This window comes from Dermacentor silvarum, chromosome 6, assembly GCF_013339745.2.
Source record: "Dermacentor silvarum isolate Dsil-2018 chromosome 6, BIME_Dsil_1.4, whole genome shotgun sequence".
Lineage (NCBI taxonomy): Eukaryota > Metazoa > Arthropoda > Arachnida > Ixodida > Ixodidae > Dermacentor > Dermacentor silvarum.
The window spans coordinates 169,894,175-170,038,353 of NC_051159.1; the positions used below are offsets into that span (position 1 = coordinate 169,894,175).

Consider the following 144,179-nt stretch of genomic DNA (forward strand, 5'->3'; position numbering starts at 1 on the left):
GACGTTATAAATTTTAACTTCTTGTTTTCTTTCTTGCAAAGACACTCCCTCGTCTCCCTCGATCCCCCGCAGCGACAAAAGGTCCCGATTCCAAAGCCAAGGTCGGTGGTATGTCTTGAATCCCCTGAGGCCTCGATGAGATATTGACATGGAAAGGCTTGCTCGCCACGACGTGGTTATTTTTTTCTTCGCGCTTCCTTCTTGTCCCGCGTTATATCAGACGCTCTGATCGTGGCTGATTTTCCGCGTGGAGACGCGAAAGGAAAGTTCGGCCACGCGAAGGGCGAGGAGGTATTAAGGCCGGCGTCTCTCCGAAGGCGCGATCAATGGCAGCAGCTGGTCCAGAAAGGGAGCTGTAGCGTCGTTAGCACGCAGCCACGATGCAAGCCAGCTTAAAGAGAAATATTGCGGAGGAAAGAAACACATGTAGTGAATGGCGGCTATCACGCCGAGGTCAGTGCTCTGAAATCTTTCGTGAAAAAAAAATTATACACCTCATCCAACACCCTGTTCTCATTTCACAAATGACAGGTACTTGTCGAACTATACCAAAAAAATTGTTTATAAAAAATAATATAACGCGCCCTGAGCAGTAAGAGCGCGCGGACAAACATTATTCACATTTGCGCGCACTATTGCAATTTGACCGGGTCAAACAACCTTTAAAGGTACTTTATACTCTACATTCAGAAGAAAATAAAGAGAAAAACATGTTACCTTGGCCAACAATTGCAATGCGTAAAGGGAATAAGTGGCGAACGTTTGTAATCAAAAGCAAATGTTGGTGTCAGTGAGAAGCGCGGCTTTGTTGAAGCGGCTAAATAAATGCTGTACAGCTAACGGTCATGCGTACGACTGCGTTTACTTTTAAGCTATGCAACGTGTAATCTCATGCAACGATTATAGGTTTATGCATTGCAAAGGTCATAACTTCTGCATTTCTTGCGTCGGATTCGCACATACATATAAGTACATTTCAGCCTTCTATCTGAATCTCTCTCAATCTCTCTGATCACCCTTACTACAATGTTGTTCGAAGACTAACGGGGCCCGTCTCTCCAGGCGTAACGTTATCTTTGTGGCCCCTCAGCCGTTCCCTGCAAGTCACAACGCACATCAACGCGGTGGCAATGGCGTTCTGCTCCCGAGCACGAGGTCATGGGTACAATTTCCGGCCACCGAGACCGCAATGCAATTGTAGTGCAATGTGAAACCTCATTCCATTCCATCAGGTAATGTATTCCATGGGGTTGAAAATGATCTGAAGCCCCCTATTATGACGTCTCACATAGCCCACACGTTGCTTTGGAGACGAATATCTCTGAACTCATGGTATACAGTCATGTAGTCTCGTAATGTCGCAAGGTTTGTACTAAATTAACTTGCCTTGAGCCCCGACTAAAACACTGAAACAATCAGTGAAAATTCACTGGGGTATCACAGTTTATTTAAACGAATTATTGATTATCAAAGAATTTATACTGCCCATCTTTGCGAATAATATACCGCAGGCATAATACCGTCGTTGTGCCTACTGAGCTGGTTGTAAGAATCACAACCAGTCTGGCATAGTATTTCAATTTCAGTGAATTCACATCCTGTTGGTGTGGGCAGGCTCGGGCGAAAAAATGAAACGCATCGCTGGAAGAAAGCACCAAAGCCGCACCAAAACTCCCCTCCCCCCCCCTCCCCCCTGCACAAGGAGGAGGAGGAGGAGGAGGAGGAGGAAAAAAGAAGGAAAGGCAGGGAGGTTAACCAGAAGCACGTCCGGTTTGCTACCCTACACGGGGGAGCAAACCGGACGTGCTTCTGGTTAACCTCCCTGCCTTTCCTTCTTTTTTCCTCCTCCTCCTCCTCCTCCTTGTGCAGGGGGGAGGGGGGGGGAGGGGAGCTACCCTACACGGGGGAGGTCTTTCATAGAACGCTTGTACCCTTGTCTCGTTTTGTTTCTCTGCAAAATCGGGGAGCTGCCGCTCCCTTGTTGCGGTAATGGATGAAGAAGCCGTCGAGGACCTTCCTGGCGCCCAACCATCACGTCGGGTCACGTCCAGGAAACGTGGAAACGCGTCAAGTGACACGGACAGCGAGGCAACCGAGTTGTACTCGTACTCGGACAGCGTCGACTCGTCGGACGACGATTTCACGCTTGTCATGAGCAGAACTACTAAAAGAAGACTGCTACGGAGGTCATCATCGGCAAGTGTCTCCACCGTGAAGACAACACCACAGCGCTGGCCGTACACGATGCTCTTCATGCCCGTGGACCCTGTGTCCAATCTGCGACTCCTGAACAGGCAAGTCCTTTCTGCGTTTCTTGAGGGAATCGCACCAAATGAGATCAAAGACGTGAGAATAAACGCACGGAAGAATGTACTCGCAGTAGACGTTCTACACCGTAGTGCGCTGCAAAGCCTGCGGCACGTAACGGAGATTGACAAAGTGAAAGTGCGATCCATGATTCCTACAGGCTGCAATAGCACTGTCGGCGTCATTTATGATGTCGATATTTCTATACCAACGGACGACTTGCCAATATTAATAAAGCCAACTACAGAAGGCACTCTTATCACGCACATCGCAAGACTTGGCAACACACGTTGCCTGAAGCTTGAGTTTGAGGGAGACAGCCTTCCCTCACACGTCAAAGTTGGCCACGTCCGCCATCCAGTCCGGCCCTACGTACCGAAGCCCCTGCAATGCTACAAATGCTGCAAGATGGGGCACGTAAAAGGTGTCTGTAGGAACAATCTCGTGTGCCCACGGTGCGCTGAATCTCATTCGGAAGAAGCCTGCCGCGCAACTGTGTTAAAGTGCCCTAACTGCCATGGTAACCATGAGGCCTCATCCAAGGATTGCCCGCGGGTGAGGAACGAGCGAGCAGTACTCAAACGTATGGTACGGGACCATTCTACACACAGAGAGGCTGCCGCTACTCTCAGGCGGCGACGACGACATCGCCACCGAAGAGCATCACGAAGAGTTGCATCTACCGATAGAGATACACCATCTTCCAGCAAAGCGGCTACCATACCAACGCCGACTTCCACAAAGACGGACACTGCGACAACGAAGAAAGGGGCAACACTCGCTCCTCCTGAAGAGTGGCCTACACTTCCACGAGCACAACCTGCCTCGAAGTCACATCAAATCGCGCCGCCCTCGATGACTTCACAAACCGCTGATGCGACGACAACTGAGGATCGCCAAGTCATAGCGATGTTGAAGTCACTTATGGACGCCATGCGCATTCTACTGAGCAGCATGAAAACGCCGTCGGCGCAAAGCGCACTGCAGGTGCTGGACACCTTGAGTCCGGTACTTGCGGCTCTAGGGTAAAACCACAGCCCGAGAGATGGCGTCGTTTCAAGAGGAGGTCAAGAATGCATCTGTCTTTTAGTGGAACGCAAGAGGGCTTAAGTCACGCATGGCCGACTTTAGACAGTTTGTCTTTACGCACCAATTCCCCATTATCGTGATATGCGAGCCAAACTTTTCAGCTCCCATCAGACTGTCCGGGTATGAGTGCTTTATGTCCTCTACCCACGGAGAGTGCAGCAAGATTGTTGTGTTTATACGCCGTGACTTGACTTATGTGCATCACCCAGTGCCTCCTGACGAAGTGAATCAATATGTTTGCTTGACAGTGAAGAAGAAAAAGCTCACGTTTACAATTCTTGGTGCCTACTTATCTCCAACAAGTCGCCTGGATTGTGAGCGCTTACAGGGAATTTTGACATCGACTCCACAGCCGTGGGTGATCATTGGCGACTTTAATGCCCACCATTACCTATGGGGAAGCTCCAAAGTGAACTCTAGAGGCAGAGCATTGGTGTCCTTTGCCTCTGAACGCGAACTTTGCCTGTCAAATGATGGAAGCCCCACTTATCTGCGTGGATCAGTGTATAGTAGCTGCTTGGACCTTACCTTCGTTTCACGTTCGTTTTCGAGAAGAGTGCACTGGTTTTCGGATTTAGAAACGCGAGGTAGCGACCACATCCCAACTTATTTGAAGATTGAAGGTCTGACTAGCTCCAGGTCCCCCAGAGCCGTCCATTGCACCGATTGGTCTAAATACAAAATAATCATGGAAGACTGCTGTCGTGACGGTACCTCCTGCAACCTAGAGGGCGCGATAAAGGATGCCATAGAAACAACCACGCATTCGTCTTTGAAGAGTTCTGCCCGCACCAATTTCGACATCGAACTCGAGAAACTTCGAGCAATTCGCCGTCGTGCGGAACGAAGATATAGACGCACGAAGTCCATCCATGACTTGAGATTGGCTAGACGAACACAAAAGAAAATACAGCGTCACATGAACAAGCTGGCTTCCCGACAATGGGTATCCTTTTGCGAGTCCCTGGATCCGCGAAAACCTTTATCGCTTATATGGAGGACTGTTCGTGGCCTTCGCACAACCTTTGGTCAGCGCCACCCGTTTAAATCTCTGGCACTACATCTACAATGTAGGGAGATTGATGTCGCTGAATCTTTCTGCAGAAAGATTGCTGGCGAGGCAAATTCCGATGGAACGGGAACGGGGACGCTCGACCACCCACTGTTCTCACGCGATCCCCGCATGGAGTGCCCGTTTTCTATGGAAGAACTAGAAGCTGCGCTGGCTTTGTGCAGGCGTTCTTCAGCCCCAGGACCTGATGGCATTACGTACCGTGCCCTGTGTAACCTAGGAGACCAAGCTCGGAAAGCACTCTTGCTCCTATACAACGACTCCTGGCAGACGGGTACGGTTCCGCAGGAATGGAAGTCAAGTCGCCTCATTCCACTTCTCAAAGCTGGCAAGTCGCCTTTGGACATTTCCTCATACCGTCCTATCGCACTTGCAAGTTGCGTTGGAAAAACAATGGAAAGAATGATTTTAACACGTCTGGAATGGTACTTAGAGTACTATGAAATCTACCCAGACGCTATGACCGGATTCAGGCGTGGCCGTTCGTCTACAGACAACGTTGTTGACTTGGTAACATTTGCGCAACACCAGAAGGCCTGTAAACGACTATCTGCTGCTCTGTTTCTAGACGTTAAAGGGGCTTACGATAATGTCACCCATGAAGCCATCCTTGGCGCGTTAGAAGCAGTAGGACTTGGTGGTAAGATATATATGTGGGTGCGCAGCTACTTACAGAGAAGATCATTCTACGTGCACACTGAAAATGGCCCTACATCCGAGCATTACGGTAGCCGAGGAGTGCCTCAAGGCGGAGTGCTTAGCCCGACGCTTTTCAATCTAACCCTTATTGGATTAGTTGACAACCTGCCAAGCACCGTACAACTTTCCATCTATGCGGACGACATCTGCATTTGGGCATCAGGTGTAACACGACTTCAGCTTCGCGCTCGGCTTCAGAAGGCAGCCACAATGACATCTTGCTACCTTCGTCAACGAGGACTTGAAATTTCATGTGGAAAGTGCGCAATGGTGGCATTCACCAGGAAGCCAATGTCTGCTTACGGAATATCAATTAACAGACAACTTATACCATACAGCAGAAGTCACAGGTTCCTGGGAGTCGTAATTGACAGAGACCTGTCTTGGACTCCGCACGTGAATTACGTGAAAAAGCGGCTGTCTGCTATCTGTCACCTGTTCAGGTTCCTTGCAGGAAAAAGTTGGGGAGTATCCATACACGGTATGTTACAGCTGTACATGGTGCTGTTCGTTGGATTCCTTCGGTACAGCCTGCCTGCAATATCCAACACCTGCAAGACTAACCTCCGCATGATTCAAAGCATTCAAGCCCAAGCCCTTAAGATATGTCTTGGCCTACCACGCAGTGCGTCAACGGCTGAAACCATTGCCATTGCCCAGGATTACCCAATCACGACGCACATTGCCGTTGAGACAATGCGTACGCATCTCAGACACTATGCTAGGACCCCTTCCCACCACCTGGCGAGCCTCACTGCTGAAAGGACCTGCTCGACATTTAGCGCTACTGTCAGTGCACATCGTGCATCGTTTACTTCAGGGTACGCACCTGCGGCCAAGCCAGTGCTTCCTCCGTGGTGTTTGAGCCGTCCACAAGTACATATAACGATTCCAGGACTACAGAAGAAATCAGATGTACCGGCCCCTGCTCTAAAACAACTGAGCTTACTCCTCTTGCATGAAAAGTACAGCAACCACGTGCACATCTATACCGATGGATCGACTACCTCGTCCAGTTCTGGTGGTGCGGTGGTTATACCAACGCGAGGAATAACACTGCGGTTCAAGACATCGCATGTCACGACCTCAACGGCAGCAGAACTAACGGCTCTGCGTCGTGCACTAGAATTCATTGACTCTGAAAGACCTACAAAATGGGCTGTGTTTTCAGACTCAAAACCGGCATTACAGTGCGTGCAGTCAGTTCTCCGACGCGGCTGTCATGAACAGTTGACGTACGAAACAGTGAAACTTCACCATCACGTCCAACAAAAAGGCCACGAGGTTGTATTTCAATGGGTACCTGGTCATTGTGGAATCAGTGGCAATGATTCCGCAGACAACGCTGCTCGCACATCACACCAAGAAGAGCTCCGCGTTCCAATTCCACTTTCGAGGACAGACGCCACAAGGCAGCTTCGACACCTGGCACGCAGTCTCTCACTGACCGAGTGGAACTCGCCAAACTTACGATTAACACGACTGCATCAATTAAACCCGTCACTACAACTCCGACCTCCATTCGGACTTCCTCGACGTGAAGCTTCGCTTCTCTGTCGCCTTTGGTTAGGTGTTGCCTTCACAAAGGCATACTCTACATTAATTGGAGTGACCGACAGTGCAGCATGCGAGGTCTGCGGCACCGACGAAACTATTGACCACCTGCTGTGCCACTGTCCACGATATGCCCAAGAGAGACAAGAACTCGCTAACGCGCTAAAAAAATTGGACAATCGGACGCTTTCCGTGCAGGTGTTGCTGGAACACCGCCCCCATCGCTCGTCGGCCCATAAAGCGGTGAAGGCACTTTTGTGCTTCTTGAGGACAACGGGCTTGTGTCAACGTCTGTGACTATTAGTGCACTAACACACGCGTCAGCGAACTAACCGTTCATTTCTCTTCTTTCCTTCCCTCCTCTCTCTCCCTGTCATCTTTGTGTTCCCTCTTCCCATTCCCCCGGTGTAGGGTAGCCAACCGGACGTTATCCTGGTTAACCTCCCTGCCTTCTGCCTTTCTCTTATTTCTTCCTCCTACACGGGGGAAGGGGTTTAAAGGGATGAAAAGAAAGGAGAGAGAGGGAAGAAAGCACTCGCAGTATAAACACGTGCGGTTGTCCAACACTTCACAATCGGTCACTGAGGCCAGTCGACCTCATGAACTGTAACAATGCCCGCGTCGCTTTGTAAGCCTGCGACGCGTGGGGCCACGGTCCAAGGATCTTTGTCTCTGAAAAAGGTCTGCTGTCTAATCGGTCTAACACACTCCGGAGAAGGTCACGTTCGGTCTCATAAAGATGACAAAAACACAACACGTGTTCCACCGTCTCCTCACAGTTGCACGAGTCACAGATTGGTGTGTCGGACATGCCCAGAAGTAATGAGTATGCTTTCGTAAAAGCCACTCCTAACCAGAGGCGGCAAAGTAAAGTTGCATCACGGCGGGGGAAGTTCGATGGAATTTGTAGCCTCATTGTAGGATCCAGCCGTTGGAGATGACAGTTCGTAAAAATCGGGCTGCTCCATGACGTTTCTGTCTCGGTTTGAGCGAGTAAACGAAGACCCCTCGCAGCGTCTGTCCTCGATAAGGGTATAGGAGCAGTCAGGGTTTCCTTATGGGCTGACCGGGCGGCATCATCGGCAAGGTCATTACCGACGATGCCACAGTGCCCCGGCAGCCATTGAAAGATGATGTCATGTCCGTTCATGAGGGCTTGATGGAGAACCTCTCTGGTCTCAAACACCAGTTGTTCATGTGCCCTGCACAAGGCATTCAGCAAAAGCATGCATGCGTACAATATACAACAAAAACGTGTATCAAATATACCTGAATTCCCAGTTCCCGAAGAGGTTGAAAAAAATGAACGAAGCGCGATCCTTTGATTTCTCGTAACAAACTACAATCTACGTAATTGATGCACCAAGGAGTTCATAACAGCATCCAATTTTAAGTAAATCATTGAAGCACATTTGCATTTCTGGAAACTCATTACAGGAACTGATATTGAACCCCTTCTCGGGGTAAAAAAAAACACTATTAGAATTCATATATTATATTTCGGGTGCAGGAGTTTTTCAGTAATATGCCACTACTTCACAATGCGGTTAACAAGTGAGATGAATTTAGTATACTGCAAAATCTGCCGTCCGTGTTCAGTTCGATAAGAAGAACGGACCAGAATTCTCGGTTTTCAAACACATCAGAAGATAAGAGAGATTTATAAAAACATACCGATTGTAATGGGCAGATTTTTTTAATATTTACCAGCTAAGTTCTAGTACTCAAATGAATTGCCTTGCGGCCTGCATGACATTCAAACAGCGAAGCAGTTCTGTGTGTGCGCAGTAAGCTACGTTCGCTACAACGAAGAGCCCTGTTTTGTATATCTATTTCGTGGTAATTTGTTTAATGTCAAGCATTCCTCTCCAAGTAAACCCTGCTCTTGGCGTGTACCTCGCGTGTACCTCTTAGCATTGTTGTGGGCCGATGAAGGAAATAGTGCTGTCTAAAAATGTGTGCCACTAGAGCCACTGCTTATGTGGCACTGGGTATTTGTTTTGTGTTGCATTTTCCCATACCAAAAACAGCAATTTATTTTGAGATAAGAACAGTGTATTAAAAAGTATCAGTCATATTGACATAGGTAGAAAGTGACGAAATTTTTTCAATAATACCTACACTCTTACTACGTGTGTTTATACATGTGTTTGAACGTAAACAAAGTTATCGTCCCATGCTGACGTTTTTATTAAAAAGCTCACCAAAAGTGTTTATTGTGTTAAGAAACTCTATAGCGGGAGTGCCTATAGAATTATTTAGCTTTCACGAGCAACTGAAAGTCGACGCGGAAGAAAAAGAACAGCTTTTGTTCTTACACAATTTATTAACAACGAGTTGGTTTCAGTCCAATTATTCAGTTTGTTCCGGTACTATAATAATTTAAGCTGTCAAGTAATGCTGGTTATTGCCCGTAAAACAAGCAACATTTAAACGGCGTTCTGATACGGAGCACGATTCTCGCCCACGACGGCCGCATTCAGATGAGGGTGAAATGTAAAAACGTCCGTGTGCCGTGCATGGGGTGCACGTCATGCGATCAAAATTATTTCGAAGCCTTCCACAGCATCGCCCCTCATAAGCGAGGACGACGTGGGCCAGTGTGAAGTTTTAGCACGCTAAAAACCCTTACTTGCCATTTGAACTTACGCTTATCTTTGACAACGACTAATCCCTTTATATGTCTTAAATAAAAGGTATAATAATATTCGCAAAGGTCAAACAATCCAGAAATTGGCGTGGGAGGAGCGTAATTAGTTATATTATTATGACCCTGCTGAAATGCCTGGGAATTCACAGTGGCAATTTTCCCTTACGGATACTTTCATTTTTCTTGTTTTTCTACGTCCCCAAACCTCCAACTCAGAAGCGCATAGGACTAACGGCCGTGGGCGCATTGGGCTTCGTGGTGCAACCTCACACCGCTCGCATTGCAGTTTCAACCACGCCGGTGACTGCTACAACCACCGCACTTTCGCGAGATGGCGTTATTTTCCTCTCATGTTGCCTAGCTGAGCCCTTGTGGCGTTACGCCTCTGCAGAATAATTGATGGCGCTTGCCAAGCACCGACCTTGGCTTGTAATCTTCGCGTGTCCCGGCGGACTTCAGAGCGGTCACTGCACCAGCGGGCTGTCAGCAATGAGGGACATTTCACTTGCAAAGAGACCTTCGGGTAGCTGAAATGGTGACACCGCGGAACTTTATGTCTGCCATGGGAAACACACCGTGCATGTATGCACGTATGCACACGTGTTGCCGGTGTTGTTTTTGCTTCCGTCAAAGCGCGCATTGTGTACCCGGTAGGCTCTCGCGGTCATGTCTTAAAAATATTGCTGTCAGTAACTTGTTCTAGCTTGCTAAGCCCCAAGGACGGCAGTAAAGTCAATGGTAGGTGACATAGTACGAAGCTAATGCGACGCTTTCGCGTCACTGCTACTGTAAGCACGTTTGTCAAAGAAGTTTAATGCAAATAATACAGAATGCAACAATAACGCAGTCAGCAGAAGAATCAGCGCACCTTCAGAGGCACTGAACAGCACAAGTTTGTTGCTTCTCCCGTCTCACCGATGCTGTTTGACGCCGTTCAGTTTCTTTGAAAGCGTTATAGCCAACTAAGCACAAGAATGGCACCAGACTGTGCGGTGAGATCTAACTCAGCAGGAGGGCTGATTGGGCAAGTTGGTGATTCATAATCGTAAGTGCACAGCGCGAAGGTTAAGCACATGGGCGAGACAAGCAATAAGGACAAGCGCAGACTACGAACTCATGTTTTATCAATGCGCCGAATTTATACAAGCAAGTGAAACAGCAATTTAAAAAAAAGAATATCTAGTGAAGACGAAAACAAGGAAAGGAAGTGAAAGAGCTATCTAGAAAAAAGAACTAGTGAAGACGAAAGCAAGAAAAACAAACAAGTGAGTAGCAATAAATGAACAAAGCAGAAAAACAAGAGATACACAAAGCGATGTAAAGTAACATCACAACCGCGTACCATACGTGCGCCTTCCTGAAAAAACTCTTTGTCTCATAAGGAAATGGATGGCTTGCTGATGCATGCACCCTGTTCTCGCGCCATTTGTGCCGCTTCGATTATCATGAGAGTCCGATCATCCTAGTGCTTGTAAAAAACTGAGGTTATTTCAAACCCAGCCGACAAAAAACGAAAGAAAAGAACAAAAGGTTTTGCGAATTTGTACCCAATCGGGTGGATTTGTATCCAATCGGTAAATCCAACCAAGGTACCCAGCGTAGCAATCGGAGATTTTTATTTTACCGCAACGCTAAAAAAACAGCTGAATCACAATAGTTTCTGTACTTGCAATATTTACCACTGACAGCACCTTGTTCAGCTTTCTGCCACATGAATTTTGTTGACTTCGGTGTTTCTAAAAAGCAAAAAGCAACCTTTAATCTATAATGTATTGAACACAAAGATTCACTGCATGCGTCGTTAGCCCACAGCCGCGTTGGCACTGATTGCCATCGAAAGTGGCTACTCTACTTGCATTCTCGATCCCGTTTGCGCAGAACCCCATCTCTACAGCATTCACTACTTTAAGTAGAAGCAGCATCAAAGCAGAAGTGTGCATATTTAACTGACATGGCCGAAAATTATTTTAAACGTATGCAGAACCACGATGTTGCGTTTGGGTTGAGCTCTTCTTTTCCTCTCCTCTCCCGCTAGGTCACGTGGTGTTTAGTAAACCGACAACGACGGCACAGGGTCCGCATAAACAGCTTCGCTGTAATACACGTACTGCCGGATCTGTCCGGGAGCAGGCACTTAACCAGGGACGGAGCAGGTGAGGTGGGCAAGTCACATACGAGCACAGAAATTTCGAGGGGAGGGGAGTGGTCACGTTGCCGGTGTGCACAATTTTTCTGTGCAATTATTCTGCATTTTCTGTACGGAAATTGTGCTCCACAGAGCAGAATTTATCAATAATAGCACCTCAGAAATATTGAATTCGTTTTTGTTCCGAAATTGAAATTGGTATTCAACCACCCCTAGCCTCTGTGCCTGAGGTGATTCATGCAGGTAATACCAAAAGCCGTCAAGTTCCTGCTTCTTCAATGTATTGTTAACCACACCAGAATTTGGTAATTTACAATTAGGAAGCAGCTTGCTCCTCGTAATATCAGCTGTTACGATGACATGCAAGAAGTACCGTATTTCCCGGTGTATAAGATGTGGTTCTTTCCCAAAATTTTCGTCCATGCGTTTTATACACCGGTGTGTCTTGTATATCCATAAAACCAAGTGCTCTGGTGAGACGAATGTACAGTGCTAAGCGACCGCATGGCGGCCGGTGCTCTTCGCGCCACTGTAAGCGCTGGGTGATCGCTGAGGGGCCGAATACAGCCATAACGCATCACAAGGACTCGCTTTTATGTGATACAAAATGTCATCAGATCGGTGTCTCAAGTGCCCCCACCAGTGGCGCAACACGTTCCGGCTGCCACGCGCTCCGAGAATCGCGTTTCAATCACCGAGGACTGTACGGGTATTCTTTCACGAGTGCAAGAAATCGGTGCATGCCAGCATTCCGTAAGAAATGAAATTTGTTTCAACAGTGTTAAGACCATGGCGTCATGTGCCATCTCCGAGGGCTCACCAAGTAGGCAGCGCGGCCATCGTGATATATGTGCCTTCGGGAATGGAGGTCACGCGCACTATAGTTAGCGGTTAGAAAAAGAAATTTAGCGCCCTAAAATTGGCGAGTACGACATCTCGCGATGAGCGTACAAGTGTGCGAAATCACATTTGATGGTGCCGACCGAGCTGGTGTTAGTTTTTTGTCGTCACATTTTCAAGCACCGTATTTTATGGTATACAAGTCGCACCTTTTTATAAGACACACCCCCGCCTTCCGAAGAAAAATTTGTCTAAGATGCACCTATTTTAGCTTGGACGGCTACAGGTGCTATAGGTCGGGGCTATGTCTTATACAAAGGTGCGACTTATACACCGGGAAACACGGAGCTTGGAAATGTGAAGGCAAGACACACACTCAAGCTAGCTGGAACGCGGACTGCAATGTTTGGTCGCAAATGGTTATGAACGAGTATAGTATTGCTATTAAAATGATCTTAGCAAAGCTACGGGGTTAGCCATTCCGTTATTTTCTTTAAAGGATTTAAGCAGACTGTGGGTACATGGGCGGTTAAGATCCCAGACCATGGCCCTCCGAAATCAGCGTGCCGCAAGTACGCTGAAAATCTCTGGAGGCATTTCAAATGCATCATTTTTCACAATGACTGCATTATCTACTCCGAAACTAAGACCAACATTTATTGCAGTTGGGCGGTAAAACCAGTGAGACAAGTGTCGACAAAAAGATGCACCACAAAGAAGTCACAATAGTAATTTTTACAACTGCACAATGTTCTTTTTCAAACCACAGAAGAAAATAATGGAAGAGTGGTAGTATAAAGAAACATCTTTGCTATTTTATTTAGTTCCAGTGAACATATGGTACAGTAAGTGCATGTTATAGAAATTTGCAATAAATTAATGCAAGCAGGTAAATTTACACATGTAGGAAAAACACTCAAGTAGGAAAAAAAACGAACTGCGGCGAAACAGCCTAATGAACCCGCAATATTAATGCCGTGGTTTCAGATCAATGTCCAATGTTGCTGAATGGTAATCCAGAAGCTGCCTTGCCTCGCGACACAGTGGTACGCTGCTCCACTGATAGAATAGTAATGATAGAAGACAGGTAAAAAAAATAAGCTTGGTGCCATGACCAGCACAAGATGTCAAAGGATATGTTCACACAGTAACTACCCTCACTGGCTAACGTAGACATTTTAATGCCTATAATTCACACCATGTGCTTTTTGTAAAGGTACGTTGATGCTATTTCACCTTGGCCATGATGAATCACTTGAAATAACCAAAAATATGTGGATAAGGAAATATACCGACGCAGACCCCTTCGAATGTCAAACAATGACAATAAATTGAGAGCCATAGCCAAATATACGAGTGGACACCCTTTAAGTGAGCGAAATGTCCAGCGCCGAAGTTGGAAGAGTTTTCGAAAAGATTCGCGACCATCACTGCGGAACCGACAAGAAGCTTTCTGAAGGACGTCACCGATTACACGAGACCAGGAACAAAAATTTCATGGATAAATTTGGAACACACCTAAGCGAAAATTATGCTTACTACCCGATGAAACGAGCGAAGTAGCACACGCGTACACGCATACAATAAACAGACGACATACATGAAGCAACACATGCTCGCACACGCATGTTCACACGAACACATATGCGCGCATTACATCGCAACGCGAACCAGCATCAGCATACCATTACGAGAGCACAGAATCTGATTTAATGTCAGTGAACGTACTCGAGCAAGGATCTCCAGATCAATTCAATGCTAAACCCTGAGCAGTGTACCAATTATGAACCAGAACAGCATGTCACCTGGAATTGTTTGGTACGCCCATCGTACAGCCATGGCCACTCATTGAGAGTATCGTTCAAGGGCTGTGAAACAGCTATAGAGCAGAACGAACTCCAACAGGGATGTTAGATCGGTATTCACGTCATGACTTTGTAGTTGTGTACCGTCGTAGAGGCAGCACAGAGCGCGCAACGAAGGGCTTTTCCTGTAGCTCAACCTCTTCGGGTGTAGCAATGTCATGAAGTGAGGCGAGAGCAACGCCTGCCTCACTACGGTCAGCGCGTGGGCGGGACAGACCTTGACGGGCAGTGGATGTCAAGGCAAGGGTTGCAGACTGAAAAGAGAAGTAGCCGTCATGTTATTCTCCTGTCAGCACACTGTCGCAGTACGGGTTGGAAGAACTCGATATACTTGCGTGCAGTCAACGTACTGCATGCAGGTATCTTCATTCACCAGGACACCAATAGCAGTGAGGCATGAACAGAAGCCAAGACACGATCAACCGCGGGGAGACAGGTGCTGAACGGCATCTGTCCGAGACACGGCCTGGAGCAGGAACATGCGCCAAGGGCCACTTGTTAAATGACGAAAGTAACTAGAAAGCACGTGCTCACCATGACAAGCGTCATCGCACCGCCGTGGTCGATGGACTCGTCCAAGATGGTTGGCTTGTCGAGCGACGAAAGCACGGCGTGACACAGAGAAGGGACCATAACACACGCAAGACAAAAAAAAATGTAGCCACCCACCACCGTCTTCATCGCAGCGCGCCGCGCTGCAGACCGAAGGCAACGTCCGTTCTTCTGTTTCGCTAGAAGAAAGCTGACACTAATTCCGGGTGCAATTTACTTCCGCGCTTCCACATTTCGCGCGCGTTGACGCGAAATTACGCGCCCGCGCTGCAGACCGAAGGCAACGTCCGTTCTTCTGTTTCGCTAGAAGAAAGCTGACACTAATTCCGGGTGCAATTTACTTCCGCGCTTCCACATTTCGCGCGCGTTGACGCGAAATTATGGCGGGAAGCAATAGCACTCGGAATGGGCCGATGTCCTTGTCGTAAACGAGAGGGGGCCACTGCCAGCCGAACGTAACTAGTGGGTGCTTGCCTTTTTTTTTTTTTTTTTTTTTTCCTGCTTTGCCCAGCGGGCGCTGCGAAAATGGTGCTAAAGAGCGCCCTCTGCCCTGATCAGTACCAATTAAGCTCGGGCGTCTGCTTCGGAAAGCACGTTTACAATATGGACCCGCCACTTTCGCTTGTGTTATGCCACGGCGTGCAGCGAATATCGCGCGCCGAAGATTTTTTCCGGGGTGGCACGCTGCGTAAAGGCAAGAAATTATGCAACGCCAAGTACGTATACGCCGTTCAAGAAATAAGCGGTGACGTTTCAACGCGGTGTCAATCGCAAGTGAAGCGAGTCGCGTACGAAGTTGAACTTCAGGTAAGGTTTGCACGCTGCTATATTCAGGCACACAAACACGACGAAATATTTCAAATAAATGAATTCACAGCAGCGATAAGCAGACATCATGTGTACGGAGCTGGTAGAGCGCACGACGGTACGCGCCGCGCCGGCAGCGGGCTTTCAGCATGCCGTGAAATGGCGCGCCTCCTGCAATATTTGTTGACTGCATGCCGCTAAACAAGTAGTCATGTTTGCGCTGTAGTAGCGACCATATTTCCTTTTACCAACTAATAAATAACTGATGCAATGCTCGCAGTAACGTACTAGTATGTGCGAATCGCGTTGCAGCGCGAGCTCGTGCGCTTCTCGCTTGATGTAGCTTTTAATGACAGCGCTCGAACATCGAGGTGCTGTAATCAATACTGCCTTGCTGCGCTGCCTCAACGTGCTGACTTGAGGTCAAGGGTGAGCACAGTTAACTCTCAAACCCGTGCTGCTCGTAGTGGGATAGTGAAGTTATCCAGCGCGCCCGACGCTCCGCTGCGTAAGGCCTTGAAGGAAAACGGTAAAATCTGATGTCGCGATTCAGGCCTTCTTGCTCGTGGACGCCCACTACGCAGCAGTAACGACAGTGACGTTTTTTCGAGGCTGAGCTAGGTCTTTCAGTCGGATCGGCGTCACCAATTCCTTCTGATTCCAGCATTACTTCCCATGGCATACGGAGCGTCCGTTTTCGTAAAACTAGGCTACGCCAGCTCGCAGCGTGGTCTGTGACAAGCGACGAGCCTTTTCGCACTCACAACAGGGCTGAAAAAAATGCGAATCGACGCAACACTCAGACTAGAAACGTGCTTCGCTCCATCCAGGGCTCATGACTACCCAACCTGGTACTACCCAGCCAACGTTTGTTGCCGCCACCAGGCGCCGCTACTATACCTCAAACTCCAGCGCAATGGTCTGCTCAAGGACACAAAATTCTACAAGCCATGAATCTCCGCCCCGTTGCCGGCATAATGGATAGAATTCGTATTCCCAACAGCATTAGGAATAAAATTATCATCCCCCCCCCCCTCCCCTACCCAAAAGCATGGGAACAAACAATGTAGGCAGGCGGAAGGCTCGGGCCGAGGCACTCGGCCGCCGCCTTAGCAGCAAGCCAGCTATATACGTGGACGCTGCACAGGAGAGCGCTCACACGTTCACAATTGCAGCAGTCAACAACGAAAGCCAGACAGTGAGCTCACGTAAAATAAGCGCAGGCTCCATTCACGAAGCCGAGGAAGCCTCAATTGCGCTTGGTATAGCAGCATCGCGATACAGCTTCATAATATCCGACTCCATGTCAGCTATTAGAAGTTACATGCAAGGGTCGGTAGGCCCACGAGCCTCCGAAATACTGAGCGAACCGGCTGGCAAGGTTGCGCTTATCTGGATGCCGGCCCACTCTGGGGAACGAAATGGCCCACCGTGCTGCCCGAGAATTAATTAACCGGGCGGTGGAGGCATGTCCGGGACCGCTACCAGGTGGAACGATACCCAGTCACAGCTACAATGAAATTGTCACCGCGTACAGAGAGGACCGGCGGATATATCCACCACCGGATTCTTCCCTTAGTAGAAAGCAAGCCACGGATCTATTCACAGGCGACTATAATTCGAAATGTAAATATTGCGACACAGATCCAGCTGATCAGCATCATATTCTATGCGGTTGCAGGAATAATCCTCCCCCAAGAAATCTGCTGCGGCAAGCTCCCTCACAGGAGGTGTGGGACTCCGTACTAAAATCTACTAACCCTCAAACCCAAGCCGGGCTGGCGGACTGGGTGGCGAAGGTCGCTGCCAGCTGGACGCCACTCTAGCCCCCTCTGCCTGACCTCGGCTCCCCCCTCCCCCTCCCCTTGTCTTCAATAAAGTTTATTTCCTCCTCCAAGAGGCCTATAGTGTGAGCTAAGCCAGAAATAGAAGGACTCTGGCTAATCCTAAAGCTACAATCGCCCCACCCAGTCCTCTCCGCTTCCGTCACGGCGACGACCCGATGTGGCTGCGGCCTTCTCTTGCCAACTAGTTTAAGACAATTTATATTGCAAATTAGTTAATTTAATAGCCGCGCCACCCTCGGCAGCTATAATTGCACCTGGTGAATATAACTTCCGAAGAACGTAGCGACGCCAGTTGCTCCGTTGTCCCTCGTAGTAGTGCCACAGTCACTTGTTTGCACAGGCGTCACCTACGGTTGGGAAGACAGCAGAAAAGAAAAGTAATTAAGCCAGCGGAAAGCACGGGCGTTTTAAAACGTACCGTATTTTTGCAAGTAAATAATGTGACCTCGAATATAACGCGAAGGGAAGGGGCTTTCAGGCTCAGAAAACGAAATGTATATTACGAATATAACCCGAATTGATGCCGAAAAAGAAAACCGACGCATAAAAGCGGATTCACACAGGGCTTTATTCATGGTTACTGTGAAATTACATCGCAAAATAAACTAAATGGACGGGCTGTGGCGTCTGTCACTGTCGAAGGGAACGGCGTCATGCGTTGCTACACCCATTAAGGTTACTGGACAAACGGCGCTTAAGAAATGGCCGCGATACAATCGAAAGATAAAGCGTTTCGCGAATTGCGCGGTGATCCACCGCGCGACTTCGAAGACCGGCCGCTTGACGTGCCTCCGCAACAGCGTCCAATGTCTTGATCAAAGCTGCGATAGTTACACCGTAACGACATTCATGCGGCACTAACAGCGTTGTCCATCCGCAAAAGAAAAAAACGGCACGAAATGCTCAGTGGCAGCGGGCACGGAGAGCAGTGCGAGCAGGCGAAAATAAAAGAACAAAAGAAGTATTATATTCGCGTCACGAACCCGAAGATAACGCCAAGATAACCGAGACACAGCGCGCGGGTGGCTCGGTTATATTTCCGCTCGGTTATATCGCCGTTCCTTTGATGCGTCCCCAAATTCCTATTGTTTCGATTTCATATCGCGCGCTTATATCGTGATACCTACATCGTGGAGAAGCTAACATCGCGCTAAATGGCGGTTAACGATTAAAAAAAATGTAAACAATGGCTGTTCCTTGCAATGCTGGCGCGAATGAGGCCGACTGTCGAGGCAAGATGTGTGTTTCGACGACGGTGACTATGGCGTTGCAAGAAACGTTTAACCCCAACGACGCCAAAAACGCGAACGCCTGTTTTTAGAGCGTGTTTTGCGGGACAGTGAACTCAGTGTGCTTTAGCTAGCCGCTTACCCTCAGTATGCGTTTATCCTCAAGCTGCCCGCCGCAGCAGTGCAGCGGCATTCTACTTCCGAACACGAGGTCGCTGGTTCGATACCCGGTTTTGGCGGCCGCTACATTCCCAGGAAGTAAAACAATGCTCGTGTACTTAAATGTATACGCCGACAAGGAATGCGCATGCGCACCGGCGCTCGAGCGTCACTCTCGACAGCCGGCACCACTTGGGAAGGTAGCGCGTCGATGCAGTTTGGCACGCGCTCCCGTAGTCCGTATACGTTTGCTCACATATGTAGTTCATATGCGAGACGGGCAGATAACCCCTTGTCAGCCGACCATTCAGGGATATTTCGTGGTTTGTTGGAGAGCTATGAGAAGCAACACCTTGCCGTTGTACGCGACTATACTCAAGTGCAGTTGATTCTTCTAAGAGTGAGAAGGCATACATCATGTTCCCACTTCTGTTTATTTTTGTAAGTCGATAGAAAAAGATTTCAGCATAAAACACTTCGTGATACGTGCAGCTGGAGAAACGTGCAGACGTGCCCCAACCGGAGATGCGAAGACGTCGGAGGCTGCACAGTCAAATCAGGAGATGCAAATCTCGGGTCCAGTGCCACGTTAGCGTTACCTTCGTCGAAAGTGGCACCACAACAGAGAAGAGCTTTGGTGTACATGTGCGAGCGAGCACACGTTGTTGATGCTACAGCCATAGAGTTCCCTACAATGTGGCTACAACGCCCGTGGTGCATGGACCAAGATTTCTTCCAGCCACCAGTTAACACTTCAACTGAGCCGCATGCGCAGTGGACAACTCTCTCTCGTGCTCATTTCACTTCCGGGACAATCGATCCTTCACTGACAAAAGGAAAAAGAGCTCAAGAACTGGGCTGTGCCGATGTGTGTTCAACCTTGCGTGCGTCGTTCAGGAGGCGTGATAATCGCACGCAACAAAAGACGCGGAAGATACAGGACCGCAACCGATTGGCAATATTATGCGCGACTGACACCGATATGTAACTCCATGAGTCACGCAGCAGGCAAGTTGCTCGTCGCCGTTGGGCCGGCAGCCGGCTTAATGATCGTCACGAAGAGGGAAGAACGCGTTATTTTGCTTCCTCCTGTGCCTAATCGACGTAATCACGGCGATCGTGATGCCACTGAGCGCCCACATACGCGATCGCCGCTTTCTCCGACGCCGACTTCTCGCAGCAGTTTTCCCGCTTCGCGGGCTGCGTGTTGTCCCAGTCACGCGCGCAGAGGCAGACAGAGCTCGCTGTCGTCGCACGAGCGCCAGCTTCATGGGACCGTTTTCGTTCTTTCGTCATTCTCGTCACTCTACCCGTCCACCCTTCTATAACCTGTTTGATGAGTGCCGCAATCTCACGCGCACAGCATGCGCACAGTGGCAGCAACAGAAGCAGTCGATGTCGTTGTGCCACCAGTGCCACCTCTTCAAATGACGGCGGCTGCAGCGCCATCGCTCGGTCCTTCAGATAGACGTCTGGGAACGCGCGAATTGCCTGTTGCTCGACAGGTGGCGCGACTCGGCATAGCGGGGGAAAAAATTGTTTTGCGTGCGCACAAGAATCTGCACGAGGGCATGTACTGTGCTAGCATAACGACGTGAGATGCCGCCTTAACATTGGTTACAGCCTAATGCCTGCTATACAATCTGATACCTGCATGCTGTCGCACAAACACGACACAAGTAAACCATAGCACACAGCTTCTGCGAAATACCTCTCGTCGCATTGCTACCAGTGTTGCCAATTTAGCTATTTGTAGCTAGATCTATCTATCTTAGAACTCAACTAGCTACTAAAAATTTTGTTTAGCTGCGAGTAGTTGTTTTAGCTCCTTTTCTCAAAATCTAGCTCCTGATCCAGCTATTTTAGCTAATTCTAGCTTTAGTTAGCGACACTTCGGGATCACTATTCTGGTGTGATAAAATTCTACATATATGCTACACGTGATAGAACTGATGAATATAATAATGATTTAATGGCATCCCCTTTGAAACGGGACGGTGACAAATAACCATCTAGCCTACTTGATTTCATTTTGTATGCTATATATGTTTTTATCTAGCATTTTGTATACATCTCATTAATCTTTTTCCCCTCAAATATACCTTGTACCGCTACCTATGACTGTAAGAGGTCTGGTCGTTCGGCTTTTTTTCCCGCCAATACTCTTAACTTGCTTATCTCGACTGCTGACCGGTTGATGCTTCCGTCGACTTTAAACCCAAACGCTTCTGGAAGGTGTACGTTACCTACGGTTCTCACTGTGTGAATCCCTTCGCATTCTATTAGGATGTGACGAGTGGCCTCCGGACCTTTGCTGCAGCATACACATGCCTCATCTAGTTCCAAATATTTGCCCCGGTATGTTTTTGTCGTTAGGCAACCGGCTCGAGCCTCAAATAGCAAGGCACTGCCCTTTGTGTTATCGTACAGATTTTCCCTCCTGCTTTCTTTCTTCTCATTCTTGCAAATCTCCATGGTCCTTTTTATTTCCATTCTTTTCATCCAATCTGTCTCTGTTTCTATCACTTTCTTTCTGGTGACTCCTGGTTGTCTATTTACACTTTCAATTACCCTGTACATGGTTGCCCACTTTCTTGACCTCTTCCTATCCACGCTTTTCACGTACATATACTTGTGCACTTTCGCCGCCCATTTATATACATCCATGTTCCTGAGTCTTTCTTCAAAACTAATTTTGCTCAGTGCTACTCTGACTTCAAAAGAGGCCCAACCCATGTCACCCTGCACTGCCTCATTTGTGGTTTTACCTAGGGCTCCCAAAGCGAACCAGCCTACTGATCTTTGGTTAGGCATACAGCACCATCTAGCGGATTTTCAAGAAGACGCAAAGCAGACCAAGATATATCGCGTCTCGAGAGAAAGAAGGAAACAGTTGAAGAGAGGAAGAGGCAATACAAAGCAGACGGCGTTCATGACTTTCACATGTCTGCACGTGTATAGATTCATCAAAAGGTTTTTTTTGTTTTTTAATAAAATTCACATCCAGAAAGCTTTCAAGTATTTTTGTGAGAACTTTTTAACAGTGTAAAGTTGACGTTAGTTTACTAATGTCAGCCTTTTGGTGTCAGGTGTCTTTTAGCTGTGTAATTTTTGTATCAAATGGAACAACCAGACCACTGGCCATCCTCCATGCCACTGCGTAGTAATTAAATACAGTTTGCAAACTTCGCAACAAAATACAATACAGAAATGCCTGGCGTAGGACAATAGAATAGGCACCGAAAATCCTACATTTTGTTCAAGAAGTCCTCAGTGTCAACGAGGCAATTCGTTGCTTCTTTTAATGTTTTGCAGTTGTACATTTTGCTAAGAATTTCAGTTTCGATTTCATAGGCCTTTGGGTACGCCCATAAATTATATGTAGTTCATTTTTACATGTTTGCAGAGCAGTGATGCATTAGCAGCTCGTCTTTTGTTAGTGCGCAAGCCTTGACGCCTTTGAGAAAACTACGCTTGCCCTAAATTAGTGGAATCAAAACGGGAGCACGTTCATTATTCGCTCATAGATGTTCTGGGTAGTTACCTGCAAGAAAACATGACTTGAGAGGTGTGTTTAACTTTTTAAGATAACACAGCTTCCAATAAATGAGTTATATATACCCAAATTATCTGAAAATGCGCTTGAAAAAGACACTTTAGCTACTTTTAGTTCCTTGCTGGATTTTGTAGCTACTTCAAGCTACTATCACGCTGTCATCTGGCTACTTTTGCATGCCGACATTTTGCAACACTGGTTGTTACGAGGCTTTCAACGAGATCAGAACGGGAAACTCGTCGAGCAGCGTCGGAAGTCTTTACCACCTTCCGCCTCACAACGTTTTTATATAAATACGCATTTGGTGGCGCAACTAAACGTCGCCTCACCTCCCTCCCGTCCCCCCGCGGCCTTTCGCGCGACGGAATAAGTCTCGTTTGCTCTATTTATATGGTGATTGTAAAGGAGGAAAGAGACGCTTAATTCTGCAGCATAGAGTTTCACACTATAAAACCTAGAGGGAAATGTGGCGCTGCTGCGCTGTGGTATGCAAGGGTAATGCCGACAGTGTACTAGAATAGGGGCAGTGTGCTCACTGCCGTATCCGTGCGCCGCGGCGCCGCGGCGCACTCAGCGTCGACTGCTCCGGCGCCCGCCAGAGGCGTTGCCGCCAGTTTCTCCTGAAAACTTCCCTCGCTTGGTATGGAGTGCGTTCTGTTGGATCGCGACGTTGACCGTTCTCCCTCAAGGGCTGCAGAAGATAGCGCCAACCTTTCCTAACTGAAAACAAACCACTTAATATCGACGTTGTCGGCTCTCGACTGCAAGCCCCGCCGGCGTTTTCAGCAGTATCCTCTGTGCTTGCTCTGTGCTTGACGCTTTACTCAATGTGCACTCTGAGGGAGTGAGAATGGCTAGCCGCAGTCGAAATTACTGTTTTGCACCCGAGTGCAGAACTGGCTACAGTCGCGTGAAAGATGCACCAAAGGCGTCTTTGCTCAGCGTTCCACGTGATGAAGAATGGCGAAAGGAATGGGAGAGGAACCTCAACCCTGCAGATAAGACACTGGAGGAATCTTGCGCGGTCTGTGAGTTACACTTCGAACCGCGATTCATAATTAGGGACTTGTGCACCTTATAGAATGCAAAGAGGTGTGCATTCCTCGTGACAATTGCCACTGCTATCAGAAACCGCTGTTCCTAAGATTCTTCCGAATTTACCACAGTACCTGATGAAGACGACACCTAAGCCCAGCAACAAAAGGAAAAGGTGTGAAAGGGACGAAGCACCCGCGAAGAAAAGCCGAAGCGCTCAAGACAGTAGCTATTCGGAGTTTTCACCGGCTGTTCCCGGCGCTTCCGGTATCATTCTTTATTTTGTTGTAAATAAACATTGGTATTCCATAAGTGTACACCCGTGAGCAAAAGTATACGGACCAGGTATTGCGCGATAAAGCCGTTGGTTTCAACTACCTGCGAATGCAACTTGAAATTTAGGACTGCAGTCCAATCTTGGCATTGCGAGCTTTCCAGTGTACTCGTCAATTTCAATTTATGCATGTTAATTACGAAGAAATTGAGTTGTTTTAGCGACCATGTGGTCCTTATACTTTTGCTCACGAGTGTACCTGGTATTTTCATCCTTTCGATTTCATGTCGCATTAACGTTACGAAAAATGTAATACATAAATAACCAGCTAACCAGCATAAATTGTGCAGCAGTGATACTTAAATATTTCGTGAATAGATTGGGCAACGTGAAAATGTCTAAGGCGCTGCACGCCTTACCTGCGAAAAAAAAAAAACGAAGTGGTGGTTTAATTCGGCGCGGTGGTGCTGGAAACGCCGATGTGCGGTCGTTGTGGCGAAACCACACTAACCATTTTATTGATCAGCTGCAGAAAAAACTCGAGTGCTCCTTGCTACCGCGACTGCAGCGGCCGTATCAAGCCTTTAGCAGAACAGCATGAATAGCAAGGCTAGTTCATCCGTGCCTCCGGCTCAAAACAACGCCAACCCTCTGTAGATCAGCCGCAACAATAGTAATTTATTTCACTGCAAACTGCGAAGGTGCACCAAAAGAACTTTCGTGCACTGCACGTCGTGCATTTTACTTTTATACGGTGAAAACAGCAACACCCGATAGCTGTTCTACCGCGACGCGTAGGAAAGTTTCAGGTGACGCTGCGAACTGCGCCACCTGTCGGCCGCGACACGAAGTGCGTCAAGCTCTGCCGCGTTGTGAGCGCACTACAACTCTTCTATTGCACTGTAGGAATGCCGGTATATTGTGGATTCGGATTGGCATCGTTCTTGGAGAGCCATAACGCCTTGAAGACGCGCCTAGCTAGCACCGTTCCGTCTGTCACAATGATTCATTTCCTGCTAAAACAGGACGTAAAAAACTGCTTTAGCTTTATTATTACACAAAAACATGTTTTGTTTAAGTTTGAGGACTTACTATTGGGTGCAGAATTATATGAAACGTAACAAGTATCAGCTTGCCGCTAAAGTTGGAGGGCAGACGACAAGATTCTCGCTCGCTTTGGAACAACTTGTCGTCTGTTCTTACTTTTCTTCGCTTGATGCTGCATTGTAGGTGAGTAAACTTTATTGAGACATGTAACATGGGTGAATGAAAGCCTTTTATGTGGATTTTATTTTAAGAACGCGTTATTTGTGTAGCCATATCCACGTTTTAGACGAAGCCTCGTACAACACCAGCCAACACAAGCCTCGCAGACACATATCCCGTCATTCCCATGAGGGCACGGCAGCCCTTTAAGAAACTCGCATAGACGGTGGCGCCAGTTTACCCTCTAGGTGTTATAGTGAGAAACTCTATGCTCTGCAGCCCTTCAGGGAGCACGGCGCAGAACGCGCGTTTGTTCTCCGCCGCGCGTTCGCTCGCCGTGAAAGCGCGCGTCCCTCGTGCCCTTTCACTCGCACGTACAGCGTCAGGCGCGCGGCGACGATTTCATCGCCATTGACGTGATACGGAACCTCACGGCGACGGCGACGACGACGCCGACGGCAGAAATCCTCTTTGAGTGTCCATATAATTACTATCGCAATAAAATATCTGTCGCTTTATTACTACTCCCCAAAATCCTTTCATAGCATCTAGCGGTGAACCAGAATGGAAAGTATTAGACGGTTCGATAGTGGCTAGTTGCGGGCTACCTGAGAACGATGGGTAAGGGCATCACAGTTTTACGAAAGCGAAACAGAAGCTCACATGTGAGGTTCAGGTTGGGGTTTAATTCAGTTAATCAGACAACAAGCAAGGGTGCCTAGAGGACGGGCGAAAAAAAAAAGACAAGGCTGACAGGGAACCTGCAGTCCTAAATCCAATTCACCCCCAAAATGGCGCATTGTACTGAAGGAATGTTGCTGAAGCTAACGTTTCGATGAGGGGAGTTGCCTTCGTCAGGGCGCAACTGATTTTGCATTTGCTGCCCTGACGAAGACAGGTGTCCTTATCGAAACATTTATCCCAGCGACACGACTTGTTCGACCACTGTGCGCCACTCATCCCACGTAGCTTTTTTTTTTTTTTTTGCAAGACATATTAAGGCTATATTACTTAGCGTTAGTCCTATGTCCTATATAATAAACAGCAATGAAGATGAAATGAACTATTCTGTAATATAATTGCTCTTTTAACCATTGTGGAAACAGGTTTCGTTATTTTTCCAAATAAGACCAGTAGAACTCGAAATCCTGGAGCGGATTTAGTTAGGTACACGCATGGACCAACCTAAATTTTCTTGAAAAAAAAATGTCACAAGAAATGTATACGCGGCGTCGTGTTTAACTGTTTGCCCGTCAAAAATGATGCTAGCTTCTGTTGCAATAGTCTTATTGCGTGGGCGAAATAAAACATGTTTCGTTTGCCGAGTCCTTAATTCAAGTCTAATAAATGTAAATCAAGCAGATTGGTGTCTCAATCACACATTTGCTTGTTGTTCAAGAAGACTAAGCTTGTTACCCGAGAAGAACAGATTGGTGTCATCAGGGTACACAACTATGTTTAGTGTGATTGGCATCTTTGAACTGTCATAAACCTAAATAAAAATTTGCCGCGTATCTGCGTGCTTCGCTGCAAATGTCGTCGAAAGACGATAGTCTTCTGCAGGCTGTACTAGATGAGTGCTGGTCTGATCCGCGGCCACCCGTGATGCTGTTCTCGTACCATTTCCGTCCTGGCATGAAGGTTTGTTTGAACAGATTTCATTTTACCGCATTATTTCATCAAGCGGCCATTTATGTTTTGCCCTGCCTCCGACAACGCTTCCTTTATGTTGAATCGGCCGCATCTGGCTGGCATTGATAAAATTGAGGAGGCGCTGCGTGAGACATGGACGCCATCTGGCAATACATCGGGAAACATGAGCTTGTGCAGAGGGTTTCCTTCCTCCATGGCAGAGGGCGCTCGTCGGCGCGCAGTCGGGGAACGTCGTTCGTCGGCGCGCATAGCATGGCATTTTCAGCGCAGCTTAAGAAACTAGGGTCTTTAGAGTTACGTATCTATGTATTTTCTATTAAAGGAACACACCTCCTAATACTTACCTAGTGATGTTGCGCCTCAGATATGCGTAATATTTACTTTGTGATTGATAACGTTCACAAGTATGAACAGCCGTACCAGTTTAAGCAGTGTGGGCGGTAAGCAAGTGGTCCAACTTTGTCCGGGTGGCTGAATCGGGTGACAGACAAACAGACAGACAGACAGACCAAATTTTCAGCGTTTAAGTTCCCCAAGAAAGACTATCGTCTTTAATAAGAGCCTAGCATAAGAGCCTAGGACTCCTGTGGAACGCCGCTTTAATTTGACCCATATTAGCTTGAGCATTGTATAGGCTAAGTCTAATAGGCGTCAGATGGGCATTGTGTAGTCAAGAAGTACAGGAAGCTTACATGAATATTTTAAAGTCTTAAGGCTCATTCACACCGGCGACTTGAGGAGGTCGCGCGACCATTTGCGACTCGCGAACAAAAAGCGACCGAAGGCGACTGATGTTCACACCGGCAAGCCCGGCTGAGCGCGACCTGCAAGTCGCAATCCCGGACATTCTCGTTCTTCAGCGAGAATTCTAGGGATCTACGCAGTTAGCGCGCACTTCGCTGGCACTGTGTAAATTGGTTTCGCGTTCCGGCAACAGCCATGGATTTTGATTCGAGCGATGGCTGGATTTTGATTCGAGCGAACAGGAAGACGTCGTCCCTGTGCTGATGTGCTCCGCCGGGGTGTCAGCTGTGGCAGCGCGGAAGCCTCCGAAGAAAACGCGACGCTCGTGGGTGCGCCCGTGCCTCCGCTCGCGTGAAGTGACCGGCCACGCAAGCCGCGTCCTGCCCGAACTTTGTGCGCATGACAACGAGTATTATCGAGAGCAAGTTGTAATTTCTAGTTCGCATTGTGTGTTATTCGGTGCATAATATTAAACCAAAGCTGTTCACCCGCTGTTCACCTTTGGGTGGCGTGCTCATCCAACGAACGGCAGCTGGAAAAAGGGTTTGTGTTGTGCTTTCTTTTCCTGCTGTTTAGCTTCCAGCGAATGCGACCGCGTACATTCGACACGTTGCTGCAACTGCTGCGTCCCAGAATCGCAAAACAAGACACCAATTACCGGCCTGTAGCCTGCATATCGTGACGCGGACATTGCATTTGGCGTGGACGACGACACACATCACTTTCGGCGCGGCGCTGATTGGTTGAGCAGCTTTGCGACCACGGTCGCGCGACTGAAAAATCGCGCAGTGAGCGACTCGCCCAAAATGGTCGCTTTTCGAGAAAAGCGACCATTTGCGACCATTTGCGACTGGTCGCTTTGCGACCAACTTGGTCGCGCGACCACTGTCAGTCGCCGGTGTGAATGAGCCTTTAAGTATCTATCTATACAGATTCCACAGCTGCTTTAAATCTTCAACAGAAAAGTGGCAACATACCGATCAAGAAAGGATGTCGGGAAGGTTATTAAACTGAGAAATACTAGAAGTGAGGGTAAACGGGCAGCATCTCAGCAACCTGTGATCTGCCGATGACATTGTGTTATTCAGTTGTGATGGAGTTCACTTGCATCAAATGATTGATGACCTTAGCCGACAAATTGTAAGAGTACTTTCAAGTTTATTATGCCGAAGGGGGGGGGGGGTGGACTATGGTAATCTTTATTCAACAGCTTGGCAAGACACTGGGAAATTGTGATAGACACTCAGCTCCTAGAATGCTCCTAGACACTCAGCTCCTAGCAATTTCACGAGTATTTATAGGCCTAGTTTGACGGAGCACATGTGGCACCGGTGAGCACCTATGTATTTGATTAAATAATCATTGCTTCGTGAAAAAATGTCTAAAGCCTACTGACTGTACATATGTGTGCTACGACGTCGCATATAACTGTTAATCCAACATATTTAACAACACTACAGTTTATCTTAATTTCACATAAGACTGTTACCATCACAGCATAATAGGCCAAGGCCAGACGAGTTAGTAGTTGCTTAGTAGTTACCTAGTAAAAACTACTAAGAAGCATTGCTGGTTAGTAAAGGCAGCACTGACTAGCTTTACTAACCGTTGGCTAGTACAGAACTAGTCATAAGGTAGTAAAATACACAGTAACTTAGTAAAAACGTGCATTTACTAGCTATTTACTACGTTTATTTTTAAGAGTGTACACCTGAACAGTTCCAATGAAAACAGTGTCGCGCATATACTGTGGGCGCATAGACGCGATGCAAAGCAACCTCAGTATAAATGTTGTCACTAGAACAATTCGTCAGTCTCCCGAGATATCTTGCTACCGTTGATGGTTCGGTTCGATTCTTCAAGAGTGACTCTGGTCTTACCAATGACGCTATCGGCCACGCGGCTCGCGCTTCCTGCTGCTGTCTCGCTCTCTATTTCTATTTGTCCTGTTTATTGTGTGCGTGTGCGTGTGTGTGTGTGCGTGTGCGTGTGCGTGTGTGTGTGCGTGTGCGTGTGTGTGTGCGTGTGCGTGTGCGTGTGTGTGTGCGTGTGCGTGTGCGTGTGCGTGTGCGTGTGCGTGTGTGTGTGCGTGTGCGTGTGCGTGTGTGCGTGTGCGTGTGCGTGTGTGCGTGTGCGTGTGCGTGTGCGTGTGTGCGTGTGCGTGTGCGTGTGCGTGTGCGTGTGTGCGTGTGCGCGTGTGCGTGCGTGTGTGTGCGTGCGTGTGCGTGTGTGCGTGCGTGTGCGTGTGCGTTTCTTTTCTTTTATTGCTGCCGCCATATACTGCATACCATAGAATAATGAAGTAAATAAAGCCCCTCCATACGCGTTGTCGCCGAGCAAAAGCGGCGTTGGCGCGTGGATGGAGGGGCTTTGAAGCAGCTCGCTGCCAGTACGAGTCGTTGGTGCCGCTGCTGCCATCGGGTGTGCTTCGCGGTCACTATAAGCATAGTGTTGGCGCATTCGCCACGGCGTGGCGCAGTCAGAAAACACGTTGCGAAACGTCTTTTCAAGTGGCCTACATCCCTTTGGACTTGCGTTCACGGGAATTTCTTGATTTATGTCATTTCTTAACAGCCCAAAGCGCTTCAATATTGCCTTGCTTCAGAACTTTAGAATGCGGAAGATGTGGGTTCGGCTCCCACCGGCGGCAAGTTGTTTTTGGTACACTTTCATCTCCCCTTTCACTTATCATTTCTGCACTTCAATTAAAACAACAAATAATTTCGCCTATGCTTTTCATGGATTCGTTGTCTGTCTGCTTCATATTTTTGTGACCAACAAAAATCGGGCCCCTTGGTTCCCCTTCTTCCCGTTCACCTCATATCATTGTATCACAGCATGATATACGCAAACACAGTGCAGCTGCGCGTCCAACGCGCATAGCACTCGCATGGTAGTCAGGGAAGAGAAATCGACGCTAGTGAGATTGACGGTGGCCCCGAGTGATTCGCAAATTCATGACTAGTGTATTTCAATACACTAGTCATGAAACATAAGCACGGTTAGACGCATGAGTTAGGTAAGTGGCACGGGTCTTACGCATGGACTTGTGGTGGGACGACAACAGAGCCAGCAGCACGGCCTCACTTTTTTACCTCCCGGCCCAGACCTGCTGAACCTGTGTATTTCACCAACCCTAGCCAGGCCCAGTCAAAGGCTGCTCTGACAAGTCCTGGCCCCTGTGTCCTACCTGGGTCTAAAAGCCGGGCCTGGGCTGAGCGACTGCATATGACGGGGAACTGGGAACTTGGTTCGATAAGTTCACCAGTTCCTTAAGAAAGGCAAGGATCAAATGAAAATGTTCAATAGCACTAATTTAAAACGTTTTAGATATAGGAATGGAGTGCAAGAAAATAGCAAACCGAATTTACAATAGATCAACAATGTTAAATAATGCATGTGGGTTGAGCTCAAAGCACGTTTTGCGCATGTTCATCTGAGGCACATGTGCAGGAGGAAAGGCCACGCAACGCACTTGTTCGGCGTTTTATTATCGGAGACGCATGTGGCCGATAGAAGGCAGCAAGCGTCGTCTTGCATGTCCTTACATCAACGCGATAGCGCTAACGTTACAAAGTCGTTAATAAATACACCCGTCACAGCAGTGGGCTTTCATTTCAGTATTAGTGCTTCGCCTTTACCTAATTGCTGGAGTTTGCTTATAGCATGTGCCTTGGTCGGGAGCGCTTTTCGCCCCCCAAATGGTAAGAGGCAAAGTGCCAATATCCATAAAGACAAGCCCGGACTCGGCCCGAAGAAAATGTGCGCTGTCCAGCCCAGGTCCCAGCTTTATTGTAGACCCGGGTCCGCTGAGTGATCTAGACGACCGGTACGAGGTTTGCACATCGTTTATAACGAACCCGCTCCGACTTAATGCCGAACTTGCTATCATTCGACAGGTATACGAGGTTTCGTGCGCAACTTGCGCCTCTTCTGCGCTAAATGTATTTAGCTGAGTATTACGAACTATCCCGAACGAATACGAAGTTATGTAGCAGTCAGGTTAAAGTATTTAGTGGCCTCCGTTATTTTATTTCCACTTTGCACTATGGTGCTGTGTTCATCGCACTGCTCTGCTTGATGAACGAGTAGAAAATCATGTAATGAAAGCAACCACAAGATGCATGGAAGCTATCAGCCTTATTTCAATCTTGCTGATCACTTTAATGCTAATTCACACCTAAAACACCTAAACCGAACAATTATTTATTTATAAATTATGGAGTTTTACGTGCCAACACCATGATCTCTTTTGAGCCACCTCGTATATTAGCTGATTTCAGTTTAATTTTGATCAGCTGGGGATCTTTAACGTGCACCTGAATATCCGCACACACGCGTTTTTGCATTTCGCTTCCATCAAAATGCGGCCACCGTGACCGGAATAGAACCCGCGTCCCCAGCAGCGCAATGCCATCCACTAATCTACCGCAGTGAGTGGTTGCTGCTTTAGCTGCATGTTTAGCAAAGACACGAACCTAACAGAAATGCCGAATGTTGTTTACAAACGATCACTTTTACTTGGACAAGTTATGTCAGCTAAAACACGACGAGCAAATAAAAATAAGAGCTTTGTTGGCATTTCGACACCGAAAAATCCCCGTGAGGAAATTCAGGCGCAGTCACTTGAATTTCTGCATAGTCACATTGCCGTATGGCAGCAATCATACAGTGCATGCCAACGTCAACAAAATTATTAAACCAGAAAATGCCTGGGGAAAGTTTATCTGAAATATAACCACCGTATTTTTTGTACATTTGGCGCACGTTAAAGAACCCTAGATGAGGTCAAAATGCCTCATAATCAGCTCGTGGTTTTGGCACGTAAAACCGAAATTTTAATTTGTATTGCAATAGCACTTTATGGACACTTGAAGTGAATGTGTGCCGGAATCGTCGTCTTCTGCGTAGGTAAATGTATGCTATATGCTTATCCATGCAGTATATGCGGGTTGTATTGCTATACACTATTCAATCGCTAAAGTTGCTCATGCAAGGTCTTATGTTCTTGACTAAGTTATTACTCAGAATTTTGAGAATGGCAGCCCACAAATGAAAGTCATAAAAGTTTTGATTCATAGCGCATGCCTTTTATTTAAAGTTTTCCCAGATTATTAAAAAGTTCAAAACAATCTCAGTGCTCGCACCTGAAAATGGTGCAACTTTACTTACGCGGCTCTCTACCGGTAGCGTAGTGGCGCCTGTGCGATGCGCTATCCGGCGTGTGAAAGCTTTTAAGTGTGTCAAGAAATTTTGGAGTACCCCCGTATGTTGCGTCCGTGTTAGTCGGACCCGCTTATAGTGAGAATACCGTCCGATAAGATTGACAGCTTCGAGCGAAGCTGCCATGTTTTTTTTTTTTTTTTTTTTTTTTTTCGACAAGGCGGTGGCGAATTTTTGGGCGAAAATAGCGGCCGTAAATATACGTCAAATTTTCAGAACATAAAAATAGAAAACGCTGAACGCTAATTATATAACATGTTTTAGTTCATGATTTACTGTGTCATTACGCAGAAGATCATTGCACAAAGTAGCGTTCGCTGACCCTACTCTGTGGGTCGAAATTAAGGGCATGTCTATTTAACAAGGAGCGCTATATTTAGGAACTTACGTGTACCAAAACCCGGAAAGTAAGGCAAGAAATATTTCGTTTAAAAAAGAAAAACAGGCACACGCATCCTTTGAATCGCAAATGAATTGAATAAATGCGCGAAGGAATTGCACACACTGTATTGCGCATGCTAGATCACGAAACAAGAAAAAGGAAACAAACATAACCGGCACATGTTTGTGCCTGCCTTTATATTTGCTCCACATTTGTTTTTCACAATGATAACATTTGTTTTTCACAAACATTACATCGGAAATAATTTCGTATCAGCGTTACGATATATGGCCCAGTGCAGCAATTGACATCAATTCTTCGCGTGCATGTAAAATAGACGTGAATTTCGGCAGTTCTATTTCCGTTGTTATTTGGTCGGCGTTTGGGCAAATGTGTTTATGCACTCTGGTAGCTTTCTTACCTAGTGCGCCCGTCTTTTCTAAATAAATTTGCCCTATTTCCTATTCGGTCGTTTCTTCACATCATTTCGCCTATATTTCCACCATCAAAACTACCCCTGACCACGGCGTGTCCATGATGCCCACTATAGCTTAACTAAACTAACATGGAGTCAAAAGGTAGCATGGCGAGCCCAAAAGTATCCGAATGATGGCGTCGTGTGCTTATCAGATTTCTCGCATGGTCCAATTATGGTCACTTAACAAAACAGTGGTGTCATCAAACAACGGTTCGAACTGCCGCAATTTACAAAATGATGCGAGGTGTGACAGTGGCAGGACGACAGCCAGTCGCCTGTCATACCTGCCTGCACAGCTATGTCCATAGAAAATAGGCATTCCGCAAGTGCACTCAAAAACAGACCGTAAGCTTCTCCTGGTGGAACTGACGGTATAGTTCCCATCGCTGCCAAAGGCGCCCTGTACTTCTTTCTTCAAGGTCGAACAAATGCGGCTTAATGTACAAAACACACAAATCGACACGTGAATTACCTACTCTATGCCTGCGTCTTTAAGCACATGCATGTATCGTCATGCAATACAAAGCAGGGAAAGTAGAAATTCCGTGAAATGCACTTGCGTTCTTAGGTTCACTTGACCTTGCAACAAATTTGGCGTCGTTCAAGCTTTGACATAGTTCTTGGACTTCATCGTTATGTATATACCTGCTGCACAACGCTTGCATATCATTGTATGTCAGTGTAACGTGCTATTTAAAGTAAACCCTTGTGTGGCCGTACATCTTGGAGGCACGTATGACACACAGGACGCTGCAAACAAAAAGCATCTCGAACCAGGGTAAGCGGCTAAGTAAAATATGCCGCCCAAAGTAAAATAAAATACCTCAGCATGTGCCACTTGCACTCACCATTCTTCAACCAATCACGAACTTAATCAACTAGGTAATGAACCGAAATAGCATATTCTGATAAAAAGTAAAGGACGTTCGAGTGTGCAGCCGATCTGCGGGTCCGAAACAAGGCGGCGTCGTCACTGATAGTTTAGCAAGGCTGGCACCTGAATGCCCCATGGCGTCCTGCTATATTCGCCTTCAGTGCGTCTGTCTTGCACCAGGTATGGTATGCGACGGTGCAAACGCTGACTTTCATGACTGCAGAATATAGAAGATTCATACTCCTCGGGCAAGTAAACGCTCACGGGAAGACTAAACAGTATCAAGAGCAGGCAAGTGATGAAGCAAATCCTTCAGTACGTCGTGTCATTTTCAAGCGAACCTTGTATTGGCTCACAAGTTTCGGTGACGTTGTAGCCCCGCAAAAAAAAAAAATATAAGCTCAAAAGCCGCACAATCTTTCCTGTACAAAAATAATGCGCTTGTGTAGTTCACACCCTGCTTAAATCCTGCGCCTAATATAGCTCTAATCCTGCTCAAATTCCGTGCTTGTGTAGTTCAAATCCAGCGCTAATGCAGCTCCACTAACGTGAAATCTGGAGAAGTGCGAAGCAGTGATGCGCCGGTGTTTCCCTTATATTAACTCATCGTTGGTTTGAACTACACAAGCGTAGGATTTCAGCAGAATTGGAGCTACATTAAGCGCTCGATTCAAATTCTGCGTTTGTGTAGTTCAAATCTAGCGCTAATGCAGCTCCACTAACGTGAAACCTGGGTAAGCGCGAATCAGTGATGCACCGGTGTTTCCCGTATGTTATTCTTGTGCTATTTTTGCAGAAGTGAGGAGGAATCGAGCGCTTATGGGTTGGTGGCGCCCTCTCTAGCACTCCGCTGGTACCAGAATGGCGTTTCGGTAGCGATTTTCATGAGTTTCTGCTAATTCCCGCATATCCCTGGCTCATACCTGCATATCCAATGCAGGTATGCGCCACACGTGATTTTATTAGCGTTAATCGTGACGTAACTGACGAGCATGCGGTGTTATTGATGTCATGACCTATCAGTCATGTTAGTCATACATTCGTACCCTTCCATGCCAATATTTGTATATACCAAGTGAACGAGACGCGAGTTTTCGGCATACCTTCTTTTTGCTCATGACCACGACGACATGACATCACATTAGACGCCGACAGCCCGGGCCCCTAAAGTGCTTCGCACTTGATGATGATTAATGGGGTTTTATGGCGCAAGGGCCTAGGGAAGGCCAAAGAGCGCCAGACAGTGGTATGATGTAGTCGATGTTGTGATTAATATCAGGTGGCTATATGCGACACGGCTGTATAGAGGTTTAAAAACTTTCGCTGTAGAGTGCGTAAAATGTATACTTAAGTAAAATTATGACAGTGGTACTTAGAATGTACAGTGACATGTTGGGCGAAAATCAAAGGTGTGCTACGAAGAGGTGATATACTAAAATACGTGACTGTCAGAAGCACAACTGCCTCATCAGGGCCCTTCGAGATTAAGGGCCTGGAGGCGTGCGCTGTACAAAACGCTACCGTCGCAACAGCGACTTCTCAAAAGACGCCGCGTTACGAAATTTTGGGGCTGATAACATGCAATAAGTGGACTTCATAGAAAAAATCTAGTACTGATTTCATGTTAAGTAGCGGTTCATTACCAAAAAACATTGCTGGATGAAGAAGAATAGATTGTCTGTACGCAAGAGGAAAGTGTTTTTTTCCTTTCAGCGTCTGCTTCCCGACACTCCAGTAGTACATGAATGACGGTCAACCTCTAACTACATTTCCCACAGATTAGAGGTTCATCGCCGGTCAACAAGTGGTTGTGTGTGCCGTACGTGTGTCCGATTCTCAACCTAGTTAAGAGGACATCGACTGCCCGTGATTTCGTTGTTGATGGCCAAAACCCTAATTGAGGTTTAATTAGGTGAAGCTTATTAGACGTTTCAGCATCCCAGATGTGTTGCCAATAGCTTCTTAGTTTTCTCCGCAGAAAAGGCTTCAAATCTATAGCTGTGACAGCCATAGGAGCGTTGCGAGGTTTCGTTGCTGTACATGTAGCGAGTTCATCAGCCTGCACATTCCCCTCAATGCCTCTGTGGCCAGGAACCCAGCATATTATGATACGCTGTTCAGCAGCATAACTAGTGCACAGAAGCGAATAGAGTTCATTTACTACGTGATTTCTGTGCTTTTGTAGCGACATTAAAGCCTTGACTACGCTTAATGAATCTGTAAATATAATTGCCTTCTCTAAATTTATATGCATGATATGTTTTACAGCCGACAATAATGCATAGGCCTCAGCCGTAAAAATGCTCGTTAGTGGGTGCAGAACATCTGATTCCGAAAATGATGGCCCAACTGCTGCATAGGACACGCCCGCATGCGACTTTGATGCATCGGCGTAAAATTCCATGCAGGAGTATTTCGCTTGCAGTTATAGAAAGTGCATTTGAATGTGTTCTTGTGGAGCGTGCTTTGAGACTTGCACAAATGACGTGTCACAATTCTATGATTTCCCAGTGCCACGGCGGTAAGGACCTTGCTGGGGTCCTTAGACTATGTTCTAGAAGCGAGACACCCATTTCTTCACTAAGCCTTCTAACACGCAGCGAGAAGGGTTCTCTGACCGTTGGGCTATTATGAAACAGTGTAGCACACGTCATGTCATTTACAGTTGCATAACAAGGATGTTCCGGATTTGAAAGCACTTTGAGGAAGTACGTGAAACTAGTGTATGACCTTTGTACGTAGAATCAAATGAATGGTCACTTAACCTGCAGACTGGGTACAGGACTTGTCCTGAAGGCACCTGTGGCCAGGCGGAGGCCCAAGTGGTGAACGGCATCCAGTATCTTTAACGCACTGGGTGTGGCAGAGTGATAGACTACAGCGCCATAATCCAAACGGGATAGTATGAGGCTCTTATACAGGTTTATTAGACAATTCCTATCACTACCCCATGTGGTATGTGACAAAACATTAAGAATATTCATTGTTTTTAAGCATTTATTCTTAATATATTTAATGTGGGCTATGAAGGATAGCTTGGAGTCAAGCATGACACCCAGAAATTTGTACTCCGTGTGCAGAGGTATGCGGTGTCCATCGAGTTCAATATCAATATCTGGGACCAGGCCTCTCCTCGTAAAAAGTATGCAGGAGCTTTTCTGGGGATTTAGCTTAAACCCATTTTCATTAGCCCATTTTGAGACCCTGTTCAGGCCAAGCTGAACCTGTCGCTCACAAATTGAGAGATTACACGATTTGTAACCTATTTTCACATCATCAACGTATACTGAATAAAACATGGTAGGCGGAATTGATGAGCGTAAAGAATTCATTTTTACTATAAAAAGAGTACAGCTTAGTGCACCACCTTGTGGCACCCCAGTTTCCTGGAGAAATGGCCTGGAGAGAGCATTTCCAATTTTGACACGGAATATGCGGTTTGACAAATAGCTTGCTATAACATTAAGCATGTTTCCGCGAATACCCATCTCCGACAAATCTCGCAATATCCCGTAGCGCCACGTCGTGTCGTACGCCTTTTCCATGTCGATAAATATGGACAAGAAGTACTGCTTATGAATGAAGGCATCACGTATGTGAGACTCTATGCGTACTAGATGGTCAGTTGTAGAGCGACGTTCCCTGAAACCACATTGATAAGGGTCAGGTATTTTGTTGGATTCGAGGAAATGTAACAAACGCCGATTTATCATCTTCTCAAATAGCTTGCAAAGACAACTTGTAAGCGCTATCGGACGGTAACTATTAACTGAAGATGGATCCTTACCTTGTTTCAATATCGGAATTACAATAGCCTCTCTCCATGTTAAAGGAACATATCCAGAAGCCCAAATAGTGTTAAAAAGTGCAAGAAGTGTTATTTGTGTGTCTTGGTGCAAGTTTTTTATCCTGTCATATACGATCCTGTCAGCTCCGGGTGCAGAGCTCTGAGATGCGTTTAATGAGGCTTTCAGCTCAGAAATGCTGAAAGGACGGTTGTATAGATTCATTCGGTCGGCATTTCCAATCTAGTGTTTTACGTTCAGCTATTTCTTTATATTTAAGGAACGATTTAGAATAATTATTGGAGCTAGATACGCTCTCAAAGTGCTCCCCAAGGGCGTCTGCCTGCTCTTCCAAGGTATTCCTTTGATCATCGACCAAGGGTAACGGATAGGTCTGCTGCCCGTTCAGTCTCCTAAGCCTATTCCAAGCTTTCGCCTCCTGTGTGTAGGAATTTATGCCTGAGAGGAATCTCTCTCAGCTCGTTCTCCTTGCCTGTCGCCTTGTTCGCCTTCCCTGCGATTTGATGCGTTTAAATTCTACGATATTTTCTGCAGTTGGTGATCGACGCAGTGTGTTCCATGCCTTATTTTGCTTCTTTCGTGCCTGTCGGCACTCCTCATTCCACCATGGAACACCTCGTGTACATGAACGGCCATTTGTTTGAGGTATGCACGTTTCTGCTACATTGATAATAAAAGCTGTAAAATACCGTACCGCATCGTCAATACTAAAATCGTTGCTAAATTCTTGTGTTAAATGAGTTGATTCATTAAACTGCTTCCAATCTGCCGTTGCAAGCTTCCATCGAGGCGTATGTGGTGAACGGTCATGTTGTTCTACTAGTTTAAGTATTATATGGAAATGGTCACTCCCTAGTGGATTTTTGATTACCTCCCATTTCAGGTCAGGAATTAGTGAAGCAGAGCCAATGGCGAGATCAATGGATGAGTATGAATTATGCGTGAAGTTAAAATATGTGGGTTCCTTTTTATTAAAAAGGCATGCACCAGAGCTTAAAAGAAAATTTTCGACGAGTCGCCCTCTAGTGTCACACCGTTCAATGTCCACAGACTGTTGTGGGCATTGAAATCACCTACGATCATGTAGGGTTCAGGAAGCTGATCCACTAGGCAATAGAAATCAGTTTTTTTTTTTTTTTTTTGAGCTGTCGATTAAGTGGCAAGTATAACGAGCAGATTGTAACTAACTTGTTAAATAAGATTGCTTGTGCGGCGACTGCCTCAAGAGGCGTCCGAAGTTCAAAAGAACGACATGCTACACACTTATCAACTATGATGGCTACACCACCCGACGAAGCAGTAGCATCGTCACGATCTTCGCGAAAAATGGTGTATTCTCGGATAAAGTTTGTATGTGTGGGCTTCAAATGCGTCTCTTGAACACAAAGCACCTTTGGATTGTATCTATGGAGGAGTTCTCTGATAACCTCTAGGTTGTGGAGAAGTCCTCTAACGTTCCATTGGAGTATTTGTGTTTGGATAATGAGAGACGTGTTAATTGTGCTGTGTGTTGGAGAAACGAAGATTAGCTCATGGGGCCTTTCGCAGGCGCCATCACACGAAGTTCGTCCTAAGGAGCGGCGCATCCAGCGCCGCTCCTTAGGCGCTGGATGCGCCGTCACGGTCGGTGTTACGTCCATCGCCTCTTGCGAGCCGCTGGACGCACGCTCTTGCGAGCGCTGTGTTTGACGAGAGGGCTTCGTCTCAAGAGACGATACCCTTGAGGCCACCAGGCCCGGAGGTCGATGGCCCCTTCTTCTGGGGCGGTGGAGCAGCGCTGGCTACAGCCGCCAAGAGGGCAGGTGGCGTCACCGCCGGCTCACTCTGCGTGGGCCGGACGGCCGACGGGAGCCGTTGTGGCGCTGCCCCCTGACGCGCCACTTCGGCAAAGCTGTTCTTTGGCAGGTAGGATACCCGCCTGCGTGCTTCTTTAAATGAAATACTCTCTTTCACTTTGATGGTTACGATTTGTTTTTCTTTTTTCCATGATGGGCACGACCGCGAGTACGCGGCGGGATCCCCATCACAGTTCACACAGTGGAGGGCGTTTTCACATGATTCAGCGAGGTGTTCATTAGCACTGCATTTCGCACAAGTTTGCCGGCCTCGGCAGTTCTGTGAACTGTGCCCGAATCGCTGGCACTTAAAGCATCGCAGGGGGTTCGGCATGTACGGTCTGACCCGGGTCTTGACATATCCTGCCTCGATTGTCTCAGGGAGCACGCTTAAGCCGAAGGTGAGAATAAGGTGCTTTGCTTGAATTTCTTTCCCGTCGCGCCTCATCGTAATCCGTTTCACATTGATCACATTTTGCTCTTTCCATCCTTCCAAAAGTTCAGCCTCGGTTAGTTCCATCATATCTTCATCTGAAATAACGCCGCGGATAGTGTTCATAGCTCGGTGTGGGGTCACGGTCACTGGAATGTTCCCAAAAGAGACAAGGTTCTGTAACTTCTCATATTGCTTCTTATCATGAACTTACAAAAGGAGGTCACCACTAGCTAGCTTCGTAGCTTTGTAACCAGGGCCTATAGAATCACACAGACATTTCGCAACAAGAAAAGGTGAGATGACTCTCACGCTCTTCTCTGGTCTTTCAGAATGTATTACATGATACGTTGGAAAGTTTTCACGTTGAAGGCCATAAAACTGAAATACTTCGGTGCGCCCTCGCTTATGAGGGCGATCAGGGAGTTTGGGGAAACAATTCTCCATAGAAAATCGTCAGTTTTCGGCAGCAACGCCAGTCGCCCACCGTCGAGCCCAACAAGGGGACGCCTCAGGTATTTTTAAAAGCCCAGCGGTCGCCAACTGTGCGTTTCCGCTATAACCAAATATGTACAGCCGAAGTTGGTTGTACCACACAAGGTTAACCCTCGCTTCCAAGAATACCGGAAGTAAAAGAAGTGAGGAGATGACAGGAAAAATTGAAAGTGATAGGGAAAGACGAAGATTGCAGAGAGAGAGAGGGAGACAGGAAAAGGCAACTACCGTTTTCCACCGGGTGGGTCAGTCCGGGGGTGCCGTCTACGCGAAGCAGAGGCCAAAGAGGTGTGTTGCCTCTGCCGGAGGGCCTTAAAGGTCCAAGCACCCGGCTTCGGCTCAACCCCCAGGATCCCCCTTTCCCCGGACACGGCTAAGCCGCGCAGCTACACGCGGGAGGGTCCAACCCTTATGTGCTCGGGTACGTGGTGTCGCAACACACCAAACGCCTGCTGAAGCAGACGCCCCTGCGGGGGCTTCGCACTTAAAACTCACGTGTGGGGCATACCCGCATTGCATAATCGGGTATACGATCCAGTGATCTGCGGGTATGAGCCAGGGACCATAAAGAAAGAAGGAAAGAAGGAAAGAAATAAGGAAAGAAGGAAGGAAGGAAGGAAATAAAGAGCAGGTGCGGCTAAAGTTGCGCCGCCGCCGGATCACGTGGCGCGCTCAACCAATCAGGGCCATTTGGTGTGTCGCGGGGAGGGAAAGGGAAGGAAATGGGGATGGCGTGCTTTCCGCCGGGCTTCCCTCGCATCAGTTCAGTTTCGGCGTCCGGAGGGGAAGGACGCGCGTGGTGCGTTTCGCCGAGGAGCAGGCTGCGTATGAGCAACGGCTCCATGAACTCGCTCTGGAAAGGGCTCGTATTCGACGTGCCGATTCTAGCGTGAGGGCTTCCGAAGCCCAGGCGAAACGTCAGCGAAGAGCCTAGGAGCCTGAGCTGCGGGAGCGCGATGTTTAGGCCAAATGCCAGCGAAGAGCCGCCGACCCCGAGTTGCGGGAGTGCGATGTTGAGGCCAAACGTCAGCGTCGTCTTGCCCTCCAGGAACCCGACAACGGTGGCGCACGCCTCGGCAACGCTAGCGCAAACTTCCCCGGTGCGACGGCCAGGTTTCGACGCGAGTTTCTCAACCGGAACTTTGGAGCCAGCTGCAGCGCCTGGGACCGGTTGTGGTTCGAGCGCAACGTGGTACTCGTCAGTGTAATAGACCGATCCCCCCGGCCAGTTTCACCACGCCACCGCTGCCGCGGTACATGCTGGTACTTGTAGTTACTGAACTCCAGCCGCCCGGAGTGCCTGTACGTCCTGTTTCCGAACGATCTTTGGCAATTTTTATGGTTCGTGAAGAGCCATCGTGCGATGGGAGGATTCATATTCTGCGTTTGTGGGTACTACAACAACCACACAAGGGACAAAAGCTTCGGATTATATGTTTCCTAAAGAGCGAAAGCTTCGAGAGACGTGGATACAGCGGATTAATAGGTGGTACTCGTAATACACAGCGCGAGAAGAAACACGGGGACGAATAGCGACTGCATTTCGATAGGGGCGAAGTGCGAAAATACCCGTGTACTTATATTTGGGTGCACGTTAAACAACCCCGGGGGGTACAAATTATTCCGGAGTCTCCCACTTCAGCGTGCCTCATAATGAAATCGTGGTTTTGGCACGTAAAACCCCATAATTTAATTTTAATTTACCTTTTTTCATTTGTGAGCCTCTTTTATATTTGGCATAATATCTATATTTACTGCTGTTTATGTTCAATTTTTTTTTCTAATCAATACCAACTTCCCTCGGTAATGCCCTCGGGCCCTGAGGGTACTTGTAAGTAAATAAATAAATAAATAAATAAATTAAATAAATGTAGTGTTATAAGACTGAAACACGTGGCTTACTTTTTTTATTTTCACCTGCCAGCCTCAAGTTCCCGGGAGCTCAACTGTGCCACCCTAACACGAGCAAGAGGTCTCTGCCATCGCTAGCAGTGACCGCGATGATATTGTCTTAAACGGCTTAATCGACCAGTACGAATCACTGATGAAAGTATATCGCGGCTGCTCATAATGGAGAGCGGCGCGTATTCACGTGCGCAAAAGATGGGACGCTCGCCTCAGGCCAAGCAGTAGGAGTTTTCGAAGCAGCAAGCGTACCATTCGCTTGAATGCAAATAAAAAATAAGCGTAGCTTGCACTGGAGGCGCAATGCTAAAGAGACAGCGGAGCTGATGGGCACCTAGCTCGTCCTGGCTTTTGGGCTAGGCTAAGCACTGCCAAGTCATCCCCAGCATTTCCCGGAATTTGGTGATTAGTCATCGATTATCAATTAGCTATTGATTGGCTATCGCAAGGTATTGGCCACGTATTTGGGCTAGGCTAAGCACTACCAAGTCATTCCCAGCATTTTTCGGAATTTATTGATTATTGATCGATTATCGATTAGCTATTGATTGGCTATCGATGACTGACTAAGCTTAAGTAGTCCCAACCATGCTTATCTAGACTTAGGCTCAGCTTCGCTAGTTCACAGGGGTATGTGCCATTGCGCTTGGACCCTTTCTGCACAACCGCCAGGATCGGCCCACATTTTTTGTCCGCGACGGACAGACTAACGGCCGGCTTAAACAGCTCCGCAGTCAAAAACGCCGCCTAGCTTACCTAAGAACTTCTAGATATCGCTGTTACCGAAGTCTGCAAGTAGTGCGCGAAACCCATGTAGATAAGCATCATTATAGGGCACGAAAGTTTCGGCGCCGCATTTCAACCTTGTCACAGGTATGCGTATACAAATCCTATTATGTTCGTCGCTAAGCAAACATAACGTTGCAGTTACCGAGATGCACGTGTCCAAAAAAAGTTGTCGCAGTTTCACCTGAAAGGCGAAGCATCAATTGCGATAGCAAATTTGTAGAGAGCTATACGGAGTAATGATAGTAGCTTTATCAGCTGTATAAACTTGGACATGCAGCAGCACCGGCAACACGCAGAACTGTTGTCGACGCCGTCGGCGTTTTGCCCGCGTTCGCACAAAATGCGTGCGGCGTTGGTGACTGTTGCCGGAGCCTCTGATATAAATAGGCACTTGGTGCCGCAGCTAAACGTCGCCTCCCTTCCCTCGTCCTCCCCCCTCGGCCTTTCGCGCGTCGGAAGAAGGCGCATTTGCTCTACATATATGGTGATTGTAAAGGAGGAAAGAGACGCCTACTTCTGCAGCCCTTAAAGGAGCACGGCGCAGAACGCGCGTTTGTTCTCCGCCGTGCGTTCACTCCCCGTGAAAGCGCGCGTCCCTCGCGCCCTTTCACTCGCACACACAGCGTTCGGCGGCGCGCGGCGACGATTTCATCTCCATTGACGTCATACGGAACTTCATGGCGACGGCGACGGCGACGGCAACGGCGACGGCGACGCCGACGGCAGAAATCTGCTTTGGAGTGTCCATATAATTGCTATCGCAATAATAGTAACGCAAAACGACCGCGTACATCTGCACGTACTACATACAAAGCTCGAACAAATACGATACTCAACGCGTAATCAGCGGGTAACAACCGGAATGAAAGAGCAGCAGGCACTTTTCAACGTTCGCCTCGCATGCTGTAATGAACAGCCGATGTAATTTCTTAAAATACATGACGAATGTTTCTTGGTGGTAGAGTCTCAGAGATGTCTGGGAAGCTCGTACGCAGTACTCAACGAGCGCGGACTGCGGTGGTGTGGTTGACCAGTCGACTACAACCAAGATGGTGGTAGTGCTACTTCCGGAAAACCGGCGCATGCTCAGATCGGTCGGTGGGATCGGTCTATTCGTTCCGAGGATCACCGAAGAAACACACGACAAGCTTCGCTTACCCCCATTTCCTCGAGAGGGGAGGGGCTACTGATATTTGGTTGACGCGCGTGCGACAGCTTGCACAGTGGGCGAATCACTGCGCCACTCACCAGCGAAAGCACCCAGTGATATTAAAGCGAAACGTTTATCGGCGGGTAATTGTTTAGGTGTTTATTAAAGCTTTAGAGCGTGAGAGGCAACACTGGGTGCTATTTCGATCAACAGCTTCATTGAGAAAATTACATGATAGGTTCTAAGGAAACACGTGAAAATCAGTTATTTCTCAGGTTTAACAACGCGTTTAATAGGTTTTTGCTATCAGTAGTAGCCGCGGTGCACAATTGCGTGAATGCTTCGCTACACCGCGTTTCGCACCACGGTAGGTTGCCTCATTAAGTCCTGCGTCTCTTCGTTGAGAAGCGTTGTCAGGGCGCCCTTGCACGAATGCAATTACGTAAATGGCTGCCTGCTGTATCGCTAATCCCGTGTTTCCACCTCCCATGTTTTCCCAGTTCATATTTACCAGGCAAATGCGTTCACCGTGTTTGTTTCCTTGCCGTGTTTGTTTTGCTTGCTTGCTGCTCAAGCGAAGCGACCGGTTTTGCTGACTACCGAACTGTGTCCTGAAAGCCTTTCAAGACTGCTATTTGGTTGCACGCTATGTGTCCCCGCTTGCGAACGCTTCCCTCTCGCTTCCTCCTCCCCCATTTCCCTTGTGCGCATTCCTGTTGCGCTGTACTGGAACAAACATCACCGGGCGCGCAGCGGTGTTTCGGACGCGCCTCTTCGTCCTTGTGTAGCATACCTGTACGCCGTTTCGCACCACCCGACTCGCGCCCACCAACGCAAGAGTCACTTGACTTATCCAAACCAGACTGTTCCATGTTCTATGCGACTGCTGCCGCTACTTGTCTGAGAGACAGTCTCTGAAGGCGGCACGACACTTGCAACGAGACCCGAGCTTGGAGCTTCGGCCTATGGCAAAAAAAAAAAAAAACTACCTGCGCGTTACGCGTCACGAAAGCGCGGCTGATGTTCTTGCGGGCCACAAGCTTTAACAAAACAAGCTTTAACGAAGCTTTCTAAATATCAATTGTTAATTTGCGTATGTGACTGTATGTGAGCTGTTTATGTGTTTATGTGACCATTGTGCATATGATGGCTGTGTTCCAATACTCGCCTAAGACGGCAAAGTAGACGGCTTAGGCGAGTATCTGAAATGCTCCCGCTGTACATGGGCCGTGTTCCAATACTCGCCGTAGACGGCAAAGTAGACGGCTAAGCGGAAAGCGGCCATGTTAAGTCGCGTTCCAATTCTCACGAAGGCGTCAAAGTATAGACAGCTTCCCGAAGACAGCATTCGAAGTCAGAAACGCTCCAGGCTACTTTCCTATACAAATAATATGGCGGCTGAGCGGCTGAATAGGATGCTTGGAAAGCCGACAGGAAGGTCATCTGCGTACAAGAAAACGTAGACGTGCTTTCCCTACGCCCTTAATGTAAGTCACATCGTGTTTTGCATAGGTTCGCAGGCGCAAGGACTTAAAATACAGAAATAATGCGTGCATTTCTCTACTGTTTCTTATCGCCGCGAGGTGGTGTCTCGTCGCAGACGCGTCTTTCATGCGTCATCCAGATGGTTCGAATCGCGTTCCATTACATGGCCACGAAGCTGTCTTGGCTGTCTCCTTAGCTGTCTACGTAGACAGTCTCCGATGCTGGCCAGAATTGGAACACACCTCATAATTATCACCCAGCAGCTGGCATGCTCAGCACCCAGCATGCCAGGCAATAAGTCAGTCCTTCACTGCCCGCATATCATTAAAGCTTGTATATATATATATATATATATATATATATATATATATATATATATATATATATATATATATATATATATATACAGGGTGTCCCAGCTATCACGCATCACTATTTAAAAAAGAGGAACGGCGTTACGCGAAGCAAACCTAGTGCGTATTGTTTCCAGTACAGTGTAGTAGCCGCCAGTATTTTTTTCGTTACTGAGAGTTAATTAGCTAACTGTAATTAATTATTTAACTCGAGAAGTACTCTCCCAATTATCAAAGTGTCAATGAGAAAGTTGTAGAGAAACATGCAAAACGCCCGATACAGCTTTCTGTTGCTCAATACGTGCTACATAAAAGTGTTTTTCCGAGCATGAAAGAAGCCCGCGAATACACGCAGAATTGCCGCACGACTGGCCGCTCGAGTCACTTTGCGTATATTCGCGGGCTTCTTTCATGCTCGGAAAAACACTTTTATGTAGCACGTATTGAGCAACAGAAAGCTGTATCGAGAATTTTGCATGTTGCTCTACAACTTTCTCATTGACACTTTGATAATTAGGACAGTACTTCTCGAGTTAGATAATTAATTACAATTACATAATTAACTCTCAGTAACGAAAAAATACTGGCGGCTACTCCAGTGCACTGGAAACAATACGCACTAGGTTTGCTTCGCCTGACGCCGTTCCTCTTATTTTAAATCGTGGTGCGTGATAGCTGGGACACCCTGTATATATATATATATATATATATATATATATATATACACGACCATTCCTTTTTACAAGCATTACTTTCACTTTTATACATGGGCTCAGCTCAAGCGGTGGCCACGGTCTCGTTAGCGTATATACGGCGACGCTGCGTCTCCAGATTTCACGGATAAGCAATAAAAACATACGTGACACAACAGATGAAACCAAACGAATTCATATTAGCTCGATTTAAGGGCCCCGTGTCGCAGAAAATCCGGTGTCGGCGTCGGTGGCGTTGTTCGTCAGAGAAAGATCATCCCGAACCCCGCAGGCCCTCCACGTGGCGCATAAGCGTTAGTGAACTAATTGAATTTCTCTAAGTAAAATGTGTCTGAAAATTTGTAAAGTACGACTTACACACAACCTACAGCCATGATAGCGTCGGATTCTAATTTGAATATACGAGGAAACATAATTCTATAACGCGGAAACTCAAATAAAAAACCCTTTTCCAGCTGGCGTTTGAGCTCTTAGTGGGAGCGGCGCGCCCCGCTCGGTTCCTTGCAGCTCCATCCAGATGGCGCTCGCCTCCGCGCATCCGCGGCAGCCGCGTATCCGGCCGTGCGGGGTAAACAAAAAAAAATAACCAGAAAGCTCGCCTTCGTGCATAGTGTTCGCCGCCAGCGTTTGCAGCTAAACATTACGGTTACATAAGCTGCAGTTGCCGAGAGGTGTGAGAAGCAGTCAGGGATCTTTGAATCTAGGACCTCAATAGAGTTCGCACTAACTCACTCACTGGTATTTACGCGTTTTTTTTTAAACAGCAGAGCGCGAGATATTGACGACATACAGATCGAACTGGCGAAGTTTGTGCTCGGCGTTATTGGTCCCTTGCTTACTCACATATACAACCTTGCGTTATCGACGATCTGTACTCCGAAAATGATGCAGATTTCTAAAGTTAGTGTGCTGTACAAAACGGGCGACAAGAATGAGTTGTAGAATTATAGACCAATTTCTATATTGCCGATATTTTCAAAAGGCCTAGAGAAAATTATTTACAGACGGCTAATCAAATTTTGTCTAGCCAATCTCAGTATGGCTTTCTCCACGGTAGATCAACTGAATTCGCCCTTCTGACCAGAAGGAAATCATTCTTAGGGCTTTTGAAATAAAGCAGATATGTATAGGCAGTTATATTGACCTTTAAAAGCCTTTTGACCAACTTAATCATGAAACCTTGCTAGAAAAACTTCAACTATATGGTACTCGTGGCACGGCACTACTTTTGATTAAATCTTACTTAAGATACAGATTCCAGCGTATAAGCTTAGGGACAGTAGTCTCATCTTTACAACAAGTAGCCACTGGCGCCCCGCAAGGAAGCATCTTGGGTTGTCTAATTTTCATCCTTTACATGAACGACATAACCACTATCAACAATAAACCCACCTATGTCATATACACTGACGATACCAGCCTGTTTTTTACGGGCAGAAACCTGCAGTGCTTAACACCTGAAATAAATAAAGCACTGGAAGATACGCAAAACTGGAGTGAAGCAAACTCGTTGTTCATTAATTCTGACAAAACAAATGCTGTTGTTCTTCATCCGCGTGAACTTCCAGTCGCTATGGACGATCAGTTATTTCTAGGCACCGCGGCTATAGAGTTTGCTAACACAATAAAAATTTTAGCTAGGGTTTTTCATAAAAACGTCCTGGGATGATCCCTTTGACTACGTTCAATCCCACCTGTCTAGGAATGCAGGTGTTATTGCAAAATGTCGACACATTCTACCTGTATCGATAAAACTAATGCTGTTTTTATCTCGCATAAATTACTGCTTTTTAGTGGGGGGAAATAACCACAAAACATAACCACAGAATACTTAAGTTACATAAGAGGGCTTTTCGGTCTATAACGAATGTTGATTATCGCGCGCATACTGAGGAATTGTTTCGTCGTTTTAATGTCATCATCATCATCATCATCATCATCAGCCTATATTTATGTCCACTGCAGAACGAAGGCCTCTCCCTGTGATCTCCAATTACCCCCGTCTTGCGCTAGCCGATTCCAACTTGCGCCTGCAACTTTCCTAACTTCATCACCCCACCTAGTTTTCTGCCGTCCTCGACTGCGCTTCCCTTCTCTTCCCTTCACTTCTTTATATATATATAGCTTCTCAGAAACTGTAAATTGAGACAAGTACATTACCCATCTTTCATGTATGAAATACCCTTGTATGCTGCTGTTGTGGGCCTTGTATAAGGGGGCTTGGGCTTTCTTCAAGCGAATTGTTTCGCTTTTCGCGCAAGCTTGCCCACATCTACACGATGTAAATAAACTCGATGATTATTTATTTATTTATTTATTTATTTATTTATTTATTTATTTATTTATTTATTTATTTATTTATTTATTTATTTATTTATTTATTTATTTATTATTTATTTATTTATTTATTTATTTATTTATTTATTTATTTATTTATTTATTTATTTATTGTTATCGCGCTCCACTCTTAAAGGCGAAGCTCAAGCGTCCTCCAATTTTTTTCCTAGATAAGTGAAATAGAGTAGCCAGAGGAGTACTGCTTCCGACCTCTCCCGTTGGGCCTCATTTAAATATACGTCCTCATTTGCTTATTACCGACTTATGTTCAGAGAACATAAGTCGATAATAAACAGACTGAATAACAAGATGCTTCACACACACAAGCGCAATTGACATTTTGTTCCCGAGGGAACACCGGATATTTAGGAGAGATGCGCTTCGGCTCCTCCCAAAATCCCTCTGTAGCACCACTGCCGTGGTAGTACAGAACGTGAGTACGAATGGTGAATCGTGTGGGTCGACGTCGATGACGGCCAGCATACTGCGGCCCGGTTCGACTCTATCCTCATCATAAATATTCCCTTGTGTTACTTAGATGCCCTTAATTGTGTTTCAATATTATATGACAGGCTTCAAGCCCTACCGCATTTGATAGGTACCACTAGGGCAGAGCAATTTCTGGCAACATTTCCAAGGCTGGGCTTACCTGGATCAAGCAACGATCCACCTCCTCCCCACTTTATGTGGCTCCTTGGCGGTGGTTTATCAGAACTTTGACGGCGTTTCTATCGAGCTTATGAGCGCAAACTGTAGCTTACATGTTCGGTCTGCGAAAAGGCGTGCGTACTTAACCGAGACTGCATCTTGATTTGTCGTGTGCCGGCGCCTATCAGTGGCTCGATCTTCTACTAAGTCCATTTACGGCCGTTCTTTGGTGTTTTATGGCAAATCATTCATAAAAGACATTACACGTAAGCAACGCTGCAGCAGCGACGCTCCCCTAGGGAGCCGACAAGGCAGCAGAGCTACGAGGTTCACAATGCTTGGCTATACGTACAGTGCTGGAGAATAAAAGTAAATTAGTATCTGAAGTGGTGGTTCGCAAACATGCATGCCACCAGAAACGCTTTTGCTGCACGAGCCAGTACGTTAAGAAGCAGTGTATATGGCGCAGACCTCCTGGCGCAAGCTAAAGCTGTTAATTTGCTCCTACATCAGAGTCTGGATCTCATGAACGAGAAGCAAGTTCTAGAAAAGTGAACAGGCTAACACACACACACACGCATCGTGATATTCTTGGCAAAAAGTATTTTATTAGAATTTCATTTATTTCATAGTCACGAACACACAGATACGTGCCTTTCAAACGACTAAAATCAATGAAAAATTATGCACCTATTTTTCTAAGGACGCTCAAATATTACAATGCATCAGTCCTTTTTTTTAACACAAAAATAGACACACATTCAGGTATCCGCATAACACGATAAACAAAAGCTCGGGATGAAACACAATATGGGTATTTACAAGTGTACACTGGTGAGAAAAACATTGATATATGATAAAACATTTGGCGCTTTGGCTGATCGCACACTACATTTCCAGATAACGCTGATAGCGGGCTGCAACTCTCCAAACAGCTGACGTAATCTAGGTTAATAAGCGTTAGGCTGATCAACCTATGTTACTCTGTTGCGGCAGCTGTTGCACACGAGTATTCGATGTAAAACCCGCTGACCGATATCTGAATATAACAAAAGCCAAAGAAAGTGAGCTACTATGGCAATAAGTTTGCTTGGCTACAACTTCGTTAATGAACATTCCACGTTTCTTCACCAGTTGTAAGCTCTTGATTATGCCACATGAAAAGAGTTCACAGTTAGTGACTTTTGCTAGTGAGCTTTCGCTCTCGATGATTTTTCAGACATGCCGGCAGCTTTCCAGTGTTGTATGGTAAACTGACTAACGCAACAGTTTTCTACCTATCACGTGAACGCCAGAAAAAAGTTATCCGCCATCTACACTCAAATACGACGCTTAATTTGTGCTGGTGCATCAGTAATAATGAATGCCGCATATGTAAACGACAGACACTAAATTTATATGTCTACATTCACAACATGTTGTAGCCAGATGAACAGTTCAATTAGAAAGACAGAGAGTTCAACAGACATGTAAGGCTTGCGCAATGGTCGTCTTTTGCTGCGATATTTAGGTGACGCGAACCAGTTAACGCTAACAAAATAGCAAAAAAAAATAGTAAACCCCGAGTTATCTAGTACACAACTAATCTAACACTAACGGTGTCAGTACTGCAAGATGATGCTTGTAACAATAACTTTGAAAATGCATGCCCCACGCCGGCAAAGCTTTACCAAGTTGATTGTGCTCCAGAGAGAACACATCGCTCGACTTCGCGATAATGAAATAAAAGTCCTTCCGCTCGAAGAAAGTGCCTCTGTAATTTCGACACTATAGAAACAATATAGAAAAGAAAAACTACTTGAATATCACTGCCCTAGTCGTGTCCCACAATACAAAACTTACTCATAACTATATCAAGCATTCATGTCTCAGTACTAGCAAGCACACAGAGGAGTGCACGGCCATTCACCTTACATCTTTTATGAGCTGGACGGTCACTGACTGGTTCAGAGCGCCTCACAAAAGAGCCGCATGCTGCCCCTCATCCTCTTGTTCTTTCTTTCGACTTACATTTGGCACAACGTTTTCAACGCAATCAACCTGCTACTACCTTCCCGTGAACATTTTCGTCATCAATTTCCATGCCGACGCGCTGTCCGGCATGTAAAAAAAAAAATGCGTATTTTCTCATTAACTGTGCTAATATCAGCGTCAGAATATGTAGGCCCATTTTCACCATCTTGGTCTCGAGTCACCATTTTCCGCAGTGTTTCTCAAAAACAGGCGAACATGGCACTCGCCGCTGTCATAGACGACATTTCTATGGAAACAGCGCCAGGTACCTAAGCACGGCGACAGGCTACAATTAATCCTGACCAGCATAAAATGGCCTTGCAGCGTTGGTGGAAAGAACGCGCACTTCCGTAAGCGCCAGGCAATTAAAACTCTACGAAGCGAGATAACACCAGTTGACGCTTTTCAAACTACGCCCATTGTTCTTCTCATGATCGGTTGAGGGCGATGGCGAAGAGCATTGATGCCAGCGCCGTGGCTGATGACAGCGGACCGGTGGATGCCGAAGACTCGACGAAGTTGTCGAGCGGCCGCAGCGGCTTTCCAGGACGCTTCTCTGGGATGCGCTTGGGCGTAGGCTTGTGCTTGGGAGCGGGCGTCGTTGGGGACTGTTGCCTGCGTCGAAGAAGGGAAAACAAGAAAGAAATGTTGGGCTACGAGCACAGCAAGAGAGAAGCCAAATGTTCTTTCCGGTAACAGATACGCGCAGAAATGCGCAACCGAACCACACGCAAAACCGAAACAGAAAAAAGAACTAACCTGCAGCCAGTATGAGTAAAGATTTCTGAAAACCTATTTCAAATGTATACCTGAAGCGCGGTATCATATGTTGCCTCAGATAACGTTACTGCAAATCTGACAATCCTTTACATGTTCGCTTTCACGAAATAAAGCCAAAGCTTTCGTGTTATATCTCGTATGATTTCGGTTCTATTCCGGCAATTAAATATAACCCACTGCTAATGCACGGTCATGCGATTATTGGAGTTTACACGAATTTCGTGTCTTCTTTGTTATACGTAAATGAGAAAAAGCAAATACGAGTTGATTACAAATTGTAGCAACCAACCAATTTATGCCAAAAATTACCCCTGTTTTATGAGGCTGCACCTGGGCAAATCACCTTTACACGCAGGTGTCGGCCGCTATTGAAGATTAAGTGCTCACATATCCACATAGCAGCAGATGGAAAGCGCATATATTCTTATGCAAATTTTGCAATTAGCAGTTCTCATATAACGTGTAAAAAATAACGGCCGGTTCCTGGGAGAGGATAATCAAGTTCATTCGATGTTAAATATAATAATAACCACGGCACGGTAGCCTTTTCTTGCAATTTCGCGCCATCGGTGATCCGCAAAAAAAAAATGGCCTTGCAGTTTAAGCAGTTGCTTCAGAAACTGCTCCAGCCCTCCATCCGACCTTGACGAGGCGTGCGCATTTTCATGGAAAATTGCTATGCTAATCGGTAATCCTACTGAACGTACCACTTTCCGAATTTGCGTCTACCTTTATTAATGAACGCGGAAGACAATGAGGCCTAATTGTCCATGGTAGGGCACAGAAAATGTAGGCCATTCTTTTCGAACACTAAACCCGTACTTAGAAACGAATAAGGAAAAGTAACAAAGGCTACTGCGGTAAGGGCATTCAGTGTAATCTCGCTTGTTACGTCCGCAATCCTATAAACAGTATCATTTATTATAGTTGGTTCGTTCACTGCAAGGTCCAAGGTACTACCGATTGCCTGTCGAAATTCTTTGTCCTAAGAAACACTTCGCCATTACATGCCAACTTATGCACCTAAACGTCTTGCAGAAGGACGTTTCATTCTCCTGAAAGCGATCGCAAACTACAAATTTACATTGAAGCATGGCGACTGTATGCGATTGAAAACAAGGCCCTTAATGACTGGCTAATTAAGATTGCATGCTGTGGGATTTGCTTGTGCTGTCCTTTTCTTGGTCGCCAAAACGGCTTTGGTCAAGCAGGTCTGGCATTCTTCCGGAACCAAGCACACCACACGCAACCAACCTTTACATAATCTATTTCCGTGTTTAGCCAAGGTCACGAAATCGTTCTTCGAAAGAATCACCGGAGAGCACGCGCCCACTTTCTAAGAAGTTCTCGCAAACAGCCTTCATTTTAATCTGAGCTTCGAACGCTATGTGGCGTGTCGAAAGACTCACTAGGTAACCAAGGCACTGGAGCAGATGGATAGGAGCACGGCTTTGGAAAAAAAATAAGTGATTTGATTTGATTTGCTTCCAGCGAGTCATTATTCCTGGATAGCCTCCGTAGGAGGAAATTTTCAGCTAGGAATCCACTAAGAATACTACAGGCTTAAACTGCAAGCAAAGGCGCGGAAGATTCACGCTGAACATGACAATGACATAGAGGCCTGCGCCATGGTAGTAATTTTGAAATGACAGAATTCTCAGGAGCTTGCTGTAGCAAATAATGTGTCAATACCATTCGTTAATGCACGCAAATATATCATACCATAAAATCATTTTACTGCGCTGCCCCTGCTAAAATTATTTTATTTAAATATGGCAACCCCTTTACGTCATAGGTGACACAGGTGCAAACTCTGCAGGCTGGCCTTCATCATGCAACCTCGGGAGCGCCGACAGGTTAGGACTAGATCTGGCGAACGATGTCTGACGTTGTTTCACATTCGCAAATCATTTGATGGCTCGCAGAGCTAAGTAGATAATGTAGCACACGGCTCAGCTTCTCCTCCCCCGTCCATTTAGATGACAAGATTGAAAACACGCAGATACAAAGCCACTAGTTGCGATACGATACGCGTTCAGTGCTACGATTAGACTTCAGGCTTCAAGTTTAGTGATAGCCTGTGCCCGTTCTGGTCTATCATGCGAATTTCATCGGAGGAAGCTACAGGATCGCTTAGACAACCTAAATGTCTTTAGAAAATGGAACATCTTAGTCTTAGTTGGCCTGTCCTCGGTCTACGATGCAGTGAAGTGCAGCGAAATGTTCGAAAGCCTTGAAACAGTTCTTCAAGCAACTCCATCATTTTTATGTGGGACGAGCCTTGGCCGACATACGTCGGTTCCTTTAATATGAGTACTAATTCCTCATCGAAGCATGTGGCCCTATCAGAAACGAGCGGTTTCCCAATGATCGCGTAAACATTGCTACAATGACCGTCGTCCTTCGCACAAGAGGCGGGGCGCGTGTGATCATTTCAGAAAGCCCTGCGGTGCAAAAGCAAGGCTGAACCTGTCTTTTTCCTTCCCTGATGCAAAGAGCGCTCGCGCAAAGCTTTTCGCGCGAGGTCCATGATGGCCTAATACGGAGAACGCGCAGGGCCATGTCGGTGTGTGCACTCGTACTTTTGGAAAACAAAGCATATATGTGACTGAATTGGCGTGGCACACTCTCTCCTCATTTCTGACATTAGCCGGAGCCACCTCCTCATCCCACTCACGCCCATCACTCTCTCACATGGCAAGGCTAGTCGCACATTTCTGCACACTATGATCGCAAAGAAAATATGTCGGTCAGCGCACTACCCTCCTGGTCTAGTCCTGTGGCATTTCTTTCGACAATAACGGCGGGAACGCGAGCCCTGGTAAAAAAAAAAAAAGGCTCCTTTAGCCAAATCAAGGGCTTTAGTCAGTTGTGCATACACGCAACTGACTAGCTTGCGATGAAGTGTGAACGGGATTTCAATACAGAAAGAAAGAGTTACGTGGAAATCCGTAAGGTGGCGTAAGACCGAAGTGAGATAAAATTGCAAATTGTAAGTTCTTTGGTTTTACGTGCCAAAACTCTTAAGAGGCATCTGATTAAGAGGCACGCCGTAGTGGCGGACTCCGGATTAATGTGGCCACTTGGGGTTCTTTAACGTGCACATAAATATAAGTACACGAGCCTTATTGCGTTCCGCCCTCATCAAAATGCTGCCGCCGGGGCCGGGATTGACACCGGAACCTCGACTTCAGCAGCGCCATAATCACTGGGTCACCGCGGCGGGTGAGATAAATGAAAATCCCCAAAGATGTAGCACTCAGACTTAATCGTACAACTCTAGCATCACTGCTCAGATTCATCTTCCTACACTCACCTACCGATGCAAATTAGCTCGCCTTTGTTTATATACTATCACTTTTTTGTATATCCTGCCCCCCGGTAATCAAATCATCACGCCAGCACACCGCATATCTTGCCCAAATCATCCTGATGCAATATCTATTCCACGTGATCATAAAATTACCTTTCAGCGTTGTTTTTTTTTTTTCTCTTTTTTTTCTTTTTTGATGTATACATCCAGCGATTGTTACGAACTGCCTGTCCGTATCGCCTTGATCACCGACATCTCACGTTTCAAGACTACGGTGAACACTAACTCGCAAATCACGTGTCTTGTGAGGTACAATAACTAAATAAAATGAATAAATAAAGAACGACTTCTTGAAGTCGCAGTTGAGGAACTCACGTGGATATCATATTCAGCTTAGTGCAACATTAAGGTAATGCCAAATTTGCCAATTAAAGCTTCATTTAGAAAGGAAGATTTATTTGGTTGTCGCACTATCCGCAATAAGTTAAATTATACGTTTTTACCAACATAAAAACTTCTTCAATTCGTCCAATAGGTTTCATTGTTGTAGTCTTAATTCGTTATATGCTATTACGTCGACATTGGCTCTGCGACTTAGCGTGATATGCATGTATAATACCACGATTTAAAAGCGAAGTCTCACCTCTTAACCAGGTATGGCTCCCAGAGGTGGCATTTCTTGGACCTGGGTCCGTACGCGACGCTGTAGTCGTTCGGCTTGAGTATCACGTACGCCTTGTTCTCTTTGGTGTACTTGGGCCATTCCATGTCGCTCTTCGGAATCTTTGGTTTCCTGCATCATAGAGACAAAAAAAAGAAAAATTAATTTTTGAATGCGGCAGTGAGCAATATTCTGCAGCACAAAGAAATAGAATGTAGCCTAAGTTTTTTTTTTTTTTTTTTTCACCGTATACGAACGTTTTCCAGAAAAAAAAGGGAACGAAAAAGTACGCAAGGACTAGAAACCAGCGACAATAAAATAGAAAGAAATGGGGGCAAACTGTGTGTCTCGTAAGAAAGCATTCCAGCATGTCCAAAAGCAGACGCTGTGACACTATTAAAGGCCAGACAGTCTTTAAACAGACAAGCTTATATGCGCAAGTTCGCAAAATAACACCCGACTTCATCGTGTTCGCACAGCATTGGACGTTCAACCATGTTCTTCCCCGGTCATCCAATAACGTATCAAACCTTATGTTTTCGCCCAGTATCTGAGTTCACGAAGAGGAACCTTTGACGCAAGCTCGGTATCCTGAAATGTGAGCTATTTTCGTAAACAATAATAACAACTTTAGCAGCATGTTTTAGTCGTAGTATGTGTTTCGGCGTGCCGGCGGACAGCGACACCAAAGCTATTACATAGTCCGATCTCTGCTTTTTCCAGACAGTACAATTAAGGGCTCAGAATAAATCTCGCAGGCCAGTGACGCAGAGATAGCCAAAATTCGCGGGAAGCCCACGTCAACATTCCTTCATATATTTCTCACTCTCTCATCGAAGCAAGCACGGGGAATCCCATCACGGCTTAATTATAGTGCCCGTGAACACGGGCTTTGACGAAAGGCCACCATTACCCATCATTACGAGCAAGTGGATTGAAGGTTTTGCAAGATTCCACTAGGGACGTACGCTCCAACAAAGTGGGGAGCATGCAAGCTTCGGTGAGCAGCTCTCGATTTCAAATCAGTATTCTGTCACATTACGGTCATTCGGTGACGTAGCGCGTATCCCTGCAACAAAGTCAATAAACTGGGAAACCGTGTAACAATGCCAGTTCAGAGGAACCAATGAAATATTCGAAAAATGCGCACGCTCTCACTGCCGAAAAATGAAACAAGACAGGCAAGACCGGTATTTTCGTACAAGAGAACCGGACGAATGCCCCATGCGCACTGCTTTAGGGTATACAGACGAGTCGAGGTCAATGCAAGTGCGTGTGTGGCTTTCAGCGGTTATTACGAGGCGCCGTGCGCTGCGCAACGTTAAAGGACAAATTAGGGAGAGTGGCGATAGGGCGATCGCGAGCTACCCAACAGTGTCGACAAAGCAGGACGATCAGTGTATGCCCGTAGAGCTCTGAAACCGCCTGAAAGCCAATTACGAGCTTGCAAAGGCCAGGCGCCCCACAAGGTCATGAAATTGAGGTGGCGCGGGTGCCACCTTGGCGCAGCGCGGCTCAACCGCGGTGGACAGGCACGGTGATACCGCCGGAAGCGAGCGGTGGCCACTGACCGTGCGGGTCTTCGATTAACGCCGACTGGCAGTGAAGTTTGAATCACTGGCTGACAGGCTTTTGAGTTAACCTCAAGTCGAGGCCATGGTTGTGTGCCACATTAGAACTCGGATGGGGTCAAAGACTACTGGGCTTGAGCATCAAGTCCCGTCGTCTCTACACGTTGAATGAGATAAAAAAAGTACCGTTGAAACGTTGACTGCTGCCTCCCCTGCGTCACGCTTGCAGCTAACAAGTTCACCTGCAACTAACAAGTTGCTAGCAAGAAAGTGAAATTAAACATTCTTCGGCTGTTTTTCTGGCGCTTACCGAAGAATCCAAACCCCCAATTAGCTCTCGCACTTTGTTATAACTATTGTCACCACGAAAAGCAGCGAGATTGCTGATAGTGCTCAAAAGGTACACACATGAAGCTACAATTTACATTAAAGCTGGCCAACACACGGGCGAGTTAATTCTAGAGTTGGTTTTGTTTGCCACAAGACCTCAGATATCTAAGTGAAGCGCGTTCCTGAAAAGTTTCCTAATAATTCGCATTTATATTTTTAGAAGTGCTGAAATGCCGCCAACCAAAGTGTGTTTAAGCAAGTAACAATGGTGCGAAGGTAGACAACCCAAATTCCCGATGCAATACGCGGCCCCTCTACTTCGATATGACTCACCCAGTCCAAGAGAATTCGGCGAGGGCTTTGATGAGCTCATCGGAAAAACTAAGCTCCTCGGTCGTCACCGAGTATTTTTCTCGCATCAGTTCGCCGAACGAGTCATTGTGTTTCTCCAGCAACGTTTTCTTGTCGACCCTCACAGTGCCCAAAAAGAATGGCAAGTCGTCGTTGTGGGTGACAGTGACCCAGTCTCCCCAGAAGCTGTAAGATGGCCTGTGGCTGAACACATAACGAAATACAGAGACGTTGTTTTTCAGGGCTGCCTGAGCGAATAAGTCCGTGGCACAGTTGAAGCACAAGTCCGTGACTACTGAAGACAACGCTCTGAGCACCTCCACCTCGGAAATTTGCTGACTACGGCCGAAGTAAGCATTCTCGAACTGCAAACTCTTGGACAGGCTCACGTGGAAGAAGTGGCGAAGGAAAACCCTGAGTATAGTGTGGCCATCGATGGAGCCCTTCAGCCACTTCATCTTTGAGTACATCGCTGCCACAAGCACAGCGCCATCGTCCTGAGTGGTGCCCAAAAAGATGTCTTTCACATTCATCCGGGCTTTTTCCAGATCTATTGGGCTGTGCGGAAGAAACGAGTCTCCGTAGCCGGGAAGAATGGTGATGTACCGATAGACCATGCTTCTTTCAACGTCATGGACAAGTCGCTGGGCGTCCGCCTTCCGAAGGCAGCTCAAAGCGGCGTCGATCCTCTCTCTTCCGGTGAGGTAAAAATTTGTACAGTTCACAGCTGTGGAGATGGCTTGGAAGTTTTCGTGTTGGTTGATATTCTCCGCATAGGCGAGTGTGCTCGGCGTGCCACTTAGAAGCACAGCCCGCTGAAAGAGACCTCGACTGAGCTCGGATATCACGTGGTACGAGACCGAGACAGCACCAGCGCTCTGCCCAGCCAACGTAACCGCACCGGGATCCCCGCCGAAGGCGCGTGCGTTGTTCTGCACCCACCGGAGAGCCTCGACCTGATCGTACAAACCCGCGTTACCTTCAGCTCCCGGTACTGAAGCGTTGAGGAAACCGAGTGGGCCGAGCCTGTAGTTGAAACTCACGAAAATGACGTCGGCGCGCGCGGCAAATTCGAGTCCGTCGAACATGAATAGAGAGCTTGATCCCCAGCTGAAAAGACCTCCGTAGATGAATACAAACACTGGTAGGCTACTCTTGCAGGTCGGGGCGACGGTGCCGTTATCGCTGCTGCCGTCACAGTCACGCCTGGGCACCCATAGGTTTAACTTGAGACAGTCTTCGACCGAGTTGGACATGTCAATTTTGGCATTTTCAGTGACTACGAAGTCCGTCTGGACGCAGCCTGGGTTCATAGTATCCGCGCGGAACACGCCACTCCACGACGAAACGGGCAGGGGCTTCAGAAATCTTCGCTCACCGACCGGAGGCTGACCGTAAGGAATGCCCAGGTAGGCATCGACATCTCTGGCGTGGGCACGCAGTCTCTGACCGACGACATTGCCAGTTGTGGTTCGAATCACGGGCGCATCTTCCGCGGCGGCGTTTGCCGAGAATACAATGAAGAGGGCCAAGACAGAGAACGAGGCAGCCTTTAGCTCCATGACACGTCTTCTTGGCTCGACGCGCATAGATGATTCCCTGCTTACGTCCAAAAGGCACACGCGACCTTGACAGGGAGGAGCCGGTTAGCGGTACGTGTATACCTGCAAAATATGCTCGCCAACAAGCGGGAGAGCGTCAAGTAGGCACGCTCAATGTCAAATCCCGATGACTCCAGCTGTCAGGCAGCACCGATTCGCAGCGAGAACGTCACAGGGAATGAGAATAGCCAAGTCCGCGCCCACCGGACGATCAGGCTCACTTTATGCGGAGAGCAGGTTTCAGCTGCGTTCTGCTTAGAAAGATACCCGCCCACATGGCGGTATATATAAACAACTTTCTCTCGCGCCATTTCACTCCCTCTCCTCTGTCGGAGGCTCGGGAATGCTGCGATGCCCTTCGGCTCAGTCTCCGGTGCCCCTTCAGCGCAGCCTGCCAGCCGGTGGCCCCTCCGGCAACATCAAGGATGGGCGCGGGTCAGTGGCCAGGTGCGCGCCGCTAGAAGGGCAGCAGAGCGCCATCGGATACAACTGGCGGCCTTCGAAACCACTGCGCGTTTAACGAGCCGCGAGGTGCACCAAAGGTCGCGCGGCAACATTTACTTCGAATGAGGTCTCTTAATCCGTACAAAGACTATCCAGTAGTAGTGCTCTCAGCGTTTGCCACAATAAATGTCGACACTTCGGTATATGCTCTATTTGCAGAATATAAAAAAAAGTGACTTCAAGCAAAATTCTACATAACAAGGGCATCCGTGCTCTTATTTACATACATATCTCTGCCGCATGCAGGCAAGATGCTCCAAAACAGACTCAAGGCAAGAAAGAAAGCAAAGAAGTCGCGTCACAGCTTCAAATTACTGCTGCTACGACGTGGCACATTGCAAAGGTAAACATCAATAAAATCAGCTAAACCATACGCGCAATACGTGAATTTCTTTACAGTTAAAGCAACCTCAGTTGAAAGCTTGTTCACGAAGCGTGCGTCGTCCGAAGACTCGCAACAGCGAAGGTTTATTCGCCTACTTGATTTGCTGCACAGAAAACGTGACCGGCAAGTTAAAAAACTTAGAATATAAACATCATGACAGCCAAACGAGGCTGTGTGAAGGCGTCAATTTGTGCGTGCAGCACTTGCTATATTGCAAAGATCACCCCTAACAGGTATGAAGTTAGGAATGTCTCTGCGCTAGGAAAGGGCATAGGTTGCAGTTTTGCAGGCCCGTCTCCTTCTTTCTATGCCTGAAGAGAGCTGTAGCCGGGAAGAATGGTGACGTACCGATAGACCATGCTTCTTTCAACGTCACACGGTTCATCTTGCGTATTTAAATGTAGATAACCGGAGCAATATTTGTTTTAATTTCTTTCTATTTTATTCAATATCGCGAACTTGTTACATTACGTGCAACCTCACAACCAATTTTATTTGGCTAGTGTTCGACTCTGTCGTTTACACTCACATGAACATAAATTTGGAGATGAAATCAAGCTGTGATATATCGACGCGCTGAGGCAAAGGCAGCTTAAAAACTTGGGAGACACTTAAGATTCGACTTTAAGAGTAAAACGCGATATCATTAAAGGGTCCCTGACTGCTTCTCACGCTTCCCGGCTGCTGCAGCTTATTCAACCGTAATCTTTGCCGGGAAACGCTTGCGGAGAACGTTATGCACGAAGGCGAGCTTTCTGGTTCTTTTTGGTTCTTTCCCCCGCACGGCTGGAGCCCCCACCACGGATTCGCGGAGGCGAGCGCCATCTTGTGGTGCTGCAAGGAACCGAGCGGCGCACGCGTTGTGCGTCGCTCTGTGATTTGTAGAAACGCGCCGCGCTGTGATTGGGGGGCAATTTCACTCATGGTCAACGCATGGTCAACGCCGGTGACGCCGTGCTTTCTGCGTAACCGTGCTTTGTGCGCTTTTGTGTCCCAAAGCTGCACTGCAGGTCCTCAGGGATTCCGAAGGGGAGTGCACAGGATTAATTTTGACTACTTGAGGTTCTCTAACAGGCACTTACGTTATCCAAATAATTGCATCCACGATCGTTCATTCAGCCCTCATAAAAATTCGGCTGCTTAAAAATGTCCGGGAATGAAAACAGCGCCCCTGTGCTCAACAGCACAAGTTCTTAGCCACTCAGCTACAGCGGCGAGTCGGCACGTTTATATATGCGCACCGCTAGTCTGCTTTGTCAGGGTTAGCATTTTCTTAGCGCTGCGTTAATTACTTTCTTCACATGGTTGTAATGTCGTACTTCACATTTCTGCCTTCACATTTCTAGATTGGTGTGTGGTGTCCTGGCTAGACTCTAATAGCGCTTAGCGGTGGATCACTTGTAGCGCGACAAAAGTGAAAAAACTAGTCACGCGGCCTTATTTCTCGATGTTGAAAGAGGGTGCAGAACGTTCAATTGAGCTATCACGTGATACCCTCGCATGTTTTTCTACAAACCGGGTCCCTCTTTCGTAATAGAAAACACTGCGCAGCCACCTATTGACTTTACAATTGTAAAAGAAAAAGAAAAAGAAGCGCACGTAAGAAACTTCTAAGTCAAGTTATGCTTTCCAGGAAAGCTGCAGAAAAAAGAACGTTATATCGAAAGAGGTGGCTAGGCATCGAAATGAACTGCATTGCCTGCGGCGAATTCGCAACGCACTTCTGCGGGTGTAATGGACGGAATTTATTACGGAAACTGGTAAACAAAGACTGAAACGATGAAGTTCGCGGCGCCTTTAAATGCTAAGAACTCAGGTAAAAGCAACGATGACGTAAAAGCAACGACGGACCTTTCAAAAGCGGCACACCGCCACCTCCGAAGAATACCCCTGAAGAAGGAGCCGAATTGGTTCCGAAACGTCGGGCTAGTAAATTTCCTTATTTGGTTGGAGTCAATCTCTAAGTCTTAAGTGGTTTGCGTGAGTGCGCCTATCCGGAGCGAACGACGACCTTATGGAAGCATGCAAGTCATGGCACGTATCCCCGATCATACGATTTTTCAGCTTATGTTTACGGAGGAAATGGGGGAGCATCCTCCTCACTGGCCCAGAGTGGGAGGCGATATCAGAAGCGCTTGATCCCAAAAGGATGCATAAACATCGCGACATATCTTACCGAAATGCCGCGACGTTTAGCAGAGTATATCCCGACATCCCCAACACTTTGCTTTCGTGCGGCCTCTTTATACTAAAGCGGACTTGTCACATTACCGATCAGTATTGGAATAGACAGTGAACGTAGCATTTCTGTCCAGTTAGAATGACATTGAGAGAGATAGAGATGCTGCCTTTAATGAAAAGCTGGAGGGGTTTGTTTGGCTGACGGCCTGGCATGCTATAGGCTATTCCAAATGTTTGTGTGAAAAACATGGTTTCTTATGTTGTATTGCTCATTATGACAGTAGCGATATATGACATTTGGTCTCTCTCGCACGTTTGTCGTTTTGAGTATTAAGCGAAGCTTCTAGGCTCACAAGTGTCGGCGGTGGTGGTTGTGGTGGCAGCGGCGGTGTCACGCTGAAAAGTGGGCCGATCCTGACGATAGTGCAGAAAGGGTCCAAGCTCAATGGCACATACCAGGGACAAAAAAGAAAGAGAGAAAGAAAGAGATGGAGAAAGAAAGACAGAGAGAAAGAGAGAGCGAGAAAGAGAGAGAATGAAAGAGATAGAAAAAGAAATAAAGAGAGAGAGACCCAGAGAAAGAGAGAGTGAGAACTAGAGTGAGAAAGGAGGGAGGGACAGAGAAAGAAAGGAAGATAGAGACATATATATATATATATATATATATATATATATATATATAGAGAGAGAGAGAGAGAGAGAGAAATTAAAAGAGAAAGAAAGACTGAGCGAAAACGAGAGTGAGAAAGAGAGAGACAAATGTACAAAATCACCACGAAGGTCAGACAAAGAAAGAGAGAAAGGATGATAGATAGAGAGAAGGAGAGAGGAAAAGAAAGATAGAGAGAAAGAAAGAAAATGAACACGAAGGTCAGAGAGAAATAGAGAGAAAGGAAGGAAGAGATATAGAAGTAGAGAAAGAAAGAAATAGAGAGAGAGAAAAAGAAAGAGAGAGGGAAAGACTTGTGATGCACTTCTACTTCTTTGATGTGACAGGTAGCAGTCGGCTCCTTGTACTGACATCTCCTTATTTGGTCACGTCAATAAAAGCTTGGGTTTCATCTAGGGAATATAATCAAGCCGCGACCTTGACGTTCGAAAAGGCTAATTCACAATTATCTCGGCTGCATCTGAGGAACTCTTCAGGTCGTAGTCATCCGGGTGCTTAGCCTTCATGATCGAGGGCATTCATCTTGTGCGAGTCGGCGCCATACATTTCTGAACTCGATGATGTTAAGAGATAGAACTCTCGCTTTCGCCAATTTTCTGTATGCTCTCAGGCGAGGTATACACATACCTAGAGTCTTGAGACAACTAGCTGGCGCTACTTCGTCTTAGATGTGCACTGCGAATGACAACAAGACGAGCCAAAATAGATTAAACGCAATGTGGCGCATACTAAATTCTATAGTTAACTGTTCGGATAGCGATACGACATGTATCGCAGCTAGCCATACAGCGCTACAACGGAGAACCGGCTTTCGCTGGCTTAAGGGCATTCTATATTCGACGCAGGTGCACCTGAACGGCATTCGTTTGCTGCACACAACGCCTCTTCACCAAAATATAAACGACGAGGCTTCTGCGGACATCTTAGCCCACTTACGCCGGGCTACAGCCACAAAACTAATCACAGACACAGTAGTGAATGCTTGTGTTTTTAACAATCTCGCCATTTCAATTTCGTTGGAGAGCGGGAGTGTGTGGGTGCCAGAGATTTGAGGCTTTCTTCTACGGCGTTTCAGCTGCTTGAATGGACGCACTATCAGCAATAAAGTAGCAAGGTTTCGATACCTCTATCACCATCTTTCATTCACACGACTTAAAGCTGTAGAGGAGCATGTGCGAGACTGTACCTGTTTCCAACATTTCCAATATCTAAAATAAATTGGTGAATTAATTAATTAATTAGGAGTTAATGCTGTCAGCATATTTCGCCAGGAAAAACCTTTTTCTAAAGCACACAACTTCGTTCTGGTGCTGGAACCTGTGCAGCAATCATGATAATTCGCTTAACCTTCACTAACGTATGCGCTGGGTTGCAGCTGTATACAATTTATGCACGCACCGCACGTTTGCGTTTTTGGCAAGGAAGCATGAGGCGTGAGAGCTGCAACGATTTCATCATGCGGTGGTGTGCATATAATGCGCATATGATTCATTGCTCGCACGAGGTGTAAACGCTTCCGCAAAAATTTCTCACAGCTACAGTAGTCAAGCAGGTAAAATATCACCAAGTCAACGAGAGGGATGTGCATAAAGTGTCCTCGAAGCTAAACTTGCCTTCAAAGTAGGCAGTTGACGACACGAATGGTGTGGAAAGAGCGAAAATTCACGTAGATCTTGCTGGTGCGTCTTCTGTCTTTTTTTTTTTTTTTTTTTTGCGTTTGGGTCGGTCAAGATAGCGATGTCTTTGAAATTTCTTGTTATACGTTTTCTTTTTTTTTTTCATTTCACTGCACGACGCATCATTAGCTGCCACACTGGCAGAAAAAAAGTTGTTTTCCTTCCAAGCACGCACTGTTGACGAGCAGCGCAATGGTCAATTTGCGTCCACATGTCATTGCATGCTACAATGTCGAAATCTATCATTAGTCAAAGCAGAAGGAGCAAACCACACAATAAAGAGCCGGCTTGTCTGTGTTTGTGGACAGAGATAAGATCTTCCACTCGGTACGAACAGTTGCAAGGTCTGCTGGGAGGAGGGAAGCACCGCTTACGCGTTTTTTTTTTTTTTTTTTTTTTTTTGCAATGTTCGAGAGTAAATGCTAAGACGCGAAGGGACTAGCAGAATGTGTATACAAACACAGATACCATCTGCGTAAATAGCTCAAGTAGCTGTGATTCGTAAAAACCTATCAATCACACCGAAGTTGTATTACTTCCTCTCATCCGCTGTTCTGTCTACTTCGTTTGAAATTTTGAACACAGCAGTCAAGGTCTCTTATATTTCCATTTCCTTTCTTTTTCTTAACTCACTCCACCCCTCCGTCTCCTCATCAGGTCTAAATATTGAAAGTGACTGCCTGCGGGAGACACTCCCACCGGCTTACCCTGTTTTGGTAAAACTCGCCAATGTGTCCACCAGCTCGTTCGAGAACTGGAGCTCCTTCGCGTGTGCGGAGTCGTCCCCTTTGAACGTCCCGCTGGTCAGCTTATCCGTGGTGGCCAGGAAGAAGGGCAGCTCGTCCATGTGCGTGGCCGTCACCCACTTGTGCCACATGCTGCGCGCCGGTCGGTGCGTGAACTCGTATCGCAGCAGCGTCACGTTGCTGGCGAGCGCCGATGAGGCGTACAGGTCGGTGCCGCAGTCGAACGCGCCCTCGGTGAGAGGCAGCGAGAGGTTCTTCTCGATCTCCCACTGCTCGTGGGGAGCGCCGCTCTCGTCGAAGTAGAGGCGCGAGTACTTGGCGCTAGTCGCGAAGTCGACGTTGAAGAAGGTCTTCACCGTCACCCTGAACACCGTGGGGCCGTCCAAGTTTCCGTTCAGCCACTTCAGCTGATCAAGCATCGCGTAGACCAGGTACGCCCCGTCGTCTTGCGTGGTGCCCAGGAAAATCTCCTTGACGTTGAACGGGATGTTCAGGTCCAGCGGGTTCCGGCGGAGGAAGGCGTCTCCGTAGCCCGGCAATATGGTGACGAACTTGAAAGGGAGCGCCTTGGTCGCTTCCAGTGCCAGCTCGTGAGCGTCCCACTTGCGCATGCAGCGAACTATCTCGTCCCTCTGGACCTCTACTGGCAGCTTCGCGTCGGCGCAGCCCAAGTGGTAGCTCAGTGTGCGGAAGTTCTGGTGCTGGTCCGCATGATCCGAATACGAGAGGGCCTGCGGTGTGCCGCTGAATAGAGCTGCCCGTTTGAACAGTCCTCGGCTAAGCTCGGACATTATGTGATAGCTGACAGACATGCCTCCGGCGCTATGCCCTGCCAAGGTGATGGCGTCGGGGTCGCCGCCGAAGTGCTTGATGTTTCTGTGAATCCAGCGCAGTGCTTCGAGCTGGTCGTACATGCCCATGTTGCCGGGAGCTTCCGGGGAAGAGGCGTTGAGAAAACCGAACAGGCTGACGCGATAGTTGAAGTTGACGTACACTACTTGCGCCCGTGCCGCGAAGTCAAGGCCGTCGTAGACGCCCAAAGCACTTGATCCCCAAACAAAGAGTCCGCCGTAGACGAAAGTGAAAACGGGCAAGAGATCGTCACAAGAACCCGCGTCGTTGTTGCATTCAGGTCGCGGAACCCAAATATTCAGATAGAGGCAGTCTTCGGATGTTTCCTCAGTGTTGATGTTGACGCTGCCGGGCAGTTCGAAGCTGGTCTGCACGCACGCCTTGGGCTTTCTCACTGCCTGCAGGGTTTCCTTCCAGGGCGGAATAGGCTCGGGTAGCAAGAAGCGACGCTCACCTGTCGGCGGCTTAGCGAACGGTATGCCCAGGTAGGCATCAACGACCCCGCCGTTCTGGCCTCGAAGTCTGATACCGGCGACAGGACCCGAATCCGTCTGCACGACTGGTGCCCTCGATTCTACATCCTTGCTGTGCGCCTCGACACCGCACGGCAAACAAGCGGAGCCGACGGCGGCAAAGGCGGCAGTGGCGACAAGTGCGACGGCAATCAAACACCAGTGACTGCGGGCCCGGTGTCCCGCCGTCGCCTTCACCGGCGTCCGCAGAAAGTGAGCGGCAACGGTCTGCATGTCCGTCCCTGCCCGTTCACGAGGGGGCTTTGTTCTAAGGGACACCGCCAGCTTCCCTCTTCAACTAAAGTGCCAATAGGATTCAGCAATTATTAGTGAAGCCGAACGCCGCGGCGCGCAACGACTTTCTTCCGACCCTCTTTTCTTTTCTTTTTTTTTTTTTTCTTCATTTTTATCGTGATTGCATTAAACGCTCGGGGAACCACGAGTTTGTGCACGCACAGTCCTCTCCCGTTAGAGGAGGAAAGAAAGTACGAGCAACCACGTGTACTGCTTTTTTGGCTCGCCACCATGCGGCCAAGTAGCCGGCGTCGTGCTCGCCACGGTTCGTTTAGGCCACAACTTACGCGCGGGCCACAACGTTTCCTGCGGCTTAAAAGACACCATTAAGGTCGCTTAGCGAGGTCAGCATGATCGCATGCCCGCACGCGGAAATCCCGCGCTGGTGAGCCGCCTTATCCCGCGCGCCGCTTTAGCTGCTTGGCCTGCATAATCAGCTGGTGTCTCCGTGCGACGCCGACGACAGCGAGCAGTCAAAGCAGGAATGCTCGCGTCTGTCTGTCTAGTCGCGCTGTGTGATTCGGTGCAAAGGCATGCAGCGATAGCGACTCGAGTTACGGAGAGAGGAATGGCCCCAATCTTGCGAGGACCATTCATCGTTGTCTTTCTCGTTTCCTCCTTCGCGCCTTGAGCGAGCAGTCGAAAAACGTTTTAACCTGGATTCAAAGAATGAATTCACACGTTTCACTTGTCTAGGTGTTAATACTTCCTGTTTTTCTCTTCTACGACCGCTATAAACGACTTTTGGCAGCTTAAAGTGTCCGTCTCTACGGCATGCAAAATGGGATCAAGGTTAAGTGATGCGTGCGACACGCAGATTTTCCCTTGCCAGATCTTGAGCGCCGAGGTAGCCGGAGTAAGGGCAAATGTTATTGCTTTTCGGGCTGTTTATATGAGCGCTCAGCGTAAACAAGGAACTCATACTGGGCACATTCCGGAAGAAAGGTGGCAGGTATATTTAGGGCACACGTACGTAGGATTTCTCATCGGCGCTCATAAAATTGGTAAGTTCCGAAAGGGTCCCGAGGATTTTCCCGAGCAGCGCTTCGGCCATGAGAATCGAAGCGCACTCCAGACATTTGCTTTCATTAGAACTAAACATAGACGAAAAAATACAAGCATGTTTGTAAGGTGAACATCACGCCTCATTATACAAATTATAAGCGAGAACGATTGCCGGCGTGTCGCATACGCAGTGAGCGTAATGGCCCCCTCACTGCCCACAGCCGCATCAATCCAGCTTGCGGACATTCGACTTGTGCATTTTGGTGGAGTGTTGAAAACAAAAAAACAAAAAATGTCCGGTGTGCACTCAGCACTTTCCACTAGCCGTAAGCACTCAGATGTTTCGAATAAAACCCGAAGGCCATGGGAGCCAAGCTTGCCAACATTCTACACATAACAAGGGAATTTCCTAGCTGAAGCTGATCCCACCTTAAGGGGTTTCCCCTATAAACACAGGAACTAAATATGTCCTGCTTATAGTTGCATAATATCATACTTCTCGCTATTTTTTTAGTTAGAGCCTCTGGCATATATAGGTCGAGCGCGACACCAAGGACATGGCTTCCGAGTTTTAGTGTTCCCGGCACAGTTTTTCACTGAGCAGAGAACTCTGAGAATCATCTTTTCTTTGTAGCTGACTCGCTGTAAGAGCATGTTCGCGAAGGTTTCGTAATTTACATACATAGAAAGAATAGCCTATTTGGTAATGCACGATGTGATGCGGTCATAGTTGCGCGTCTTCATTACAGGATGCACGCTCTCCAAATATTCGTACACAACCGTGCCTAAGTACATTTCGCACAAGCGCGATCTTTCCTGCAGCTGCATGTGAACAAACACGGCGACGTCGAAGGTAACGTGCGAGAGAGACAAAAGAGAGGGAATACTCTCAATGGAACCGGCAAAGCTACGACATTGCTCTGACTGTTGCGCACAGCAAAATTTAAACGGAAGTACACACCGTGTTCCATACGCCGTGAACACACTGGTCCTACATGAATTTTGGAAAATTATTTTAAATTAATTGAATCCAGTTGCGTAATCTACATTCTCTTAGCTGCTTCAATCGGCTAGCTTCAAAGGCATTCGCACTTCCCTGGGCGTCCTGACAAGCCTGCTGCTCACGACAGGCATGCCGACAGCTTTGCTTGAGTTCGTACAGCAACCTACTTTGGCTGCACTTAAGCAGTGTCGTATCTGTGGACTATACACGGGCAGTAAACCGACAAAGCAGTAGTCTGCACGCGCTTCTGCGGAGGCGCAATGCGCGCGGCCTTGTTCGCTTCCTGGCACGACTAAAATGCACGACCACGAATTTCTTCGTAAGGTTAAGTCACGCAGAATAATGCTCCTTAGTCCGCGAAAAAAAAACAAAAGTGTCCCTTAACGCATCACGTAAGCCGCGTTATGGCACGTGGAGAAGCTTAACCGCTCGTCATGCAGGTTTCTCGATGCGACGCACACCGCATGTTAATTAGTTCGTCGCGACATGTTATAATATCATCCCGTCTTGAGCGATAAACATCTCTGCCAACCAGCATCTCTATACATGTTGTGTTGGTTAATCACGCGCCAGCCACGCGGCGGCAGCCTCGGGCCATCGTCCTCGGCTGCAGCGTTACGCGCGCCCCGACGCCCGTGGCAACCGTTAATCCGAAGGTCGCGCACCCGAAGTGCCATGCGGCGAAAGCAAGCGGTAACGCGAAATGGTCCTTTTACGGGGCCACGGAGCCCGCGAGTGCCGGAGGTGCTCCGCTCGTGCGCGGACACACACTTGCAACCGTTGGGCGCGCCCTGATTTTCTGGCGGCAGTATCCAATGTCATCGGTGCGAGAGCATACTACGAAGGCGCACGAACACCGGCCCGCCATTGACACGCACCCAGACCTGGTCTGTCGTGACCCTCTTACGGACCTCTCCCAGGCTCGCACACTCTCGCAGACCTGCGGCGCGAAATGAGTTTGGGGCTTGAAGGTTATTCGCGAAGTATGGCGTACGTAAATGTCGAATATTGCGCGAACTTTACGAAATGACGAAATAGAGAGCTGAACATCACGCCCCAACTCTCGCTCACCGACAAATTTGGTCCGACCAGGTAAGCTTCATTCATTCATTCATTCATTCATTCATTCATTCATTCATTCATTCATTCATTCATTCATTCATTCACTCATTTGTCGATTTTCTACGCCCCAAAGCTGGGCTTTGAGGCTCGTCAGTCGGCCTCCACAGCAGAAAATATAAAACAGATATAGAACAGGCAATATCGGGTTTAGCAGTAACAGCCATTAAAAAAGCGCAGAAAAAATGTAAAAGACAAAAAGAAGAAAAAACGCAAGTCCTTACAGATTCAAACACTCAACGGCTTAGTACAGCGCTTCCATCCATGGAGTGATGGACTGGACATCAAGAATATGTTAATATGGAGGCATCCTGATTCTAATAACTACAGTACGTGCACCAGGCTGTACAGGATCCGAGCCAAACGCGCTCACAATTCATGTATTTTGTATAGTAAAAAACCACCCAAGCACTCTGTACAGATGGTTAACCAGCGAAGCTGAAACGTGCGGCCCCGGTGTTTAGCAGTGGGTTAATCCCGACGCTGTATTGAAGCGTTTCTCAATTATTGGTTACATGTTTGTGTTTCTAGTGGAACGCAAGCGCCAATGGCGTTCGGATGCTGCTAACCACGACGCCGAGGTAACTCGAGATATCGAACGCATGCGACAACGGCGAGCCGAGGAGACGGCGCTTGCGGTCAGAGCAGCGTCAACGTGGCAATGGCGGGAACGCGTTCGCTAACGACGTCACTAACTGCGCTGCCAATGGCGCGCGCGCTTGGGTGCGACGTAGAGAACGACGTGACTGACGGCGCAGCCAATGGAGACGTTTAGGGAAACATAGGACGGACGGTTTATCGTTTCGCCTAGCAATATACAGCTTTCGCTGTAAAAAAAAAAAAAAGTGATTCGATTTGACAAGGTGTAGCCAAATTAAACTGGCGCGTGAGGAACGATGAGTCGCACAACTTGGAGTCACAGATATTAAGGAAGAGGGGGAGGGGGGGGAGTATAAGACTGGCAAAGCGCGGGAGGTGGCAGCAAGCCCATTTTAGGGCTTACGCTGCAGGTACAGCTACAGCGCTGCTAACGAAGAGAGCGTCACCGATGCGCGCCAGCCAAACAGAGAGTGATTCAGTCAAGGTTGTCGTTCTTCGGCTCAGCCTTCCCGTCTCAGGAAGCTCGAAACAACCGCTAAACGAGGGTGATAAAATTTCCCGCGAGTTTTGTTTCTACATTCACATTTCTCGTTCTGAACCTTCAAGGCTTGTTTCGATATGCGGACTGTAAAGCCGGCGCCGCAGTTTATTAATGCGTTATGCGACCTTCGGTTTCATTGCCTGTTACTCCAGCAATGAGACACACGCGGCGCAAGGTTCTTGTGAAAAGTATAAAGAATACCGTTCACCCGCAATGTAAGGTCGAGGCATTAAATTTCGTTTGTGGCCATGCAGTTCAAGACGCCGACCTTCGATCCTCTGGTGCTTGGGAAAGATCTGTACTGCGCTATACCGTCGGCCACTTATGCAAGCAGTTGCGTGCGCGCTTCGTTCCCCAAGGTCGGGACGTTATGGGCTCTGAACGAGCACGAAGCGAGGGTCCAGAGCAGAATCACTAGTCACGCACATAACAGTAGAGGGCATAAGTTCTTTTGTGAGAACTTCCACCTTTTGGAATACAGGGGAGAAATATCGAGTGCCATTTTGTCCGCGTCGGTAATAAAAATTTTCAAGGTGATTCAACCTCTATAGTTGAAGTGGATGAAATGCAATGTCTTCCTGGGCGAGTTGGGGGCGAGAAATTCAGAGTTGGAGGTGAGAAAATGAATCGTATGATTCATTTTGAGAGCCGCGCTGGAGCGACAAGGCTTTATCGACGTCAACTAGAGGTTGAATCGCTTTTTAACTTTTCTGTCATTAGTTATCGTCATCATCATCGCCAGCATCACCATCGCAATCAGCACCATCATCTTCATCATGGGCACATACCTCAGGGACACACATTCATTGGCCCAGCTGGTCCATACCCTAAGGCCCCTGTGGAACTTGTAATTAGATTGCACTTTCTTCGCCATCGCTCACGAAAGAGGCATGAAACAGGTTAGTAGAGACATACCCGATACGGTAAAGCGGTGGTAACATGTCAAAGATGACAAGGTCTTCAAACACTAATGTTGAAAAAAAACTGTCATCTGGGGAGGTATTCTGTAAGTTCTGTAAGAGTCCATCTAGTGGACATGTCCATTTAGTCTGCTGCTGAAGTGCTGATTGGCTGTGCCACATGGTTGCTGTGGACGTGCAGCTCCGGCCAGCCAATCAGACTTTAACGGCAGACGAAATGGACATGTCACTAGGTGGACTATTACAGAATACCTCCCGTGTTCGTAGAGCTTTTTTTTTTTTTTTTTCTGGCGAGAGCTTTTGTTTGTTCAGCCGTTAGTTTACACGCGCCCTTCAGTTCTCCAAACCCCTCGAGTGTAGTTTATAGAGAAAAGGCACGTAATACGACTGCTTCAAGAAACATCATATCTCCTGTAGCATGTTTACCAATTATTTTGTCAGATACACGATATTCATGAAACTGTTCGCGATAACAAACGTTACACTGCCTCGAGTGCGCGATAATAAAAACGAAAAGATGGCGAGCCGCAAGCTTATTTTTTTTTTTTTCACTTCTTTCCAATTATCCGAAAAACACACGCATGGACAAATAAATAAATAAATAAATAAATAAATAAATAAATAAATAAATAAATAAATAAATAAATAAATAAATAAATAAATAAATAAATGCAAGGAAAGAAGAACGCACAGCGCCCGTTAAAAACAACAGTCTTCAGGAGACGTGGATATATGCGGCAGCAACGCGAAGTGCGAGCTTTACTTTGCACCCTTAACCCAGAGTCATAGAATTTTTGCTGCTGCATGGCACACCATACGCAGCCAGAATTGTGAAGAAATATACTCGGCAACCACGCTCTGGGTTGATCGATGTACCTTGTCAGCAGAGTGGCGCGTTCAACGAAGCTCGGGGACTCGCGGACCCTCGCATTATTTGTCACCGGCCTATGAGGAAAATGCTGACGGTCGCTAGATGTATGGCTCCTGCAGCGAGACCCTTTGCCGGGAAGAAGTGCGCCATCTGTTCATTCGAGTCGGCTGCTGATCCTTGAAAACTTTCCCTTCACCTCCCATGGAACGAAATGCGCCCTGTAGCGTTTTTTCTCTCTATCGTGCATTCTGTCTATGTATACATTGTGCGCCCTGTAGCTTTTTTTCTCTCTATCGTGCATTCTGTCTATGTATACATTGTGGCCTAGCTGGATGCGCTGATTAGATCGGAAACAAAAGAGTTATACTTGGTGCATTAATTTCCCTTATTAAACTATCGCACAAACCTTTTAACAAAACGGAAGCCAACCTAACGAATCGACAACAATATTGGCGCAGTTTATTGGGTGTCACTCTCAGGTTCTATGCCATCTACAGTGCCCCCGCAGTTCTTATTGTTAAACGTCGGTTAAACGCAAAAGATGACATTAAATTGATTTAGTAGCAAGTGCGAAGCGCACCTTCCAAGAGCAAGCCGTTTAACCCCGTCGATCGCTTGCGTCTAAGAACGTTACGCGCCAACATCAGGCTGTTCCGACGGCAGTAAGTGAAAGCGAATGTCAAGAGCAGCTTCCAGGGGCTCTCAGAAGGCTTTTCTATTCCTTGACCTTTCTGCTCTTATCGAACAAATCTCAGATTCTTACTGGGCCACAGACGCGCGTGCCAGTCCACGTTCAAGTCTAAGGCCGATCGTATCGGGCAATGACGATTGTCGCTAAACTGCGATCCCCCATCGCACACTGGCCTGCTGAGCCGCTTTTTCTCGATGAAAGCCCTGCCGGTCAGAGATCTTGATCGCGGGTCGGCGATATCGCGAACTCGGTCGTTGATCTACCTCGCACATTCACTTCACTGTGCTTTTGGCTTATCATGCGTGAATATCAATCGAGACACGCACAGCCTTGCGGTGAAAGTGCGGCAAGTCGTTATGCGATCGTAAATGAATGCTCATGCGGCGCCAACTTTGCTTGCTTCATTGCAAACAAACTGCTGATCTCTATCAGCGGCCCCTCACTGCAAGTAGGCTGCCGCGATCTGCGTGAGAGGCGCGAATGGACGCATGCAGTGTTTTCATTAGCACGAGATACATATCGCGACGGAGAGATGGTTGTTCTACCGTACGAGTCAGCTTAGTTTCTTGCTTACTTTTCTCAGCTTGCGTAAATGATTGCATCGCACGTGTCACCACGCACGCACTGCGATTAAGCATAAATAGTCGGTGGGGAAACAAAAGATAAGCATTCGGTTACGTCAGCAATAACTTCTGCAGTTTTGCCTAGTGGTGCGGACAACCTTTCGATACCGCTAAATGTCACGCACAGAAAGCCCGAATGGTGACTGAATATTTACAAGATTGCCATCAAAAGATTGGGCCGTCTTCCGAAGCGCAAAAATTCCACAATATTGAAACACACCTACGATAACAATTTACGATCAAGTTTTGACAGCACTCCGGGCTATAGCAGCACAGATCTTGAATCAGCGATAATTTTCTGTTTGTACTATTTGGTTTGTTGTAACCGCAAAAAAAGCGCGTTTACGAAAGTTCGAAGCTGAACATTTATAGCTATTTATTATGATGATGATGACGGTGAACATGAAGAACCCCAGGTGGTTAAAATTAATCCGGAGCCCTCCACTATACCGCATGCCTCATAATCAGATCGTGGTGTCGGCACGTAAAGCCCCTGAATTTATATTTTAATGTAGCAGTTCCCGCTAAAATTAACTCACAGTTATTTTTTCATGCTCAGCATAGGCGAGCGCGATGTGCGCGCAAGAAAAGCTTTGCGAGTGAGAACAGGGCTATAACATACACCGGGGTGGAAATACGCTTCCTGGCAGTAAATTAGTTAAGCCGGCTCTTTTGATGCCGGCAACACGTTATCGTTCAAAAGTGTTCACACGATAGCACGGCCTTGCAGCGAGGAAAGTAAAATGGGAAACCCCCGCTGAGCCAAATGTGTAGAGCGCCTAGCCAAGTTTGGCGCCTCTAGCGCATACTGTCGCACGCACGCACTCGATAAAGACGGAGAGACAAGGAACGTTCGTCCGAGCTCCGTCCTACGGGAAATATTAGCGAGTACGGACATTCCTTAACTGGCGTCAACTCAAAACTTGGATAAAATATTATAAAATCAGAGTACAGGATGCAAAGCAACGTCTCTACCAGCCGAGCAGGCTCAGTGGCTGTGGGGTGCCGCTGTTCCGCACGAGGTGGCGGGTTCAATTCCTGCCGTGACGACAGCATTCCGATGGTGGCGGAATGCAAAATCGCTCGTGTACCGTGATTTGGGTGTACGTTAAGAAACCTCCAGTTGTCAAAATTGCGCCGGAGCACACTGCTATAAGGCGCCCCCCAAGGCCAACTTCGCAGCTCGGGGACGGTCGACTCCATCATCCAATCATCAACAGCATGTCTGACAGCTTTGTGCCAACTAAACTGATGTTATTTAATTCGGTGAAGCATCTTCAGCGTCAACGGTCGCTCAGCAGATGCGGTCCAGTACAGCGCACCGTGTGTTATTCATGTCACCAGTGCACGCTTCAGGAAAATCGTAAACCCGGTATGCTTATACAAAAAAGCCAGGAAACGATGGCCGGTAGAGTCCTTTTCCCGTTTCGTTTTTCTTTTCTTTTCCTTATTTTTCTCTTGAGAAAGTGAATGCGTAGAACACAATTGAGCAGAACTTTTGCGCCCAGTACTGGAATATGAGAGCAGTAAACATAATGTTGTACTGTTGACAGTTCACAGAGGCGACATGCCATGCACAGACAAGGTCGTGACGCAAGGGCGAATGATTCATCAGCCGTGTCCACGAATGCGCTTGCCCTACATTCGCCCTGCTCTAATTTCATGCGATGTAGTGGCGCAGTTTCAAACCGTCACAAATGTACCTTGCATTCATTAGGAAATCATTACTCTGCGCACGAAACGCCCTGAGGCAAGGTAACGTTACAGGAAATCATAAACACTACCTGCTTTTTCTGACCTCTGCTCGGCATATATGAATAAGAAAGGACGTCTTTTGGCCTGCAGTTGAGGCGATTCACTAACTTATTGGAGTAAAATTGCGGATGTATAACGTAATACAATGAAGCTACATAAGCTATTAGGGGCGAAAGCTATGCATTAAGCGGCAAATACTATTACACGGTACGTGCCTGTCATATTTCGTAATTTTCTTTGAAACACGGATACAGGCGCTGTTATTTAACGTGGCTTTTGGAAGCACGACGAAAATTGGAGCACCATCATCGCCACTATGCGTAAAGCGCAGTGCATTCAACATTTACGTTTGCAAACACAATTATATTAATAATTTCCTACAGCTCGTTGTTCGTAGGCAAAAAAAAAAAGCAAGAAATAAGTGCGCTGCTTCCATAGCGATGCTTCCACTCACCCAGACCAGCAGAATTCACCAACGACTTGAACAAGCTCGTCAGAGAAGCGGTACTCGTCCGGGGTGGGCGGTTTTCGGTACACGGCCAATAAGTCTCTGCTCGCTGTTTCGTTCACCGCTTTCAAGTCCGAGTGAAGTGTGCCAAGAAAAAATACTATATCGTCGTTGTGCGTAGCGCCGACGCTTGGGTGCCAGGGACTCCACGAAGGTCGGTGATCGAAAAGAAAACGGTACACAGTGACGTTGTTCTTCACTGCCAGCGCGGAGAACACGTCCGCGGGACATTCGAATCCGCCGTCGTCGAGACTGTTCTTAATTCCTCTGAGCGCTGCCAGCGGGTTCTCAACATCCTCCTCTTCGATATATGCATTGGCGAGCGCCCGGCTCTCTGTAAGTTTAATGTTAAATAGTGCCTTGATGGAAAGCACAAGTGCGGTCAGACCGTCGACGTCACCGATTTCGAAGCCGTACTGCGCGGCAAAAACTTCCAGAAAGAGGGCCCCTTCATCCCGAGTGTTCCCCAAAAGTACTTCCTTCACGTTCAGTTTAATGCGATCGTTTTCGACCGGATTATTAGGAAGGAAATCGTCGCCGTAGCTGGGCAACACCGTGATGTATCGGTACGCCAGCGACGACATGGCGTCTTCCACAAGCCTGTGAGCATCGACACGTCGCAAGCATTCAACCATGTCCTCTTTCTGCAGGTGCCACGGCAAAGAGTAGTCGACGCAGTCTAGCGACCGGCCGATCCGCCTGAAGTTGTCGTTCTGGTCGATGCTGTCCACGTAGGCGAGCGACGACGGCGAACCGCTCAGCATCACGGCCCGATGGAACAGTCCCTTGCTCATCGGGGACATCATGTGGTAGCTGATGGAAATGGCTCCGGCGCTCTGGCCGGCCAGCGTCACCGCGTTAGGGTCACCGCCGAAAAACTCGACGTTGGCCCTGACCCACCTGAGCGCTTCCACTTGGTCGTACAGGCCCATGTTTCCCGGGGCGTCCGGAATCGAAGCGTTCATGAAACCGAGGATGTTGACGCGGTAGTTGAGTGTGACGACCACGACGTTGGCGCGCGCGGCGAGGAACACGCCGTCGAAGACGAACGCCGAGGCGGTGCCCCAGCCGAAGAAGCCGCCGTACAAGTAAACCAGAACCGGCAGTAGCTTCTTACATGGACTCTTAGACTTGGTTAGGCAGGTCCTCTCGGGTGTCCACAGATTGAGGTACAGACAGTCCTCTACGGTTCCGGACAGGTTGAATACTGCTCCCTTCCCGAGGGGCAGGTCCGTCTGCACGCAACCTGGGTTAAACTCGGTGGCATTGAAGACGTCGTACCACGGTCTCGCCGGAAGGGGTCTCCTGAACCGCATAGCACCGACCGGGGGCTGAGCGTACGGAACACCGAGGTAGGCATCGATGAGCTTGCCCCGTTCCTTGAGGCGGATTCCGGCGACCGCACCCTGCCGGGTATACACCAGCGGCGCCGGATCGTGGGTCCAAGCCACGCTTATCAGGCTTAGCAGGCTAGTCACCGCGATCACCACCATTGCCATTTCGTGCTGCAAGTGTGGATGCACAGTTCTCGATGGCATTCCTCGGCCTCCCGCGCGCAAAAAAAAGCAAGCGGAGAATTACCGCGCCTCGTGGAGAGAGCGCCAAGGATCCCAGCACTTGCTCTCACCGAGTGCGGTGCACGAGCGCTCGCCCTCGCAGTACAGCGTACACCCCCCTCCCCTCTTCACACACACACACACAAACACACACACACACACACACACACACACACACACACACACACACACACACACACACACACACACACACACACACACACACACACACACACACACACACATATTTATGTACCCTCCATCAGTAGGCTTTTCTATTTAGCCACTATTACAAAGCCATTTATAATACAGCCCTGCTGGCGTCGTTGGGTTAGCCATCAACCATAGCTAGCGCCTCGTAATGGTAAACTACTCCCCTATGTTGCTGTTTGTGGCCATGACGAGTATCCTTGATTTTCTTGGCTGTTTTTCTTTCTTATTTCACATTAGCAAGTCAGAAAACGATTATGGAGTTGAAGAAAAGAAGCTGGAAAGGGTGCTTACTAACAGATCTGTTACATAAGCACCGTGGGGGTCACGTCGCTTAAGCTCAGAAGTGTCAGGTTGACCAACGCGCCTCTCGGCACTCCATTATATACAGATATATCCCCCGCCTGCTTATAAATTGTGAAAGCAGCGCTACCTATGCTTAGCAATGCAAAGCTAATGTTCTCTCTAGAGTTTATAGGCAGCATGACAGTAGCACATGATAACAGTTTGCGAATAACACCGCGCTTATGTATGTAGCTTGGCTATACTGCACATTACAATGGGCAACCGATAACTCTAACATCCGCCATCTCGCATCCAATTCTTGACAATTTTGTCTAAGAGTTGTCAAGACGGAAACAATATGAAAAGTGCAAGGCTTACATAAATTTTCCTGCCTGAGTTTCTAACGCATAACTGAGCTCCACAGACAGCCGTTAAGAATTAGTACGTTTTCGTGTGCAATTCGAAAGATGAAACTTTCACTATAAATAATACGGCCAGCCTTAAACACAATGATGTCCATTCCAACAAGAAAATGCTCTTCCCGAAGCAATAAAAGAAATACGTTTTAGTTCGTTGTATTTCGTTGGCGCCGTCACTGAATACGATAATTTTTATCTCTAATCTTTATGGTCGGCGTTCACTTTCAACTACTTACAATTTAATGTTTAGTTCGAAAATTATGATCAATGACCATAATAATGTTAATGCCCAAGTTTCCTCGTTCGCGATTCTTCATGATGAATCTAAACAACGCGAAATGACTAAAAAAAAAAAAGAAAGAAAGAAAGGCAGCAAGGCAACAATGGCTATATACCTTAAGTGTTACACAGGTTTCCAATCACGAGATAAAAACCTGACATCGATGAAGCGGAAACGTCATCAGTAGACCATACTGCTGCCCCAACTTTCACAACGACCTTAAAGCGTTGGGCTATCAGCCTTGTCCAAATGGTGACCGCTGTGTCATATCCGTAAGTTGAAACGCATCAGAAAAGCTGTTTCTATAGCACTGTTGCTAATATGGCGCTTGCAAGGAGAACATTAAAAATGCATATTCCTTCTATGTATATATATATATATATATATATATATATATATATATATATATATATATATATATATGCAAACTGTCGGTTAGCGCTAATTCAATCGTAGACGGAAGCAACAGCGATTGTAATGCCATCCAAAATACTCGAACAATTATTTCTTACTAGTGACCTTTCCACCAATGTATGTTAAAGAACCCCAGGTGGTCAAGATTACACCTGAGCCCTACACTATACGGCGTGCCTCATAATCAGAACTGGTTTTGGCACATAAAACCCCAGAAAGAAGAAGAAGAATGCATGCAAGAGCGCGAAGCTACCCCAATCGCAAAGTGTGCACAATGCACAATGCAGCTCTCTGTGCGCGCAAAGAATAATTCTCAACCCGTCGGCTACACAGATTGCAAGTTATAGAAAATGAATGCAAAGGCAACGGCACACTCGGCTTGCGTGTGCCGGGGCGCTAAACTATTTATCACAAGCTTTATTCGCTCTTTTCCTCACGCGGCACGCACCAGTAAACGACACATATAGCACAAAAGTTAAACCGCATTTTCCTTTCCTTGTCTCACTTATACGACTTTCTGAAAAAAAGGAATGCAAGAGAAAGCTCAAAAACCAAAAGCCATTTGTAATTATAACCTTCAATGGCGTACGCCGGTGGCCAATAATCGCCCAATGAAAAAGTGGGGAGGTCAAACACACTGTGGCATTGCATGCGAAAAAGAAGCGATCTGCATCGCGATGAAAAGTAAGAAAAGCGTCACACGAGACCTTGTGCTGCGTGCGTGTGCCGTAGCCCGTAATAATTCTCTCTCTCTTTACCGAAAGCATTCTCAGGATTTGACCTTCCCTACCCCCGCTCCTCGCCCGTCCTAGAGGTCATGTGGTTTTGTTCTGGCTGCTGCGATTGGCGAGTCCTTCAAGGACCCAGGAACCGATTATGCGAGCTATAGTTCCGAGCCTTGAGCTTCCGACTAGTTTTCATTCGAGCTCCGAAGTTCGCTCGGTCGACAAGCTTGCCTGCTCACAACAATTAAGCATGCAAGTAGCTGCGAGGACCATAGAGAGAACGTGGGAGAGTATCATAGACGACATCGACGTCGGATCTCCCCTCTCCCTCACTGCCTTCTTTCCTCTGCCGCCGTTAGCGAATGAACGATGCAGCAGGATGCAGTGACCTTTCACTGAAACATATTATCCGGCTTTCGCATGTCGGTCGAAAAAGCATTCGTATAAAACGAGGAGCTGCGCGTTCGTGCATACTGGCAAGAATAATAAGCAGGAAGGAAACGAGTGAACCTATGAGACTGATTTTACGAATGAGTGCTTCTCCGCCGTCTCTCCATCGTGCCGAATAACGTGCGGTCGCGAAATTCACCTCGAAACGCGACAAGCAGGCAGCGTATGGAAATGGGTCAAGGTTCCTGCAGCGGCTGATTCGTAAAACCTTGCGAAAAGGATAAGTTGCCTTCACTGCGCAATCCACATGCATGGCTGCAATGTGCACTTTCCGCCAATATGAAAGGCAACACTAGATTCGTGTTCAAATCTGGCAATTACCCATGTGTGAGGTTCTAATGAGGAAAAGTTCCATGAGCGAGAATCTTCAGCAGGAGAACATCGTAACAAATATCAGTGATTGAGGTTCTGACACGCACGCTTGTCACTATTTCAACACATATGAAGTGTACCTTTTAATATTGGCGGAAGGTGTCCTGTATGCGTTCCTTAAGGATGTAAAATGTTTTCTTCGGAAAGCTTCCGCTTTCGAGTCAACCAGCCATAATTGACGGCTGTTTCTGCGTCCCTTGGCAGAAACATAATCCTTAGGAAGACGTAAAGTTTCCTTGATTAATGACAGGATAAACGGATTGCGAAATCAACCTTTGAGCAAGGGCAGAAAGCATAGTGAGCGGATGCTGCGACAACTAAGATATAACGAGTCGTAAGCGAACGTCTAGTAAACGGATATAAGAAACAAGTATCAACTGACGAGCCCTGCCCCTATACGGTATAAGTGCCCGTTCTAGCGACAGAATTGAAATTCAATTTGTCACGCGAGCACGACTTTCCAATATCTCCAAAGACCCGCGTCCGTGAAACGATTGCTCGAATACCGTTGATTACGGCACTTAAATTCAATAACCTGCTACGGTTGGGTGCTCAATACGTGCCAATAAACAGGACTACGTGAGCGCCCGCACGGATCTCTCAGCAAACAACGTGATTATGTAGATCATATGGAACGAGAGAGCAATGGTAGATGCGCATCATTTCTTCAAGCTGTGTTCAAACGAAGCATGATGGGCCCTCTACGGGAGTCTACCACGTGGGCGAGAAGCCAAGGCTGAGCAAGCAGCGGCGTTTTCTTCCTCGAGTTGATGATGAATCCAACAGCTCGGTATGTGACAAGAAGCGCGGGAAGCTATGCGCAAGCCGCATCTCTTGTGTTTTATGCGATGGCCGAGCAATTAGGCGCGCCTCCAGGACGAGGCCACCTCTCTTCGCCGCCGTATTCGCGTATCAAGCGCTGTTCGCTTGCTTGTTCGCGTGTCAAGCGAACCGAGCCAGTGATTAACGTCCGCTTCCTCGCAGCGCGTGCAACTCATCAAGTCGTGTCATTTGTTGGCATCGGCTTCCGCAAAACGTGGTGCTCGAAGGTCAGGGAATTTTATGAGAAGTGCTGCCCACCGTCATAAGATGTGACCTTTTCTGTGGGCTTAAGAGTTGCTGCTCTATCACCGACAGTAACAAAAGCGCGGAGCTCAGTGCCGCTGAGCACGTGATTGGTATGAATGGTTCTGTAGCTCTGTGTAACGATATGAATTCCCAGTGAGCAGGCTTAGATGGTATTTTTTGTACAACATTGACTTCGGCGACGGCAGTTTCGATATATCGTACATTTCGATATATCGTACATTTCGATATATCGAGTTCTATAACCTTACGTAAGCGACTGCACGTGACGAGCTAGCGGCCACTTTAGTTCTCTCCGAGACAATATTGTTACACCTGTATTGCGTTCTACTGCTGGCAGCCGGTGTCTCAACCCTTCGGGCAAGGCAAAAGCGAGCTTCTTTTGGGCGCACCTGCAACGCTCTTCTAAACAACTATATAGAATGCCGGACATCCTCGAAGAAAAGAAAGCGCTAAAAACACAATAGCGGGGCAGGAGAGTACCTCAGTGCGGTAGTTCCGCGTGTATGTCATACAGTTACTCGTTTGGTTTGAATACAAACGCAAAGTGAAGGACGTCGTCAAAATGAAAGAATGTTATGCTGTTTATGAATTCTATGACGGGAGTCGGGCTACTTATCCCGGTTAATTTGGACAAGGCAATGAGACGCAGCTGCGTCACATTGTCACCGTCACCCTGCTGAGTGATGCGCTCTTTCTGTCTTTGGAGGATTTGCATCTGCGTAAAAGCGTTTATTCTCTTCGCTGCATTCAGGCCGGCCAACGAAGGTCTCGCCATGCGTGTCAGAAGTGTCGTTCCAGAAACGCCATCAACGAATCCCGACCTTCCTCTCGGTGTCAGCGGCGAAAGGAAGTCCGAGGGCAAGTATAATCACACTATATAATGCAGAGCCGTCAGCACTTCGAACCGCGGCGGGCGATCGTCACAATGAATCTCCACCAGGCAGCCGTGACTCCGCGGGTCATGGACGAATACCTCGCGAGCAAACCTTCAGTGGCGCTGTTTTGGGGACCTGTTCTGCGGCGGCCCTGAATCATCATCTCGTCTGTGTTGCAGTATTCGCGGCACCTGTCGACAGTCGACTTAATCGTCCCGCCTGGGACGCTGCCGCCGAAACGAGCTATTACATACGATAGCCGTCGACGCGTGTCGCAAGCCAGCCCATTCTGCTAACCGAGACCCACGTGACTCCGAAGCGGCGTTTGCGGCTACGGGATCCGCGCGCGCGCTCACGCATTAGTGTTAAGCGTGATAGTCGCAGCGCACAAATCTTAGCCACTCAGCCTGCCAAGTGGATAAAACTTACTCGGCGGTATTGACGGCGTTTTCACGGTAGCCACAACAACAAAACAGCAACGTCGTGGTTCTACATGTGTTGCCCGTGAGGAGGAAACACTCCGTGAGGAGTGTTTTTTCCAAAAGCTGGGGGGAGAAGATACACGAGCACTGAACACAACAAGATGTTACAAGAAAGCCTACCAATCATAGAAATGTTTTCTCCAACCAACCGTTCCTTCGCTGTGCGAAAAAATTGGTTAAAATGCTGCATTACTAGAGCGTCGAGGCATACGCTGACTGCGGTTGTAGAATGCGAGTGAAAAGTGCACTTCAGCTAAACCGAAGTAGGAAGCATGGCTTAGAAATACATAGACTTTGAAAATAATAATGCATCTCTGCTATCTCACACAAAATTTTAATTAAAAATAATAAATTATTTTGGTTACCTGACAGTCACTCACGCGAAGATTATTTCTATAGTCTGCCGCTTATGAAATCTGTGGCATATGCACGTGTGATTCCCAACGCATGAAACCCTTGGCTTCATAGCACAGCCCCTCCTTCCTTTCTTTTCCGGTGCCACGTTCATTTCTTGACTCTCTCCACGATCGTGTTTTTTTTTTTTTTTTTCCTCAGCAAATCCTTGTCTTCCATTTTTTCACAGCGGCGACGAAAACGCTGCCTGTACTGTCCATATACGCTGTCTGCACTGTCTTGCTTTGATGCACATTCCGCTTACAGACTGAATCAACTAATTAACATGCACTCGTACAAGCCACTAATGTGCAAATTGTTTCGGGTCGTTCTCATCCTATTAATAATGAACGAACTCGAATGCAGTCGCAGACCAAACATAGCCCACCAAAAAGCTGCTCAAGGTCGCGCCCGCGATCGCATTTAAATAGCCCACTAATAACCAACAGGTAAAGGTCTCGATCGCAATCCCAGTAATACGTCGCGCGGCCCCGCCGTAGAGAAGCAAAGCGGCAGCGACCAACACACAAGCTAAACAGCGAAGGCCGTCACGCCCGAGCTGTTCGGCAACTATACGGAGAGCTAACTTTAATGCTAGCGTCTCAAGGCCGCACTATTGACGCTCCCATCGATGCAAACTCCCGGTCAGCCACCGTGAGGTGAGACAGGTGCAAGAGCGCAGTCCTCGCATCCAACGTCGATTACGGGCTGACCGCGCTTTCGCTGCTCCAGCTTCACATTCACCGCGGCTAGCATCGTGAAAACAGGTTGGCCAGGTGCGCTATTGGCACTCGATGCTCAGCGAGAGCACGGTGCGCTGAGAATAACCTATCATCAGTGGCTTTCATTTAAGTGCGGACAGGCATCTGAAACGATGGCGCCCGAATAATGGCCGCAAAGAGAAGAATGAAAGCAAGGATATTCTTTCGAGAATTGAACATCACGCTATGCTGACTAGCATTGGTTGAAGGACAGGAAATAGCAGTGAAAAGCAGATGTTTTAGACTTTTCCATCCTATCCCTTGCCTTCTTTTTTTTCGTAAGGGACAGGTGGAAGGGAGGGAAGAAGACACGAGCTTCATTCACGCATTTCGATCAGTTCCTACATACGATGTATGTATGTACGTCGTGTTCGCTCGCAAGCTGAGCTTGTCTACTCTGAGAAAGTGCGATAGTGGCGCTGCTCTCTTGTCGTGAAGTAACGTACGCTGCTTAAGTGAGACTTACAACGCTCTACGAACACGATACATAAGCCTGTCCAATTAGCATATGATGATTCCGTAAACACCGGGTTAAATATTATTCCCGTATACGCAGCTGGCTGCCCACAATTCCGCTCAAAAAAAAAAAAAGAAAACACTCGTTTTTTTTTCATTTCCTGAAATTCCCGCCATTTATTTCAAAATCTCTGCAGAGATTTACGCCATTTTCCAACAGAAAGGATGTCTCACGCTTAGAAGACTGCGGTACGCAGTTTTCCTTGCTACACACACCATCATTGCAGCAAAGCGTGCTTTCCAGCCGCATCGCAGATTTCAAACGAGAGGAATGAACGTAGCACTGTGAAGCGGCTAATGGGTGGGCAAACAAAGAACACTGCAAGAAAAAAAAGGAATGCGCAGGAGGTGAGAAAAGAGGGGAAAAAACAATAAAGACGATAGCTGCGACATCACCCCTTGGTAATATCTGTAAAGGCGTGTTTGTACCTAGTATGTGTCAATATACATTTGTTGCTGTGACGAAGATAAGTTCCATTAGAACTTATCTTTGTTCTTCGACTAGATAAGTTCCATTGGAACTTATCTAGTCTCCAGAGGATTATCTTGTTCTGCCACTGTTGATCAATCAACACGCAAATGCTTCGTCTTGGCGAACTAGCGCACTGCTTTAGCTACTTCACTGAATTATATCATGCTTACGGCAGCTAATCTGGCTCTTGATGTGACTACGCTATGAAATTAAATGAGCTATTAGAACAATAGTTGCTTCGCTTGATTTAGTTGGCCGTATTTTTCGGTGCCATTACCTCTCGTCCACGATTATGCTCAGTCGAGGTTGCCGTGATCTGTTCCAGGCATGCGATCGAAATAATTCCGGGTGCCGCATACACACCTTGCTTGCAAATCTATTACAACAAAGCTGTTTACTCGTGCATAAAAATGCAAATCTTACGAAACATTTTCAATTTATTTGCACATGCGCACAAGTAAGAAACAAAGTACATCATTTCCACGTCGAAAATAAAGAAACAAGATAGCAGTTTCGAGCAAAATGCGATATCATGGCAGGAATAAGCCGAATATTACCCGCTATAACACTATTGACTCATGCAACAACGTTTGCAGACAGCATTCGTTGCAGAAACCATCGGTTGTGGAAATCATGCATTGCGCGAACGATTTACGCATCAATTAACGCATCGGTTTACTCGAGTCAGGGTTCATACGCGCCTTCTAAGAAGCCGGGGCTTTTGCTTCTACCGCTTTCGTATTCTGCACCACATTTCTTCTCCTTCTGCATATTCATTTATTATAAATATTTAGACATTTGTGCTGGCGGTATCGCTTAAGATCTTTCAGCTCTATGCTGGTATACGACTTCCCCGTGCGCCTTGGCATGCACCGCCTAGGGTGTGCTCTCAATGCTCAAACATCGTGGTGTTTTTCTTTTATTCATTTATTTTTGTCAGAGTGAAATGTTCTTGCTTTTTCCTTCTATCTACACCTTTTCTTGTTTAGAGTTTTCTTCTCAGTTATTATTTCGGGATGGCAAGCTTTTCAACAGCTAAGTTCCGATTCTGTCAACGTTATAAACAACAACAACGCACTTAACATGCCGTGCTGATGATATACGTCCGCTGCACAAATGACAATACCGAGAAGCAAGATCATGGGTAAGATACAGCGCTGAGGTCATCAGGCCCCTGAGATTTCCTCCTTGATAACTAAGGACGCGGGTGTTCCGCGAAGAACACAAACTATAGGGCACCTGTCTCGAGAACTCTATCATGGGCACGCAGTTCTCGAGGAAGAAGTTTATGTGAATAAAAAAATGGGGAAAAAAAGTATATGATTATGGCCCAGTTTAGTCTGCGTGATGTCGACCATGAGATGTTCGCCAAACACTGACAAATCGACCGCAGGATGTCTGTGAGCGGATTGCTGGCTAGCGACCACCACGGGTGTGAAAATAAGGGCCGGTCTATCCAGGTTAACCATCGCATAACGTTGCCGAGGGAACTGCGAAGACACCCATTGCTCAGATTGACTGGCTTCAGCATTTTACAGTCAGTCGCTTCCCCTTGTTTCCTACTTAGGAGCATGCAAATATTACGTCCAGACCCCTGAATGATGGCGATGAAGACGTTTTCACTTAAGGTTGGCTCGAAGGCCTACTAGATGGAATATAAAAGCTGGGGCGTATACTTATCAGAGCCACTCTAGTAGATGTGCGTCCTTGGCGAAAGCAAAGAGTGAGTCAAGGATGACCCTATCAGAAATAAACCAGTTTGACGGTTAACGGTTCGCTATGAATTGACCCGTCTTCAATCATCACGTACGCAGCAAGGTTGTCCACTATCTGTGTTTCTGTTATGCATAGAAATGGAGCCGCTTTGCTGGCCGGTTGAGACGCCCTTCCTTTCTTGAAACGTTATATTTCTTTTTTTGTCGTTATAATATGATGATCATCATTACCAAGCAGCTCCCACGGTAGATCACGAATACAACTAGAATGTAACTGCAAGAGCTATCGCATGCACACAAACACACACACGCACGCACGCACGCACGCACACACGCACACACACACACACACACACACACACACACACACACACACACACACACACACACACACACACACACACACACGCACGCACGCACGCACGCACGCACGCACGCACACGCACACACACACACACACACACACACACACACACACACACACACACACACACACACACACACACAATCAATTTCGCTGACACGCAAGAGCGCGCAACTCTTCCAATTTCAGGGGATTGCGAACAACTGCAAATGATTTGAAGCTTTGAGACTTTCCAGGCAAGAAATGTAATGGCTCAACTAAGCTATACTGCGAAGCATTCGTGACATTAAGGCCAATCTGCTCACACCGATCCATTAGCGACCAGCTTACAAGCCACTGCTAATCGAAGTGGTCATGGAAGGCCTGTTGTTTCGCGCCAAGGCTTCCCCGAAGCGATTCTTCTGACTCCCGATCGTACTGCCCACGCCAATGCCTAATCAGCTGCATGGCTTGCCCAAGAACAATCGGTTCTTCTAGCGTGGTTGCCGGCGATTATTAGTTACAAAACGTGCTCCAATGGCCCGAACCGGCGCCAGCGTTCACTCGAGCGATTACATTGCACGCGGCATTGACGACTTGCCAAGCGCTATTCGATGCAGCTCTGCATACAGAATCGGGTGCAGAGAGCTCACACAGAACTCACGTGATTTCCTGCTTACGTTACCCGAGCGCAGCTGCATACGCTGGCCTTTATTTGCCTGTGTGTTTGTTTTCCTCTCATCTCATGGCTGGCCTTGAGCGGTCAGAACCACCCGATCTTATTTCTTTCTCTGCTTGTTTTCATAGACATTTTTGCCATTTGCGATTGCATGCTCGCATATGAACAGGAATGTAATAACGGCTATTTTCTACTCGGCTAAAGCAATGTGTCTCCCTCAGCACAGAGTTCTAACCATAATCAGTAACACAAGATGAGGAACCCTCACACAGATAAGAATTCGCGTGTTCTATTGCGCATTCTGACCTAGCTTTCAGATGCTTTCAAGACAAATGAGCAAGGGCCTTTTTTTTTTTTTCTTTAAATCCATAATGCGAGTGCTAGTAAACAAAAACGCTAAAAATTGTTCAAGAATTCAGCGTCCTTCATAAAACATCGCCATCATGTGCAAAGAGCAGTTAGCGGTAATTGGTCAGTGCGCCTGTATTCTACTGGACGTCGCAAGAAAAGTAAATAATACTGCTGAATTTGTAATTTAACGCACCGTTATTCATATATACGCGCTAGTACGGGGCGAGTCAGCATGAACTCTCTCTCTCTCTCTGACATGCTTTGAAGGCTAACTTGAAATTATAGAGACTTCCTGCGCATCATGTACGCAGCCGTTACTTCATACCGTCATAGCAATGCGTGCTGAATTCTAACTAAAATATCAAAACGCTTTTCCACATTTTGTTATCTCATTATTTAGTCGCGTAAGCAACACTGCACCCATGTGTTGCCTCCTAATTGTGGGAAACGCTTCAACGCAGTAACAAATTAAGCAAACATTAAAGTTTTGCCATCTGTCTTTTAAGATACACGTTACAGTGTGGATCGAATTCTGTAGCTCGCAACCAGAGGCAACCATGCAAGGGCAGCTCCAGCGATTTGGCGACCATATCAGGGACGTGGTTGTTTAAATTGCTCCGTTACTCCTGTCACGCATAACATAATTGAGCTTGCCAAAGAACGCTGGTATAAGCCCAAAATACAACAACGAAACTGAAACTGCATCGGACCAGAGCCGCTTAAACAGACGCATATCGGGATCGAGCACGCCGGTAGCGACATCTCGAGACAACGTGTTCAACTACGAATTCTAGACGTAATCCCATCGCGAGGCTCTTCTTGGCTGTAAATGATGAAAGAAGAAGATTGCGCTGCGAAGGTTACGTCCGCCTAACAGATACGCTCGACACGGTGATTCGAAGCAATACGAGTTCTGAACACTTCAAAGACAGCTTCGCAAGAAGTCGGCCCAAGCGCTGCTGCTCCCGTGCTTTTGTGACGAATGGCAGGAACAAAGCAGCCAGTAGAAATAAATCCATTTCAGCACACGGATCGGAAGTGCGAACGCCAATGTTTCAAATTAATTTGTGTAAAAACTATATACAGTTATCAGTCTCGCCATTTGCCGTGCCCAGCCGAACGTATACGATACGAATGTCTCGAAGAGCTTGTAAACCTAAATAAAAAAGTGACCATTTAAGTACTTACGCATTACCCCAGTCACATCTCCTTCATTTTCTTTTCTTTTTCTTCTCTGTGCCCTTCAATGCATCCGCGCCCAATGGATAGCCTCTGTCAAAGTACTTCTGTTTACGTGAGTCATGTCTAGGGGCACAATGGGTCCTTATTGGGTTTTTGTAATGTCGCCTGGCTGTCGACGATGGTCAGCGGTGGCAGCAGTTAGAAAGCACAATTTATTAATTGCCAGCACCGAGGAGACCATTGTTTTGTCGCATCGGTCAAAGCCGGTACGCACGACACATTTCGCACATTGTTACAACAAACCTGTTACGTCAGCGTGTGCGTGGCAACTTGTTACATTGTCCTCGCTAAATGCGCTGTCGCTTCCGCGTCGGGGGATTTCAGAACCGTGTCGCAAGCTTGCCGCGGCCGACCTGGGAAGCCTCTGTGACGTCAAAGCACAGTGGTTTGAGCTCCTGCTCAGCGTGTAGTGACACACACTCCAATCGAAAGCGAAGGAAAACAAATAATTCGACAGGAGGCGCGTCTCCAAAGCTGTCCCCTACTCGTAGGAGAGTATTCAGTTACCCGCATGAAAAACAAAGCTACACAGCGCAAGAAAGGAAACAAAATTAATACAGGGAAAGCGGGCAGGGGAGGGGGGGGGGGGGGTCAATTGGTAAAATACATGTTAAAGAGAAAGCCTTACTACAGGAGCCATCAAGAGGAAAGAGAGAGCTTAACGCAAGATAGAGAGAGCGACGCAGGAGAAAAAAAAAAGTATGACATGAGCTCAACAAAAAAGTGAGAGAGAGGAGGAAGAGATGGCCTTCACGAGTAACGCTTCACTTCATCGTTAGGAGATGGCGCCACCGCATTAGGACGCATGTGCGGCGGAATGCAATGACGGCGAAATCTACCTTGCGGATGCACAGCACTCACAAGACCAACACTAAAATGGAGGAGCTGTACGATAACAGCTGTGGCAGTGCGCTCCTCTTTGAGGCACGAGCAGGAGCACTGCGTACGCTTGTGTACCGTCACCGCTTCGACTCGTCCGTTGATCTCACATGTCGGACATGTGGCCTGGAAGAGGAAAATCCGGAACACCTAGTCCTCCGGTGCGCCGGTTTGTGCCCACGACACACAGAGGGCACCACACTCCTGCTAGCACTGGGATTTGAAAGCGAGAATGGAGGGCCGGAACGGGGTGCGGTGGCGTCTAACGCAGTGCGCGTAACGAAGGACTAGACTGGCACAGTGCTGGCGTGTGACTTGGCAGCAGCACAATGTGACCAACTCTGAAGGGATCAGATGAATTACAGTTTTAACGACAACGTCTGTGCATCAATATGGGCTGTGTCTGCAAAAGAGTTGGGGTCGGCCCTTCCCCCCCTGCCATTGTCATTTTCTTTTCCTCCCTTTTCTAATTTTTTTCCTTTTTTTATTTTTATTTTCACCGGCTAGGGCGCTTTAAAGCAGCCCGCCCGTTACAAAGGGATCAGCCACAATTCATCATCATCAGCAGCGGCAGCAGGTAGCATGCGCTTTCCTAAGGTGGCCCAGAGTGAAAGGCAACCTTCGGCCTTGACATCTTGACACGTGAGAGTAACGACATCCAATTTTCGTGACGAAACAAGCGGGTCGGTAATGTGAGGGGACGAGTGGGTGCAATCGCTAAGTGGTGTGACCAGGCTCATTTTCCGGGTTGTTGACGCGGAAACTAAGAAAAGTGTCGCGGTGTTTTCTAGCAAAAAAACAAAAAGTGGAAAAGGTGGTGCAAAGCAAACTGTACTGATAGCTAACCATGAACTGCTTCATTATTCTTTCTGGCATTTTACGTGCCAAAAACAGTTCTGATTATGAGGTGCGCCGTAGTGAAGGGCTCCGGATTAATTTTGACCACCTGGGGTTCTTTACGTACACTGCAACGCAAGTACGCCGGCGTTCTTGCATTTCGCCTCCATCGAAATGCGGCCGCCGCGGCCGGGATTCGATCCCGCGATCTCGTGCTCAGCAGCGCAACGCCTTAGCTGACTGAGCCACCGCGACGGGTGAACTACTTCAGCCGCGGACGAAAAAACAAAGAGATGATATACGCAACGCAAAATCATATTCAAGAGAAGTTCAGTGTTCACGTAATGGTTCAATAAAATAATATAAGCAGTGTTTGACACTATGACAACAACTGCATATCATATGTCTTTGGTATCGTTCAAGCGTAGACTCATTCACCATTGTTGTCACGGTCACGTTAAAAATCGAGTGCGTGGTGTTTCGGTTATCAGGCGGTCGTTTTGAATTGAGACGAATTATGCTGCTCTCCATCACGATCACTGTCGAGCCCCTAGCAATGGCCTAACAATCAGAACACTGCTTTGCGTATATAGTTCTCACAACGCCATATAGGTGATAGGGATCCGGAGACGACGTCATGCAGCAATGTCATATCGCGGCCGGCGTTATATATAAGTGCCGAAAGATTAAAATTGCAGGCTCACCAAAAGCCAGCAAGGACAGTCTGAGACAGACCCAGGAATGCGGAGAGAAATCGAACGAAGTCGTGGTGGTTATAAGAGCATCAACGAAAATGGCATGGATGTCTAAAGCACGCCGTAGGCTACGGAATTGAAGTCGTAGTAAAGGAAAAGCTCGGGAAGGCACCAAAAGGCTGCTTTCTTCTGATCAGTTCGGTGGTACGTTAGTGCGAAGAAGCCACGCACTATTATCGTTCCTCAGCACGACGGCAGTTTAAATGACGACATGGGCGTGCGCAAAGAGGATGGGGTGTGAATCATCCTGTAATTCTATAATTCAAGTGTTAAGCATTTAAAAAAGAATGAAGATTGCAGAACATACGTATTGGCCCATAGCTACATCATGTCAACGCCTTGAGGTAATTTGTACCGCATATAATATTAAATATATATATATATATATATATATATATATATATATATATATATATATATATATATATATTCCGAACATCGTACGCAGAATATCACTACAGCTTTAAATCTCTCTAGTTGCAGCTGGCTTAAGTTGGTATAGTACGCATGCAAAAGGTAGCATGAAAGCTAACTATTGTTCAAGACTGACTTGTTATTTGCCCGACCGGTTTAGCCTGCGACATTCATACCGCACCGGCTAGCCGAAACTAAAAGCAGCCTTTTTACACGATATTTCATTGTGCTGAACGATAGCTTTCTATATTTCCTACTAGTGAGACTTAAACCTAAACGGTGAACTTCATGTCGAAATGAGCAAGGAGCAGCAAAAGCAGTAATTTTCCAACTCACCCATATCTAGCAAAGCTTCCGATCGTGCGGACGAGGTCGCGAGAGAACTCCATTTCATCTTCGGTGGGCTCCGGAAGCGCGATGCTATGGTCACCAGGGTACCGGCCGTACATCTTGATGCTGCGCGTAAGGTCGGCAGAAGTGCCGGCCGTGAATATGATGTCGTCTCCATGCGTGATGCCCATCCAGTCTTCCCAGATGGAGAAGGTTGGCTTGTGCGCGAACAGGAAACGGTACACGTCATGGCCCTTCTTTGACGCCGTCAGTGCGAAGCTATCCGCGGCGCACTCGAACAACGCGTCGGTGAACATGCGTCCCAAGTTCATCTTCCACTCGGTCTCGTTGATGTCACCTTTGTCCATGCCTTTCAGGTAAACGTCAGCCAGCGACTCAGTCTTGTAAGACGGCACGTCCAGCAGGAGGCGCATGAGGATCTTGATCGGCGTCTTGTAGTCCTCCGAGATGAGCTCTCGGAGGTGAGGATTCCTCAGGAGCATCGCTTTGACGAACAGTGACCCCTCGTCTGGTGTAGTGCTGAGCAGAAGTTCCTTTCCCGTCTTGATCTGCTGCCCTTCAGCCAGGGGGTCTGCGGGAAGGAATTCGTCACCGAATGTCGGAAGGAACAAAAAGCTCGTCAAGGGAAGCTCTCTAGCTGTCTTTTCCAAAAGCTCCTTGGCATCGACGCTTTGTATGCATTTCATGCTTTCTTGCGCCTGTTGCTTCCACGGGATAGCAGGCTTGTAGCATCCGAGCAAACCCATCGCTCTGTGCGCCACCGCTGGCGTGTTGAGTTTCATCAACGCCAGAGCCGAACCGGGTGCGCCACTTTGAAGGTACGCCCTCTTGAACAGCCCTCGACTAACCGGCGATATCATGTGGTACGTAACAGACACGGCACCTGCGCTCTGACCCCAGATGGTTATTTCCTCCGGATCTCCGCCGAACGCTTTCGCGTTTTCTTTGACCCATTTCATCGCTTCCACCTGGTCGAACATACCAGCGTTTCCTTTGTACTCTGGTAGGTTCGTCTTGAAGAAACCGAACATGCCCACTCTGTAGTTGACCGTTACGTACACCACGTCGGCGATGGCGGCAAAGCGGTCGCCGCGGAAGATGAAGAAGCTCGCGTCACCAGTCAGAAACCCGCCGCCGTACAAGTAGATGACAACAGGCCGCAAACGACACTCAGTGGAGGCTGAGTCCTTCGAGCACGCCCTCGCACCAGCGGGCTGCCAGATGTTGAGGTAAAGACAGTCCTCGGAATGTTTGCCATAGTCAAGGTATACGTTCTCGTCTACCTGCAGTGGCATCTGCATGCATGACGGGGCGTAGCTGGTGGCGTTCAAAACTCCCTTCCAGGGTTTCACCGATAGAGGCCTTTGGAATCGGAGGTTTCCCAGCGGCGGTTCCGCGAACGGCACGCCGGCGTACCTGTACACAGTGTGGCCGTCGACGGTGTCACGCTGGCCGGCGATATATCCCTGCTGTGTCTTGACAACGACGCGCTCATTTTCGACTTCCGCGCTACCTGAGCAAGCGCACGGTGTTGCGTTCCAGACGAGAACTGTCAATACCACCGAAAACACGGAGACCGCGTTACAAGACATCACTGCGGTGTCGAAGCGCGAGCTCGACTGAAAGGGCTACATTAGCAATATTCATCTTTTAAGGACCCCCGCAATCGGCGTCGGCTTTTCACAGAAAGGGTAAGAACGGAGCAAGGGAAACGAGAAGGGCAACGGTGGCAGTCGACCTCAAGCGGCTAGGACGCGACGTCGCAGCACCCGGAGTACGGCCACGACAGGAAGAGGCGAGGAGGTCGCTCACAAGCGCTTTCGATTTCTATCGCGGAAGTAGACTGTAATCGGCCGTCTATCGTGCGTATACCGTCTGGGCTTCGCCTTTCTCAAGGCTTCCCCCTCATACCTCTCCGGAGGCAAGAAACGGGGCCTTGGCCATTCACATCTCTCGCATTCATTGCAGCACCAGGCGTACGTCACGCTTGCCTACGTTTCATTAACGCCGAGAGAGAGAGAAACGCCTTTTATTTTGTTTCAACAACAAGACCTCGGCAGATAATGCTGCGCGATGTGTGCTTAGCGATGTGCTAATTCTGCTAACAGCGTATGTAAACGATACTGCATGTTTAGTAACAAGCAGGCTTTCCGTATGGGCGTGACAGGGGATCCGCGAAACTCTGCCACAGAGCACACCCACAATCCCTGGAAAGAGCATTAAAGCGTCCGCTTCAAATCGCTAATCAGCCGCATGTACGCTATATATTTGTATAACTTCTTCATTTTTAATTACGGCTTCCTTGTGTAGTAAAATCTTACTTTTTTTTTCCTTATTGCCTTTATAATTCACGAAGGAGGGTTCCCTTTAAACAGCTAATGTAATGCATGTTGTTTTATCGCACTAGCTTTCCCGAGTGGTAATGAAGTACAACAATCCAATTTATCTAAAACGAGAAACATTATTTATGAGGCGCTCACACATTACCGAAACTGGCTTATGAGAACACCATCCCTCGCTAACCATAACGCATCAATTACAGCATTTGACGTGAAGGTTACACGCGCGAGTTGCCTGTTCGTGAGATTTCTGCTTCGCAGAAGAGATTTTAACGTTGAAAGGTCGACTTCTCCACGCGAGGAAAGAATATGCTGCCGCCTCCATGCTGATTTATTGTTTGTTTCATGGATTCAGTAGTTTCGAAATCCCCTAGCATTTGCCCGTTATGAATGCTATCGACACATCCACTCACTCCCAATACGTGCAGTCCATGGAATATCAACCACTGAGAGATTAAAATCATGCAAAAGGGGACAACACAACATCGAACACGACAGCGTTTGAGTGACTTTTATCTCTTAGCGCGAACCGACTAGCCCAGCATTTGTAATCCTTGTGTCAACTCTCCACGTCTGGTACCCTCGACATGGGACACAAGTATGTCGAGGACTATTCGCACCTCACGGAACAATCATTCGAAACTAACCTCGCCATGCTTCGACGCCCGTACACTTCCGCACTCACTGTCACGTCCCTTCATATCTTCAATGTGAGGGTCTGTTCACGGTCCACAGTTTTGTCCTCTCGTGCCGAAGGACCAAGAAGGAAGGCGAGTGAGAATGTGCCACACCAATAGAACAGGCGGGCAGCAGGCCAGGTCCTTCGATCAGGCGGCTGCGCGGTGACACTCTAGAGATCATTAGCGGCTCATTTGCACTCCCTAATGTCGTTACCGTGCGTGGCACAGACGGCAGTCGCAGCGCACGCTCAATTAGACACGTCAAGCAGCTACACTTGACGGCGCCCAAGGGTTCTGCGCCACCTTGACGTCTTTATCGAGTCACTGCTGACTCCGCTCATATAGCAAGAAACTCGAACACGGTGTACACGTGTCTCTGTTTGCACCACGTATCAAGCCCGTGAGACGCAAATATTGTTTGGTAGGCAAAAATGAAACGCAATCATAACTACATGCACAATAGTGCCGCATTGTAACGCAATTGCAGGACACTTGCTGAAATGGCTATAGCGCCGTTCCCGTTAGGTTACAAAGTGCTGTTGTCACAACCCCCACTTGAACTGGTCGTTTTGGAGCGGCCCTGCGAAGCCTCAAATGTTGCTTAATAAATTAACGAAGCTTTATTGCGTCAATAGGCACGTTCCTATAGTGTTAACAAGGCCGGAATAACGCTGATAAAGTAATCCGTTCGTGTATTACAGCCATATTGTTGTTATACAGGATAATGAGAGAGTTACCTGAGCTCTCTGAAACGACCATTCCAATACGGCACAAACTTATTTACCTGTCAGTCTCTCAACGCAAGGTCTCTGACGTGTCACAAAAGCTCTGCCACCCCGCGCACGCCGTTTCACGGCACTCCACTTCTGGCTCGCTGTAACGTGCCATGAGCGGCGTACGGAAACTTCACAGCAGCCGATAGGTGTCGTGCGGTTAGCTCTTGCCCAATTCAGTTTCTTGAAGTGATCCGTAGAATGAGTGAACCACTGAGAAAGCGAATCGTCTCACATCCTGAAATATCTTCCATTCCCGAGGCAAGTATAGTTCGAAGTGATAATAAAATACACGGAACTGTCTGCGTTGTTTATACGTAGCCCAGCTGCTACTTCAATAACGTAACGAGCTCCTCTCATATATTTGTTGAATCAGTCGAGAAGTAATTTCCTTTTATAGATCCACCATCACAACTGACAAGACTTCTGAACTGATCGATCACTCATGCAATCAACAAGCAAGCAAGATATATTTGCGCAACGCGGCAAAAACCAAACCACCTCGACGTGATACGTTACTTCACAGGAGTGTAAATGACAGAAGAACAACCTGTTACTGTCTCACTCTATAAAGTAGGTATTCGCAGCTACGTGTTAAAGTGAAAGTGTAGACCTTTCTCACACCGCCAGCGTGTCCAAGAGCAGCTAATTTAGGAGCGACCAAGGGCGAATATCCAGCATATTTGTGGCAAACGTAAAGTATAAACACTTGATACTATCACTGCCTGGCCTGAAAGCAATCTGCAAGAGAGAGAGAGAGAGAGAGAAAGCAAGGAGAGGAGAGCATGGAGGTCAATCAGACAAGCGTCCGGTTTGCTACCCTACACTGGGGAAAAGAGAAAGCGAGAATAGAAAAAGGAAAAGAAGAGCAAATGTTGACAGCTGTGTCGACAGCTGACACCTGTGTATCAGCTTGAAATAAAGCGGACGAATTTGGTCGAAAGGGTTAAATATAGAGAACCACATTAACAAGGCATATGCGTAATATGTGCTTCTATGGAGACAGAGAGAGAGAGAGAGAGAGGAAACAATTTTAATGATACCTGGAGAGGTTAGCCTAGCGACAGGCCTGTCATGTTACTGCATGTAAGATGTTAAGGGATGAAAGAAAGGGAGTGAGATAAGGAAATAAAGCACGTAACCACACACGCCGCGTACACTAACACAAGTACACTAACATAAAAGTTATTTAAGATTCGTCAGGAATGGTATAAGCGCTCTTGCAGGACGCAATTGAGATCCAGGACATTGCCACGATCGAAGAACGTCCCCCAGCTGAAGTCGCGTGTCGTGTCGCATGTTTAAAGCATTCCTCAAAAGAGTCCTTGAAGCTATAAAGCAATTACAAATACAAATTCATTGTTCTAGCCTCCTCGCTTCACACTTAAGAGAAAAACAATAAACAGAAGAGTTAGTAACTCATGAGAAAAAAATGTTGCAGTGGCTTAGATCGGCTTTGCCAGGATATACGTAGCGTTAGCAAAGGTTCAGCTGATTATTCTTAGCTTTCCTGGTTGTCTAGATTGTCAAGGATTCGCTTGATTGTCATGCTTACTGCTGCTCCAATGACACACACAAACGCCAGTCAGAAGCGCAGCGGCTCCAGCGCAGTGTCAGACGGCGACTGCACAGCGAGCGCGCGCCGGCGCCAGTGCGTCTACCACGGCTACGACGTCACTCCTCTGGAATGCGCAGACCGGCGGCGGTGAGTCGCGCGCGGCGGCGGCGGAGTGCGCGAGAGGTGCCGGCTCCGGTGGCTCCGGTGCGCAAGCCGTGTGACATCACTGATCCTTGCGCATGCGCAGCACGGCTCTTGATGTGCCGCGCGAAACGGGCTTGGCTAGGCCAGTGTAGCTAACGCTACAAAACAAACACACAGCTGCAATGACCAACTACTTCGTGCTTGAGTTGCTCTGGTAACAAGGCGTACAGTACTTTCCATCACCGCTTAGATAATTATTGCGTTTATCTACTGCCCTGACTTGTTGGCATGTTCGGCTCCTAATTAGCTTCTTTTATTTCCTCAGTCCCGTCTTCATATTTTCTAAGCATCACCTGCAAAACTAATGTAACCTTACACATAATCCATCTAACGCCAAACGTGATCGCGTGCCGCACTGCAACTTCGCGATAAGCCCGCCAGTTATTTGCATCCGTAACCTGTTATCACACTAACTCCGGTCTGTCGAGACTCGATTACATGCATGCGACATAAAAAAAGAAAGCTTACAACCCACGGAAGAAGGGGCTGACATTGCAGGCAGCGCAATTTACTTCACTGCGATCTCGACGAAAACGCAGGTAAGGCTTTGCTGCGACTTACTTAAACGAGGCATGAGAGTGTTGGGCCACGTTGCATGTGCAAGAGCCGAGCTTATCCGTACTACCCGCGGCGGTGCGCCCAGCGAAAAATATGCACGCAACTTGTCTACAAGGCGTTCGCCGGCGGGCAAGTTCGTACTTGAAAATACGGAGAAGCAGAAAACGAAAAGAAAGTAAGTCCACGCACGTCCGCGACAACGGTAACGCGAACTGTTGCGGCGTGCCAGCGCATAATTAAAGAGAGAAAGTGTAGCTTGCACGCCGCCTTGCGAAGGCCCAGATTAAGATCGACTGCCGGCTCCTAGACGGAGTAGACGTAGAACTTTGCCTTCTGCGACAGTTTTCCATGTGTGCCATTTCTGTGTGTACTCCAGAGTGTGCCCCAAACAGGGCCAGCGACATCGGCAAGGTCGATCCTACCGATCTATGTTTGGCAGGCTCGCGTGCGCTGTTTACAATCTTACAAACACCAACAACGGGCCTGCGAACACCTACATGCGAAAGCAAACTAGAGCAATGCCGTATCTGGTCGCTACACCTATATCTCAATCACGGTTGCATAGATATCATGCAAAGTTTACAGGAACTGTGAAGCTTTGCAGTGCACTGCACCAGCAAAGCAAACACTCTTGCGTTCACGCGATTTGTTATAATTGTTTCAGTACGCATTTCGCTTTTCGGTTGCATTCAAAGGCCGCAGAAAGAAACCGTTACCTATAAGCACTTGATAAGAATGCACCCCGCTGAAAGCTATATCTCTGTTGTAAGGACTCAAGCTTCCTTTTTTTTCTTCCTCTTCTTCCTTTCTTTTCTTTTTTTCACTTTTTGCGTTGTGGTGTAAGGTCCTTAGTAATCGAGTCTATTTGTCATTCGTCGCCAGGGACGAAGAGTTAACAAATCCTTGCTGAAACATCTATATGTAAAATGTTTGAACTCGGCTCATTTTTCTCTCACGCGCCGACAACGCTGCCGCCGTCTTCTCTATTAACAAATGCCCGCGTTCTTCGTTTTTTTTTTTTTTTTTTTTTATTCTTCCGCAAGTTTTCTTGTCATGATGATGTCAAGTTTTCTTGTCAAGCCTTTGAGTAATTGACCTCGATAAAACATACTCCTGCACATACTCTAGAGGCTTACTGGCGATCATGAATTATTGTTGCCTTGTCAGGCTATTGAACATTACCTTTATCTTCTGCATGTTAATCTTCAATCCCACTCTTACACTTTCTTGCTTAAGGTCCTCAATCATTTGTTGTAATTCGTCCCCGGTGTTGCTTTAAAGGACAATGTCATCTGCAAAACGAAGGTTGCTGAGATATTCGTCGTTGATCCTTATTCCTAAGCGTTTCCAGTTTAATAGCTTGAATACTTCTACTAAGCATGCAGTGAATAGCATTGGATAGATTGTGTCTCTTTGCCTGGCCCCCTTTATTGATAGGTAACTTTCTTTTCTACTTTTCTTGTGGAGAACCAAGGTAGCTGTGGAATTCATCGCGGAAGAAGGTACGGCGGGCAGAAACGGACACAAGAGAAAAGAGCCAGACAACACAAAAATGCCTGGTGGTCTTCTGTAGTGTCCGTGTCTGGACGCCTCACCTTCTTTCACAATGAATGCCTACCAACTAGCTCAATTTTCTGTAGTTATAGCTGTGCAATCTTTGTAGATATTTCCTAAGATAATCACGTATGCCTCCTGTGCTCCTTGATAACGCAATGCATCTGTGACTGCTGGTATCTCTACTGAATCAAATGCTTTTTCACAATCTATGAAAGCCATATAGAGTGGCTGATTGTACTCCGCAGGTTTCTCAGTTACCTGAATGATGACATGGACGTGATCCATTGTAGAATATCCCTTCCAGAAGTCAGCCTGTTCTCATGGTTGATTGAAGTCAAGAGTTTCCCTGATTCTATTGGAAAATTTATTGGTGAATATTTATATAATATTCAAAGCAAGTTAATGGGCCTAATTCTTCCATTCTTTAACGTCTCCTTTCATATGGATTAGTACAATCTTGGCATTCTTCCAGCTCTCTGGAACACTTGAAGTCATGAGGAATTGCGTATAAATGTCACAAGCTTTTTAAGCATGATATCTCCTCTATCTTTTATTAAATCGACCGTTATTCCATCTTCTCCTGCCGCTTTTCCCCGGGTCATGTCTTACAAAGCCCTTCTAACATCATCGCTAGTTATAGAAGTTGCTGTATCTTGTTTCTACTTCGAATGAAGGTAGCGTGGCTGCTCTGGGCACTGTACCGGTCAGTATAGAATTCTTCTGCTGCTTTTAGTATATAATCGAAATTGCTGATGACGTTACCCTGCTTATCTTTCAAAGCGTACATCTTGCCTTGTCCTATGCCAAGTTGTCTTCTCACTGATTTCATGCTGTGGTCATTTTTTACTGCTTCCTTAATCTTTCTCAGATTATAACTTCGAATAACCCTTACTTTCTTCTTGTTGATCAGTTTTGACATTTCAGCGAATTTTGTCTGATCTCTTCACTTAGACATTTTCCCGCTTTGTCGTTTCTTTATTAGGTCCTTTGTTACTTGGGAGAGCTTACATACTGGTTGCCTTGGTGCCTCACCTTCCAGTTCACTTGCTGCTTCTGAAATCAGCCTGGTTAAGGGTTCATTCATTACCTCTATGTTATCTTCATCTTTCTGTTCCAAAGCCGCATATTTGTTGGCGAGCACCAGCCTGATTCCGTCAGCTTTTATCCTTACTGCGTCTAGGTTGACCTGTTTCTTCTTGACTAAATTTACTCTTTGTCTCTTCAAATTAAGAAAAATCCTAGCTCTAACTAACCTATGTTCACTGCCCTTAACCCGACCTAATCCTGCACTATGCTAAGATCGGCAGAGTATGAAATCTATTTCATTTGTTATTTCTCCATTAGGGCTTTTCCTAGGAAATATATGTATAATCATTGCATTCTACCGCTGCTAACATGTGGGGCTGAAACTTGAAGATTAACAAAGAATATCGAGAAGAAGTTAAGGACCGCGCAAAGAGCGATGGAATGAAAAATGTTAGGCATAACGTTAAGAGACAGGAAGAGAGCGGTGTGGATAAGAGAGCAAACTGGGATAGCCGATATTCTAGTTGTCATTAAGAGGGGAAAATGGAGCTGGGCAGGCCATGCAATGCGTAGGATGGATAACCGGTGGACCATTAGAGTTACAGAATGGGTACCAAGGGAAGGCAAGCGCAGTCGATTACGGAAAAAAATTAGGTGGGGTAATGAAATTAGGAAACTTAGAGGCGTAAGTTGAAATCAACTAGCGCAAGAAAGGGGTAATTGGAGATCGCAGGGAGATGCCTGCGCCCTGCAGTGGACATAAATATAGGCTGATGGTGATGACGATGATGACGATGATAAGATAGTACGAGGTGCCGTAGAGTTTAGTACAACTGCCTAAAGAGAAACGTCGCGTCGTGATGATGTGGCATGCAGGAATGGCGGGAAATTGAGGTGCTTTGGTTCGGCAAGTGTCGAATAGCCAAACTTTCATTCTCCCTTCCCCCTCCCTACGTGTAGGGTAGCAAACTGGTCTGGTTAACCTCCCTGCCTTTCTTTCTCCCTTCTCTCTCTCTCTCTCCCGAATAGCCAAGACAGCTCGGGAACGCATCCGGTTGACAACGCAGTTGTTTCGCCTGTCACGATGGTGTAGTCTGTACTAGAACAGCGTGTGGGATGATGCTTCTGTTAATTATGACATGAGAGTTGAAATTATAACGTAATTAGTGGCGCTAAGGTGTACGGTCATATCAAATGTGATCACTACCCCCAGCGAGCTGCTAATCATACGTTACCGTTCTTTCTTTCTTTCTTTCTTTCTTTCTTTCTTTCTTTCTTTCTTTCTTTCTTTCTTTCTTTCTTTCTTTCTTTCTTTCTTTCTTTCTTTGTATTTGTAGGTTTGTTTGAAGCGAGTAACATAATTTCGAGATGTATTAAGGCAGAATAAAGAGTTGTTATGAAGACTTCATGCCACACAAGCTTTAATTGTGAACCGCCAGGACTACGTTTTAGGACAAGCGTTTTAGGGCAAGGCAAGTCGAACATTTCATTTTTCATGTCCCGGCATTGCCATTGTATCACATTACCCTTCAAGAAATTCGCACAGATGGCGCCGCCTGACTCCTCCATTCATCCCCCCCCCCCCCCCCCCCTATCCTTAGCCCCCTCCAGCATTGTGAAGAAAACTAGTGAGACGCGGCGCGGTGTTTCCTCGCATGTCGAGCAGCGCATTTTGGCAACGAATGCGTCCCACGACCGTCCTAACGACGGACTCGGCGGAAGCTTCCAAGGAAACCCATCGAAGCACTTTCTTTGTCTAAACGCAACGTCTCACATGCAGCTGGAAGGATGGAGCGATTGCGAGAGCGTTACACGTGTCAGGAGCCTCGTCGGGGCGGGAAGTATGCACCTGACCTCCACAGTCGACGTGGGTCCACAACTGAGATATATGGTACAGTGCTCTGGTCGGGCTGTGTACGCTACACTTGCGGACCCATTTGTCAGCCTTTAAGCGCTGTTGTACACATGTTGCCTTGATAGCTATGTGCTGAACGGGCAGTTACCGTACATTCCATCTAAGGTATTATGTACTGTTGTGGAAAAACGCAACGCAACCAGAGAAATTCAAATCAGAGCAGTGAATCCAGACCACTGCGCTTGAAGCAAATGACGTAAGTGTGATTCTCTAAAACCCTCACGTACACCATGCCGTTATTCGTAGAGAAATAAATAACAACAGCGTTAAAAAGCAACCAACCATCAATACTCCGTTGAACCTTATATGTGATCCATTTAAAAATTCTCAGATTTTAATTACCAAATTCAGGATGTGCAAGGGGGTTTCCTAAGTAAAAAGCTTTAAAAATCACGTAGTCAATTGGCTAACTATGGAAGCAGTGTGGTCACACGGCTGCATCACGTTTGCCAGTAATCTTCTCCGCTCAATGATGTACGTCTGAGAGGAAAATGTTGGGCCCACAATAAAAAAAAATTAAAAAGAATGTCATGTAATAACATCCAAAGCACAGTCTGCATTCCTGTGTTGTACTGACCCCGCATACAAACTGTTGTGCCGAGGGCGAGGAAGTGTTGCTGTTATTTATTTATTTATTTATTTATTTATTTATTTATTTATTTATTTATTTATTTATTTATTTATTTATTTATTTATTTATTTATTTATTTATTTATTTGTTACATATGTGGGCGTAACTGGAAGGGGACAGCGGGGTGGAAGAGCGTCCCGGTTACCCTGTTGCAAGGTGCCGGTTGGCCCTCTTGCTCTCTTATCTCTATCCGAAATCCAGCACTAGCGAGTGTCTTGCTAAAAGATACGCCATCTAAACGCGTGCATAATACTCCAGCAGTGATCGTGCACACTTCCACATCGCCAGCTATATCTGGGAGCCCCTCGAAAGCGTGCCCCCGGATCACGGGACAGACTAAACTGAACGTCAACTGAACACGCTGTGTAATATATGCATGTGCAACAGCAGCGTGGTGCCACGTTCGCCCTGCGCCCCGACGACACTGTTTTCGTAAACACGTCCCAGGCAAACAAGATGTGCTCTCTGCGACGCTCCTGGTTGGCACCGGTGTGAACACCCGTGCTTCTCTCTAAACAGGCCCGCGCGATCTCTTTTTTTATGGACGGAAGCCGGTCGTGGAAAAGAGAAGTAGAGCCGGTTCTTGGGAGAGTGCAGCGTCAAGATATGACGTACGGTGCGGAAAAGCAACGTGCCATCATTCAAAGAACGAAGGGGAGCCCGTACGTGCCACGGAAGATGGAAAATGCCAAATGTGTTGTGGGAACCCCACGTTCTCTCGAGAATCATCAATGACGCAAAAGTACGGCTTGCAGCGTTTGGCTGCGCTTCACTGTGCTCACTACTCTTACTCATAAGCGAACTTACGTTATGCTCACCCACTATAGCTCAATTAGGTTGGTCACTCATGGAGGAAAAAAAGTGGCGAAAAATACCCAACCGATTACGGTCCCCCCCTCTTAAGACGACAACATTAGCTCCACAGAATTATTGTATGTCTTTCCTTTCTTTCTTTTTTCTGTCATAAGGATATCGCTGTAAGTCTTCCGTAGAAATAAAGAATAACTTTATAAAGTACGTATGCATTTCACTTAGCCACCAACTGGATTCATGCGAAAATCTGTTGCCTCGTTTCTAATACTGCGAGGCGCAGCATGCAGTGCGCCAGTTGTCGCTTCTATTATAACCGCAGCCTTCAATATTGATGCTGCTCCATCATAACAGCCACTTTCTTGCGTTCTAGTTAGTGTTGTTTTGGAATGAAACACCAGCAACTTTTCGGATTTCCAATATTAACACAAATAAAGGGTCACATTCTAAATGTTCATTACCGGTATGGCGACGAAAACTGGGAGCGAAACAACTCTACAAAAAACGTGCTGTACAGCAATAGGCTTTGAATGCACGCATAGCCGACCCATACCGTTAGAAGAGCCCAATCCCTCCAATTTCTGCGCAATATTACAATGCATGAAACTTGGACACGTGAGCTGCGTGCGCAAACGCGACTTCGTGCTCCTGCTAAGCACTCCAACACTCGCAGCATTGAGCAGCTGCAAAACGACCACTCTGAAGTGCCCTAACTGAATCTTGTTCAATGTCCTGCAACGCTTTGCAGTTTTCTCTCATCGTGTCCAAACCTTGTTCAAACTATACCAAATGTCAATGTGAGGGTAACTATAATGAAAGCATAATAAAGTACAAGTGGAATACAGGCACACGTTATGATTAGGAAAACTGGGGCGTAATATTTACAAGATCTGGAAAATAGTTATCAAGACATAAAATAAAACACAAGCAACAATACGAACAATCAGAATGCTAGAATAATTAGAATTGTACTTTTAAGCGCGAATTTACACGGACGGAACGGCGCTAACCCGCTCCCTCGCTTACAACTGCTGTCGCAGTAAAACAGACTCCATCTGTTGAAATGTAATGAAACTTCTCAATAGCGGCTGGACTGGGCAACACCCGCGACGCGTACCTTGGCACGCGTCAGGCGCCTCTACACGCTCCCTCCAAGGTAACCCTCCCATACGGCACCTTTTGTAACATGTTGCAATGAGTCAACTCAAGTTCGGCGTTCCGGTAACACAGCTCGCAAACTAATACAGACTATACAACGGCCGTTCGAATCCTTCTGCACTCTCGGTATCTTACGTTCGATATCTAGGGTCGCCACTCCGCGAACACAGCCTGAGGCGCAGATCCAGCCGAAGGCCGTGACCTACGCGCTGAAGGCGAACCGATCTTGTCGCGACTGACGCCGCCGGCAGCGAGGTTGTCCTTGCGTAGCGATACGGTCGTCCCCTGCCATCGTAGTCGATGTTTCCGAGGTGTTTTCCCAGAAATTTTATCTTTCGTTCGCTCTTACGTTCCTGCTTTCTTTCTTTCGTTCTCTCTAGAACGAGACTGTGCGCTATCGGTTCCTTTCGCTTTTCGCCGATTGTTCCGCCAAAATGTTACGAGATAGAAGCTGGAAATTTTATTGAGATTGGCGTGAATCCTGGCATCTGTATTAAGTCAAAAGGCGGAGAATTGTGCAATATCTCGTGATCATGATTTAAAAATATGATTATCGCGATACAATAGGTATTATTATCACTCCCGTTCGCCTTGTGATGGAATACCTTTTTGTGCTACAGCTTGAAGTACCAGTGCACGAAGTACCAGCGGAAAGGCTACATCCAAATCACTTCTGTAAGTGTTGGTGCAAATATATACATACCTACATGAAAACAATACCGATCACCATTCTTCTCTCTCTCTCTCTCTCTCTCTCTCTCTCTCTCTCTCTCTCTCTCTCTCTCTCTCTTTCGCGCTATAAATGGTGCAAGGCATCGATAGTTCATGCAGCCCTGACTAAATATGCCAAGTTAGATGGGTCTTTCTTTGCATTTTCGTTCGCTTTGCGACAAAGATGCAAATAAAAACTCATGCGCTTGCAACATTTTCCTCCTTGAGCATCATTTCCTTCAATGCAATTCTTGAGTCGCTTACAAATAGCGCCGACTGCTTAAAAAGAAATCCGCTCGCGTTGTCTACGTGGTGCGCCTATGCCTCAAAGTCGACGGGAATCCCGTCGCGTTACTCGAGAAGGCGACGTAGGTGGTAATCACGCTCCAGTATCATTCTAGCACGGTATTTGTAATGAATAAATGTGGAATACAAAAGCTTGCAGAAGCCTCGCTCAAAGGCTTCTTTATCGTTGTATCACGCCCTCATAAAACCGCGATTGTCCTGCTGCAGGCGGCTGCACCATAAATGCCAACTATTTAAAAGCTCGTTAAGCAAGCGGATGCAGCGAAAAATGGCCGCGTATATTTCCTACTTTGTTAACGATAAGTTGGATGCCTGTGCATACCAGTACCTCGCGCCGCGAATAGGTATCGTGGCGATGAACGTATCGCCAACGCTTTATACATTGCTTCTTAAGAAGTCGCAGTGCGGAAAATGCAGTGGACTTTATATTGTTGAACCTGGAGGTCATAAAGCTGCGAAGCGCGCGCTCTACGTAGTCGCAAATAGTTTCAGTACTCCCAACAGTACCGTACAATAACTGCATACATGCAGTTCACTGGAATACGCTCATACATTCCCCATTTAGAGATAACGCAAGATAACAAAATTAGGATCGGAAAATATGATGAAAGCTAATGATGAAATACGATACGATGTACCTTTATTCCCGCTTCTACGCCTTACGTGCAATATATGACGCCCATTTATCGAAATTATTCGCTCCATGAATAAGGTTTGCTTGACAAGCCGGCAAACACGCTATTATTAACATCTATAAACGACATTATTCATAGCTATCGCGCGCGACGGTTACTACGCACGCAACTGTATTAAACATCTGAAAATACCCAACAAGAACGCCTAGCTAATTATAATTCATCCTGTTTTTCTTTTTACTTAAGTTGAGATGCTACGTATAGGCTGCAATCGTGTGCTTGCCCGTCATGACGATGTTATGGCTTGCAGCATCCAATGAACTTTACACAGTAACTCTACTTGCGTATAACAGAATATGGCAATTGCAAGGATTAGAAAATGTTCCCCAGCTCAGAACACTATTCTAACAGAGATATTTGCGTAACCGGATAACGACAAGAGAAGCTCCAACAGATTGTCACCAGAAAAAAAGTTTTGATTTTTCAAGTATCCCCGTTATGCCTAATCTGTAAATATGCAAGTCCGCATCTCGGCTGCGCTAATATTTCTGGACACGAATGGCTCAGTAGCTTGCTCTTACAGCCTTGCTGCCAAAACACATCTATAAACAGTCAACCGCTTGGTAGAAAGCGGTCTGACTATATGCAATTAGAAATCGTGTCACTGCATGACCGTAAAATGGACAAAAATATGAACAATTATTATTAAGTGACGTGATTTTACATCACGAAACTACACAATGGGATATAGAGGATGCCGTAGTGCGGGGCTTCGAGTCCCTTTTGACCACCTAGTGCTCTTTAACAAGTAGTCGAGTGTCTTTTACAATACCCTCCCGTCGGAATGCGATCGCAGTGGCCGGAAGTTCGGCTTGCAACCTTGTGCTCACCAGTAAACTCTATAACAAGTGATTTATTGCGGCAGGTGGACAACTAAATCCACTATAAACCGACATTTCCGTCACTCTTCGGGCACTTTGTTCCCAAAGGGCTCGCAGTTATAAACGGAGTGTGATATATCTGTTGTGACATCGGACAACTTGTTCTCTATTGTGGACAGAATGTCGGACGCTGCGCTTTAGAATAAAGCATGGCTGTTTAACGTGTGATCATAGTTATACACGCAAAATTTCATGTTTTAGAATGAACGCGCTCACCGCGTGCTCATCTGTGTTGATGGTCAGGGACAGGTGCGCGTGCCACAGGATCACTGCTGCAATGCCTAAGGTTATTCAGTGAAGAGCACATCACATTTCACAAAGACACCAGATCATCTCGGCAATAATCTGAGCAGCGTTTAGAATAACAGATCACCATGTACATAGTAACGGCGCCCACATAAGGAAATGTGGCATACACTGATCAATATTAATTTCAACTAGATTATTTATTTAGAATTACAAATAATCAAGAAGTGCAAATTAAAGGACAATGATTTCAAAACCATTTGTTGTAGTTTCCGAGAAATTTGCGATAGAAATAAAATAATTTGTGACGGACTCTCTCATACACTGCGCATATATCTACGCGCCTATTTATATTTCATGCACTGCGTGTACATAGCTACTTGCGAATGCTTACCGAAAGCGCGCTCAGCCAACGCATCACAACAAAAGGCTTGGGCGCCTTAGACCATAACGTCGCGCCGGGAAGCGAGAGCCAATACATATCAATGGGGACGCGGACGACGCATGCAACTATCATCTTTTTCCCAAAGCACGGCTTTCAATGGGCTCGCTGCCTCCGCGCGTCACGCCACGGCTCAAAGCACGCAGACCTGCGGAACGCCCAAAATTTCAAACGCGTCCTTCAAGCGATGAAAGACCGACACGGCGCGGATTTCTCGTTTCCATCAGGAAAAAGTGCGTAATAAAACGTGGTGCGCCAACGCAAGAAAATAAGACCTCCTAATAGCCACAAAATTCTGTGGTAGACATAAATGAAGTCATCAAAACGGGAGCCGCCAATCACACGCGTGCCCATACAAGGTATGGCGCACACGTGCTCGCGCTGGCGTACGCCGGGCGCTCGCAGCGCCAAAAAAAGCATGGCTGCGCAACGATGACGCTGGCATACGCTCGCGCAAGATAAGTTGCGCGAGGCCTCCATCACTGCCCTCAGGCTAATTGCGCGATACGGCAGTTGGTATACCGTTCCAACAAACGCAGACGAGAATGGAGCGAGCCGTAATGCTCTCGCCCTTTCTCCGAGACTGGCTTGGCGCGACGGAGGCCATTGCCTCCGGTCAAAACGGCTGCACGATGGACGCGATGCGGCGGAACCGCTGCTAGCTCGCAGAGGAAAGGTAGTCCCGACGGGAGAGCCTGAATAAAACATCGCGCTTCAACGAGGGTGGCGTCTCCGGAAGGGCAGCCATTCGCCACCACTGGGCTCCGCGGAATTCGATGACCGCGAGCACAATTTCGTTTCCGCTCGCGGTGACACCCAACGGAGAAGCCGTCGCCTGCGGCAGTCACGTCCACAGCGCAGACTCGGTGAGACCTGCACGTGGCGACATTGCTTGCCCCGGCAAAGAGCGGCTTCGCGAGAGGTGAAAAATCGAAGAACGAGGGAATTGACGCACGACCGCTCTGTATCCGAAGGTTCATAATCGTTACATTACGCAGTGCCCTTCGTTTTCTTACGTGTGCATCGAGGAACAAACTTTGGTGACGTGAAGTAACTCGCAGTGGCGTCAATGCTAAAGAAGAAATTGATGCGCTTCATATGAAGTTCGCGCGTTTGTAAGCGGCGCATATAAGTTTTTGTAGGTGACATACGTTCGTTCCTCCAGTGTTCGAGTACTTTTCCAGCGTCTATATGAAATATCGAATGGCCTTAATGCATCTTGAAGGTTACACATTACGGCACTACTCGGAATCAGCATCGCGGCCTCGTAACAGGACCTCGTCGCCTGCATCGTCGGTGTCATCGTCTTCACTATAAAGCGAAAATGGTGCTCGAGGCCTAATGCACGAGTGATGAGCTAAATGAAAACCCGTATCCTCTAGCAAAAAAAAAAAAAAAAAAGAACCCAAGGAAGCGCACCTTTCGAACGAGCGGCTATAAGCCGCTTTGTAGTAAAAAGATTTCTTTTTCTTTATTTTTTTATTCATCTATTCACTGCGACCAAATTTCTTATCCTGATTCTCCCTCAATTAGATACGCCCCATTTTTACTATGTAATCAACTGCATTTTTGGTAACCTTATTCAAGTTAGCGTTTTCATTTGCCTTTTCCACTTCTCCACTCGTTGGCGTTAAAGCTTTTCGATGTACCTATTTTGACGAGCTCCAAAAACGAAAATAAATGAATGCGTGATAACATAATCCTTGGCTATTCCGTGAAAAATAATTTTGCAATATTCATAGTTTTCGTATTTCGTGCTATGCAATAGATTTCTCCCACGGTGTAATAGTAAACGGCCTAAATGCCATAGCTTATCTAATAACATAGCTGAAGGGAAGCTGCACTTATAGACCGACACACTTCGTAAGCATTGAGCCAAAATGAAACTTACCCAGTTTTGATAAACGCAGCCCAGGTCCGTATCAGCTCCTCGCTGAACTGTACCTCTTCGGGCGTCGTCACGAAGTCCCTGATTACGGGGTCACTCACGCCCGCAGTGATCTTTTGGTACTCTTGCCTCTGCGCGTCGATCACACCTCTCGTGAAGGGAAGCTCTTCGGCGTGGGTTACCTCGTCCGAGAAGTTGCCAAGAAAGCTGGCCGTCGGCTTGTGCATGAAAGCGTAGTGGTAGAGCGGAACTTTTTTCTTTATCAGGACTTCGGCAAACAGCTGACTAGGACAGGTGAAGATGATATCGCCGAACACGGCGCTAGCGATAGCCTTTAGCTCGTCCTCCGAGAGCTCATCCTTTCCTTCCATGTAGTCGACGGCAATATCGTGAGCAGCTCGGGCAGGCATGTGTTGGAAGAAGCTCCTGAGTACGGTGCGCATCACGGTGGGGAAGTTGCTCTGGATAAAGTCAGTCTGGCTCTGGAACTTTTTATGAATAACGTATGCGAAGAGCAGACCCTCGTTCTTGGTAAGTCCGAAGAAGACCTCCTTCGCATTTACCGAGTACGTGTCAGGGTCGGATGGGTCCAGGGGCATGAACTGGCTGTGGATCCTCGGGAAGTACAAGTAAAGCTTCATACCCAGACCTTCTTGCGCCGCCCTGAGCAACTCTTCGGCGTCCTTCTTTCGGAGGCACCTGATCATCTCGTCGATCTGCTGCTCCGCCGGTCTCGACAGGTCGTAGCAGCCGGCCACGTTAGCCACGGCTATCATCTGGCCTGGTCCGGACGCGTGGTGCAGACCTACGGTTGACAGCGGACTTCCGCTCTCCATAATGATGCGCCGGAACAGACCTTTGCTCATCGGAGATATCGCGTGGTAGCCCACCGAAATGGCGCCGGCACTCTGGCCTCCGAGGGTGACCATGTCCGGATCGCCGCCGAAATGGCGTATGTTGTTCTTAACCCAGCGAAGAGCCATGACCTGGTCGAGCAACCCCATGTTGCCGGGAATCTCCTTGTTGCCGGCATCGAGGAATCCGAAAATGCTCACCCTGTAGTTCATTGTCACGTAGATCACCTCGGTGGAGGCAACGAAGTGAACGCCGTCGTAGATGAAAATCGAAGCGTCGCCTACCGCGAAGCCACCTCCGAAGATGTAGACGAAGACCGGAAGATCGCGGCAATCACCGCCCCCGCACGATGCCGGTCGCCATACATTTAACGTCAGGCAGTCTTCGCTGACGGGCTGCATGTTCGCCATCTTGAGAAGCGGGGAATATGATGAATTGTCTTCCTTCGGCTTAATCTGCACACATGAGGGCCGCTTAAATGTGGCGTTGTAGGTCCCTGACCAAGGCTCGACGGGGAAGGGCTCCCTGAAGCGGTAGTCGCCGAGAGGAGGCTTGGCGTAAGGTATTCCGTAGAAGACGTCCACTTCCTTATCCCTGTGCTGAACACGGCGTCCCATTACGGTGCCCGAGGAAGTCTCCACGACAGGGTTGAAGCCAAGCGCGGGATGTGACAGCGTAAAGGCGGCGATCAAGAGCGACGCGTAGCCGACACACATCATGTTCCGGGTAGACAGGGCTTCCTTTCGCTACGAGAATCTCCGAGCACACAAAGTTTTCTTTCAAGATACAGGACGGATCCCAAACCACCACTGCGGCCATTCGCGGCACGGGGTCCCTTCTTATAGAGAAGAGCCCGAACGCCATGTGGCCCGCGAGCGTCCAATTGGAGAGTCCGCCGGTCCCGACCTTGACAGTCAAGAGGCAACCGCGCCCTTTCCCACTCGGCACGCCAGCCGAGACGGGGCGAGTACAGAGGAGGGGATGGTTCTCGGCGGTGTGAACTGACTTGGCACGGGCGCTTATTTGTTTGCTGTTTGTTTCCTTCTTGGTCAACGATGACTCTCTCTCCGGGATTCCTCTTTTTTTTTTTCCTTTCTCTCTTCCACTTCTGTACAGAACCCCCGATCAAATCGAACCGAACGATTCGAAGTATGGCTTCTTACGCGTACCGTGTGGATCATGGGCCCGCGCGCTGAGCTGCCAAGAATCGGCTCGTGCACCTACCTTCTCCAATCGTCACCTCTAAAAGCTTGCTCGGGAAGTCTCGCGCGTGGAGTTCATCCGCGACAACAACCGTGTGATATCGACGTGACCGCGTCAAATATAGGCGTCAGGCGAGTGCCATTTCGCCCTATCCTATATGTCCTTGTTCGTCACGTCCGCACGTGCGCTGCTCGGGACGCAGCGCGCATCTGCGATTGGCGATGCGAGCCCCGTGCTGCTTGCGTCCGATCGCGTGTACGTGCACACCGCTAACGAGGATGGAGCAGCTCGGTACACGTGCGCCTTGTGTGTGCATAGCGCTGGCCAAATGTATGTGCCTGTGCAGGCGAGACGTTTATAGTGGCGGAAGACACGGCGTCGAAAAAAATATATAGACGGTGAAGCAAACAGGCACGTGTTTAGTTTTGTCTCCAACTGGCGACCGAACGCGCACGTAGTACGTGCAGGTATGCACCACCATGTGTGTCTGGCACGAAGAGCGCGTCGTCTTCGTTCCCTCTAATGCAAAAATAAACTTAAGAAAAAATCAATAAAGAAAGAAAGAGACTGAAGCGGGATGGCGGTGATGGAGACATTTTCGTATACACTCTTGGTACTTTATTCTTAAACAGAAACACTTTGTTTTTATTCTTATACAACTATATGTCTTCCCTGATTTTCCTCCAGCTGGCTGCAGCCCGTGCATATATGTAATCAAATTATAGCCAGATGTCATTCCGAAGCTGCTACTTCAGGCACACTGGCAGAGCCCATGTGACTTACGTAACAGCTTCGTGAGCCGTTTAACTTCAGACACCGTTTTGTCAAATACGTGCGCTCCAGAAGCTGTACGCTTGTAAAACTTTACTGCCTCATTTAGTAATCAAGGTATCCATCTGTAATTGCGAAACATGCGGGAATATTTACGAGCACTGACGGTCAGTATCGAAACGACGTTGGCATTGGTCGTTAGAATATGAAAGTGTCTTTCAATTGCAACTCGTTTCGTAGGAATCGATAGACGCGACCTGCCTAATCGGCGAGCAATCCATCAAATATGCATACTGTAATGAAGAAGAGGAAGAAGTGCTCTTGCGTCTGTCGCTGTGCACGCCATCAGCGTTCGTGGACTGCCTCGATTGCGTGAGACGTCATTGTCTAATAAATCGTCATATCACATTTGGTGGAGGAGCTGCAATCCCCGACCTCGCCCTGGAACTTCACAGCCGAACGGTGCCGACTGCTTCAGCCGCTACCATGCTCGAGCCTACCGACAATCCGCCTGCAGCTCCCGCCGCTCCCATCATTTGCGGCGCCGTCCAGCGGCAGCGGGACCCTCCTGTCTTTAGCGGAGCCGGTGAGACTGACGTGGAAGATTGGCTCTCTACCTATGAGCGCGTCAGTGATCACAACAAGCGGGATGACCCGAACGAACGAAGTACCCGTTACAACGGAGCCATAAGTGACAACGTTGGCCTTGTGCCGATATACATTGTAATTCACAGTAACAAGGAACATCAGCCTGGTCCCAAACCTCGATACAACGGAGCCAGAACTACAAGGGAGCCAGAACTAAGCACCCATATAAGTCATAAGACTTGCTCATAAGTGCTATGAGGGGAAAAAAGCCACATACGCCCTAAATTAGTTTTGTTAGTGCGAGAAATGCAGCACAACAATTCATATACGAAGGCAACAATAGTTTAAACAGGACACCTGCTACTGCTATCGTTGCGTTATACTCACGCATGTTTATGTGCCAAGAGGTGCCAAAAAGATGGGAGTAACGTCAAGCTAGTACTCCTCTAGGTGAGGAAGCACTCCTTGAACTATAGTCCGATTGCACACCAATCGTACATCTGCACGATCAAAGTAAACTGTTTTAATAGGCCCTGGATTGGGGACGAAGAAACTACGACCGTCTTTATGTTTCGCACGTGGCTACTGACTGGAGAGCCGGGCACGAGGTTTCAAGTGCGGTGGACGTGGCGTGTTTTTTAGGTGCGAAGCACCTTATGCGCCCGGGCTGTCGGCGTCTTCTGTCGTAATCGTCGTCGTCGTAGTCGTCGTCGTAGTCGTAGTAACGCTCGTGCCGCTCAAACCGCTCGTGCTCGCGCTCGGCACGCGCTCGCGCCACTGCTCTCGCGTTCGTCGCCGTCGTCGCCTTCCACAGCTGGCTTCGTTGCCGCTCATCATTCCAGCGTATAATTTCACTTCTCTTATGTCGTCGTAATAGGGAGGCCGCCTTTACGGAGTTATGAGCCATTGCTTAAGGCAGTATGAGCCCAACAGCGGTGCATCACTGCATGCTTCGCACATCCCCAGGTTTCAGGTTAGTGGAGCTGCATTTCGCTCAATGGGCCATTTCACACTTACGCATAATTGTGCGGGGCGCGTTTTTTAATGTTTTATTCTTTTTTATTAAGGTATGTATACTCCATCTCTAAACCGAAAGTAATCGTTTTGTTCTCAGCACAAGAAGCGAACTAGATTCTAGGTACTCAGCGGTATGCAAACTATATAGCCACATCAACAGGCTAATTTACTTGTGTTACGCGTTTCGCAACGCAGACAAAATATAATAGCATGGCGTTCATATGTGCTTCTAGTCTGCTAATTAGCGAGCCCACATATATTCGCTCCTTAAAGTATGCTCCTATAGGAGCACTCTGTAACGTTAATAAATTTCCCAGCTTATCTTTTGTCAGTAGGTTAGGAAGCTTTGAATTTCCCTCTCATTGAAACCTCAACGGCGTCAGTGTACAGGCACGTGCGTGCACGTGCAACATAGCGTATTGATTGATTGATTGATTGAGTTATTGATTGATTGATTGATTGATTGATTGATTGATTGATTCTCGCAAACTGAAGCTGAAACTGAGGCACACCTTAGTGAAGGGCACCAGTTCTGGCCAGCTTGATTCTTTTAAGCCCACCGACACCTCAACGCGAGACTTTCGCACTGTGCCGCTATCGGAATGCAGCCGCAGCCGGAAATTAAACGCGCGACATCTCTCTCAACAGCAGAATGACACTTTCGTAGCTGTGAGCCATCATATACATAGGGCAACCTTTTAGTGCGGTCTCCTGAATAACGTCCATTATATACAGTTAACATGTATTCAATAATGGGATATCACTGCTTAATCATCGGATCGGATCTGCAATTTATGTAAAATGATGGAACGTTCGCGAAGTACACATGACCTCACCACAAACTTCGCTTGTGGAAAACAAGCTAAGACGACGTTACCCGCAATCAAATTATTCAGCGAACTACTAAGTACTCGCACATGTTCATCAGGCACTCATTACACTGCGCCATGCGGCAAGATCATCAATCCCTACGTGCCTTTTTCTTGCAACGGTACTTGAATTCCCGAAGATGGGAACTCTATTAACACGGATACGCAACAACAGTGACACCACGAAACTGCGTCACATAGCTGTTCACAGTTGTTCTTTCTATCTTTGCATGTGATGCAATATACGCACTTTCCCTGCGACTTCAATGTTTGAACGCGCCCGTAAGGGTCCCTGGCTACACCACAAAGCTACCGGCGAGAGACCGACGACCGCTACATTGGCGCTTTGCGTTGTACAGGGTGGCGTGCAGTAAATGTATAAGAAAACAAGCCCGTTAATAATATAAAAAAATAACAGTAAAAATAACGCCGCCTAAAGACAGTTGTTACTCGTTGCCGTGAGGCGTTACCGGGTTCTTTTTCCTCATCTTCTGTAGGAGACGGAAACGTAAACATTTTCTGGTCCTAAGAGCGCGCGCGTGTGTGAGGTATAAATGAGGATGCTGTAGTGTTTGTAGTGAGTACTCGCAGCTGTGACTTTTAAGTGCCCGCTGTGCAATGTTCCCGCAACGATGTGAAACCGGTAGGCAGAATTGTCTTGGCAGCCGTCGCTGCCCCCCGCGTGATACTTCTCGGCTACATGGTTGCAGCTCAGGTAAAATTTCCGACGAATTCTAGCTTCATCGAAGAGGGAAAATAAACGTTGCGGCGCAAAGCGATGTGGAAGCTGCACGGTTGCCGCAGTTAACAGCTTAATTGCCAGGACCAACAATCTCACTTCTGTTTTTCCTTTTCTTTATTTCGATAACAGTTGTGTCGGTAATAAAATATCTTGTCGTTAATAAACAAAATAAGAAGCCGGCACTCCCTCCTGGTACCAACACCTCCTTGTTTATTCATGTCAATAAAGATGTGAAAGAGACTGCAAACATGTTCGCAACCTAAGGGAAAAGTGAAGCGACGTACCCATTGTAAGGACTGAATGTGTAAGGCACGGTTTTTGGTTAACTGGGCAAGGATAGGACTGCACCTAATTAATGAAAGCATATGCATAAACTGCGGCGACTTCCTCCCGACTTCTCTGTGTGACTCCAGGGGTTGATTCCTTCGACTTCAGGTCGTTCCCTTAGATTAGATGATTGCGCTCGGGACATGTGGTTGTCTCTCCTCTCTCTCATAGAGGGGTAGAAAGAGAGGAGAGATTAGCCTTCTTTATCCTCTCTCTCTCCATAACAGGAAATTCAGGGATATTAACGAGACGCACGTCCGGTTTGCTACCCTGCACTGGGGGAGAGGGGATGAGCGGACGAAAAGAGAGAACGAATGGGAGAGAAATAGCACTATATATAGAAGATGCGCATCAAGCTACTTGTCAAATGGTCGCAGGTACCTGTCAACAATTGGTACTGCAGCAGTGATCTCGTTGCTTTCGGCGCCAGCGAAGCGAACGGCCATGGTTCGAGGATATTCATTTCCGAAAACGGTCTTTAGTCCAGCCGATTTAATGTTGTCCTATTCATGCGTGGGTCTGCTCCGTAAGCACGTCAGTCGCAAGAGCGACGCGTGTCGACAGCCATGTTCTCTCTCCGTCTCCGTCTGCGTTCTAACGGCAAATAGGTGCTTCGTCAGAGCTAAATTTGCAACAAAAGTGACTTTTGCATTCTTGTGGCGTGAAATAGTTGGGAGACCCAGCCGTAAAACTCTTCCGCCCGGAGAAAAGCCCTCATAGCTATCTAGAACCTCTTGGCAGCCGGTCCTCCAGGAAGAAGGGGGCGGCGGAAGGACGTAAGAGGGAAAAGGTCAATCCATGCTCTGACTCGCCTATCGAACCGAAACGAACGCGAGATGCGCCGTGGGAAACGGAGGCAAGGGCAGTCGGGCACAAACAAAACGTGTACATGTAACAAACAAGGCTCGATGGCCGATGACATCACTACGCGCCGCAGGCGCCCTCGGGAAATACGGCCCACGAAATCGCCGATCGAAAGAGATGTCGCGGGGAAAAAACGTGCGCAATGTTTGACTTACTGTAACGCTCGATAAGCTCGTACAGAGAGCGGTACTTAGTAACATGGCGTCCTAGCGCCACGCGACCGTGTACACGGCTGGCTCATTGCGTAGCCGCATTCAGGCTGCAAGGGCAACAATGCCACGCGGGTCGGTCGCTCATGCAAGGCGAGGATAAGTAGCTCTGGTCGGCTGCCTTCACCGTGCGACAATTCACTGGAAAGAAAGGGATCCAGCGATACGCGCATCGCATGCGTCTAAGTTATGTATGAAGGCTGTGTTCGCAGAGCGATTTCAAGGGAAGCGTGAGTTGCAAGTAACGCGTGTTTACGAGCTCCGTGTTCGCTGGAACGCGTACCGACGTCATTCAGCAGCGGGATTTACCGCGGACACGGCCACTGTCCGAGCTTGAGAGTAAAGTCGCTGAACGCGTTCCAATACCGTTCTGTTGTATTGACTCGTTTAATGTTGGCCAACGACAACCTGTGTTTTGCAGTAGGATTTCGGCGGCCTACTGCAAGCCGCCCTCGCTAGTGTCACAACCAGCTATGACTGCTGGATACATGATAACAGATTCCACAAAACACTACTTCAATTCATACACAGGCCTCACAGTATACATATAATATACATACACATCAAGAATTATGCCTTAAGGGGAAGTCTCGATCGCAATTTTTTTTAATGTGGTTTAGTAACATCCGTTCCCACTGACCCCGGAATAGGGAATGGCATGCTCCAACGTCGTAATGAGGAGATTCCGCAAGACGTTCCGAGAACGACAGCTGAGTGGCGACGATGTGTCCAGGGCGAGGGCGCATGCATCACCCTGCTTATGCATATCCTTATTATCCGCACCATGCAGTGTGTGCCGGTAATACTTGAAAGGGTCTGAAGGCGAGCTCGTTGGTATGCATTCATGGTGTAGAAAAACGGCGCTAAAGACACGGACAGAAGGAAGAACACAGGACGAAAGCTGCTGTGTCCTTCCGTGTTATACCCACGGGAGAAGCCATGCAGTAAAAGGTATAGTCTCAAACCCACTTTGATTCTTACTTAAAGCACGCGACTGCAAGCGAACAGGCAACGAGGTAAACTTTGAGCCTGTCGCATTCCGAGCGAGATAACGCCTTCCTTGAGCAGATCGCAGTAACGTGTATAGGTGGCGCCCTCTGCAACCTTATATGTGACGAAGAAGGCAACACCGTGCAGCCCCTATAGGGACGGCATCCTAATTTCTGTGGCATAGCCGTCTCCGTCCGTCGATCCGTGCACGTATAGGCTTCATTGCAAGTTGGCTCCAGTAAAAGGGTTGTTGTGTCTGGCGGTCCCTCGGGACAAAGGAGGCCGGCACCATACATGCAACCTTCGTGGACCCACGAAAAACCACGATTTACAACAGTGGCTGGCAGCTTATGGGATCGGCCTGCGTTGGCTACATCGGTGTGGTGAGTGCTACGTGTTTGCTTCTCTTTCGCCAGACTCATTAGCGCAGGTGACTAAGTCGTTAATGGTGTTTGATGTTGTTAGTGATTTTGCCTCACAGACCAAGAATACAGTGTCTCGTGGGCTGAATTACTAGTGGGGAAGAAACACAGGGTGCACTGTAAATACGGATAAGTTTGAAATCCAGGAACTCCTCAAAAGTTGTGAGCCGATGGGCATTTTGGGTTGGCCCTGCGGTAGGCAAAAGTCAACAATTGGAGCTTTTACAGAATGAGGAAGTGAGTTGGGAGAAGGCCAGGCCAGGAAAATTGTTTCGTAAGCGAAGAGAGGAAATTCTGCAATCTCCCTATGTGGTAGCGATAAGGACGGGCTTAGGGCCCGAGTTTGCCCTTCATGTCGCCAGAACTCTCTAGTACAAGTAGGTAGTTGCTAGGAGAGTAACTGTGTGTTTTCTGGCGGGCACCATTTTGGGAAATTCACCTTCTTTAAATAGCGAATTTTAGGAAGGGTGAATTTTGAAGGCAAACGAGATCGCTATGGAGAAATTCAGAGTGCAGGACCTCCTTCTAATTTGCGAGGAGTTAGGCATTTCGGTCGACTCCGCAAAAAGGAAAGAAGCGGTTCTCGACGTCATGAAGGTAGAAGAGGTGACGGTCGAGGAAGCTGATGAGGCTTGGGAGACAATAGAGGAAAGAAAGCAAAAGGCAGAGGAGTGCAGGAGGCGCGAGCTTGAAGCTGTAGAGAAGCGCGAGAGGCGCGAGCGTGAAGAAGCAGAAAGGCGCAGGCACGATGCTGAAATTCGCGAGAGGCGCGAGCAGGAGGCAGCGCAACGGCACGCTCTTAGGATGAAAGAGCTTGAACGGGAAGATCAGATGCTCAGATGGCGGACAGCGCGACGCCAGCTCCACTCTTTCGAGACAGACGAGGGTATTGTTAATTTCCTCGCCGGTTTTGAACGAGTGTGTGAGAAAGAGGGTGTCAGCCGGGACTCGTGGGCCGAGCGATTAGGAGCACTTCTCCCGTTTAGTGTCGGCGCGTGTTTTATGCATTGTTTGTCCGAGGAGAAAGCGCGCGACTACGACAGGGCTAAGAGGGCTTTGTTCAGGCGCTTTGGTGTAGCATGGCAGGCCGACTTCGAAGGCCCAAAAGACAGTGAAAAAGCCGAGCCTGTCGAAGGTAACATTAGCACTGAGAGGACTAGTGTAGAAAGCTTTCGAAAAGGTGTGATGCAAGTGGCACACACACAAAACGAAGAGAGCGGCGGATTTCCCGCACCAGAAACGGAAGGCCCTTTAGGCCAAGTGTGTACGGCGGCGGCAATTTCGGCCAGCCTGCCAGACAAGGTCACGCATTGCTTCTCGAATAGGTCGGAGCAAATGCTGAGGGAACCGGGAAAATCCATCTCCAGCAAGGTAGCTTTCAGGGCAAAAGCACGTGAGGAGACTCAGGGACTGATAGGCTTATTCCCTATTGAGCAGCGGTCACGGGACCATGGAATGATTCCAGAGGCAGCTGTAAGCAGTGATGAGTTAGACGTGTTAGTAGCCGGAAGCGAGGTGAATGCGGTCACCAAAGAGAGCGGTGGTTTTCCCGCCCTAGAACCAGGGGCCGACTTCGAAGGCCAAGATGGCAGTGACAAAGATTGTTCAGACAGCGCTGAGAGGGCTGCGGTGCCCGTCGTTAACGGACACAGTGACAAGCGCGAAGAAACAGCTGTTTCGCCGTTTAGCGAGGCTGTTTTGGAAGCAAGGGCCGACTTCGAAGGCCAGCGAGAAGTTTTGCATGCTATCGACGGCAGTAATGGAGCTAGGCCAGTTGAAGATAGACTTGATGACGAGCTAACATGCTCAAAGATCAAATCTGGTTATGCTCTATTAGAACGGCAGTCGCACTGTGAAACCCAAAAGGGTAACGAAATTTCAAGTGCGTGTGCCGATGGCGCAGGCTCTGCGAAGCATGCCAAACGAAAAAGGAGTAAGCGCAAAGCGAGAAAGGCGGACGCGGTTGAGGCGCTCAGAATCAAACTTGCGAAGCGCCACTGCGACAGCGTAAATGCGCAAAGGTGAAGTCCCAGCCAGAGACTGTGAAAAAGCGAAGGAGGGCAAATCCTAAGCTTAGGCGTTTGCTGAGATCAGGGATCGGCGTGACGCACGTCGCGAAAAAGAGGGTTTCGCGAAGATCCAGGCGTGGTAACAGTCGCCTAACCGCATCGAGTACAGCCCATCGTAAGCAGAGGGACAAAGGGAAGCGTCCTGTAGGCTGTTACAATGGCCGATCACTCGCAGGGGGAAAGAAAAGAGTCTGCCGAGCAGATAACTGGAAAGTGCGCGCCCGGGTCTGTCAGTGTATCGCCCTCCCAGTACTTAGAAGCGGCTGTTCGAAAGTCGCAGCTACAAGGTGTGTCAGGCAAATTAGTGGGTTTTGCCTTCTTCGCGACGACACCTTGCGAAATCCCCGGAATGCGCGACCCCCTCGAGTGCGTTTGAAAGAAAGGGGTGCGTTTGCGGCCCGAAAATAGAGAAAACAGGAAGACGGGTAGGATTTTTTCTTCTTTTGTATTCTGTCTGCCCGAGATTAGTTGAGTTTTGATAGTTTGGCAGGCGTAAAGAATGCCGCAGTTTTCTGCTATGTTGTTAACCTTTTCGGCTCAGGTTAGACCCACGATTTAAAGGGGAGTGTGTACGCGGCGACAGATAAAGAATTGAATTGCAAACCAGGTGTCAGCCATAGACTTAGTGTCAAGGTTGCAATAATTTAGAAGGTCACGCGCAGGTTGCGCAAGTTGATGACCTGCGCTTTTGCGCGAGTTAATGACGCGCCGTGTTTTGTTTGGGATTTTCTTTCAGGGCACGTTTTGTAGTTTGCGTTCATTGTCTTTCATTTCTTTGGGAATATGTTGTGAGCGACTTTTATGTCTTGGGAACCGTTGGTTAAGATAGGGCCATCTGCTCAGATCGAGCTTAGCATTAAAGCAGCACAATTTCGAAGTGCGATAGGGCAAATGCAGAATAAGTCAGGCCTTGTGAGCCAATTTGGGCACGTGGTAGATGGTTTTCCTATTTGTTGATTCGGCATTTTCAGCATTATGTAATGATTATGTAGCTCTTTTGTGCTAAGTGTTACAGAATGCGAATTAGTGAAGGCCAGTTCTCCCTTCGCCTTCCTGATATGTGGAAGCTCTAATTCATAATTACTTAGCTTCATTACATTAACCCAGATGGTGTCTGTTTCCGAAGACACATCATCGGAAGTTTTTTTAGTACTTGTCCGGATCAACGAGCACCTTGTGTTTCAGGGTTTTCTTTAGATAGGGGGCAGTCAGATTTTTGGAATTGGTAAAGTCTGGCGATGAGAGCGGCTTGCAGTGGCGCTTGCAGCATTGTGTGTGGCTGACAAAGGTCGCTCCTTGGAGCTTGGAGCTTGTCATTTCTGCAGCCCAGTCTGAGCCCACCTATGAAGAGGCCTTTGGCGGGAAGATCATCATTCCTGGAAGCAGCGGCCCCATGGCTTTGAGCGAAGCAGGCATCAAACCGGCCGAGCTGCATGAAACAACTCGACCTCCCGATGCATCATCTGGCGGCGGGGGTGCTGTTGTGTCTGGCGGTCCCTCGGGACAAAGGAGGCCGGCACCATACATGCAACCTTCGTGGACCCACGAAAAACCACGATTTACAACAGGGTGCACAAATGGTGTGCTCTCTGCATGGCCTCGTGGTTGCGTGTCCGCCTCGGTTGCATCAGGACGTCGGTTCGAAACACGCTGCCGCCGGTTACTCACTCTTTATCAAATTGGGCACGGGTGTGCCCCGGCCCGGAACTCAGCTTTCTTTAGATGTGAACTGTCCAGGAGAAGCAGCAAGCGCCGTGCAAATTCCGTCGAAATCTGCGGGCCCAACAAGACCCTCCAAATGCCGTGCTCTGCGCTGTGTCGTGCCATGACGCATCGCGGACTGTGTATGCCGTCGCGTTGAGCAGTGGCGGCTCTGGAGCGTCTGGCTAGTTCGCGCTGTGTGTCAGTCTATACAGGATTGGCTTCATTTTACTGTGCGTGGCTGAATTAGGCAGTGCTACTCTTCCATCAGTGATGTGCGCGCTAATTTCGCTGCAGAGGTCCGCACCACGCCTACCGTATTCTTTAACTTTGTTGTATACTTAATCAACAGCAGCCTGCCGTGAGTCGATCCTTCGCAGTAATACAACGCATTATTCCTGATCCCTGCGCTCCAATGTGCGGCGCCAAACAGGTGTACAGTACATTACAGTATTACAATTATATATACTGCAATTCATCGTTGAGTAATGGGCGGCCTTCAGAAATGACACACCATTCTTTTTTTTTTTACCTCAGTGCGCCAGAAATAACGGTCCTTATACTAATAGTTTAATAAGGCAATGCCTGTCCACAGAAAAGTAGAGCCCCATGGCCATCACATAAGGGTGTCATTGACTCAAAACACAGCAAATTGTTTCAGTTAGTGCACGAGCATACGGTAAATCCTTCGCACACGCTACCCCCTGGGGAGAAATTAATGTTCTTGATCTTCAGTGAAACAAGATATATCTGAGTCATAGGACATCCCGCAAATGGTGTAATTGGCGCGAATGACGCGGCGGCTACTTAATAGACCTTGTTTACCGACAACCTCCGTGTGCTGCGTGCAAGCAGACGGGGGGGGGGGGGGGGGGGGGGGGGGGCAAACAGAATATCCAAATGTCGTGTTGCCACGACTTCTGCCCCCTTCCTTCACACGAGCGCGAAGTACTACAAATGACGCATAGCGGCGACGCGGACTCGCATGCAGGCGAGCAGCCAAGGCTCGGTAACTTGGTGTCGCTTTCCCCGCGCCGTGGAAAACCTCGCCTTCTTTCTCATTGCCCCGCTGCCAACTGAGAGCTAATAGCAGCAGCGACGCCGATTCCTTTCTTCAGAAAAAAAAAAAAGAACGAGAAGAGAAAATCACGCCCTTACGCGCGCGTCTGTTATCCGTGGGTGCCACCGCTGTAAAGATGCTCAGGTTTGCTAATTATAGAACGAGTGCGAGCCGGCTGACATCGCTAAGCGCGGCATAACCCGAGTGCTTTGCGAGTGAAAAGCACGGAGGACCGTTCACATTGTATCAGCGCGTCAACCAGAGGCAGACACGAACGCGTGATCATAGAGCACTAATGATAGAGGTGTGCGCCTGCTAATGCTCGCAAACAGCCATCGAGACGCGTATTCGCGTATTGAAGGCAGCGGATGTGCCCGTATCGAGGAAAATAAAGCATATATATTCAAGCGGTAGGCGTATGCTGAAGACAGTAAATCTTCTGACGTGCGCTCACAGCGAAAGAATCGAATTGTGTGTTGTTTACCAGGCACGCGAGTATGTAAAATAGAGATCCTTATGCCTTCGTACGAGATGTCGTTGTTCTTGCTTTTCTTTGTACGTTTCCCTCTTTTTTTTTTTTTTTTGCTGCCATTTAGGTCTTTTACTGTGTGACAGTTCTGCTCAAATGTCTGTCGGTCCTCGCACTTTTCTCAGTGCTCAATAAAGGTACTAGATAAAGGTACGACAAGGGTCTTTCTAGCATTTTACACCGCCTGCTTTAGCTTTGATAAAATCCGACTGCGCTAAAGGCAAAAAACTTGTTCCGATAATCCGCGCTACCCACAGCTCGTATTTCAGCACAAGTGAGAAGAATGTACATTGATGTGTAACACAAATATAACAGTAAGACCCCAAAAGGAGTCTTCTTTAAACAAGCAGTTAGGTTTTTATGTTCTTAAATATGCTGGCCGTTTAATTATATATATATCATCACATGCGAATGCGTTTATGTGTCTAGCGCACTGACGATATTACAATATATAGGCATTTTTAGCGTCGACACGCTGCAAACTTCCTGCAAACAGTATTTTAAATAACAGGTTGCGCTGCGACAAGCGAAAATCCAATGTACAAAGTTAGGTAGTATGCATTCCAAGGGCAAGTCGCAGTTTCCCGTACGTCTGCAATATATAAATATTTGCATATTACGCTGAGTACAGCACTGTCACTATGGTCAGACATATCACCAGCGACAAAATTGGGATTTCCTTTGACCCTCACTCATAACACACTGGCGCATTGTACGAGCAGTGAAGAAGACAAGGTCCCAGTGTAAACTTGCCGTTTTCACGAAAGAACACTTCTTCCGTTTACAGCGCCTTTTAAATTAAATGATGGAGCGTTCTGCAACAGATTACGCCCAGAGATCTAAAAAAGCAGTATGCAATATTGTTCTATTTTCTCTCTCTCTCTCTCTCTCTCTCTCTCTCTCTCTTTCTTCTTGTTATACAAGCACAACAATCACAAAGCGAAAACAAAACAGTACTCATTATCAAGCAAGAGACATTGCGGTGAGCTCTTAGCGCACGCATTGAAAATGTTGAGCGGATCATTGCAGCCTCATCTAAACAGAGGAAGGGAACTGCTTCGACTCAATTAACGAAAGCCTTGTTTACGATAAAAATTAATTGTCTTCCACATTCGCGATCAACGCTAACATACATTGCACAACACCAACATGCACTGCCTACAGTGTTTCTATATTGCTCAAGAGGCGCAGGTTATTACTTTACCCTCTTGCGGCATGCGTTCTTGTCTCGCAGTGTTTTTCACCTTGCTTGGCAACCTTCTACTACTGCGCCTCAACGTCCTGACTTCGCTATGATTACATGTAGATTGATGGCATATGCAGTAACTAATTATTGGCCGGTTCTCGCCACACAAACGCACACGCATCTAAGCATCTTATTGGGCGACCTGTCAAGTACCAATGCGCGAGTATCTTTCGGCTGTATTATAGCCTGGCTTCGGGCAAAATACTGACGACGACGAAAAAATGGAGCGCACTGCCTCCGAGCTCACAAATGGTATTAGCATACACTGTTGGTCGTATCATTACGTAGGTTTTGATAAACGGCTTTAAGAGCACAGTTGAATTTCCTTGATGACCATGATTAGTTACACCAGTCTGGGTAAGCATGTCACGACGGGTTGACTAAGGCTTTGTGGGCCATGAATAATGGCGCTTTTCGAGTGTATACCAGACTGACCCGCCACCTAACATCTATTAAAGAATGCATAGAGAGTCCGAATAAACTATTTCCGTCTCCATCTAATTAACTCGTCATAAAAGTGAAAAGGTGAAGGTGCATAAGGATTCGCCTTACACATATGAGGCGAAAGCAAAACAACAGAAATAAGCACATGTGCATGCAAACGACGCCGTTGTGTGTAACGAACGTATTAGTGTTTGATGTAGTGTCGTTGAGCGGAATTACTTGCAGGAAGAGACGAAGTGGACAGGACAGACGTACCGTAATAGTGTATTAGGTTTTAATGTTCACTTTGCACAGAAACTACACGCTGCGATTTTTGGTGGTCACGGCAATTTCAAAAACATTATTCCGACCAGCAACGAACAAGCAAAAATGAACAAATTATTGAATTAATTAGTCATTTTAACAAACTGGTGAAAATCGCCACAAATGATGCAGGTTGGTAACACTGCACGGAAATATTTATCTTTCTTGCTCTCTCTACCCCCCTCTCTATAATACACACACACTATTCGGCTGCCCTGGCATCTGCAAAGCTGAATTTCGACTGAAACCGAAACATCCCTCCCAGCACTGGTCGAAGTGACACAAACTGACTATACAAAATTTACTTATGCAATGGTGGATCTATGACTACGTATTTATTTATTTATTTATTTTATTTATTTATTTATTTATTTATTTATTTATTTATTTATTTATTTATTTATTTATTTTTATCTTTTTCAATGTAAGAGCAGGTTGCACTTCGAGAATTCTCGGGGAAAAGCAGTAGTTAAAGTAAATGTCCTTAAACTTGTTAAAGCATTAGAGCGATGTTGCCTCATAAATCTCACAACTGCTGGGCACGGGGTAACACAGGAGCGATGTCCTCAACCGGCTCGGCCTCACGCGCAGGACGGAGGACGCAGCTCCCGCGAGGCGACTTTGAAAAAAAGCGTAAGACCGGAAAGTCATCGCCGGCTCGTTTGCCATCAGCAATCGCGAAAGGAACGAGTCAGACAGTGTTGGGAAAAAAGCAGAGGCGACGTCTTGTGACAGCGATGGCGTCGGTCGCTTGCTGTGACGCAAGCGATCTCGCCACGTGGTCATTAGTCATAGATGAAAGGAACCTACACAATATTAAGAGCAGCGAAGTGTCTCCATGCATCCGTCGTTGACAAACAGGCAAAACCAGTTGCAAATGGCGATTTGCGGTTCGCGAAGTGCATGCACGCTACCTAGATACTGAGTATTTGCCGACGTCTACAGCGTTCATCGCCGCGGGCTCAGGACAGCGCTTAGTGTCCGTCAACAGGTGTGGTCAACGAAGGCACTAACAATACTTAAGAGTGCACCGGCGCAGCAACAATCACCTCAGCAACTTTTGATGCAAACGGTTCGCCAAACCATTTACCTAAACTTCGCCAGAAGAAAATCTCAACTGATGGATCTCAACAGGCATGGAATGCACGAAAAAAAAGAAAAAAAAAAAAGGACGGCTGAAACAGCACGGATGCCTCACGTCAAGAGGCTTTGAAGGTGACAATGCGCTTTCCTTCCTCCCTTCATTCTTTCTTTTTTCTCTCGCCTTTTTAAGTGCTGCGTCGAGCAATGTTCGACATTTTTCTTTTCGCTGCCTTTGGATGCCCAGTCCTGGTGTGCTGTTAACTTAGACTCGTTTCCTGCCTAAGCCTCCCGCAGCGCGCTGCCAAATATCGGTGGAGGGATTGACGTGACAGCCTCCCCTCATTCGAGTCGTCGTCCTCTTTCCTCTCCGTAATACCTGTAGCCGTCGCAGAGGCCCATCAGCCGAAGGCTTAATTTATGTTCACCGTATTACAGCACCCTCTGATCAGCCACACTAAACGGCGCATAATAATTGCGCTTATTTTACATCCCTGCTCCATAGAGGTATTTTGGCACGAGTCTCTGAAAGCTTAAGGATTACTCATTCCTCGGTGCACATGCATGCAGCGCCTACGCCATGTCTAGTTAACGTTCCTAGTTTCTTTGCCTAAACCTTTACTCTGCGCACGTCTAGGGGTGGTAGATGGACAGCGCGATAACGTAATAGCGCGGAAACTTTGAATGTTGAACTAAAGCCAGGGGATAGGCAAATCTATACATATGTGCACTGAGCGTTCAGGCAGTGATCAGCAGACGAATTTGTCGCCGGCGGTTACGTAACTACGCCCGGTGCCTTGTCCCCCGGTATTTCTTTATGCCACTTTCAACTGCCTAGGTAATTACAAGCAAAACTTGCGCGTCATACAGATGACTCTGCGGCGTCGACGAAAAGGAGGAAACTGTGACAAGAGCTCCTTGCGCGATACGCTACTCCACAATGTACAGATATTATATGCGCGTTGAGAATCTTTCAATATGCTTCTGAAACCTGCTATCAGGCTACTAATTTCGGTGAGAGATAGACTGTCGATATCGTCAACCGTAACCATCGATTCTCTGACGCACGTTCTTGCTTCATCGGTATGGGTCACTAGATGGAAGCAGTTCTTTCGTAATTCAAAAAAGAAAAAGCACCAACCGCGTCGTGCACACATGCTCTCGGATATATAGCTCACGTAAGCTTGAACGTGAGCCAGAATCGATAATACCACTTGGTACGCATGCAGGAACATCCTGCCACAAATGCCAGCGCCTAATACCTTGCGCAATGACGTTCTTTGTTAAACTAGATCAGTTATACCTAAGTCCATTTCCGCGTGCATCTCCGCAGATTAACATCGCGGTCGTTCGCAGAGTGTGGGCACTTGTATTCATTATAGTCGCGTGCGAGCGCCCCACTAAATGGATTAAGATCTGTAACGAACTTGTTACAGATCTTAGCCTTGTGTAACCGCCCTGCTTAGTTAACTTATTTTGTTTTGTGGGCGGGATTAAGTAATGCGCTCTTTCATCGTTCGCTATCTGCACATTTACCGGACGTCTAACTTTTCTTGTTCTTCCTTGCTCGTGCGACGAGAGCAACGAAATTCCGGATGTGGCTACTATAATGGAAATTATGTCATGATTGCTTTCTAAAGAGAGTTGCTTAGATGAAGTCATCCAAGATCCGATGGTTAAAATATAAACTTTCACTGGTGTATTGCTTGCCGTATTTTGCTGCTTTTGGATACGTGTTCACCATCTCTCATCGCTCCTCACCCAACTCTTCATTATGAAGTACTTATTCTGTCCTTGTGCGTACTGTTATAAGGAAATAGTAAAATTTCTTAATAATAGATTCGGCGTCAGACACACTTGCAACCCGCACGTTCGTGTAACGATGAATCCTTCTTTTTAATCCATTGTCTACGGCTGATAAACACACACAACGCAAATCCTGCACCTTGTATAAAGGTCAAGCGTGAAATAAAAATTGTAAATCACCGATGTTATTTCGCGTCGCCCTCGCGCGAACCACAGTGATTTCTTCGGACGAGTTGGTTGATCATTTAGCGCCGACGAGAAGTGCCGACAGACGGGTTACAAAAGGGCACATAACGACATAATCAGCGCTAGAGTCCTGTCCTAGTGTCTTTTCTTTAACAATGGTCATGTCTTCGTGAACATCCTGCTTTGGAAGCAGCGCTTTCTAAGCGATGGAACGCCGAGGTAGGATAAAATCGAGTATCGCAGAGAACTTTTTCGCTCCTATATACTGAAAAGCCGTAGACGGCCCACATAGAGGCGTGTCTCTGCAACATCTTGGCCCCAATCGGTTCACGTTGCTACAAGGATTTCATGTTTAATATTGACATTTGAATGCGAGTGGCAACATAGAAAAATAGGTAAGCACGCCAACTATTGCCGCTACCTACAGGCCATCTAAGAATTTTAGTGATCTGACAGCCTTCACGGTAAACCTTTGGCACCTAAATCTGTGTCCCTTCGACCCAAACACACGTCGGAAGACCGCCATGAGAGTTATTTACTATACTAAAAAAAGAAACAGTTTACACCCCCAGAACAATAGTCCTCATCTATCTGCCTGCCTTTCATTTCTTCAATGATGCGCGCCCGTTGCTTCCAGGGGCGGTATTCTGTAAGAGTCTACCTAGTGGACTGTCCATTTCGACGGGCGTTGATTCGCTGCTGCTTGATGTGCAGGAAGGTGCCAGCCAGTCTCCTTCCTGCACGTCAAGCAGCAGCGAATCAACGGCCGCCGAAATGGACAGTCCACTAGGTAGACACTCAGAGAATACCGCCCCAGGTCACGAACGGCACGCGCGTTATCAGCGTGACATGCGTAGGTAGCATTCTTGCCAAGAAAGTAGCGAGCGCAGAGTTTTCAAGAAAGGAAACGCAAGCAAGACAGATGACGATTATTCTTGTTAGACAAAGATAGGCGCCAAAGAATGTAAACTGTCTTTAGAGTCTATAGCAAGATGGAAAATCTGGCTCGTTAGTTGGAATCTGTCATTAAAGACGGGCGGACATCGCTAAGCCCCAATGAAAGACGAGAAAGCAGAGACACGAGTGGTGTGGTGTAAGCGCTCGCCTGTCTGCCTTGGTTTTATTCCTCGTAGCTTAGCGCTGCAGTGTTTAAAATGTAGACTTGCGCATAGACGCTAATTTGACGCTACAAACTTATCCCTGTTCGATTAATGGTTGAGAACCACAGGCGTTAAGACAGCAGCTATGTTTACGCGGACGGCCCATTGACCAGACAGCACGTGCCAAGGTTCCTCGCTCGGGATTCCCTGTAAGAAATCCAATACTCCTTGAGCCTAGACCGCTCTTAACCACGTTAGTCTGAAAGAAATGCCCAGAAGCATCTTGACATGCCTCCTATTTCGCGTCTAAAAATTTATTCGTATATATTTTTCTTTTTTTTTTTTGTAAACCGAAAAGCTGCGTCGTGGGTATCCTCGTTACCTGGCTGTGTTAGACCTCTGCGAATGTCCGAAACAATGAATTGGAACATGACGACTCCTTAAATATGATTCTACTGCTCATTTGTGGCTTGGAGGGAACGAGATTTACCGGGGTAATCCCAAATTCTATTCTATTGCTGCCTGACATCTATCTCTGGTGCAATCTGGCAATTAATGGAAGTTGTTTCGTGGACTTTGCATGTGTTTCCTCGTCTAAAGATCCATAGACAGTCGAGGCAGTCGGCGCCGACAACGTCCGCCGTTTCATTTCCTCAATGCATCTTCTTGTCGTGTCGTACGTAGAAGCACTGCTCACGCCCGAGACATGAGTAAGGTGTTCCGTGTCAGCCGGTGGGCTCGCGACGTCCTGCGACGTCCGCGACGTCCTGTCTCGCGACGTCCTGCGCGCGCTGTTCATAGGCTGGCACGGCACTTTTAGGTCAGCAGCACATTACTTGTAAGCGAGTCAGCAGCTCACAAAAGATGTTCCAACGTAACCAAATAAAGCGTCGCAGAACGCCGCAAATCACAGCCTTACCTGCACGCGTATAGCCATTATCACCGCCATCAGCTTACATAGACCCACTGCCACGGGAATTCGTGTATCAGATATCTTCGAACACCCACAGCAAGTGTCAAATGAAGTTGCACCTAACGCTCGCAAAGTTAGCACAAACTCATCACCACGTTTCATTTCCTCACCGTAGAAAATCGGGCTGGAAACGTTCATTACTCGCCCCACAAACCATTCGCTCACAGTCCGTACCTCTGCAAACAAATTTCAAACCGTTGTGTCGGCTATCTGCGTGAAGTTTTACGTCGCCGCAAGGAAGTGCAATCGGTGAAGTTACGGGCTAAAGAATATCCCTCTCTCTTGCTGTCATAGCACAACAGACAAGAAACGTAGCTTTAGAAAGGATGCTCTAAGCACAAGAAACAAACTAACATTTACGAAAGCGTGACTGTTCTGAATATCACCACTCGCCGCGGTAGCCCAGTGGGTTGCGCTCGCGAGCTCGAGGTCGGGGGCACGATCCCGGCCGCGGCGGCCGCATTCCGATGGACGTGGAACGCAAAAGCGCCCGTGCACCGTGCATTGGGTGCACGTTAAGTAATCCCAGGCGGTCAAAATTATTCCGGAGACACCCCCCCCCCCCCTCTTACGGCGTGTCTCATAGTCAGATCGTCGTTTGGGCCCGTAAAAGCCCAGACTTGAGTTGATTAATTTAAGATCAGCTATAGCAGCCTTGGTTCGGCGGAGTTGGCATGCCTTGCATCCTCCCCCCCCCCTCCCCCCCTACCCCCCCCCCCAAAAAAAAAGAGGGAAACAAGAAAAACAAGAACGAAGAAAATTTCTCGCTCAGAACAAACTCATGTTTTCATTATACTCATGCCGAACCACCCACGACTATACCGCTGTTCTACCGAAAATACAATACACAAACGACCGCAAGACGGCCGAGATGCACTGCGGTGTCAGGAAAGCATGTTAGCTGCATGGAGCCCCGACCATTCGAACAGCTTAAAATATCTACTTGGTCCACGCGCGCAGGCAAAAGAGTTTATCGACACCGTTACGCCAGTCGCATCTCAGCGAGGTCACCTTCAATGACGAGGCCTGTGCTGTAGTGCGCGGCTGGCCGCGCAAGTTGTCACCAAGAGCAATACGATGTCAGAGCGTCCTCCACTCTCAACGCCATCAGCAGCCCGCTGACTTCATTAACCACGCGGCAATGCACAGCCATGGCCCGGCAGACAACGGAGCATTGCCATCGCGCAATCATCGCGATCTTAACGATTGATGCCCACTGCAGAGTCAGACCTGTTCAGGCAACCTCACCGGCAGCGGTGCGTTCATTGTCGAAGGACAACGCGGGGGAAGAAACTTTGCTGCCTGCCACGACGGAAACTTCAGATCCAATAATATGGCGCACGTGTGCATGTGCAGCCTCGCAAAACCCCGCACTTAATTATTCAATGGGAGCCTTTGCGACAGCTTATACGAGCCTCGTCGACGGCCGGAATTTCGGTGGTCTCTTATCGCATTTGAGAGCCTCCAAAAAGTCTGCCAGTGTGGCGAACATTTCTTTTTTTATTTATTTATTCAATACTGCAGGTACAAAGGCCCAAGCAGGAATGAAGCTCCGCAGGTTTAGCTTACTTTGTAAAAATTTGAGGCGGCCGAGCATAAAAGCAACTAAACAGCGCCCGTAAAATAATTATCTGTCTTGTCTGCGGATGTTTAATACTCTTATAGGCAAAATGTTTTTGTAGATACTAGAGTGTAAATGCATACACTTTCACTGACTGTCAAAAATAAATGGCATCTTTGATGTTCTTGTTCTTGGTGTTCAGACAGCATCAGTTTACAAGCGGCGACAAGTACCCGTAAGCAAAAGAAAAAAACTGTTCACTGAAAAAACTGAATTGCTTCGTAGTTACAACAATGTCGATCCAAATGGTCGGGAAGCTTCGGGCGAAAAGCGGTTCAGAACGAATTGTCACCGACATCAGCAAGGGTGGTTATGGGAGCAGCGATTGAAGCGCGACTATGTTTGGAGGGAACAAACATTGCGAAAGAAAAAAGCGTTTTTTAATTAAAGCGATACACAGTTAGATTCATTCAACGAAAATAAAATTCCTAATCAATTTTATATACGCATGGTGAGAAAAGAACAACTCTATTTCACTTGATCATTAGCAATAAATACCTTTTTTTTTAGCGCCCACCGTAAGAGCGCCCTGCGATAGCGGCGGCCGCTATCACTTGCAATGCAATGCAGCTCTTGAAGTGGGCAGAAAGGGGCACTCGTAAAGTTCACCTGTTACAATACGCCCCCCTCACATGTTGTGTTGCTTTGCTTGTCGACGTTTGTCTGAATTTGGCGACGCGTGTAGTTTCATTGTTTCTTAACCTGTTCAGTCAAAAGTAGTGAGTTGCGACCGCCAGATAATTGTTCACTTTAGTTGTTTTCGTGGGACAGCGCTGGCCGACGGGCTTGGCGTCCGACGAAAGGACGAACACTCTACGCCCAAAGCGTTCGTCGGCCTTCAACAAAGTATGTTCTGCGCAAGGGTGCGGTTTGGACACCCGTATGGCTGAACTTTTCCTGCATCGGTTTCCTCGCTGAAAGCTCAAAACGCCCATCACATCGAATGGCGGGGCATTTGAATACAACTCTAATGGCAGGCCCCCGAAAACAAATTTCGCGCCTTTGAGAACAAAAAACCTCACTTCTGTTTTTAACGGATATGGCGTCACATTACTTTTTCTTCCGCCGGAAGTGTTCCCTCCTCACACAGATGGCGCTAAGCCCCATGAACCGCCGATGAACCGCAATGTTTTGAACGTATGGGCTTCTATGGAATCTTCGCTACCAGGTGTATTTACCTTGGTTACAATGCACAAACCGGAATTGACTAGTGCGCTGGAAAGTTCGCAATGCCAAGTTTGAACTGCAGTCTTTAATTTCAAGTCACACTGATGAGCATATGAGAAAATCAGCTTTATCGCGCCGATCACTGGTCCGTACACTTTTTCTCAGGGTTGTACGTCCTCCAACTATTAGTCACGCGCACAGCCTTCGCGAAAGCAACCAGCCCGCAAGATACGAAAACACAGTTCAATCGTCCACGTTGTTCGTCTTGTTGAACTGTCTAATAACCGACTGTCCACTTCGTAGTAGACACATACCAGATAACGCCCTCCTAAAACCAGCTGTCAACAATGGGAACTTTTAATTTCAAATGCTTTCAAGGTTCATAAGCACTACAGAAATTATTTTAAGCGACTCCCTCGCGCATACTCTCCGTTATACAGCGCGTTCCGTTCGAAGGTATATCGCGATTTACTTCGTCTGCTCGTTCTTAGTAGCATCCACGTGAAGTGAGTACAACCTTCACTATAGCCCAAATGAATGAACGTATCTAATATGCGTCGAAACTTTGCGGAGGGCTCATAACTCACACACACATGCAAAAGACGATTTGCACAAGGACACACGGAACAAGATCCACGCGCTTGCTCTTGAAGATATGCGGCAGCCGCGTTCAGAAATATGGGACTTCCAATATTGTATCCATTGAGTCTGGATGTGTGGACACGTTCACATTTCGTTTTATTTCTGCCCTCCCGTTGTCCCCAAATATATACTTTTCGGCGCTATACCCTCGAGTGAGGTACCATGCGCACTTGCGACACGGATGTAGTGTACATGCTAACGTTTGATACCTCATCGTATGGAAACAGACTGCTCTGGAAAGCAAAAAAAAAAAAAAATTAAGCTGTTCCACAACAATACGACGATGATTGGACACTCTATTCGCTCGAGCTGTCATTAAAAACACTGTCTTGCTTGTGTTTATTATTATTATTATTATTATTATTATTATTATTATTATTATTATTATTATTATTATTATTATTATTATTATTATTATTATTATTATTTATTCGTAAACATATACACAGGAAATAGGAACCTGTAAATACATCGTCCCGTGTAGATGGTCTCAAAATTTATTTATTTAATCATTTATTTAGTTAGGGTACTATACTCTCATTCGAGAGCGTAGCAGTTGAGCAATACGGTATATAAATCCATATATCAGCACTTCGAAATGAAGTATAGAACATGGTCAAAGAAAATCTTGGCAAAGCAGTTAGCGGGGAAAAGCGCAAATAAAAAGAAACAACGATCATCTAAGAACGGGCACAGAAAACGTTAAACGCTGAGTTTAAGAATATCAACTGTCATATGCTTCCACATGATGGCAACTAACGTGGCACTCAAAAAAGATAGAAAAATAACAAAGTGGGGAAAACGAACATTCGAACACACGTGCCTAATCAATGACACGATGACGAGAAGAAGCGGAATGATAACAATTAACACGTCAAATATTTATACAATTCAGCATACAATAGTACACTGAATACGCCAGTTTCTACTCCCTATAAAATATTTTGGAAAGCAGGAACTGGTGGCAAAGCTCAAGTACGTTACGGCCAAGCATGGAGCATGGAATTCAGGGTTGCATTTCGCACTTGAACATGGGAAGTATGAGGTGCCCCTCTCAATTCGCAGGCTGGATGCGTGGATCTACGTGGGTTATTGGAAACTGGAGCAAGATCCAATAATAGTAGTACGCCTGCGTAATTAACCACATGCGAACATTCGAAAACATATTACAAACAGAGACAGAAGGACATAAATTATGTGTGAAAAGCAAGGAGGTTAACCGAAAGAGAACCATCCGGTTTGCTGGTTGCGACCCTAAGCTGGGGGAGATGTGAAGGTAGACAGACAGATGGAAAGGAAAGCGGTGAAAGAAAAATAATGAATTCCTGGATTGCTGTGCCAGGTGTTACAATGGCGAGTACCCTATAGTGACCTAATGCACAGGTTTAGTTGCTCCAAGCTATAGGTGTGTGGTTGACTGGATCATCAAGGTGGAGAGGCTGCAGACATCTTTTTCTGCTACTTTATATTGTAAGGCCCCCGTAACAATATTAACATTTTATATAGGCTAAAACGCTACTTCAAAAAAGCATCCATTAACTGATTTCTCATCACGCTGAATTACATTCGAAGTAAGCCGTAACCTTATAAAGTCCTCATCTATGATGCGTCACAGTTCTGGTTCCGTGTCAATTCCATAGCATCGTGTCAATCACCAGCTGGTCCTGCCGCTACTCACCTCCTTCTATGAGGCCAACAACGTTTTCCCGTGCAACCACACCCAACTGACATTTCCTTTTTATCGATTTAGACATTTAGACTCGTCTCATAACGTGGTCAAATGGTCTCTCTATTCAGCGATAGTCGTCCATTTTACTCGACTATAAGGGCATTCAATTTCAAATTAATATTCTGTATCAGCTCGCTGTGAGCATTTAATTTAAGCTCTGGTGCGCTTTAGCCTAAGCAAATCTTGCACCATTCAACACAACCTATCATCAATAGCTCATTTTGCTGAAATTTGAATTTGGCGCGTCAAGCAGGCCACCGTATGCAATGTCGCCAAAGCTTTCTGTTGTCATTGCGAAAAAGATGGAACGAAGCGAAAGAGTAGCACGAACCCACAGCGTTGAGGTGACGACCTGTTGAGATGGCTTCGCCTCGTGTCGCATCCCCTATATTATAGATAGCGCTGGTATCGCATACAGCGTAGCGACAACCGGCGGTTCAATATTATTTTATCCAGCCATCCATTCTCTTCCTTTCTGACCAGCACGTGATGAAGAACGAATGAGGAAAGCTGGGCGATGAACAACACAGAAGCGTCAAAATTGTCACGTAAACAATCCAGAAAAAAAGAGGAAAAGGTGCGAATGTATACACAACGCGGCTGTGAAGAGGGATGGTTGTTGTCCTTTCTCTCTCTCTCGCTCTTCCTTGCGCAACGCAGAAACAAGGAGTATACGGACAAATTAAGGAACCGGTGTATTTTAGACCATGTGTCTAAATTTGTTCTCTGTATGTCAGCCCACCTGTGACACGTTTCCGTGTCACCTTTCGCGCAAGAAGGAAAAAGGAAAAATTGAGCTAGAATGTAACGCTGCTCCAGCGATACGATATATATATATATATATATATATATATATATATATATATATATATATATAATCTACAGGGAGAAAATGGCGCGTCAGACCTAAACTGCTTCGGAACACCCACGCATTCTCGCAGGCTTTCTGATAACTCATGACATTAGCTCAGAGTGCTATATATTTTCGCCATCGTGCATACCGCGGCGTGACACAATATCTCGGACTTGTTAAAGCCATCCAGGCGGTGATGTTTCTATCACTTGCTGTCAATCTTTTTGCCTATACCGAATTATGTTGATCATTTTCGCCCAATTCCTTGACTAAGTGATGTGAATAAACTTATAAATGTTGGTGTTGCTTCTCGCCCGTCCCTATGCAACAGTGCCTTCAACAACGTAAATGTGGTCGCACGTCTTTTCCTATAGTTATTGCAAACGCACAAGGAGTGTATTTCTTAAATAACTGAAGTCTAATCTCGCACAGCCTAAAATATGTTTGCATGTGAAATGGAGAAACTAATTTTGCAAACCCGCCAAAAGGCAGCAAAAAGCACGTTCTAGCGTGTCTTATGCGACCTTTATTGTGATTTGTCTGTATGGTATTCATGCGAGCTGACTTAACGTTCTAATGTGTTTTAGGTGACTTGTTTTGTGAGCGGCCTCTTCTACATTTATGTGAGGAGACTTTACGTTCCAATCTATTAATGTGATTTGTGCTGTGAACTCTTTTCGTGCAATTACGTCATCTGACTGTGTGACTTCTTCGTTCTTCGCTGTATGCATCAAAACCATCACCCAGAACCTGGAGTAGCATGTCAGGCGAACGGCCAGGCTAACATCTCCAGCATATCATTAAAGCGTGTTTCTCTCTGCAGAACTGATAGTTGGGCGAGTTGGTACGAATTCATAGTGAAATCTTTTTGACGACTCTTGTTGCTCATGCTCAGTGCAGATAGCTGGGGTATATATGTTTTGTATCTTTCCGAAAATAAACAGTTGTGAGTAAGCGCTCGTGTGTCCCCTCTTCACTGTGTCCGTGTCGATTGTGTGCGCAAAAAGATTTCACTTGTTTCTCTCTCTTTGTTATTGTTACCTTTCCTTTGTGAGTGAGTGAGTGAGTGAGTGAGTGAGTGAGTGAGTGAGTGAGTGAGTGAGTGAGTGAGTGAGTGAGTGAGTGAGTGAGTGAGTGAGTGAGTGAGTGAGTGAGTGAGTGAGTGAGTGAGTGAGTGAGTGAGTGAGTGAGTGAGTGAGTGAGTGAGTGAGTGAGTGAGTGAGTGAGTGAGTGAGTGAGTGAGTGAGTGAGTGAGTGAGTGAGTGAGTGAGTGAGTGAGTGAGTGAGTGAGTGAGTGAGTGAGTGAGTGAGTGAGTGAGTGAGTGAGTGAGTGAGTGAGTGAGTGAGTGAGTGAGTGAGTGAGTGAGTGAGTGAGTGAGTGAGTGAGTGAGTGAGTGAGTGAGTGAGTGAGTGAGTGAGTGAGTGAGTGAGTGAGTGAGTGAGTGAGTGAGTGAGTGAGTGAGTGAGTGAGTTGAGTGAGTGAGTGAGTTGAGTGAGTGAGTGAGTGAGTGAGTGAGTGAGTGAGTGAGTGAGGAGTGAGTGAGTGAGTGAGTGAGTGAGTGAGGTGAGTGGTGTGAGATGAGTGATTGAGTGAGTGAGGTGAGGGAGTGAGTGTGAGGAGTGAGGAGTGAGGGAGTGAGTGAGTGAGTGAGTGAGTGAGTGAGTGAGTGAGTGAGAGTGAGTGAGTGAGTGAGTGAGTGAGTGAGTGAGTGAGTGAGTGAGTGAGTGAGTGAGTGTATAGCTTTGTTCAGTGTCGGCTTGTTATTTCGTATATGGTATATCTTTGTTCTACGTTATAGCCGGCGCCGTCTAAAGTCACCAACATCTCCTGAATATAATGTATCAAAAAATGCATGCAAGTGAATAACCGACTCACACAGGTTTCTCGCCAGGAAACATTATATCCTGTAGAGTTCAGTCACGCAGTAACAGAAAAATGTCGTTACTGAGATTGCGCGAACTTGACTGCCACATTAAACGCTTCAAGGCTCCTATCATACTTCGCTCGCCCGACAGGTCAGAAGCAACGTGACGTTATCTACAGCGCAGTGACCGCCCAGCAACAGAGCGTCTAAAACTCGACTGCCTGTCTCCAACAGCACGTGAGCGATCACCCGCGCCGCGTGGCTAAGGCAGCCATGAGGCGACACTGACCAATTAGATCCAATCAAGGCCACTGAACTCGACGGAATGTGAGCTAGAAGCCGCAGGCTTGCCCCAGGTGAGCGATACATGTTGCGAACAGAGTCTGTCCTTGATGAGCGTTCCCGCTGGAACTTTGAGACAAAACTGCTTATTTCTCGTTACTGCCGAATAGCTGTAAGCAAACTCTCAATTCAGGAGAGAATGCTAGCATAATCAATCCTGTCGCGACGACGTTGTTCGCTATGCACCGAACATAAGTGACAAGTGGCATATGTTGACGGAGCACTTGAATCAATGTTATGTTCGTACATTGGCTTACGCAAGTGAGAATGAGTCTCGCTGCAAGAGTCAGCCGAGCGCCGCTATTTAAGTATTCACACCGGTGACACCGGTTGCATCCGAAAGAACAGTTGACCGTGAGGCACCTACGCTATATACTGGCAATGCTTTCAGGCCAGTGGCCGCAGCACATGCACCGCCAACGTCAGTATACTCTGATTAACTGTGGAAAGGTGAAAGTTGTTATTGCTTTGTATCCAGATCATGTGAGTGGCCTGCAAATCATTCCGTATCGCACCTGTTGTCATATAGCCGTGTAGGTTATCGGTCTCCAAGCATCCTTGAACTCAAAACTGAGCCTTAAAGTGCGCTTATATTTAATGAAACAATTGATTGATTGATTGATTGATTGATTGATTGATTGATTGATTGATTGATTTATTTATTTATTTATTTATTGTAGGGTGGGTGGGAGGGTGAGTGAGTGAGTGATCAATCGAGCATAATTGCACATAAATCTTAATCAGCACATGCTGATTAATTGTTAATCTCAATGCCATGAAGTTGGTGAACAATAGAAGCACTATTTGAGGTACGGACATTGCAGATTGTAAGCAATGCATATTTTTGGCCTCTACACAACAAAAGTGTGGCCTTCTACTATGTGCAAATACGAAGCTCGCGAATGCGCTCAGTGTGCGTATACGAGAGCGGTAGTGACAGTGCGGTGAATCTTCTCGACATCATTTGGCTTTCCTGGCACCGTTGTTGATAATGAACGTTCAATCTCGTGTATTTAACAATTAATTAAGATCAAATCAAACTTTTCTTTATTTGCACAACTAAATGGGGAGGAGGGGGAGGGGGGACGACAGAAATG

At 47.3% G+C, this 144,179-nt stretch overlaps 1 protein-coding gene across 4 annotated transcripts; it reads right to left on the reverse strand.

Moving 5' to 3' along the window:
- Positions 1–50,778: 50,778 nt before the first annotated feature.
- Positions 50,779–115,187, reverse strand: LOC119456386 (acetylcholinesterase). 4 transcript variants are annotated; one of them, XM_049669806.1, is made up of 3 exons: positions 113,513–115,187; positions 56,940–57,089; positions 50,779–52,818 (listed from the first exon to the last, which is right to left on the reverse strand). In XM_049669806.1, the coding sequence occupies exons 1-3, from the start codon at positions 115,081–115,083 to the stop codon at positions 52,632–52,634; spliced, it is 1,908 nt and encodes a 635-aa protein (XP_049525763.1). In that variant the 5' UTR covers positions 115,084–115,187; the 3' UTR covers positions 50,779–52,631. The 4 variants fall into 4 exon arrangements, with proteins under 4 accessions (XP_049525763.1, XP_049525762.1, XP_037574036.1 ...); XM_049669805.1 differs by lacking the exon at positions 113,513–115,187 and adding an exon at positions 95,117–97,226; XM_037718108.2 differs by lacking the exon at positions 113,513–115,187 and adding an exon at positions 66,934–68,662.
- Positions 115,188–144,179: the final 28,992 nt, after the last annotated feature.

Excerpts from the sequence above, each read along its gene's own strand:
- LOC119456386 (XM_037718108.2), bottom strand. The coding sequence starts at position 68,570 with ATGCAGACCGTTGCCGCTCACTTTCTGCGGACGCCGGTGAAGGCGACG. Across the intron at positions 57,090-66,933 it reads GCGAGTTTTACCAAAACAGG|GAAACCAAAGATTCCGAAGA; the intron begins GTAAGCCGGTGG and ends TCTATGATGCAG. Across the intron at positions 52,819-56,939 it reads GAGCCATACCTGGTTAAGAG|GCAACAGTCCCCAACGACGC; the intron begins GTGAGACTTCGC and ends TCTTCGACGCAG.